Source organism: Oncorhynchus mykiss, chromosome 21 (genome assembly GCF_057628025.1).
Source record: "Oncorhynchus mykiss isolate SJ-2025 chromosome 21, ASM5762802v1, whole genome shotgun sequence".
Lineage (NCBI taxonomy): Eukaryota > Metazoa > Chordata > Actinopteri > Salmoniformes > Salmonidae > Oncorhynchus > Oncorhynchus mykiss.
This window is the reverse complement of record NC_143042.1, coordinates 33,327,441-33,449,823: the sequence shown is the minus strand read 5'-3', so window position 1 is coordinate 33,449,823 and position 122,383 is coordinate 33,327,441. Positions and strand designations below refer to the sequence as shown.

At 42.8% G+C, this 122,383-nt stretch overlaps 3 protein-coding genes and 1 long non-coding RNA gene across 5 annotated transcripts; 3 read left to right on the top strand and 1 right to left on the bottom strand.

Moving 5' to 3' along the window:
- The first annotated feature begins 10,081 nt into the window (after window positions 1–10,081).
- On the top strand, window positions 10,082–58,285 carry LOC110500370 (galactose-3-O-sulfotransferase 2). Of its 2 annotated transcripts, none has more exons than XM_021577702.3 (7): window positions 10,082–10,477; window positions 41,555–41,674; window positions 47,292–47,442; window positions 47,560–47,706; window positions 50,972–51,092; window positions 51,392–51,594; window positions 53,516–57,258. In XM_021577702.3, the coding sequence occupies exons 2-7, from the start codon at window positions 41,559–41,561 to the stop codon at window positions 54,245–54,247; spliced, it is 1,470 nt and encodes a 489-aa protein (XP_021433377.1). In that variant the 5' UTR covers window positions 10,082–10,477; window positions 41,555–41,558; the 3' UTR covers window positions 54,248–57,258. The 2 variants fall into 2 exon arrangements, with proteins under 2 accessions (XP_021433377.1, XP_021433375.1); XM_021577700.3 differs by lacking the exon at window positions 10,082–10,477 and adding an exon at window positions 39,740–40,112 and having other exon boundaries at window positions 53,516–58,285.
- Window positions 58,286–59,244: 959 nt separating this feature from the next.
- LOC149973065 (uncharacterized) lies at window positions 59,245–64,149 on the top strand. The gene is made up of 2 exons (XR_016490282.1): window positions 59,245–62,884; window positions 63,693–64,149. It is a non-coding gene; the product is annotated as an uncharacterized LOC149973065 (long non-coding RNA).
- A 382-nt stretch (window positions 64,150–64,531) lies between these two features.
- LOC110500367 (trafficking protein particle complex subunit 14) lies at window positions 64,532–83,590 on the top strand. The gene is made up of 11 exons (XM_021577698.3): window positions 64,532–65,276; window positions 66,501–66,596; window positions 66,937–67,066; window positions 67,349–67,435; window positions 70,470–70,590; window positions 71,033–71,180; window positions 71,466–71,527; window positions 72,455–72,627; window positions 77,199–77,335; window positions 77,460–77,659; window positions 80,449–83,590. Exons 1-11 carry the CDS (start codon window positions 64,779–64,781, stop codon window positions 80,603–80,605), a joined length of 1,809 nt encoding a protein of 602 aa, XP_021433373.1. The 5' UTR covers window positions 64,532–64,778; the 3' UTR covers window positions 80,606–83,590.
- Window positions 83,591–83,871: 281 nt separating this feature from the next.
- Window positions 83,872–117,714, bottom strand: zanl (zonadhesin, like). The gene is made up of 52 exons (XM_036957793.2): window positions 117,561–117,714; window positions 115,053–115,078; window positions 113,943–114,089; window positions 113,159–113,424; window positions 112,725–112,809; window positions 112,447–112,602; window positions 112,019–112,189; window positions 111,631–111,728; window positions 111,233–111,311; window positions 110,361–111,089; window positions 109,857–110,047; window positions 109,111–109,240; window positions 107,561–107,805; window positions 106,959–107,107; window positions 106,589–106,717; window positions 106,311–106,449; window positions 105,980–106,121; window positions 105,393–105,592; window positions 105,058–105,196; window positions 104,749–104,865; window positions 104,246–104,370; window positions 103,512–103,657; window positions 102,721–102,864; window positions 102,392–102,499; window positions 101,522–101,691; window positions 100,810–101,012; window positions 100,295–100,436; window positions 99,731–99,978; window positions 99,268–99,445; window positions 98,883–98,991; window positions 98,539–98,633; window positions 97,899–98,075; window positions 96,840–97,042; window positions 96,424–96,568; window positions 95,532–95,629; window positions 95,266–95,409; window positions 94,654–94,818; window positions 92,052–92,179; window positions 91,364–91,635; window positions 90,752–90,960; window positions 90,229–90,373; window positions 89,771–90,018; window positions 89,453–89,582; window positions 88,999–89,200; window positions 88,449–88,610; window positions 88,003–88,133; window positions 86,829–87,031; window positions 86,556–86,691; window positions 86,272–86,418; window positions 85,366–85,459; window positions 85,109–85,149; window positions 83,872–84,333 (listed from the first exon to the last, which is right to left on the bottom strand). Exons 1-52 carry the CDS (start codon window positions 117,662–117,664, stop codon window positions 84,236–84,238), a joined length of 8,388 nt encoding a protein of 2,795 aa, XP_036813688.2. The 5' UTR covers window positions 117,665–117,714; the 3' UTR covers window positions 83,872–84,235.
- Between the last annotated feature and the right edge of the window lie 4,669 nt (window positions 117,715–122,383).

Sequence of the window (122,383 nt, the reverse complement as noted above, 5' to 3'; positions counted from 1 at the left end):
AAGCCTTCCCCGACCCTAACCTAGCTAATGTTAGCCAGCTAGCTAATGTTAGCATTATCCAACTAGCCACCTAGCTAAGATTAGCACCAACAAATTGGAATTTGTAACGTATGATACGTTTAGCAAATTTGTAACACATAGTATGTTTTCAAACTTCCTAACATATTGTACAAATTGCAATTCCTAACATAATGTACACATTGCAATTCACAACATAAGAAATGGATGATGGACCAGGGTTTCCATTAGCCGGTAATAGCCGGCTTTGTTCCCCCAAAAAATAACAGAAAGGAAGATAAATCATATTGGCATTGGCCAGTTCTCCGGAAGAAGAAGAAAAAATCCCATTGTGAAATAATGCTTTTTAGCCTATTCATTGATGGAAATACCAGTAAATGTAAATGCATTTGACTCGTCATGCTTATTGGTCTATAAGGTAATTTGCATAATTTATCGGAATTAAATTGCTGCATGTATACAGTATATTCGTTATGTATATTCTTATTTATCACGTGTACAGCATACAGATACAGAGCCTTTGAGGGAAAAATATGTCAGACAGTGCAATAGCTGCTCCTGCAGCATCTTGTGATGCTACCAAGACAACTGGGAACCCTGAAAAATACGAGGTCAAATCCTGATGTCAGGGATCTTCAGGTCGGAAAGTCGGAGCTTCCCGAGTTGGAATTCCAAGTTAGATGACCGTTCAAAAGATTGTTCGCAGTCGGAGTTCGTTATTTTCCCAGGTGTCTTGAATGCACTGAGGTCGGAAGTATGAGATATCCGTGGCATCTAACGGCAACAGAAGGCAGGCTTCATCACCGGGTCACACACCACTTTGCAATGAGCAGTATGCATTTTGAAAACATATACTTAATTGTTTGAAACCTGAAAGTTTTAATATACTGAACAAAAATATTAATGCAACATGCAACAATTTCTACAATTTTACTGAGTTACAGTTCATATAAGGAAATCAGTCAATTTAAATGAATTCATTAGGCCCTAATCTATGGATTCCACATGACTGGATGCCGGGCCCAGCCAATCAAAATGAGTTTTTCCCTACAAAATGGCTTTATTACAGACATAAATACTTCTCAGTTTCATCAGCTGGTCTCAGACGATCCTGCAGGTGAAGAAGCCAGATGTGGAGGTCCTGTGCTGGCGTGGTTACACGTGGTCTGCGGTTGTGAGGCCGGTTGGACTTACTGACAAATTCTCTAAAACGATGTTGGAGGCGGCTTATGGTAGAGCAATGGACATTAAATGATCTGGAAACAGCTCTGGTGGACATTCCTGCAGTCAGCATGCCAATTTCTTGCTCCCTCAAAACTTGAGATATCTGTGGCATTTTGTTGTGTGACAAAACTGCACATTTTAGAGTTGCCTTTTATTATCCCCAGCACAAGGTGCACGTGTTTAATGATCATGCTGTTTAATCATCTTATTGAAATGCCACACCTGTCAGGGGGATGGATTATCTTGCCAATGGAGAAATTCGCACAAACAGGGATGTAATCAAATTTGTACACAACATTTAAGAGAAATCCGCTTTTTGTGCGTATGGAACATTTCTGGGATCTTTTATTTCAGCTCATGAATCGTCATGGGACCAACACTTTACATGTTGCATTTATATTTTTGTTCAGGATACATATTATGTGGCGTGTCTTACCTTGCCTTCAAGTAGCCTATTAGATCTCCTCTCTTTCAACATTTCTAACAGATATAAAACCGCTCCCACACGCAGTGCCCTTTTGACAACTGCGTTTTCCGGCTAATTGCATTATGGAACAAACATTCATGCATAGCCTACTACCGTATGCGTATTTCTGTGTTTATAATGAGAAGAAATAATAGATTATCAACATTTTAAGGAAAACGTTTGGATCTGTTGCATCGGTCTCATTGGTTTTAGAGTTGTTTTAATTTGTATGTAGCCTATTGGTTGTATGAATTTGGAATCTATCTGTCCCACGTCTGTTTGGAATAGGCTATTTCTTGCTCGACAAGCTGACCAATATAATAGCTAACCTAAACGTTTCTACTATAGTAGATTGACATAGGATAGTGATTTTAGCTGTTCATTAGTCGTCTTGTTGTCTGAGCAAAAGTAAATGTAGACAGTTAATCTTTCATGTTCAAAGTGAATTCTGATGTGCACGTTGAACATGTAAGATTAACTGTCCACATTATTTTTGCTCAACCAACAAGACGACTTGCATGTTCTGTTAATATTAATTACCATATTCTAAATGTGATTTATTTCATTCCGAGCAGCGTGGGTGGACGCACTAATCAGGTTAGGCACCCAATGCTTATTATTCCGTTAAATTTCGCAAATGTCCAGTAAATTAAAATGTTGCCGGTCAAATGTCCGGAAACCCTGCTACCTTGTGATGGACATCCATAAATTAATTACATACCATCAGTGCTTGACTTGGGATGGAAGAAGTGCAGGAGCCGTCTTTGTCGAAGTCGGTCCATTAGAGTACTTACTACATGTTGATTAATCACTGTTAACGCACATTTTCCATGACTTCTTCATGACTTTGAACACGTTTCATTGCTATTATTATAGCCTACATGAAAAAGCAAGCATTATGGATATTGGGAGGCTACTGTGTCTTTTCCCATGTAGACCTACCACCTCCTGCAGTTGTGTCCTTGATCAAGGTAATTAAAGTACTTATTACATTTTGAATACTTAGCAGAACAGGAAAATTACAAAATGAACGCACTCAAGGTAACACATGGTCATCCCTACTGCATATGGTCTGGCGGACTCACTAAACACAAATGCTTCTTTTGTAAATAATGTCTGAGTGTTGGATGCTCTGGGCTATCTATAAATTTGAAAAACAAGAAAATGGTGCCATCTGCTTTGCTTAATATAAGGAATTTAAAATTATTTATACTTTTACTTTTTATACTTAAGTATATTTTAGCAATAATATTTACTTTTGATACTGAAGTAGATTTTAAACCAAATACTATTAGACTTTTACTCAAGTAATATTTTACTGGGTGACTTTCACTTTTACTTGAGTAACTTTCCATCAAGTATGACAATTTGGTTATTTTTCCACCACTGTTTTATCTTAATCAATCTACACATAAAGTCTCAAATAAATTATGAACCATGTTCAATTTGGTTTAAATAATGCAGTGTTGGAGAAGAAAGTAAAAGTGCAATATGTGCCATGTAAAAAAATCTAAAATTTATATTCCTTGCTCAGAACATGAGAACATATGAACGCTGGTGATTCAATATTCCCAGTTCTTCAATATTCCCAGTTGAGAAGTTTTAGGTTGTAGTTATTATAGGACGCGCTGACAATTTCTCTATACCATTTGTATTTCATATACCTTTGACTATTGGATGTTCTTATAGGCACTTTAGTATTGCCAGCCTAATCTCGGGAGTTGCATTGCTAAGAGCTGCTCGCAAACGCAGTAAAGTGCTGTTTGAATGAATGCTTACGAGCCTGCTGCTGCCTACCACCACTCAGTCAGACTGCTCTATCAAATCATAGGCTTTATTATAACACAGAAATACGAGCCTTTTGTCATTAATATGGTCAAATCCGGAAACTATAATTTCAAAAACAATACGTTTATTCTGTCAGTGAAATACGGAACCATTCAGTATTTTGTCGAATGGGTGGCAACCCTAAGTCTAAGTCTAAATATTGCTGTTACATTGCAGAACCTTCAATGTTATGTCATAATTATGCACAATTCTGGTAAAGTAATTATGGTCTTTGTTAGGAAGAAACAGTTTGCACCGAGCCAGGTGGCCCAAACTGTTGCATATACCTGTAACGGTTTTCTTGGTGAGAAGGAGAGTCGGACCAAAATGCGGCGTGTCTATTGCAATCCATGTTTAATGAAGTAACACACTAAACACAAACACTACCAAAACAATAAACTTAACGAAAACCGAAACAGCCTATACTTGTGTAACCTAACACAGAACAATGACATCAGGACACTAAGGACAATCACCCACGACAAACTCAAAGAATATGGCTGCCTAAATATGGTTCCCAATCAGAGACAACGATAAACACCTGCCTCTGATTGAGAACCACTTCAGACAGCCATAGACTTAGCTAGAACACCCCACTAGCTACAATCCCCATACATACACACCACATTCAAAAACCCCATGCCACACCCTGGCCTGACCAAATAAATAAAGATAAACACAAAATACTTTGACCAGGGTGTGACAGAACCCCCCCCCCTAAGGTGCGGACTCCCGAACGCACCTCAAAACAATAGGGAGGGTCCGGGTGGGCGTCTGTCCATGGTGGCGGCTCCGGCGCGGGACGTGGACCCCACTCAATCAATGTCTTAGTCCCTTCTCCTCGCGTCCCTGGATAGTCCACCCTCGCCGCCGACCATGGCCTAGTAGTCCTCACCCAGAACCCCACTGGACTGAGGAGCAGATCGGGACTGAGGGGCAGCTCGGGACTGAGGCAGCTCGGAACTGAGGGGAAGCTCAGGAGTGAGAGGAAGCTCAGGAGTGAGAGGAAGCTCAGGCAGGTTGATGAATCTACCAGATCCTGGCTGGCTGGCAGATCTGGAAGAGTCTGGTCGGCTGGCAGATCTGGAAGAGTCTGGTCGACTGGCAGATCTGGAAGAGTCTGGTCGACTGGCAGATCTGGAAGAGTCTGGTCGACTGGCAGATCTGGAAGAGTCTGGTCGACTGGCAGATCTGGAAGAGTCTGGTCGACTGGCAGATCTGGAAGAGTCTGGTCGACTGGCAGATCTGGAAGAGTCTGGTCGACTGGCAGATCTGGAAGAGTCTGGTCGACTGGCAGATCTGGAAGAGTCTGGTCGACTGGCAGATCTAGAAGAGTCTGGTCGACTGGCAGATCTGGGAGAGTCTGGTCGACTGGCAGATCTGGCTGCTCCATGCTGACTGGCTGCTCCATGATGACTGGCAGCTCTGGCTGCTCCATGCTGACTGGCTGCTCCATGCTGACTGGCAGCTCTGGCTGCTCCATGCTGACTGGCTGCTCCATGCTGACTGGCAGCTCTGGCTGCTCCATGCTGACTGGCAGCTCTGGCTGCTCCATGCTGACTGGCTGCTCTGGCTGCTCCATGCTGACTGGCTGCTCCATGCTGACTGGCTGCTCCATGCTGACTGGCGGCCCTGGCTGCTCCATGCTGACTGGCGGCCCTGGCTGCTCCATGCTGACTGGCGGCCCTGGCTGCTCCATGCTGACTGGCGGCTCTGGCTGCTCCATGCTAACTGGCAGCTCTGGCGGCTCCTTGCAGACTGGCAGCTCCTTGCAGACTGGCAGCTCCATGCAGACTGGCAGCTCCTTGCAGACTGGCAGCTCCTTGCAGACTGGCAGCTCTATGCTAACTGGCAGCTCTATGCTAACTGGCAGCTCTATGCTAACTGGCAGCTCTATGCTAACTGGCAGTTCTGAACAGGCGGGAGACTCCGGCAGCGCTGTAGAGAAGGAAGGCTCTAACAGCGCTAAACAGGCGGGAGACTCCGACAGCGCTGGAGAGGAGGAGGGCTCCGACAGCGCTGGACAGGCGAGGCGCACTGTAGGCCTGATGCGTGGTGCTGGCACTGGTGGTACTGGGCCGAGGACACGCACAGGAAGCCTGGTGCGGGGAGCTGCTACCGGAGGGCTGGGGTGTGGAGGTGGCACAGGATGGGTTAGACCGTGAAGGCGTACTGGAGATCTTGAGAGCGGTGCTGGCACAGGACGTGCAAGGCTAGGGAGGTGCACAGGAGGCCTGGTACGTGAGACTGGCACCATCTTCACCAGCCGACTAACACGCACCTCAGGATGAGTATGGAGCGCTGACCCAGGTGCCATCAAATCCCCGACACGCTCCGTCGGGCGAATTCCATGTTTAAAACACCAACACAGCAACTCCCTCATTTCTCTCTCCTCCAATTTCCCCATTAACTCCTTCACAGTCTCTGTTTCGTTCACCTCCAACACCGGCTCTGGTTCTGGTCTCCTCCTTGGCTCCTCACGATAAACAGGGAGAGTTGGCTCAGGTCTGGCTCCTGACTCTGCCACACTCTCCCTGAGCCCCCCCCCCCCCCCCCAAGACATTTTTGGGGCTGACTATGGGGCCTCCGTCCACGCCGCCTTGCTTGCTTCGCAAACTCCATTCTCCTATATCCTTCCGCGCACTGCTCCATCGAATCCCAGGCGGGCTCCGGCACTCTCCCTGGGTCGACCGCCCACCTGTCTATCTCCTCCCAAGAAGTATAGTCCATACTGTACTCCACTTTGGGCTGTTCTTGCCTGTTGACACGCTGCTTGGTCCCTTTGTGGTGGGTGATTCTGTAACGGTTTTCTTGGTGAGAAGGAGAGTCGGACCAAAATGCGGCGTGTCTATTGCAATCCATGTTTAATGAAGTAACACACTAAACACAAACACTACCAAAACAATAAACTTAACGAAAACCGAAACAGCCTATACTTGTGTAACCTAACACAGAACAATGACATCAGGACACTAAGGACAATCACCCACGACAAACTCAAAGAATATGGCTGCCTAAATATGGTTCCCAATCAGAGACAACGATAAACACCTGCCTCTGATTGAGAACCACTTCAGACAGCCATAGACTTAGCTAGAACACCCCACTAGCTACAATCCCCATACATACACACCACATACAAAAACCCCATGCCACACCCTGGCCTGACCAAATAAATAAAGATAAACACAAAATACTTTGACCAGGGTGTGACAATACCCTGACTCTGCTTGCACTGAACACTAGAGAAGTGACACAATTTCTCTAGCTAATATTGCTGCTAACATACATTTATTTTAACTAAATATGCATGTTTAAAAAAATATATAGTTCTGTGTATTGATTTTAAGAAAGGCATTGATGATTATGGTTAGGTACTTTTGTGCAACGAATGTGCTTTTCACGATTGCGCTTTTGTTAAATCACCCGTTTGGCAAAGTTGAAGCAGGCTGATTCGATGATAAATTAACAGGCACCGCATTGATTAAATGCAACACAGGACAAGCTAGTTAACCTAGTAATATCAACCATGTGCAGTTAACTCGTGATTATGTGAAGATTGATTTTTTTTTATAAGATAAGTTTAATGCGAACTAGCAACTTACCTTGGCTCATTGCAGCCACAAGATCCTTTTGACGCTGCACTCGCGTAACAGGTGGTCAGCCTGCCACGCAGTTTCCTCATGGATTGCAATGTAATCGGCCATAATCGGGGTCCAAAAAGGCAGATTACCGATTGTTATGAAAACTTGAAATCGGCCATAATTTAAATCGGCCATGCCGATTAATCCTTCAACCTCTACTGTCAACTGTGGGACCTCATATAGAGGACAGGTGTGTGCCTTTCAAAATTATAAGGGCACAAGGCGAGACCCAGATGCAGACACAGGAGGCAGATGGTTAGAGTCCAAGATGTTTATTAACAATCCAAAAGGGGTAGTCAAGAGAATGGTCATGGACAGACAAAAGGTCAAAACCAGTTCAGAGTTCCAGAGGTACAGAATGGCAGGCAGGCTCGAGGTCAGGGCAGGCAGAATGGTCAGGCAGGCAGGAATGGAGTCCAGAAAAACAGGCAATGGTCAAAACCGGGAGGACTAGTAAAAGAGGACAAGACGAACTGGCACAGAGCGACAGGAAACACAGGGATAAATACACCAGGGAAAATAAGCAACACCTGGAGAGGGTGGAGACAATCACAAGGACAGGTGAAACAGATCAGGGCGTGACACCAAATCATGTCCAATCAATTGAATCTACCACTGGTGGCCTCCAATCAAGTTGTAGAAACATCCCAAGGATGATCAATGGAAACAGGATGCACCTGAGTTCAATTTTGAGTCTCATTGCAAAGGGTCTGATACTTATGTAAGTAAAGTATTTCTGTTTTTTATATTTAATACATTTGCAAAAATGTATAAAAACCTGTTTTCGCTTTTTCATTATGGGCTATTGTGTGTAGATTAATAAGATGGAAAAGGTCAAGGGGTCTGAATACTTTCCAAATTCACTGTAAATATCAGGCTAAAATATGTATGTTGTAGGGGAGATCTATGCACAGCAAGTCATTTGTCAATTAGGCTATTCTTAGAATATTTTTTTATGTTGTCGCAATTACATGGCCACTGTTTAATGGAGGGGAATCCCAGCTTTCCAACAGTGCAGATTTATTTAGACTCTACAGTGGAAAGGCAACAACAAAATTAATTATTGGTTAACTATAGTTAACTAGTGCAATAACTGCTACAAGTTATGATTTGAATTGGTGATCTAGTTAGTTAGTCTGTCATTATTTTATACTTGCTGCTGAAATGTTGCCCTCTCTCTCCTTGGGCAATGGCCCACTCTCACTGGCACACAAGCAGCACCACAGACGTGCACTGAAGGATCATTCCGATAATGGCTGATTGTCACGCCCTGACCATAGAGAGCCCTTGTTTCTCTATGGTGCAGTAGGTCAGGGCGTGACCAGGGGTGTTCTAGTTTAAAATTTCTACGTTGGTGTTTTGGTTTGGTTCCCAATCAGAGGCAGCTGGTAATCGTTGCCTCTAATTGGGGATCATATTGATGTAGTTCTTTTTCCCACTTGTGTTTGTGGGATATTATTTTGTGTTTGTGCATGTGCATCATGTAGTCACGTTTCGTTGTTCGTTTATTGTTTTTTTGTTTTGCTTAAGTTTCACTTTATAATAAAGATGTGGAACTCTACGTATGCTGCACCTTGGTCCAGTTCTTACGACCACCGTGACACTGATATGTTGTTTTTTAATTGATTGATCATATTTAAAAGGGTGCTTTCATGAATTACATTAACAAGAATTCTGAAACAAATTTACAAACCCTTCATTTGACAACTTGGAAAAGCACATCATGCCATTAAGGCTGGCACATTTCCAATCTGTACTATCTCGAACGGACTACTGTCACTCACAGATTCACAGAATAGCGCCAAATAAACTTGAACAAAGCGGAATCAGGAAATAAATGCCCACTGCTATTCACTGAAGGTCCTGCCTTCATTCCGCTTTGATCAACTTGTTTTGCCTCTGTGTGAATCTTGGCCAGCAATAGGCTACTTTGTATTTTATAGAGGAACTGGTATGCATTTCCCCCCAAAAATCAGAAGTGCCGATACGGCCGTAACATATCATACTAAATGGAGTGTCTCGGATTTACATACAGAATAATATGAAATGTTCTGAGACCAGGTTCCTTTAACCCTACCCCCTAGCCTAGCTAACATTAGCCACCTAGCTAATGTTACCCACAACAAATTGTAACCTGTAACATATACATTTAGCAAATTCGTAATATATTATTTGAAATGGATGATGGACATCCACAAATGAATACATCACATATGTAATGTAACATTCATAATTAGAGTGTTTTGGATTTACATTTACTATGTTACGTCTACCCCTGAGTCCAGGTTGCTCATTCATTCGGGGCCCAGAAAGTTTGTTCTCATGTAGGGCTCATGGTTTCATTCTCCTGCGCCAGCGCGAGAGGAGCATGTATGAATGGAGCGTTTGTTTTCTGCGGGAATATAATGCTTGGCGAACAGATGGGGGTTGGAGGAAGAGGAACAGGGACCGATAGACCATGACACAAGAGTTTGGATGCTGACTTGTGCTCAACCTCTCTTGACTGACTGACTGCATTGGGTCTCTCTAGTCTAGTCTACATCCATTTAAAAACGTTTTTACAAGGCTTTGAATGGTTTAGCCTAAATATCTTTGGTCAACCACCAGAGTTGCCATTATTGTTTGAATAAAACAGATAGCCTTTACTTTAGAGACTATATCACTTCATTGACTTAGGCCCCTACTAAATACATATTTTAAAAGTTTGATTTTATAGGAGAGAAAGGTAGCTTGTTGACCTCGGCCAGCTCTTTCATATTGTTTAATATCTCACAAATGAAGATACAGCACTCGAGCTTGCATGACTGGGGACTTCACACGCACACGCACACGCACTCTCACTCAAACACTCAAACACACAGCTACTTTTGAAGTAGAGAGAGGGGAAGTAGGCAGCACTGACAGACTGGCCTGGTATAGAGGGAGAGAGGGAGGGATAAGAGGAGGAGAGTGGGGGAAGGGTTGATTGTTAGAGCAAGTAGGCTGCTGAGGAGAGAGGACTTCAGAAGCAGTGCACTCTGCAAGAAAATATGCTGTCTGGTTGAAATCTATTGGATATTCAGATGATAACGTTAGGATACACTTTTAGCGAACTTTATGACCACATTCACTGTTGTTCCTTGTAGATCTTGGAAGTGCGAGTGCTAGGTCCGAACTCGCTAGACTTGAGATGAGTTAGCGGTATACTGGCCTTTAGCTAGTTTAAGAAGTAAATATTATTTCATAGAAAGGGTTGGCAATATCGAGGAAAATCCTCGTCCAGACATTGGCAAGAAAATTCCACTTAACGACCTATCGGGTGAGTAAAATGTCTGCATAACAATGGTGCATACTTTATAAGTTATGGTTGGAAAATATTGATTTTAACTTTAGCACATATCTTGCTAGCCATGTGAATCCACAATGGACAGACTGGTAATTAACGTCGCTAATAATAACTTTGGGGAGATTTATTTTTTAGAAAACACATCACGTTCACACGAGAAATTATTCAACTAACTCTCCATAAGCGGGCTAGCTAGCTACTTTGCACTAAACAGTCGTATTTTGTTGGATTCATTTTCGTAATGGTCCCCCGTGGGAATCGAACCCAAAACCCTGGCGTTACAAGCCCCTTACCATACCAACTAAGTATTACTTAACCATGTAAACATCACGAAGTCTTGTATAATTGGGTTTTTAGCAATGATAACAATAGTATTTGAGGCTCAGACGCATCACATCAGGTAGTCGATAAACATAGGTGAATCGATCGTTCACTGACTAGGCTACAAGACAATGAGGGACTAATATGGGGCTGTCTGTCCCCTGTTGTTGAACTAGACAGTAGACAGCTTATGGTCAGGGTTTTGGACAATCAGATGGGCTAATCTAGTTTAGGCTGATCCTATGGCTCAGTATATCTAGGTATACGTGTTGTTGTGGTCCCTGGTGAAGGTTCTCAGTAAACTGCTTTAAGTAAGAGCATTTTTGACATGTTTACATTTAGCCTTCTCATGATAGCATAGGATGGTTAGGATACAACTCAGGTCTTCACCTGTGACATTTTCGTTGGACAAGAATGCACACAATATTGTTTTGTTCCTTCCTCCTTGAGTACTGATTTGATTTAGGCCATTTAAAACAAAGCAGCTGTTTTTCACTTGTAAAGTAGGCCTACATGGAACTAAGTTGGAATGTCAGCAATTTCATTGCAATCGATACTTTCTTTATGTTGAACATAACCCTGATTCAATTTGACTCCATCAACCACGTCAAATACTCACCATTTTAGTACTAATGTTATTACTAGTTTATTAAACAGTTATAAACACACTGAATTAGGCTATTTCCGCTAAATATATATATTTAATGCATTTTCAATTATCTCATGTAAGCAATGACATTGGTTGACATTTGCCAGCAGAAAAAAACATCAATATCTTTGCGAAATATCTGACAGCCGTTTGATGTGTTCAATGAGGCATTGTATCATGGGGTTTGAATTATATAATGACCATACTGGGTGGGGGCTTGGACAGTCAAATCAATAGACTGGCCCCGGCTCCGCCTCCACCAGTGGCTCTCAACAGTGCTTTTTAATTTAAAAAAATGTAACCTTTATTTAACTAGGCAAGTCCGTTATGAACCGTTATGAAGAATTGCAACATTTGCCTAGAACTAACACTACAGATAGCAATACTGGGTGATTTGAAAAGCCATAGTCAATCAATCAATAATATAATAATTATTTTAGCAAAAATGTTTATTTTTAATTTACAATCTGTAGAAGCTATGAGAATAGGAAGGTTCAATTCTTTTGTGAAGCATCACAGCACAGTTGAAAAATATATGGCAAATAGAAATCCGAAATGGATGATGTTGAGAGACAGATGGGAGGGGTTGAATGGAGCTGAAGGGTGGGACTAATAACAAGATAAACAATGTAAAGCATACGGGATCTGTAAAATGTATTTAGGTTCGGAACTTTTGTGAAATAGCACAGTTACAAATAGAAATCATCAAACTGGATGGACATCAGAAATAGAGGAAGGACTAAGAACAAACAAGAGAGAACTATTGTAAAGGAGACTGTCTGTAGAATGTGTATAAGATGTATGGATTGAAGGTAGAAGCGGAAGTGTTTATTAGTTTACTTCAATTGGGGGATCGGCGGTAGGGTTTGCGGGGAATAATAATAAAGGTATATTATTTAAAAAGGTATGTATGTCTATATAGGTATGTGTATGTATATATGTGTATATATATGCATGCGTGTATGGATATATATATTTACCCCAAAAATATGGGGGATTGGAAATGATGCAGACAATTACATTGGAAGCAACATTCTTTCCACATTATTAAGCTGATCCACCCTCTAAAAATAAAAAAAAATCCGTTATGAACAAATTCCCTACACCGGCCAAACCCGGATGACGCTGGGCCAATTGTGCGCCGCCCTATGGAACTCCCAATCACGGCCGGTTGTGATACAGCCTGGATTATAGAGATACTAGTTACGGTCATAGACATAGAAATATTTTTTTTTATAGCTAATAGCGATAAATATCTCTAGCTATAGAAATATAACTCCTAGAGACTGTCTGACATGCTATATGGAGGGGTGAACGTTGAGTGATGATACATGAACATAGAGTCAAAATTAATGGTCCCCTTTGGGATACCACTTCAGTCGCTAGCTAGTCTGTTAATCTATCACATGATACTCTCTCTGGCCAATTTATAGACATTGGATAGGACGATACACATTCATTTCTCTGTCAAAGAGTCTCGACAACAACTCCCCTGCTTCCAATAGAGTGTAGCCTACATCTGGTCTGTAGTAGTAAGGATACTGACTGACCCTTCAGTGCTGAGACATGGTTTAGATTAGTGTAAATCACCCCTGCTGCCCCAGGACAAGACTAACACACCTCATTGAACTCATCCAAGGCTTTATGATTAGGTGATTAAGTGTGTTTACAGTTCGAGATGGAACTCTAGAACACTGGTTTGGAATATAATTAGATCTCTCTCTCTCTCTCTCTAGCTCTCTCTCTCTAGCTCTCTCACAGTTTTTCTCTTTCTCTCGGTGGATCTCTCTGCCCTACTGAAAATGTCACAATCTGTTAACCTTCCACCCTGTCCTGTACAGCCTCTTGTACTCTCCTCAGCCTGCGAGCCACACTACAGTACACACACACACACACACACACACACACACACACACACACACACACACACACACACACACACACACACACACACACACAGATAGACAGGCAGACGGGCAGTCAGACAGATGGGCATTCAGGCAGAAACAGGCAGGCAGAAATCTTTTTTTAAAGTTGAAACTTTATAGGACAGTCATTTAATTACATTTAAAAAATAAATAAATAAATAAATATCCATTTAGTCTATTTTAAAGCACTTTTTGGTTTATTTTCTCTTGTAGTAATTTGCATTTTTGCAAATTTGGAGAATGAAACCCCTACTTGCTTGCACACTGTTTCTAGTTACCTTATGGCCATCCCTAACAGATGGAGGGCAATTTGCTGGGAAAACATGGTGGAAGAGTATGGTGGAAGGTATAGTACTGTCAACTGTGGATGGTGTTGAAACCAGTTCTGGACCAAAGCAGAGCGGTGGAATGACACATTGTCCCAGATGACTGTGTATTGCATCTGGTGCATTTCATTACCTGCTGTGACGATGTGGTTCAATCAGTCCAAAAATGCGAGAATGTGAGGTGTGTTGTAAGGGCCCATTTTGGCATGACGGAGGACAACCCCATGCTGTGAAATGGCAGTACAAAGGGTGATGTTACCCCCACGTTACCCCACGTTGCCCTTAATTATAGCCCTGTGGCCAATGATATTTCTGCCTCTCCTTCTTGCTTTTGTGAGGTTGAACCCTGCCTCATCAATATATATGAATTCATGCAGGATTTCCTCAGCATCCATCTGCAAAACTCCCTGAAATACAGTGAAAGACAAGATTGTGTAGTTCAGGATAAGTCTAGTATACAGTCAATGTAAAAAAAGTCATGTGTGCAGTATGCAACATCACAGTACTAAAGTGAACAATACAAACCTCCACATACTCATGCCGCAGCCGTTTGACCCTCTCTGAATTCCGCTCAAAGGCACTCGATAAAGTTGTTTCATTTGAACCTGATGTATTTTCCGGATGCGTGCCAGTATTGACTGAGAGACCTGATGGACATTATTGAAAATGGCATGGTCACCGATAATGTTGGCTTGTAGTTCTCTGAGCCTGATAGCATTATTGGCCAAAACCATGTTTATTATCTCTCTCTCTTGTTCCTGCTTGAATATGGGCTCCCCTTCTTCCTTGTCGTTCCCGACCCTCAATCCTATGTAGAGAATAATACATGTAACTTACTGTACAATGTCACAGGAAGGGGTATCACAAGTGCTGATATGATGCATACAATAAGCAGCTGATTACTGTAACTGTAGACAGATCTTCTACCTGTTTTCCTGTCGAAAAGTCCTTATGACAGATGCCACTCTATACAGTGCCTTGCGAAAGTATTCGGCCCCCTTGAACTTTGCGACCTTTTGCCACATTTCAGGCTTCAAACATAAAGATATAAAACTGTATTTTTTTTGTGAAGAATCAACAACAAGTGGGACACAATCATGAAGTGGAACGACATTTATTGGATATTTCAAACTTTTTTAACAAATCAAAAACTGAAAAATTGGGCGTGCAAAATTATTCAGCCCCCTTAAGTTAATACTTTGTAGCGCCACCTTTTGCTGCGATTACAGCTGTAAGTCGCTTGGGGTATATCTCTATCAGTTTTGCACATTGAGAGACTGACATTTTTTCCCATTCCTCCTTGCAAAACAGCTCGAGCTCAGTGAGGTTGGATGGAGAGCATTTGTGAACAGCAGTTTTCAGTTCTTTCCACAGCTTCTCGATTGGATTCAGGTCTGGACTTTGACTTGGCCATTCTAACACCTGGATATGTTTATTTTTGAACCATGTCCATTTTGCTTTATGTTTTGGATCATTGTCTTGTTGGAAGACAAATCTCCGTCCCAGTCTCAGGTCTTTTGCAGACTCCATCATTCTTCCAGAATGGTCCTGTATTTGGCTCCATCCATCTTCCCATCAATTTTAACCATCTTCCCTGTCCCTGCTGAAGAAAAGCAGGCCCAAACCATGATGCTGCCACCACCATGTTTGACAGTGTGGATGGTGTGTTCAGGGTGATGAGCTGTGTTGCTTTTACTCCAAACATAATGTTTTGCATTGTTGCCCAAAAGTTCAATTTTGGTTTCATCTGACCAGAGCACCTTCTTCCACATGTTTGGTGTGTCTCCCAGGTGGCTTGTGGCAAACTTTAAACAACACTTTTTATGGATATCTTTAAGAAATGGCTTTCTTCTTGCCACTCTTCCATAAAGGCCAGATTTGTGCAATTAACGACTGATTGTTGTCCTATGGACAGAGTCTCCCACCTCAGCTGTAGATCTCTGCAGTCCATCCAGAGTGATCATGGGCCTCTTGGCTGCATCTCTGATCAGTCTTCTCCTTGTATGAGCTGAAAGTTTAGAGGGACGGCCAGGTCTTGGTAGATTTGCAGTGGTCTGATACTCCTTCCATTTCAATATTATCGCTTGCACAGTGCTCCTTGGGATGTTTAAAGCTTGGGAAATCTTTTTGTATCCAAATCCGGCTTTAAATTTCTTCACAACAGTATCTCGGACCTGCCTGGTGTGTTCCTTGTTCTTCATGATGCTCTCTGCGCTTTTGACGGACCTCTGAGACTATCACAGTGCAGGTGCATTTATACGGAGACTTGATTACACACAGGTGGATTGTATTTATCATCATTAGTCATTTAGGTCAACATTGGATCATTCAGAGATCCTCACTGAACTTCTGGAGAGAGTTTGCTGCACTGAAAGTAAAGGGGCTGAATAATTTTGCACACCCAATTTTTCAGTTTTTGATTTGTTAAAAAAGTTTGAAATATCCAATAAATGTCGTTCCACTTCATGATTGTGTCCCACTTGTTGTTGATTCTTCACAAAAAAATACAGTTTTATATCTTTATGTTTGAAGCCTGAAATGTGGCAAAAGGTCGCAAAGTTCAAGGGGGCCGAATACTTTCGCAAGGCACTGTATCTGCTAAGATTTGGCTGAACTCTCAGTCCAGCCTCCCTCAGCGTCAATCCGTGGTTCACAACATGGTCCACTAGTGTTGCACAAATGTCATTTGATAAGTTTGGTCCTCTTCTTCTTTGTGCACGTTCTCCTCCTGCTTCAGGTCTTCCTTGACCTCTGGCTCAGCCTCTGCCTCTTCCTCCTTCTCCTCCTCTGTGTACTCCTCCTCTCACCCTCACTCTTCTTCTGACTCCTTCCATTTTGGTTGAAGGCAGGTGAACCTACCTGCTGCATTTTTATAGTGCTTAAACCTGATTGGTGTGTCTACAATTTAGCAATCGTGTGTTTGTGCACCTGATGGCTGTGTTTAACAGATTGGCTCATAGGTGTGGTAATTTGACAGTCAGTGCTTTGGAATTTGCAAGGAAGTGACATCATGATATACTTCTGTGTCTGATGTATACAAGTGTGTTCAGTGTTTTGCAAATCACTGTGTGTAATGTTTTGCAAATAGTGTGAAGCTGACAATGTGCTTACAGTTGTGCAAATCTAGCCTTGTGTTTTGCTCCTTGAGTGTAAAGGTTTTGCTAATTGTGGGAAAAGTACATTTTTTGTGTGTAAGCAATCGTAAAAAACTGTAAGCACTCTATATTCATAATTGTGTATTGAAGGTTCAGTACATACCAACATATAGGTTGCCTATGGGTCTATCTGAAATCTTACAACCTGTCAAACAACAGCTCATGACTATCATAAAGACAATCAATCACAGATAGTTTACTATTTCACTGGTGGGGACCAGGGTAAAGAAAGAAACACTTGAGGCATTCAGATCAGCCTTACAGATCTGAGTGATCATTATCTCTACCACATGGCACCTTTTCCTCCTCCACAAATGCTTAATTGTGAGGGAGGGAAGGAGAAAAGAAGGGTGGAAGGTCTGGGATGCAAACCAAATGGCACCCTATTCCCTATATATTGCACTATTTTTGACCAGAGCTCAATGGGGCCTGGTCAAAAGTAGTGCACTATAAAGGGAATAGGGTGCCATTTGGGATACAGGACCTGGGCAGCTGGTGTGTTGGGGCTTAGAGCCTAGGGGCCATTCTCTGCCAAGGACCAGCTACAGTTAAACGATTAGTGGCTTTAAAGCTAAATATATCTTCAGCCTCAGGACCTAAGGTCTTCCTTCCCTAAGCCAGACCTGGGTTCGAATAGTATTAGAAAGATAAAATAACTTTATCTGTGCTCAATTGAACTTGAAGGCACAAATGAAACCAATGGAATAGTCCACAAAAATCCTGAATTGCAAACTCCAACCCTGGCAGAGTTGCCATTCCAGGAAAGATTTCAAATACTGTTTGAACCCCTAAGCTTCCACTAGTGCACCCAGTGGAGGGTGGCTAAGACAGTAACTGTAGCGACCATAACTAGGAAGTCACTGTGAGTGACACCTCCGGCTGACACGATTGTGTGAACTAGTTCATAATTTTGAGTTGACGACACACGCATAGACACACACGCAAGAATGTCAACTCTGCCGAGTCATGTTTAAGTCTATCACTCGCTCTGTCTCTACGAGAAGTTCAGGGTCAATGTTAAGGGACCGCAATCAGATTGGTTGGTCATGTGCTTTGGGCTCTTGATGCATTGTTATCCTACAATTTAATTTAGCTCCATTTAGCTACGTCTATTCTATTATATTGTTATCTCCGTTATGAACAAGGGCCTTTCTTATCCACACTATAGGCCTAAGGAATCTGTAACGACGTTCGTCTGTAGGAGGAGAAGCGGACCAAAAAGCAGCGTGGTGGTTGTTCATGTTCTTTAATGGAAAACTGAACGATACATGAAATAACTCAAATCTACAAAACAACAAACGGAACGTGAAAACCTATACAGCCTATCCTGTGACAACAAACACAGTGACAGGAACAATCACCCACAAACACACAGTGAAACCCAGGCTACCTAAGTATGATTCTCAATCAGAGACAACTAATGACACCTGCCTCTGATTGAGAACCATACTAGGCTGAAAACATAGAAATGCCCCAAAACATAGAAAAACAAACATAGACTGCCCACCCAACTCACGCCCTGACCATACTAAATAAATACAAAACAACGGAAATAGAGGTCAGAACGTGACAGAATCATAAGGACAAACGTCTCCAAATTAACCCTATAGTACTATAATGCCTCCAAATGAACCCTATAGTACTATACTGTCTACAAATTAATCCTACCTACACTAGCCTGTCTGACTGGCATGCCAATGGGTCACTTGAGGAAATAGGTTAATGCAATGTATGCTTTTGAATGGAGGTAATGTGTTCATGTTTACCATCCATTCTAGGGTTAAAAAAATTATGCGAAATTCCCACCTTTTCTGGAAATTGAAGGATTGGAAGATTTCTGGAATGTCTTCTTATTCCCTCCTGATTCCCGGAACCTCCTGATTCCAGGAATTTTCCAACCAGGATTTCTGTCTGGGAACAGGCCTTACCCAAGAAAAAACTATGAATTTGATTCTGATAGCTCGATTACTTTACTTAAATAATCTCGCTCTTAGCAAAAACCTGCATACTAAGATGCTTTCCTTCTAGTAACTGAGACCGTAACGTTATGACTATAACTACTGTTCCCTGAAGGAGGGAAACGAGGTACAACATACTAGGGTGTCGCACTCTCGCAAATTAAATGTCCCATGTTCCTGTAGGAACATAAGCACTGACAAGGAACCAGTCCTTTATCTTGGCACCAGAGCTCAAACGCTTGCCACTTTATACACCTACAGCCCCCCCGCCCTTGCAGACTGAATAGTAGTAGCAATAACGTTCGGAGTGTTGTAACATTTAATGGGTTACAGAGTTAATGTTTACAGTTAATTAATTGAGCTGTGTCTAAAGACATTTTCTTTACAGTTAATTACAAATGTAATTGTATTAGAACGTGTGATGGCGATTGAGAGAACAACATACATATTTCTGTTGTATTGGTTGGTATTGGATTACACTATTGACTGCAAGTACCAGAATGCCTTGCAACAGGTAGTAGAAAAAAAAGGTGACAAGTGATTATCCTGACTTTCGCTAGCAACTTTGTTTTATTGTTTTGCAGAATCTAAAGTTGTTAAATGTAACGTGAACATTTATTATTACTAAAATAAGCTTTCATTTCACAACTCGACGTCCCGAGTCTTTACTTTGAAGATAGTTATTCTATACGGAGGTAACCGTCTAGCCATCAGATTGGCCCTCTCAGGGGCCAGGCCCGCGCCTCAGCCGGCTCGTCATGCTCCCATGCCCTCATGCGGCTCGTTGGGCTCCCACGCCCTCATGCGGCTCGTCAGGCTCCCACGCCTCAGCCGGCTCGTTGGGCTCCCACGCCTCCGGCGGTTCGTCGAGGATGGCTTGTTGTCAGGCTAAAAAAGCCTCACATTTGCCCCAATCAATGGCCACCAATTTTTCAACCCAGGTCAGCCTGTTGCGTGCTTTGGTGTGTGTGTGTATTCCCAAACAAGGCCCAGTTACACTCTGAGGGAGCTGATGTTGGTGGGATCTGAAGGATGATGGAGGCAACAGGGGAGAGAGCCTCAGATCCACAAAGTCCCTTCCACCTGGTGGCTGATGAGATATGTTGGCACGACTGCCATATTGCATCTCCATTCCAAAGCCCTCACGAGACACGGTAGTGATGCCAGCATTCTTGGGGTCCAACATGTATGCTGGGCTTTAGGCAGAAGTCTTCACGCTTTTTGATGAGGAACTGCAGTTTCCTCTGCTTGGAGCAACAGTGAAATGGGCAGGGCAGTACGGATTTCTTCTCTTTCATCTGCAAGCAGAGTCTGAACATCAGACAGGATGGCATTGTCTCCCTCAATCTGTGCAATGGCTGCTGCTATAGGTTTCAGGAGTTTCAGGCTGCTTATCACTCTCTCCCAAAATACATCATCCAGGAGGATCCTCTTGATGGGGCGGTCAATATCGGCAGACTGTGATATGGCCATTTCTTGGAGAGATTCCTTCCCCTCCAGCAGACTGTCAAACATGATGACATCACCACCTTGACGGGTGTTGCTGGGCAGCTTCAATGTGGTGCTCTTATTCTTCTCACTCTGCTTGGTGAGGTAGATTGCTGCTATAACTTGATGACCCTTCACATTCCTAACCATTTCCTTGGTTCTCTTGTAGAGTGTATCCATTGTTTTCAGTGCCATGATGTCCTTGAGGAGCAGATTCAATGCATGAGCAACACAGTCAATGGGTGTGATGTGAGGGTAGGACTCCTCCACTTTAGACTAAGCAGCCTTCATGTTCGCAGCATTGTCTGTCACCAGTGCAAATCCCTTCTGTGGTCCAAGGTCATTGATGACTGCCTTCAGCTCATCTGCATTGAAGAGACGTTGTGGTGTGTCTGTTGTCCCTTGTGTCTGTGCTCTTGTAGAATACTGGTTGAGGGGTGGAGATGATGTAGTTAATTATTCCTTGCCCATGAATATTCGACCACCCATCAGAGATGATTGCAATACAGTTTGCTTTCTCTATGATTTGCTTGACCTTAACTTGAACTCTGTTGAACTCTGCATCCAGCAAATTAGTAGATTAAGCTGAAGGGGTGTATGCTGGGCGAAGAACATTCAGAAATCTCTTCCAATACACATTGCCTGTGAGCATCAGAGGTGAACAAGTTGCATACACAGCTCGAGAAAGACATTCATCTGCATTTCTCTGACTACATTCCTTCACTGAGTCAAAAAAAAATCCTAACTCCAGGAGGACCATGAGCTGTTGCAATCGATAAGGTGTCTGATTCATCATTTTCACCTCGAATTGAAGTAGATGGACTTTTGTCAGAGGTTGCTTGTTGTGAGCGCTGAGGGGACTTGGCCAGATGATTCTGCATCTTTGTTGCATTCTTCACATTTGATTTGGCACAGTATTTGCAAATGTATACCACTTTTCCTTCTACATTAGCTGCAGTGAAATGTCTCCACACATCAGATAGTGCCCGTGGCATTTTCCTGTAAAGATTAGAAGATCATGAGTAAAAAAACAACAAATACAATTCCATGTACAGATAAATAGTTAATCAGTTAGATTAAACAACTCCTTTGTAAGATAAATGTTTTAAAATGAAACATGTATGGAAACAGGTGAATTAGCACTCCTCAGTTAGCAGGCTCAAGCAAGCTAAAACCCACATGGTAGCAAAAACGAACTAGCAGAAATTGTTAACAAGTATGAAATTATTTAAACACACTTTGCTGTAGGCTACTATTTACTAGTTAACAAAAAATTATGTATATCATATAAAATATCTTCACCCCACCCAGTATTGTAATTAAAAATAACCAGAAAGCATGTCTTGGCTCAGACAGTGTAATAGTGTTGGCTCAATAGCATCTCATTAGTGTGCAAGATCTTGAGAATCAGCTGCATATGTGATGGAAGAATGTACTGTGCATGCAGAGGGTTGCAATTCCATTGAATTGGGGATAGTTGAACTGAAATATACCTCAAGACCTAGAATTGCCTGATGTGTATCCCACAAAAAAGGTCCACTCTTATAAGCTAACTTTTTTGATGAATTTAAGCAAAATTCCCAAAATTGACCAAAATTAACTTCCCATGGAAACTTTCCGGAAAAATTCCGGAAATTTACCTGAAAGTTTCCGACCCTTTGCAACCCTAGTTACACCAGATACTGACTGGTTTTCGGCTCCACACCCCTACTTTTTTAAGGTATGTGTGATGAACAGATGCATATCTGTATTCCCAGTCATGTGAAATCTATAGATTAGGGCCTAATGAATTAATTTCAGTTGACTGATATCCTTATATGAATTGTAACTACAATCATAGAAATTGTTGCATGTTGCGTTTATATATTTTTCAGTGTATTATCTTTTGAATTGAATTGACTTACTGTGTGAGGTGAAGAAAAAAGGACTGAGAAGCCCAGCTGGGCACTTTCTTACATTTGACATTTGCGAGAAACAGTCCAGGTACTTCTATGCGCGCTCAGGTGCGAGTGCTCCGTCAACATTAACAGGACAGAGAAATCAGACACATGGCGTGAGAAAAAACAAAACTTGTTTCTCACAAGCGAAGCAGGTTGTGAACTCTGCAAACTATGTTTCCACTCCGAATGAGAATGGTAAATTACTGTAATTAATAAATGAATCAACAGAAATTAAAGTAACCAAATGACAGGGATTAATGGTAAATGTCCTGTTTTACAAACGGTAGGCTACCACATGGGTATTCATAAAAGTGCAAGGCCGACACTGTATAGCCTAGGCTACTATTCTACTTTGCGGTTATAGGAGGGCGGCTATTTTTTTTGTCTTGCCTAGTGCAGGACCGGGCCTGATCAGCTTTAAATAGTCTATGAATTATGAAAAGATTCCATATAAAATTATACATGCCAGCTTGGAGAAGATTGGCATATTGTCCATTGATACAACATTAGTGCATTATAGGCCTCAGAGCCAAAACAACCGTGTCGACTGCTGTTGAATAATTAATGACATATCCAACCTTTTTTAAAAGAAGACCAATTTATTGATTTACTAGCAAGCAATGAAAACCTGCATTGTATAAAAGAAAGTCCACACATCAAAGATATGTTTTACTGAAGTGCCATAGCCTATAGCGCTCTACACTCCCTGACATCTAGCGGATTCATGGTTGTGGGAAGTAGAGGTGCTGCGAGTGCTGTAGCACCCCCTTAAAAAACGTGAAAAAAAATACTATTTCCCGCGGCTATGAGCGGATTAGCTGCTATAGCAACAAAGGACAGTTGGAAAGTAGAAAGTAGTTTAATATACAGACAAAGTTAGCAAAACAATTGCTTATAATCATTAGTAAACAATCCCGCTATTAGGTCTAGTTTATCTATATGAAAATAAAGTTAATAAAAAAATAATAACAAATCCTAGAATTAATGTAGGCCTATTTAAACGGTTTTGACGGTTATTTAAATTTCATGACGGTCTTCATCCATAACCGTCAGTTACACGGTTATTCAATTACCGTCACAGCCCTACCTTCCGTGAGACTGTATAGCCTGGGTGAACCCCGGGCCGTTATGGACACAGGGGGCTCCGGCAATGGCTGACGTCGCACCCCATTTGGTTGTAACCAAACGTAGGGGCACTGACGTCACAGTAATGCTTTTGTGGCGGGCGGCGCACCGGTCGCTCAGACCCGCACTAAGTCCCCTCGCTCTGGGGGTTACCCGATCCAAGTGCTTGGAGGCTGCTTCCTCATCGGAAGTGCCCGCAGGATGCTTTCTCCCTTCAACTCTAGGAATTGGAAATAGGAATGGGATTGCCATAATGCCAGGGGAAAGCTAGTAAGCTTAATTTGATGGACGTTGTGCATGCTAGCCGACGTTAGCCATGATGAGGTAGTACGGTCCGTTTAGATCAAGAGAAAAATTGTGGTGTAGATATAGGGGTCGGACGAACAGTAGATGAGTCCCCCCCCATTTTTCCCCTACATTTTAAAACGCACTTCCTGCAATTATACACAGTTTAACATGAATTATGACTCTCTGGGGGGGGGGGGTATTTTGAAAACAATGCTGTTTTATAGCTCATCTCATGCTATTCTTTTCATTTTTCCATGAGGAGGATTTTTTTCCCAGTTTTAAAGCAACTTTTCTGCTACTCTACACATTTTGCCATGAGGCTGAGAGAAAATGTTGCAGTTTTTAAGTAACTGTCCAGTGAAAATCTCATATTCTATTAACTCTATGACTCATCTTATAAAAACATGTTAAAACCCTCAAACTTGTATCTCAAATGCTTCCCTTTTCCTCATAAAGGATGGCCAATCAGCGGTCTACTCGCATGAATATTTTTAATGACCCGGTATACGCCCACACCGTTCTGTTGTTGGGAAACACCCACACCATTCCAACACAGACAAGCTGCTTTTTAACATACTTAATTAAACATTTTTGGATGAAAATATTCAAAGAAATCTATTTCATAGAAATCTGGAAACACTGCACAGTTTCTTCAAAGGTCGACATTGGGAAAAAAATGCTAAATGAATGGCTTTAAACTGTATAACTTATCAATGCACCATCATAGGTCATTTAATGCTTAACCCCAAAAATGGATGAATAAGATATTTGTTACTGATCTCTACAGCTTCCATCCAAAAACAAATCCTGTGAAATGACGTCAACACATACTGGAGGAGTTACTGGCTAGCTACAAGTGGCTAGCTTAGCTAACAAACTAGCCAAGGCGGTCTGGGCGCATGACCAGAATGAAACCTCAATGAACCACCAAAGGCACACCACATTTCTGTTTGAAAATGGAGAAAGAGGAGGAGTTGGACCGTTTTTGTTCCAAAAGTTGACCGTTAAAGCACATTTCCTGCAATTTTGCCATTGTGTTCATATGCTCTCTGGGGGGCTCCCAAGCGACGTAACGCTAGCTACGTATACTAAACAAGAGAGCTACCCAAGCAATTCCACCGTTAGGAAGCCGGAATAGCTAGCAATTGCTAGCTCGACTCTGAGAGTTAGCCAACCTGGCTAGCATGGTCTAAAAAGTCTACGTAGGACCGGATCACTGAGGTGGGACCCGGAACCTTCTGGGAAGAGGCAAGCACAGGCGTTGGGGGGATACCCACAGAACCTGGTCGGGCTCTCTCTTTGATTAGCCTCCCGTAACCAGCGACAGAGAGCACAGGAGCCGGGAGACATTCAACCCAACCAAAGTCCAAACGCATCTCCGCGTCCCACAACTCAAACTCGCTGAGGTACGGGCAACCGGGAGAGGAAGTTACTATCAGAAACACCAAGCTCCCTAGATAATGCTACCCTATAATCAATAGAACCTGCGCCACGGACTAGTAGGGGAACAGTGCCCACAGTCCCCTAGCCTCCCACATTAACCGATATGAGCGAGGGCAGCCTGATCATGCACCAAGCCGAGACATACTGGACAAGAAATGTTAGCATCTTTTAATTCATTCGGACATGGTTGCGAACCCCAACCAGACTTGTTAGCCTTTGTCATTTCGGGCGAGTTAGACAATCTTACTTCTTGCTATAGCCAAGACAATTAATCCGAAGAATAACTAATTGTTTGTGATTAAGAAAGGTATGAGAACCATACAAACATCAGCACACAACGTCCAGGAGGTGAGCACGCTCTACCACTAAGGGACAGTTTAGTTGGTTCAAAATTCAAAAGGCACTGAGCTAACTTTGTTGCAGGTGCATGCATGTTATGTTGTAAATGTTAATGCCACCACTTCAGATTACTCTGACTTTTTTGTTGTTGCATATACTCAATGATTTATGAAAACTTACTTGATAGGTCGACGTCCTCATTGTGGTTTTATGTGTTTAATACGTTATGTACACACTTTATTATAATACTTATGAATTGCACATTGTTATATTTACACTTACACTTGCTTATTTTCCCTCGACTCCAATCCCTTTCGTAGCATTGGACGGATGTGGGTGGAGCAATGTCTACATACGGGTGCATATTATAAACACTCACAAAATCTTTTGTCGAAGTTGTTGAGGCCGATACATGAAGCTTAATAAAGAGCAGTGATACTATCAAGAGCAGTGTGCGGGTTTCTTCTTTTTTCACAGTTTAGTTGGTGCAACGTTAGACAGTCTCGTGTTCCAATTGTTTGTTTTAGTAGAATGAATCCTTCTTGATCATGTGTGCAGCAGAGAGTGCATACTTGCATGTGGCTGTGTACACATTGCTGACAGCACCCGTATACAATTACTGAACAGCAGCAGTAGGAAATAAGAGCCGTGGTCAGTTCCCCCAATGATTGAAATGCATCCTATTGAAGATAACCTTTTGGATAGCCTTGCTGTCCATCTCATTCGCACTGAAATACATCCTCAACTCCGCAATACTCTCAGTACAACAAGGGCCTGTTCATCATGGTGCAAACTCTGCAGAATATCCAGATAGCAATGTATTGTATAGAACAGGGGCCATATCCACAAAGCCTCAGTGTAGAAAATTGCCCAGCTAGCACATAACGTTCTAAGAACCATATGTTTCTTAGTGCTTGGTAGGATTGTGGTTGTCCTATGGTTATTCTTCATGCAACCTTCCCACAACTTTCTGGGAATGGTGCAGGATAGTTGCTTGGCTTTGGAACATTCTCAGAACTTGACAGAAACTATATTTTCTTGGTATTTCATTAGTTCAACAGAATGTTACCAAAAGTAAAAAAAATGGTTACATTTCATTAACATTTTGGTAATGTTCTAGGAACATTCTCTAGGTGGTTTGACATTGGGAATATTCTCAAATAGTTCTGTTGGAAGGTGAACCTTCACCCCATTCTGAGGTCCTGAGTGCTCTGGAGCAGGTTTTCATCAATGATATCTCTGTATTTTGCTCCGTTCATCTTTGCCTCGATCCTGACGAGTATCCCAGTCTCTGGCGCTGGAAAACGTCCCCACAGCATGATGCTGCCACCACCATGCTTAACCTTAGGGATGGTGCCAGGTTTCCTCCAGACAGGACGCTTGTCATTCAGGCCAATGAGTTCAATCTGGGTTTCATCAGACCAGAGAATCTTGTTTCCCATGGTCTGAGAGTCTTTTGGTGCCTTTGGGCAATCTCTAAGCGGGCTATCATTTGCCTTTTACTGAGGAGTGGCTTCCATCTAGCCTCTACCATAAAGGTCTGATTGGTGGAGTGCTGCAGAGATGGTTGTCCTTCTGGAAGGTTCTCCCATCTCCACAGAGGAACTCTAGAGCCCGGTCAGAGTGACCGTCAAGTTCTTGGTCACCTCCTTGACCAAGGCCCTTCTCCCCTGATTGTTTAGTTTGGCCGCGTGGCCAGCTCTAGGAAGAGTCTTGGTGGTTCCAAACTATTTCCATTTAAGAATGATGGAGGCCACTGTGTTCTTGGGGACCTTCAATGCTGCATAATTGTAATGGTACCCTTCCCCGGATCTGTGCCTCGACACAATCCTGTCTTGTCGCTCTAAGGACTATTCCTTCGACCTCATAGCTTGGTTTTTTTCTTTGACATGCATTGTCAACTGTGGGACCTTATATAGACAGGTGTGTGAGCCTTTCCAAATCATGTCCCATCAATTAAATTTACCACAGGTGGACTCCAATCAAGTGGTGGAAACAGCTCAAGGATGATCAATGGAAACAGGACGCACCTGAGCTCAATTTCGATTCGCATAGAAAAAAAAGGTTACAAATACTTGCAGTACCAGTCAAAAGTTTGGACACACCTACTAATTCAAGGGTTTTTCTTTATTTTTACTATGTTCTACATTGTAAGACATCAAAACTATGAAGTAACACATATGGAATCATGTAGTAACCAAAAAAGTGTTAAACAAATCAAAGTATATTTCAATTTTGAGATTCTTCAAAGTAGCCACCCTTTGCTTTGATGACAAGTGTGCCTTGAATTCTAAATAAATCACAGACAGTGTCACCAGCAAAGCACCCCCACACCATCACACCTCCTCCTCCATGCTTCACAGTGGGAACAACACATGCAGAGATAATCCATTCACCTACTCTGCATCTCACAAAGACACGGTAGTTGAAACAAAAAATGTCAAATTTGGACACATCAGACCAAAGGACAGATTTCCACCGGTCTAATATCCATTGCTCGTGTTTCTTGGCAGAAGCAAATCTCTTCTTCTTATTGGTGTCCTTCGACCGTCAAGGCCTGATTCACGCAGTCTCCTCTGAACAGTTGATGTTGAGATGTGTCTGTTACTTGAACTCTGTGAAGCATTTATTTGGGCTGCAATTTCTGAAGTTGGTAACTCTAATTAACTTATCCTCTGCAGCAGAGGTAACGCTGGGTCTTCCTTTCATCTCTCATGAGAGCCAGTTTCATCATAGTGCTTGATGGTTTTTCTGACTGCACTTGAAGGAACTCAAAGTTCTTGACATTGTCCTGATTGAATGACCTTCATGTCTTAAAGTAATGATGGACTGTCATTTCTCTTTGCTTATTTGAGCTGTTTTTTTTCCCATAATACAGACTTGGTATTTTACCATATAGAGCTATCATCTGTATACCACCCCTACCATGTCACAATACATCTGATTGGCTCAAATGCATTAAGAAGGAAAGAAATTCCACAAATGAACATTTAACAAGGCACACCTGTTAATTGAAATGCATTCCAGGTTATTACCTCATGAAAGTGGTTGCGAGAATGCCAAGCGTGTGCGGAACTATTATCAAGTAAAAGGGTGGCTACTTTGAAGAATCTCAAATATAAAATATATTTTGATTTGTAATTTTTGGGGGGGGTTAATACATGGTTCCATATGTGTTATTTCATATTTTTGATGCCTTCAATAGTATTCTACAATGTGGAAAATAGTAAAAATAAAGAAAAACCCTGGAATGAGTAGGTGTGTCCAAACTTTTGACTGGTACTGTATGTAAAAAGGTAGATCTGTTTTTTATATTTTTATATATTGGTAAACATTTCTAAAAAGCTGTTTTCGCTTCATCATTATGGGGTATTGTGTGTAGATTGCTGAGGAAATGTTTTTATATAATTCATTTTAAAATAAGGTTGTAACGTAACAAAATGTGGAAAAAGTCAAGGGGTCTGAATACTCACTGTATATGAGTCTCACTGTCTTGTCTGTCATGTATGCCTACAATTATAGGGAATGCTATCTTCTGGTCTGGTCATTATATTTCTATCTGCAACATTCTGAATGTTTCACCCCAGGCTCTGGCTTAGAAGGTTCAAGGGTGCAACATTACAAGCTGTTCAGATAGAAATGTGTTTGAGTCTGCTGCTCTATGTGTTACATTTCTATATGCAATCTCTATATTTTTCTATGTGCAGTCAGACGTTTCACTCCAGGCCCTATATGGCCAGCCACCGAGCCACAGAGAGAAGACACCCTTCACTTGAAGTGATAACTAGTCTGCTCTATTCATTATATTTCTATCTGTATTCTTCTGCAATGTTCTGAACATTTCAATTCCCCAATTACACCCCAGGCTCTGCTGAGACCTCTGTCGGAGAAAGTCTTCAAGTGTTAGAAGTCAGAACTGTTGGCTCTATTCATTATATTTCTCTGTGCAGTGCTCTGAATGTTTCCCCCCAGGCCCTGCACAGCCTGCACAGCTTGCCATGGCATGGAGACACACTTCACTAGAAGTGATAACGGCCTGCTGTAGCCTTCCCCTCCATTATCACATTCCATTGCTTCCCGTTGAACTCTGCAGCGGCGAATTAGCGCCAGGTCCACTCTTTACTGCTACTGCTTGAACTGGAGGTTGTATCCTAAATATGCACGCTATTCCCTATGTAGTGGACTACCTTTGACCAGGGCCATAGGGCACATGTAGAAGTAGTGAACTTGTAAAAAGTAGTTAGACAAAGTTCTCTTGGATGTTCAGCATTCGAAGTGAGCGACAGAGACCTTTTGACTTCAAATCAAATTTTATTGGTCACATACAGTTGAAGTTGGAAGTTTACACCATAGCCAAATACATTTAAACTCAGTTTTTCACAATTCCTGACATTTAATCAGATAAAAAATTCACTGTCTTAGGTCAGGTAGGATCACCACCTTATTTTAAGAATGTGAAATGTCAGAATAATGGTAGAGAGAATAATTTATTTCAGCTTTTATTTATTTCATAACATTCCCAGTGGGTCAGAAGTTTACATACACTCAATTAGTATTTGGTAGCATTGCCTTTAAATTGTTTAACTTGGGTAAAATGTTTTGGGTAGCCTTCCACAAGCTTCCCACGATAAGTTGGGTGAATTTTGGCCCATTCCTCCTGACAGAGCTGGTGTAACTGAGTCAGGTTTGTAAGGTTTGTAGGCCTCCTTGCTCGCACACACTTTTTCAGTTCTGATCACACATATTGGACTGAGGTAAGGGCTTTGATTGCCACTCCAATACCTTGACCCCACTCCAATACCCCCCCCCCCCCCCGTGCTTAATGGTTGGGTTGGTGTTCTTCGGGTTGCAAGCCTCCCCTTTCCCTCCAAAAATAACTATGGTCATTATGGCCAAAAAGTTCTATTTTTGTTTCATCAGACCAGAGGACATTTCTCCAAAAAGTACAATCTTCGTACCCATGTGCAGTTGCAAACCGTAGTCTGGCTTTTTTATGCCGGTTTTGGAGCAGTGGCTTCTTCCTTGCTGAGTAGCCTTTCAGGTTATGTCGATATAGGACTCGTTTTACTGTGGATATAGATACTTTTGTACCTGTTTCCTCCAGCATTTTCACAAGGTCCTTTTCTGCAAATGGTATAGAGAGAAATAGTCCTATAATTCCTATAATAACTACAACCTAAAACTTCTTACCTGGGAATATTGAAGACTCATGTTAAAAGGAACCACCAGCTTTCATATGTTCTCATGTTCTGAGCAAGGAATTTAAACGTTAGCTTTCTTACATGGCACATATTGCACTTTTACTTTCTTTTCCAACACTTTGTTTGTGCATTATTTAAACCAAATTGAACATGTTTCATAATTTATTTGAGGCTAAATAGATTTTTTAAATGTATTATATTAAGTTAAAATAAGTGTTCATTCAAGTATTGTTGTAATTGTCATTATTACAAATACATTTTAAAAATTGGCCGATTAATCGGTATCGGCTTTTTTGGTCCTCCAATAATCGGTATCGTTGCTGAAAAATCATAATCAGTCGACCTCTAATAGATACTGTACTGTACATAAGGTCCTTAACATTATTATGTGATGTAGTATTTATTATATGTCGATATTAAAGGGATAGTTCACCCAAATCACAAAATTGCACATAGCAGCCAGGTTATCAAACCCAAAGCATTGATTGCTGACACTGTCTCTCCTTGTCCTAAGACTGCTTATAGAGTAAGGAAACCAATATTTCATTTTGGTGAACGATCCCTTTAAATTTGTCAAAAATAATCTAGTCTTCTTTTTTTTTATTGGTTGCCACAGATTAATCTCTACACTGCAGTGATGATACATTTTTAGGTTATCCTTTGATTTATTTATATTTTTTATTTCTATTTTATTTTAATATAGGTGATCTCATCCCATTGAGATTAAAAAAGGAACATTTCTTTTTTCAAAGGGACACCTGTCCAAACAAGATTTCCCCATGCCCAGCAATCAAACACTACAGTTTGGGGTATTATAATTCATCCTTCATTTTATGGTGGTCCCATTGAGATTTAAAAAACTATAACAAGGGATATCACTCGAAAACATTGCCCCAGCAATCCGACATTACAGTATTTGGGTATTATTACACTAGTATTATTATCACTGGTATTCTGATTCAGTATTAGGTGGTGGTAGTGTTGATCCTATCGCCTCTAGGTAAGTTCAGCTGGGTTCAGTCACACGCTCTGCCTGGTCTCTGCTCTGGAGGATCCAAAACAATGACACTAAAGGTTAATTTAAGAACCCATACTTTTCCATCAGTTCGTTTTTGAACCTTTGTAGACTTAAGGGGTGCTTTGAAGAACCCTTTTCAAAAGAGCGGTGCATTTTGGAAACAGCAGTGTGCTCGTGAGTAAAGGGCGCTCGTGCGTATAATTCAAATTGAGACGGTTGGTCAGAAGATGCACTGGAAGCGGGAAGCGGGTGGATGGCTGTAGACCCCCAACAGGTGAGAGACAACTGCAAAGGATCGATGAGAAAGGTGAGTAAATGTTAGCTATTCGATAGCAAAGATAAGTGATATCATCAGCTAGCCTGTAATGTTAGCTGTTAATTGTTGGTACATTTAAGCTAACTTTAGCTAGCTAGATTCAATATTACAAAATGTTAATCCTCATTTAAACCCATAATACACTCTCACCACTCCTTCCATCCTCCTCCCTTAAGACTTTCACACACACACACAGAGAGAGAGAGAGCGAGAGGGAGATAACCTAGATTGGGTTATATTAAAGGTGAAATGTGCAGAAATTGTTTCGCCATTTCCTGATTTAAAACATTCTAATAGTTTGCCTAATTTCAGTTTGTGTCAAAACAAGCATTCATTGTGTAAAGAATGATTGTACCATCTAAACCTCTGTTAAATATATTTTCTATAACCCAAAATATTGTATGTTCAGCAGTTTGAAGCTGATGTACTAAACTGAAAGAAAAACATATGTATATGTTACATTTGATATCAACTACTCATGTTGACTGTGTCTAATTTATCTCTTTCAGGGTGGTGTGTCGGGATGGACTGCTCTGATGGAGAAACTCAACCTCCACAAACGGGGGTAAGACAGACACACACAGATGACCCAATCTAGGTTATGTTAGACTTGCAACCCAGCATACTTGGTTGTAAACTTGACAAAAACGATTTCAACCCATAAAAGATTATCTTACCATCTCTTTCCATCCTCCTCCCTTTAGTCTCTGTCGTATCCTGCCCCTTTCCAGTTAAGTTGTAGAGAGTTTGGGAGCTGGGAGCTGTGATAGAGAAATGTATCAACCTCCACAAACCAGTAAGGCACACACACACACACACACGCACACACACACACACACACACACACACACACACATACACACACACACACACACACACACACACACACACACACACACACACACACACACACACACACACACACACACACACACACACACACACACAGATGACCCATGCTATGGTTATGTTAAACTTGACAAAAAAGAAGAATAAATCAATCAGATTAGTGAGATGCATCTGACATCGAATACTCATGTTGTTTATGTTGTGATTGTGTCTAATGTATTTGCAGTGTGATTATTGTGTGTTCTGTTCCTCCTGTCTCTGTCCTCCATACTCTCTCTCTACATACTCTTGTCATAATCACTGCAGCTGATAAGCATAGCACGTACTTAACTTTACTGGATGATAACCAACGCCATTATTCAATGTAATTTGCATTACAAACCAAATTGCTCATTTAAATGTTGTCTTGTATGTTTCTATTTTGCTGTAGGTACCCCACTACCCGGCAATACATGTGTGCACAGCTCTCATTCAAAAGTACTCCTTGTTGAGAGACCAGACAGGGAAGGGAAATGTAAGAATTCTTGAATTTTCCTACTCACATTGATTCACACACTAATAACCTTTTTACACTATTGTGCCTACCCAGACCATAATGTGCTGGCTTAGATGTTTACTTCTCACATTGGTTATTCCATCACATTCCCAGCAGCATAAAGAGACCATCTATTGTTATGTAATTGACTACGTCTGCTCCTCTGACCTCAGTCCCAATAATCCGTCATGACATTTCTCATGTACCCTTTACTGTATGCAGCCATTCTAATTCCATTCATTCGAATCCAGCCTTTTTATTATACACCCTTAAATTGAAGGTCTCGAGGCCACTGCAGCCATTTTGCTCCTCCCCTACCTCCTCAAAGAAGATCCAAGTGGGCTGTACGTCACAGACAGTGTATGTGTTTCTCAGCGGACAAATAGATAAATGAAAAGTTAGTAATAATACTGTGTGAGGGGTGATCAGTTGTTAACATACTGTTTGAAATATGACTTGAGAAACCATATTTTAAAATGTGTATTTTTTATTTATTTTTTACTTACAGTGTGTAAATTTCCCCATTACCTAGAAGGGAATCCCTTTGCGGATTAGAGCCAAGTCCAAATGTTCCTGGATGGAGAGGAGCTACATGCCAGAGGACATCTCCGTGGGATTGAGATTGGCAATGGGAGTCCATTTTCTTTTTAACATTGAGTATGCAGCATCAGTGAAAAACACTATGCTGAGCATTCAGAAACGTGTTCTGGGAATTTATGAGGGGGGTAAATTACCAACAAATGTTGAATGGCAACATTTCTCTGTTCCTCTGTCCAGTGTCTGTGTTATTTTGCCCATCTTCATCTTTTCTTTTTATTGGCCAGTCTGAGATATGGCTTTTTCTTTGCAACTCTGCACAGAAGACCAGCATCCCGGAGTCGGCCTCTTCATTGTTGACGTTGAGACTGGAGTTTTGCGGGTACTATTTAATGAAGCTGCCAGTTGAGGACTTGTGGGACGTCTGTTTCTCAAACGAGATACTCTAATGTACTTGTCCTCTTGCTCAGTTGTGCACCGGGGCCTCCCACTCTTTCGATTCTGGTTAGAGACAGTTTGCGCTGTCCTGTGAAGGGAGTAGTACACAGCATTGTACGAGATCTTCAGTTTCTTGGCAATTTCTTGCATGGAAAAGCCTTCATTTCTCAGAACAAGAATAGACTGATGAGTTTCGGAAGAAAGGTCTTTGTTTCTGGTCATTTTGAGCCTGTAATCGAACCCACAAATGCTGATGCTCCAGATACTCAACTAGTCTAAAGAAGGCCAGTTTTATTGCTTCTTTAATCAGAAGAACAGTTTTCAGCTGTGCTAACATAATTGCAAAAGGGTTTTTTGATGATCAATTAGCCTTTTAAAATGATAAACTTGGATTAGCTAACACAACGTGCCATTGGAACACAGGAGTGATGGTTGCTGATAATGGGCCTCTGCGCCTATGTAGATATTCCATTACAAATCAGTCGTTTCCAGCTACAATAGTAATTTACAACATTAACAATATCTACACTGTATTTGTGATCTATTTGATGTTATTTTAATGGACAAAAAAATGGTTTTTCTTTCAAAAACAAGGAAATATCTAAGTGACCCCAAACTTTTGAACAGTAGTGTATATACTGTATGTATGTTTTTATGTTTAGATTCATAATATAATTTAAAAGTATGCATTAAGGGATCTGTAATAGAATAAATGTGGCAAAATGTTGAATTACGAATGTAGACATTAATAAAGGCATTTCTAATAATGTGTGACACATGGTGCCAGGTTTTCTCCAGACGTGACGCTTGGCATTCAGGCCAAAGAGTTCAATATTGGTTTCATCAGACTAGAGAATCTTGTTTCTCATGGTTTGAGAGTCTTTAGGTGCCTTTTGGCAAACTCAAAGCGGGTTGTCATGTGCCTTTTACTGAGGAGTGGCTTCCGTCTGGCCACTCTAACATAAAGGCCAGATTGGTGGAGTGCTGCAGAGATGGTTGTCCTATCTCCACAGATCAACTCTAGAGCTCAGGTTCTTGGTCACCTCCCTGACCAAGGCCCTTCTTCCCCGATTTCTCAGTTTGGCCAGGCAGCCAGTTCTAGGAAGAGTCTTGGTGGTTCCAAACATCTTCCCTTTTAGAATGATGGAGGCCACTGTGTTCTTGGGGACATTCAATTCTACAGAAATTGTTTGGTACCCTTCCCCAGATCTGTGCCACGACACAATCCTGTTTTGTTGCTCTATGGATAATTCCTTCGACCTCATGGCTTGGTGTTTGCTCTGACCATGCACTGTCAACTATGGGTCCTTATATACAGTGCCTTGCGAAAGTATTCGGCCCCCTTGAACTTTGCGACCTTTTGCCACATTTCAGGCTTCAAACATAAAGATATAAAACTGTATTTTTTTGTGAAGAATCAACAACAAGTGGGACACAATCATGAAGTGGAACGACATTTATTGGATATTTCAAACTTTTTTAACAAATCAAAAACTGAAAAATTGGGCGTGCAAAATTATTCAGCCCCCTTAAGTTAATACTTTGTAGCGCCACATTTTGCTGCGATTACAGCTGTAAGTCGCTTGGGGTATGTCTCTATCAGTTTTGCACATCGAGAGACTGACATTTTTTCCCATTCCTCCTTGCAAAACAGCTCGAGCTCAGTGAGGTTGGATGGAGAGCATTTGTGAACAGCAGTTTTCAGTTCTTTCCACAGATTCTCGATTGGATTCAGGTCTGGACTTTGACTTGGCCATTCTAACACCTGGATATGTTTATTTTTGAACCATTCCATTGTAGATTTTGCTTTATGTTTTGGATCATTGTCTTGTTGGAAGACAAATCTCCGTCCCAGTCTCAGGTCTTTTGCAGACTCCATCAGGTTTTCTTTCAGAATGGTCCTGTATTTGGCTCCATCCATCTTCCCATCAATTTTAACCATCTTCCCTGTCCCTGCTGAAGAAAAGCAGGCCCAAACCATGATGCTGCCACCACCATGTTTGACAGTGGGGATGGTGTGTTCAGCTGTGTTGCTTTTACGCCAAACATAACGTTTTGCATTGTTGCCAAAAAGTTCAATTTTGGTTTCATCTGACCAGAGCACCTCTTCCACATGTTTGGTGTGTCTCCCAGGTGGCTTGTGGCAAACTTTAAACGACACTTTTTATGGATATCTTTAAGAAATGGCTTTCTTCTTGCCACTTCCATAAAGGCCAGATTTGTGCAATATACGACTGATTGTTGTCCTATGGACAGAGTCTCCCACCTCAGCTGTAGATCTCTGCAGTTCATTCAGAGTGATCATGGGCCTCTTGGCTGCATCTCTGATCAGTCTTCTCCTTGTATGAGCTGAAAGTTTAGAGGGACGGCCAGGTCTTGGTAGATTTGCAGTGGTCTGATACTCCTTCCATTTCAATATTATCGCTTGCACAGTGCTCCTTGGGATGTTTAAAGCTTGGGAAATCTTTTTGTATCCAAATCCGGCTTTAAATTTCTTCACAACAGTATCTCGGACCTGCCTGGTGTGTTCCTTGTTCTTCATGATGCTCTCTGCGCTTTTGACGGACCTCTGAGACTATCACAGTGCAGGTGCATTTATACGGAGACTTGATTACACACAGGTGGATTGTATTTATCATCATTAGTCATTTAGGTCAATATTGGATCATTCAGAGATCCTCACTGAACTTCTGGAGAGAGTTTGCTGCACTGAAAGTAAAGGGGCTGAATAATTTTGCACGCCCAATTTTTCCGTTTTTGATTTGTTAAAAAAGTTTGAAATATCCAATAAATGTCGTTCCACTTCATGATTGTGTCCCACTTGTTGTTGATTCTTCACAAAAAAATACAGTTTTATATCTTTATGTTTGAAGCCTGAAATGTGGCAAAAGGTCGCAAAGTTCAAGGGGGCGAAATACTTTCGCAAGGCACTGTAGACAGGTGTGTGCCTTTCCAAATCATGTCCAATCAATTTAATTTACCACAGGTGGACTCCAATCGAGTTGTAGAAACATCTCAAGTGTGATCAATGGAAACAGGATGGACCTGAGCTCAATTTCGAGTCTCATAGTATAGGGTCTGAATACTTAAGTAAATAAGGTATTTCTGTTTTTTATTTGTAATAAATTTGCGAAAAAAAAGAAAAAAAAACTGTTTTTGCTTTTTGATTATGAGGTATTGTGTGTAGATTGCTGAAGATTTCATTAAAAAAAAAATACATTTTAGAATAAGGCTGTCAAGTAACAAAATGTGGATAAAGTCAAGGGGGCTGAATACTTTCCGAAGGTGCTGTACAAAGCGGTTAAGAGCGTTGGGCCAGTAACCAAAGGGTCGCTGGTTTGAATCCCAGAGCCGGCAAGGTGGAAAAATCTGCCATTCTATGCATGAGCAAGGCAGTTAACCCCCAACAACGGCTTCCCGGGCGCCGAATAAGGCAGCTCCCCGCACCTCTCTGATTCAGAGGGGTTGAGTTAAATGTGGAAGACACATTTCGGTTGAATGCATTCAGTTGTGCAACTGACTTGGTATATCTCCCTTCCCTTCTCTTTAATTCAGCTCCGCCCTGGTGTTTCTGTAGTGCACTTGGAATAGAGTTTTCAAAAACACTGGATTGATGCAAATAATCATGATTCAGAAAGTATTCACACCCCTTGACTTTTTCCAAATTTTGTTGTGTTACAGCCTGAATTTAAGATGGATTACATTTAGATTGTTGGCCACCCCATAATATGAAAGTATAATGATGTTTTTCTGAACATTTTTACAAATTAATTGAAAAATAAAAGCTGAAATATCTTGAGTCAATAAGTTTTCAACCCCTTTTGACAAGCCAAAATAATTTCAGGAGTAAAAATGTGCTTAACAAGTCACATAATAAGTTGCATGGATTCACTCTGTGCAATTATAGTGTTTAACATCATTTTTAATGACTACCTCATCTCTGTACCCAACATCTACAATTATTTGTAAGATCCCTCAGTCGAGCACTGAATTCCAAACACAGATTCAACCACAAAGACCAGAGAGGTTTTCCAATGCCTCGCAAAGAAGGGAACCTATTGGTAGATGGGTAAAAACATTTAAAAGCAGACATTGAATATCCCTTTGAGCATGGTGAATATATTAATTACACTTTGGGTGGTGTATCAATACACCAAGTCACTAAAACAATACAGGCGTTCTTCCTAACTCAGTTGCCGGAGAGGAAGGACACCGCTCAGGGATTTCACCATGAGGCCAAAACAGTTACAGAGTTGAATGGCTGTGATAGGAGAAAACTGAGGATGAATCAACAACATTGTAGTTACTCCACAATAATAACATAATTGACAAAGTGAAAAGAAGGAAGCATGTACAGAATAAACATTTTCCAAAACATGCACCCTGTTTAGCAACAAGGTAATAAAGTAATACTGCCAAAAATGTGGCAAAGCAATTCACTTTTTGTCCTGAATGCAAAGTGTTATGTTGAGAGATTAATTTACCCTGGACAAAAACTGGACAAAAACCTATAACACAAGGCCAAATCTACACCTGAGTTGCTTTACCAAGAAAACAGTGAATGTTCCTGAGTGGCTGAGTTACAGTTTTGACTTAAATCTACTTGAATATCTATGTCAAGACCTGAAAATGGTTGTCTAGCAATGATGAACAACCAATTTCGAAAAGAATAAATCCAGGTGTGGAATGCTCTTAGAGCCTTACCCAGAAAGACTCACAGCAATACTTGCAGCCAAAGGTTGCATATGTAAATGAGATAAATCTGTATTTCATGTTCATAAATTCCTGGTTTGCATCCCCATTCTTCCTTAACATTTATCATAACTACTCCCCTACCTCATGCTGTTTGAGAGCTCAGCCCCTGCCCTGTATGTGTGCAGGCCGCATGTAATAAATACACATAATGAACGAACAGCTTCGGATATCCATCCGTTTAAAAAAAAAATATATATATATATATAAAGCATAGATAAAAAAAAATAGCATTATTACAACAACAAAAACATTTCACTGGCCCTAGCTGCCCATTGACGGGATGGTCATCCGGGTTTCCAAAACATCCCCTGTATGTCGGACCCTGACAGAGGGGCATTCCCTTGCTGTTGTTGCTTCTTCAGAAAGTTTGGGTCAATTGCACATTACTGTTTTGAATAAATCATGATGATAAAAAAACGTGACCATGTACATTTCTTTCACTGGAACCCTGGCAACCAATTAAAAATGTGTGTTGCACTGTCAAGTCAAACGGTCGCAAATGTGACTTTTTTGGTCGCAGCATTCGTGTTTGTGTGTGCTGTGTGTGCTGTGTCTGTGTATGTTTGTGTGTGACTCCCCCGCCTCTCATACCCCCCCCCCTCCCCTGCACATAAACATTTACGCTCACAAAGCCAACCCCTTTCTCTCTGTCCAAACCTGTTTTATCCCAGAGCCCTGAAGGAGCAGCTAGCCAGGAGGGGAAAGGCGCAATAATAAAAGGGAATTGCTGCTTGACAAAACAGCACTGCGAGGGCGTCACGTAGCAACCTACGGTAGCCTAAAATAATAAAGCAAAACCTCCGGGATTTTATACAGAAGACAATAATACTCGTTAATCTATAGCGATGGCTTGATTTGATCGGTGGGTTTTCGGTAAAGGCACGGCCAGGGCTCGTGCCTTCGAGATGCACGGTGGCTCCTGCTGCCGCCAATCGCTGCAACACGCCACGGAAACCGCAACCGGCCCGGTTCTATCATGGCTTTCAAACGGAGAGCGAGGTAAGAACACCGATTTTGTGTTCAGTCGAGACCGGGACGGGGCTTGCATTGCAATCCGAGCCAGCAGCGGAATCGGACAAGGGAGGTTGATAGATACAAGCTCTGAATTTCTCATTGAAACCGAAGCTGAGATTGATGCAGACAGACAGCAGTGGTTGTTTTATTACGGTCGGTCTACTGAAAGGAGAATCCCACCAAACTAAGGCCCCCACGTTCGTGCGATAATGTCTCTTCCTTAGGCTATACCCTTCATTGAGCATTCAGTTTATATAATTTTATCGGGGCGTCTCACAATGTAACTTATGTTAAGCATTTGCTTGGCTTGCTTGCTTACTAGCAGGTCGACTCCTCATCACCATGCTCACTTGAGTGACAAACTGAAATGCGTGATTTCGCTCTGTCTGTTACGATTCTGGGGTGTAGCTAGAAAGATTAATTTTCAATCAGCAGTGTGCTGTTCTTGTCTGTGGTTATTGCTTTCAGCTTCGCCTCCGCTCAGCCCGAAAAACCTTTGTGCTTGATTGAACATCTGGGAACATTGAAGTATATTTTCACCCACTTCGTCTTTATCATCATTTTATTATAACAATAAATCAATGCATTATAGCACACAGCAGAAGAGGTTATTACTGTGACACAAACATTACAGTGGGACAGTAGACTAGAACTGTAGCAAGCTATCTAGCAGTACAATGCCTGTTACTGTTGTGGCTGAAAGAGTCATTGACAGGTTTGCACAGCACAGGGATATCGTTACAGTACCGCTAAACCAATTCCTCCTATGATGACATATGATACTGCATTGAACCAGATACCCCTATTTAGAAGTACTCTGTAGGCCTACTTCCACTATTTTCAGGAACTGTACCCCTGCCAAGTAGAGGAAAGTAAACAAACACATCAATGAAGAGCGAGTAAATTGTGTGCACACACACATGAATTCATGAAATTCCTCTACCCTCTATAGACTTGTTGTTTAGGTCAATTATTCCTTGTTCTGTTTACATACTGTGTTCGCTGACGTCATACTCGGAGAATGTTTCTCGCTGATACTGGTGCTTCTCACTGGTCATCACAACACTCAAGTCATAATTATCTTTCTCCCTCCCTCTATTTCCCTTCCTCCCTCTCTCCTTATTTCTCTGTCCCACTTCCACTCCCCTCTATCTCTCCTCCCTTGCTCTTTATACCCTCTCCCCTTCTCCTTCTTCTCCCGCCCCACTCTAGGAGGATGCGGCTGGGGCCTACGTGCCTCTGAACCTAACCCTTATATTAGTTTGGTGTGTTATATCATATTTGCTTGGTGACCCATGCAATTCTTTCTCTCTGTCTCTCTCTCTCTCTCTCTCTCACACACACAAAGAGTATGCGGCTGGGGCACATGTGGCTCTGGACCATTAAATAAATAACAATAATATTTATAATTCTCTCCCTCTCCACAGGAGGATGCGGCTAGGGCTGGGGCGCTATCGGGTGGGGCCCATGTGGCTCTGGAAGGCCCTGCTGGTGTTCGTGGCCATCGCCTTCGCAGGACAGTTACTGGGGGTCATCTTCAACAAAAGGTCAGAGGTCCTCCACCCTTGCATGGTCCCAGATCAGTTCCTGCTGTCTTTGCAAACTCCTGTTTGACAATGAGCGTTGGAGTTGGCAAGAAAGCGCAAACAGTTGTGGGATCAGGCTATAGCTACTCTGCAGCTCTTTGTAAAAACAACGTCTTTTTCTATTCTATTGTTCTTCAAAAGAGAATAGAATCAACTTCCCTATCCCAGTCCATGACAAGTGTTTAACCAGTATAGGAACAACCAATACAGCAATATGTTGTGTTCAGTCAACTTTCACCTGCAGCTTTAGCAATTTGCAATTTGCACCATTCTCTTTTTTTCCATATTGCTTTCATCAGCAAAACAATGAAGAAGAAAAATACATTGTAGTAGCACCTACATTATAGAGACTTATTTGTACTGTATGTTACATCTTGGTTCATTAATAACCTCTAAAAGTCTAAGCTGTTGGGGGTTCTACTAAGCTAACATATGGAATTGTTTCAAGATGATCATACCAATCGATCATTTAGCTATATGATTTTTAATTTTAGGACCCCTTTAACTATAAAACATATATATTTAAAAAATATTTAATGAAATATTGAATTTGTCCTTAACTACTATATCCCTTGGAAACGCATTGAATAACACATTCATAAATGGCAAAAAAGACAGTCAAAAAATAAATAATAAGGTATAAGGTTTTGAAGTGTCTGGCCAATATCCAGGACATTCAAGAAATATTTAAGTAATTTTTTTTACACATATTTACCCCTTATTTTGGTTGGCACAAAACTACCTCCATACTTCGATTCATTTGTATGGGTTACTTTCAGGCAAGTCCCGTGACACTTTTTAATATTTATTTTATTTTATTTAACCTTTATTTAACTAGGCAAGTCAGTTAAGAACACATTCTTATTTACAATGATGACCTACCAAAACACAAAAGGCCTCCTGCGGGGACGGGGGCCTGGGATTAAAAATGTAAAATAAAAATAAAACGACGAGAGACACCACAACACTACATAAAGAGAGACCTAAGGCAACAACATAGCATGGCAACACACCATGACAACAACATGGTAGCAACACAACATGGCAGCAGCACAACATGGTAGCAGCCCAAAACATGGTACAAACCTTATTGGGCACAGACAACAGCACAAAGGGCAAGAAGTAGAGACAACAATACATCACGCAAAGCAGTCACAACTGTCAGCAAGAGTGTCCATGATCGAGTCTCTGAATGAAGAGATGGAGATAAAACTGTCCAGTTTGAGTGTTTGTTGCAGCTCGTTCCAGTCGCCAGCTGCAGCGTACTGAAAAGAGGAGCAACTCAGGGATGTGTGTGTTTGGGGACCTTTAACAGAATGTGACTGTCAGAACGGGTGTTGTATGTGGAGGATGAGGGCTGCAGTATGTGTCTCAGGTAGGGGGGAGTGAGGCCTAAGAGGGTTTTATAAATAAGCATCAACCAGTGGGTCTTGCGACAGAAAAACAGAGATGACCAGATTACAGAGGAGTATAGAGTGCAGTGATGGGTCCTATAAGGAGCATTGGTGGCAAATCTGATGGCTGAATGGTAAAGAGCATCTAGCCGCTCGAGAACACCCTTACCTACCGATCTATAAATTACGTCTCCATAATCTAGAATGGGTAGGATGGTCATCTGAATCAGGGTTAGTTTGGCAGCTGGGGTGAAAGAGGAGCGATTACGATAGAGGAAACCAAGTCTAGATTTAACCTTAGCCTGCAGCTTTGATATGTGCTGAGAGAAGGACAGTGCCATACTCCCAAGTACTTGTATGCAGTGACTACCTCAAGCTCTAAACCCCCAGAGGTAGTAATCACACATGTGGGGAGAGGGGCATTCTTCTTACCAAACCACATGACCTTTGTTTTGGTGGTGTTCAGAACAAGGTTAAAGGCAGAGAAAGCTTGTTGGACACTAAGAAAGCTTTGTTGTAGAGCGTTTAACATAAAATACGGAGAAGGGCTAGCTGATTATAAGACTGCATCATCTGCATATAAATGGATAAGTGAGCTTCCTACTGGCTGAGCTATGTTGTTGATGTAAATTGAGAAGAGCGTGGGGCCTAGGATCAAGCCTTGGGGTACTCCCTAGGTGACAGGCAGTGGCTGAGACAGCAGATGTTCTGACCTTATACACTGCACTCTTTGCGAGAGGTAGTTTGCAAACCAGACCAGAGACCACTCAGAGACACCAATAATCCGGCCCACAAGAATGGAATGGTCTACCGTATCAAAAGCTTTGGTCAAGTCAATAAAAATAGCAGCACAACATTGCTTAGAATCAAGGGCAATGGTGACATGATTGAGGACCTTTAAGGTTGCAGTGACACATACATAACCTGAGCACAAACCAGATTGCATACCAGAAGAATACTCCAGACATCAAGAAAGCCAGTCAGTTGGTTATTGACAAGTTTTTCCAACACTTTTGATAAACAGGGCAAATTAGAAATTGGCCCATAACAATTACGATCAGCTTTATCTCCCCCTTTAAATAAAAAACGCACCGTGGCTGCCTTCCAAGCAATCGGAACCTCCCCAGAGAGTAGAGACAGGTTAGAAAGGTCAGAGATAGGCTTGGCGATGGTAGGGGCAGCAACACTAAAGAAGAAAGGGTCTAATCCATCTGACCCAGATGTTTTTTCGGGGGGTCAAGTTTAACGAGCTCCTTTAGCACCTCGGACTCAGTGACCGCCTGCAGGGAGAAACTTTGTAGTGGTGTAGGGGATGAAGAGGGAGTAGCATCGGGGTAGTTGCATTAGAAGGGGTGGGAGATGAGGAAATGTTGGACGGGCAAGGAGGCATGGCTGAGTCAAATAGGAATCCTGACTTATTGAAGTGGTGATTAAAGAGCTCAGCCATGTGCTCCTTGTCAGTAACAACCACATCATCAACATTAAGTGACATGGTCAGATGTGAGGAGGAGGGTTTATTCTCCCGGTCTTTAACCATTTTACAGAACTTCTTGGGGTTAGACCCACAGAGAGAGACCTGCTCCTTAAAGTAACTAACTTTGGCCTCCTGGATAGCCTGAGTGCACTTATTTCTCATTTGACTGAACACGAGCCAGTCAGCCTGAGTATGCGTGTGCCGAGCCTTTCACCAAATAGAATTCTTGAGGTGCAGTAACCTGTTTTTAATTCTAATTCTCTTTATGGAGGCATGTTTGTTAACAATACCACTGAAAATATGAAAAAATAAGGTCCTAGCGTATTCGACAGAGGGGATCAAGCTGATGCTATTCCAATTTACAGAGACCACGTCATGAAGGAAGGGTTGCTCATTAAAATGTCTTAGCAAGCATCTATGACATCCGGACAGGTCCTTTCACTGAGCAGCCATTACGAAGACAGGCTGTAAAACAGTCATCACTAACGTCATTACAGAAAACACGTCAAGGAGAGTAGCCTTTTCTGGTTGTTTGGAGTGATACCTTGTGGGATTGGTAATAATCTGAGAAAGATTTAAGGAGTCCCATTGCTTTAGGACTTGGTCAGGTGGTTTAAGTATGTCCCAGTTTAGGTAACCTAGCAGGACAAATTCAGACTTAGTGTAAGGGGCCAGGAGAGAGGTTAGGGCAGGTAGGTTACAGGCCGGTGCTGATGGAGGACGATAACCACCAGCAACAGTCAACAAAGAGCTATTTGAAAGTTTAATGCTTGAAACCAGCAAATCAAATTGTTTGGGGACAGACTTGGTGGAGACAACCGAGCACTGAAGGTGTTCCTTGGTAAAGATTGCCACTCCAACTTCGGCAGATCTGTCTTGCTGACAAAGGTTAGAACTAGAAAGGTTAACATTAGTGTTCAAAACACTCTTCCTTAATCACAATTGATCCATTTTAGGTAGTGTTAACGTGCAGAAAACCCAGGCTTTTACGAGAGCAGAAATCAGTGAAACAGATATCAGAGCACAAGTCAGAATTGGGGCTAGCAACAGTAGATGGGCCAGGGTGTATATGCACATTTCCAGATATCATCAGCAGTAATACAATCAAGGCACGGCAGAGGACAGGGATAGCTTTTCAGTGTTGATTTATGACATTTGAATGTGCATTAGATGGCAACAAGATCATATTGTACAGCAATCTCATCAGGTAATATGAATATAAAGCCGGCGAGAGGTGGTAAGAATAGGATGGGAGGCCAAGAGTCCGCGTAACCAATAGAGAGCTAGAGTCCCGAGTGTGGGAACAAACAGTCTGTCCCACGGTTGGGTAAACAAGCAAGTTCATAGTCATCAGCATATAGGAGTCATGAGGCAAATAGCATAAAGCACAAGAAAAAAATATAACGACTTGGGGCTAGCCATTGTAAGTTCAGAGTCACTCGCCCCAACAGTGCGTGTGTGCTGGAGTTGAGCGAAAGCTCGGGAGAGAGGGGGGAAGTTTGGCGGGGGTACCTGTACCAGACAGGGGGAGACAGGCCAGGGCAGACAGTGAACAGATCACCAGGTGGAATCCAAGCAGCAGTGTCCCACCCACATGGGATAAGCTTTTTTCTGGAGGCAGATTCTGTGTAGAAAATGCCAGCGGATGGTCTCTGAACAGTGGGAGGGGGCTTCAAAGGCCTCTGAATTTGGGTGGGTAGGCTGTGAGACTCTCCTGCCATTGTTGGGCTCAAAGGCTTTGACACCTCTCACTTCACACCTCAGTGCTAATTGAAGTTGTATCTGTTCTGTCCTAGCAAGCTTGGTAGCCTTAACTTAGCATTATGGGGGTTGTAGAGCAAAACGGAGAACCCCATCATGTTCGTGAGAGTCTCATCTTTACATAAAGTTTGTAGGTCAAACCGTTTGGACACTACAAGCGTTTTCGTGAGAAGACCAATTTTTTTTTTTATGTCTCATGGTCTGACAAAAACTGCTGTAGCTCGGCCACCTTCCATCATAGATGCGAAGGCTGAAATAGGCAAATGCGGTGGATTATCACGCAGCCCCATGCTCATTTTTTTAATGTAACTATTTAGAAAAAAGCATGCTAAGTGACCCGGTCCTTGTTGTCTTCTAGAGTGACCCAACTGTTTGGATAGAAGTGTGTCCAGTAAATAACTACAGTATTTATATGGGTCTTTCTATAAACTAGGGTACCAGTGAGGATTTCCTACACTGGACAACTTGTTACAGCTGTTGATAAGTCATTGATAATGATCTTCCAATTTATTTAATGTCATTACATTAAGATAGAAGGGGGATCGTAGCTATATTCAATAAAATGTACGAGTTGATTTATATCATATATTATATCATATTTAACTACTAACTATTTGATACCACGAAATTGGGGAGACAAAAGGGGGGTAAAGATGGGGACAAAGATCATACTTTTTGGAGAAATGTCCTCTGGTCTGATGAAACAAAAATAGAACTGTTTAGACATAATGACCATCGTTATGTTTGGAGGAAAAAGGGGGAGGCTAGCAAGCCGAACCCTGCTTAAATAATGTATTGTCATATGCCTATGTTGTTGGATAGGCGGAGTTATGGGCCAATTTGCATACATTTACATTTATTCCTCTCAGTGCACATGTGGAACTGCATAAAAATATTTTTGTTTCAAACCATTTTGAAATGATCATCTTTTCCCCCTCCCCTCATGTAGCCTCCAGCAGGACAGGTCGCGGTCGCTGTTCTCATCCGACGGCCAGGGCCCGCCTCTGGGCTCCTGTCGGCCCCACAGCCACGTCATGTTCCTGAAGACCCACAAGACAGCCAGCAGCACTGTTCTCAACATGCTTTACCGATACGGAGAGGTAGACTACTTCATCTTCCGTTTGGCTTTCCTCCAGCAAACTTATTTTTATGTTATATTGTACGATTTTGTTTGGCTCCTTGAAAGCAGCTTCAAATCCATAGTCTTGTTATTCTAGGAGAGGGATCTGTTCTTCGCCCTGCCTCTGGGGTACCAGTTTGGCTACCCCCTCCCCTTCAACGCACACAGGGTCAAAGGTTATAGAGGGCCCCACGTGGCCGAGTTCAGCATTATGGGAAACCACATGCGCTTCAACAAACCAGAGGTACGTGCTTTAGATTATTAATTGTGTATTTCTTTATTTTCTTCCAATGTGTATTTATTGAGGTTTTTGAACAGCAAAAAAAAAACTAACAAACAAACCCATTAATAATAACAGGGCAAGACACAAGGTCAGTTGTATTGTAATTTTTCCTATATTCATGTGCATGTGAGGACATTTTTTTATTCTATATTTACACGTTGGCCTATTATTTATTGAGTAAATAAACAAAATCATAGGACAGAAGGGAGAAAAAAACTAATACAAACAGAATATTATTTTTATTTTTTTGTGCGTTAGTTTAACACACATTATTATTTTCATGGAGCTGATGATATATTTTGTAAGTTTGGCAGGTTCCCTTGTGATTTGTTAACTGCTTCTGTTGTTGGCAAAGAAAAGGACAGTGACAATTGTATGTGTATGTTTCAACAGGATGGAGCAATTTAGCTACCAAACGTATGTGGACACCTGTTCGTCGTACATCTCATTTGAAAATCATGGGCATTAATATATAGTTGGTCCCCCCCTTTGCTGCTATAACAGCCTCCACTCTTCTGGGAAGGCTTTCCACTAGATGTTGGAAAGGACTTCCATTTTGCCACAAGAGCATTAGTGCATTTGTGAGGTCGGGTACTGATGTTGTGCGATTAGGCCTGGCTCGCAGTTGGCATTCCAATTCATCCCTAAGGTGTTCAATGGGGTTGAGGTCAGGGCTCTGTGCAGGCGAGTCAAATTCTTCCACACCGCTCTCGACAAACAATTTCTATATGGACCTCGCTTTGTGCACTGGGGCATTTTCATGCTGAAACAGAAAGGGCCTTCCCTAAACTGTTGCCACAAAGTTGGAAGCATAGAAATATCTAGAATGTCATTGTATGTTGTAGCGTTAAGATTTCCCTAAATTGGAACTATGGGGCCTAGACCGAACCATGAAAAACAGCCTCAGACCATTTTTCCCCCTCCAACAAACTTTACGTTCTCCTGGTATCTGCCAAACCCGGATTCGTCTGTCGGATTGCCAGATGGTGAAACTCGGTAATGAGTGTTGCAACCGAGGACAGATGATTTTGACGGCGGCCCCCTTCTGTGAGCTTGTGTGGCCTACCACTTTGTGGCTGAGTCGTTGTTGCTCCTAGACGTTTCCACTTCACAATAACAGCACTTACAGTTGACCGGAGCAGCTCTAGCAGGGCAGAACTCGCAGGGCAAAATTTGACGAACTGACTTGTTGGAAAGGTGGCATCCTCTGACGGCACCACGTTTAAAGTCACTGAACTCATCAGTAAGGCCATTCTACTGCCAATGTTTGTCCTTGGAGATTGCATGACTGTGCTCGATTTTATACACCTGTCAGCAACGGGTGTGCCTGAAATAGTTGAATCCACTAATTTGAAGGGGTGTACTTTTGTATATATAGTGTATCTTAGAATCATCACTGTGTGTGTGTGTGTGTGTGTGTGTGTGTGTGTGTGTGTGTATGTGTGTGTGAGATACTTGTTAGAAAACATCTACGACTGGGTTTCAACTTCACAAACATTAGACTCATTGCACACACACACACACACACACACACACACACACACACACACACACACACACACACACACACACACACTCCTACTAGTCCTTCTAAAATATTTTGTTTCTTTTCTTTAGGGGCTAGATCTGCTTTAATATTGCAGATACATTGTGGCTTCTATCACTGTAATTGGCTGCATCATTTCCAATCCCCCATATACACTACCGTTCAAAGGTTTGGGGTCACTTGGAAATGTCCATGTTTTTGAAAGAAAAGCACATTTTTTGTCCATTAAAATAACATGAAATTGATCAGAAATACAGTGTAGATGTTGTTAATGTTGTAAATTACTATTGTAGCTGGAAACGGCAGATTTTTTATGGCATATCGACATAGGCGTACAGAGGCCCATTATCAGCAACCATCACTCCTGTGTTCCAATGGCACGTTGTGTTAGCTAATTCGATTGCAGGCTCAAAATGGCCAGAAATAAAGAACTTTCTTCTGGAACTCGTCAGTCTATTCTTGTTCTGAGAAGTTATGGCTATTCCATGCGAGAAATTGCCAAGAAACTGAAGATTTCGTACAATGCTGTGTACTACTCCCTTCACAGAACAGTGCAAACTGGCTCTAACCAGAATAGAAAGACGAGTGGGAGGTCCTGGTGCACAACTGAGCAAGAGGACAAATACATTAGAGTTTTTTAGTTTGAGAAACAGACGCCTCACAAGTCCTCAACTGGCAGTGACCAAAAATAAAGATGCATATATATGGACAGTACCAAAACAAATTATCTAATGATTCTGTTTCTTTGCAGAATAATTTGCAGAGCTGGGATGGTTGTATCCCCCATATATATAACATTCTATTGGTTGTAAAAATGTTGTATAGTAATTTAAATTGAAAATGTTGTATCATTTCATAAACCATGTGCCATGGAAGTGGTACATCGACAATCTCTTCACAACAATTTTGCAATCTGTATGGCACAGCTGTCATTTTTTGGGGTCCTTAAATGACACTGGTATACTGTTTTTATCACAATTTCCTTTAAACAATTTTAGTCTTTAATGCAGGGCTGACAGACAAGTTCCTTACTTTTCCCCCCTTCCACTTGCCTTTTCCACTTTTGCGGTAATGCTGCAATCAGTTGGTAGAAATTTTGGGTAGAGCAGACATTTCCATATATTTTTGTTAGCTGCATGTGTGACATAACTCCACCAGTCCTATTTTTGATATAATTCACAAATATTATACTTTTGTTTGTTTTTTTATTCCCAAAATAATGTTTATTTTATAATTTCATATATTTGAGTTTAACCATATTGTTGTAATATGTGTTCTGTCTTTCCTGGTGGATTAAACTGAAATTGCAACCAATTTTCTATGGCTTGTTTTAAAAATAGCGATATTTTGGAGATGAATTCATTTTCAAATAACCGCAGGTGAGAGGTTGTAATAAAGGCCTTCTAAAACATTAGCTAAAGTGACACCCTGTCCCTGATGAAGTAAAGGCATTATACTGCAATGAAGAGAAGAGTGTGCGTCACCTAACTTCATATTTTATATCCATTCTTTAGTTCATTATTACATTTTTTACATCCAATCAAACAGTTTTCAATGTTTTTAATTACCCTTGTACTGGGTCTATTCAAGTCATTCAAACAGTTTGACTATGGCCTCCATCACTCGTTTTCTTTCCCCATGACCTTTGGCCCTCTGACCTCTTCTTCTGTGGTCCTCCAGGTAGAGAAGGTGATGCCAGTGGACACCTTTTACTTCTCTATCATGCGTGACCCCGTAGCGCTGGCCGAGTCGTCCTATGCCTATTACAAAGCTGTTGCCCCCGCCTTCAAGAAGGCCAAAGGTACATAATGTAGCCATTCTATTCTACTGCTTAATGCTCATGTATGTCTGCTATTCTGTTACTTTTTGGGCACAGGTTAAGCCTAGTCTGGTACTCAAAAGCACTTTCATTGGAGATTCTCCATTGAGCATGCATTTTTAATTCAGGAGTAGGCTTAATCTGTGTCTGGGGAATCAGTTTTTTTTATCTACATTGAGGTTGTATGCTGCAAAATGAATTGCCTCATTGAGGTCAAAGTTTTCTTAATCTAATTTTTATGTAATCTCTAATCTAATTTGAACCTTAATCTAATCTGACAGGCCTGGGAGACTTCGCCGACAACCCCAGGAAGTACTACGACCCCCGTCTCCGTAACAACCACTACGCCCGCAACCTGCTCTGGTTCGACTTCGGCCTGGACCACAATGCCAACTTCTCGACCACACTGGCCCGAAGAGGCGAGGCGGCCGTCCGACGCGCCTTCAAACTCATCCTGGTCTCTGAGCACTTTGACCAATCCATGGTACATATACTATTATAATATATAGTAATATATGGCATTTTGCAGACGCTTTTAGCTTTTATCCATAGGTGGCCCTTATCCCAGATCAGCACTCTTTTTAATTATTTTATTTAACCTTGATTTAACAAGGCAAGTCAGTTAAGAACAAATTCTTATTTACAATGATGGTCTACCAAAATGCAAAAGGCTTCCTGCAGGGACTGGGGCTGGGATTCAAAAAATATAATATAGGACAAATCACACATCACTACAAGAGAGACACCATAACACTACATAAAGAGAGACCTAAGACAACAACATAGCATGTGTTGGTGCCATGCTAACACAGCATGGTAGCAACACCACATGGCAGCAGCACAACATGGTAGCAGCACAAAACATGGTACAAACATTATTGGGCACAGACAACAGCACAAAGGGCAAGAAGGTAGAGACAACAATACATGATGCGAAGCAGCCACAACTGTCTCTAAGAGTGTGCATGATTGACTCTTTGAATGACGAGATAAAACTGTCCAGTTTGAGTGGTTTTTGCAGCTCGTTCCAGGTGCATTGGTGGCAAATCTGATGGCCTAATGGTAAAGAACATCTAGCCGCTCGAGAGCACCCTTACCTGCCGATCTATAAATTCCATCTCCGTAATCTAACATGGGTAGGATGGTCATCTGAAACAGGGTTAGTTTGGCAGCTGGGTTGAAAGAGGAGCGATTACGATAGAGGACACCAAGTCTAGATTTAACCTTAGCCTGCAGCTTTGATATGTGCTGAGAGAAGGACAGTGTACCATCTAGCCATACTCCCAAGTACTTGTATGAGGTGACTACCTCAAGCTCTAAAACCTCAGAAGTAGTTATCACACATGTGGGGAGAGGGGCATTCTTCTTACCAAACCACATGACCTTTGTTTTGGCGGTGTTCAGAACAAGGTTAAAGGCAGAGAAAGCTTGTTGGACACTAAGAAAGCTTTGTTGTAAGAGCGTTTAACACAAAATCCGGGGAAGGGCTAGCTGAGTATAAGACTGTATCATCTGCATATAAATGGATAAGTGAGCTTCCTACTGGCATAGGAATAGCTAGTGAGCTATGTTGTTGATGTAAATTGAGAAGAGCGTGGGGCCTAGGATCGAGCCTTGGGTTATTCCCTTGGTGAAAGGCAGTGGCTGAGACAGCAGATGTTCTGACTTTATACGCTGCACTCTTTGAGAGAGGTAGTTAGCTAGTGAGCTATGTTGTTGATGTAAATTGAGAAGAGCGTGGGGCCTAGGATCGAGCCTTGGGTTATTCCCTTGGTGAAAGGCAGTGGCTGAGACAGCAGATGTTCTGACTTTATACGCTGCACTCTTTGAGAGAGGTAGTTAGCAAACCAGACCAAAGACCCCTCAAAAGACACCAATACTCCTTAGCCGGCCGACAAGAATGAAATGGTCTACCGTATCAAAAGCTTTGGCCAAGTCAATGAAAATAGCAGCACAATATTGCTTAGAATCAAGGGCAATGGTGACATAATTTAGGACCTTTAAGGTTGCAGTGACACATCTATAACCCTAGCTCTTGCTCTGAGACCCTTTATAAATACAGGCCCTGGGTTCAGTTTTTCCTTTTAGATACAGCAGATAATATTACATTCACGGGACAAGGTGGACCTGATCCTAGAGCAGCACTCCTTTTCCTACGCTTTATGAATACAGGTCCTGGGGCCATATGTATCAAGCGTTTCAGCCTAGGATTGTTGATCTAGGATACATTTTGCCTGAGTGAATAAGATTACCTGATTCAAAATCAGCACTCTTACTCTGAGAAGCTTTATGAATGTGCTGACCTAGGATATGTTTTGCCTTTTCGATACAGTGAATAAGATTTAATGGACAAGGTGTACCTGATCCCAGATCAGCACTCTCTTACCTACGCTTTATGAATACAGGTCCTGCTGCGCCACGCCCTCTGCTGGCCGCTGGACGCCATCGTCTCCTTCAGTCTCAACGCCCGCCAGCAGAAGCCCAGCGGAGGCAGCTCCTGGGTGGGTAAAGTGGCTGCTGTGCAGCCCCCCGCCCTGGCTCTAACAGACGACCAACGTCTAAAGCTCCGCGAGTGGAACGCCCTGGACTGGCACCTCTACCAGGCATTCAACCGCTCTTTCTGGAACGAGGTGGATCGCTTCGGGAGAATTAGGATGGACCAGGAGGTCGCTCTTCTCCGTACCCGCCGGGATGTGCTGGCCCGGGCCTGCCTGAGGGATGGCGGGAGACCTGTGGAGGCCAGCCGCATCCGCGACAAGACCATCAGGCCCTTCCAGAGCGGCTTGGTGAAGATCCTGGGATATGAGCTCCAGCCTGGGCTGGACAACGCTACTCATCAGTCCTGTCTGAGGATGATCAGGCCAGAGATCCAGTATAAGGACCTGCTGGATGCCAGGCAGTTCCCCAGGGCTGCTCCCCAGGCTGCCCAAGCCCAGGCCCCGGCTATCCCTGCTGGGGGAGCTTACTTGAGGAAAGACCCTTCTTCCCAACTCAGGACAGGAGAGCTGGGGGTGGGGGAAGGAGGAGGAGGAGGGGGGACGGGGGAGGACAGGAGTCGGTTATCTCGTAGTAATAATAATAATAATAACCAGACATTGCTACGAGGAGGAGGAGGAGGGAAAGGGAAGATAAAATAGTTTTCCATCTAGAATTCACTGCCTTGAGAGAATGGATAAGACAGAACGCTGACTGAGCCTGTGTACTCTTACTCATGTACTCGTTGAGTATTACTAAAGTACTCAAGAGACTTGTTGGAAATAAATACCCATTCTCCCTCCAACCCACCTCTACTGTACATTCTCTTCTGGCTGAACTTTGGACTGGTTATGACTCTATTTCGTGTTCATATGGACTTCATGATTGCTGTGGATGTGTTTTAATGGGACTTGAAACGGAATTGCATTGCATTCAGTGGGCCAGATGTCGTTCAAAAATTCTGCTTCTCTGATCGAGAAAGAAAGTTAGATTTGGTGGTCCAACTGCTACGTTCAACATACAGTGAGGGGAAAAAGTATTTGATCCCCTGCTGATTTTGTACGTTTGCCCACTGACAAAGAAATTATCCGTCTATAATTTTAATGGTAGGTTTATTTGAACAGTGAAAGACAGAATAACAACAACAAAATCCAGAAAAACGCATGTCAAAAATTTTTGAAATTGATTTGCATTTTAATGAGGGAAATAAGTATTTGACCCATCTGCAAAACATGACTTAGTACTTGGTGGCAAAACCCTTGTTGGCAATCACATAGGCCAGACGTTTCTTGTAGTTGGCCCCCAGGTTTACACACATCTCAGGAGGGATTTTGTCCCACTCCTCTTTGCAGATCTTCTCCAAGTCATTAAGGTTTCGAGGCTGACGTTTGGCAACTCGAACCTTCAGCTCCCTCCACAGATTTTCTATGGAATTAAGGTCTGGAGACTGGCTAGGCCACTCCAGGACCTTAATGTGCTTCTTCTTGAGCCACTCATTTGTTGCCTTGGCCGTGTGTTTTGGGTCATCGTCATGCTGGAATATCCATCCGCGACCCATTTTCAATGCCCTGGCTGAGGGAAGGAGGTTCTCACCCAAGATTTGACGGTACATGGCGCCGTCCATCGTCCCTTTGATGCGGTGAAGTTGTCCTGTCCCTTTAGCAGAAAAACACCCCAAAGCATAATGTTTCCACGTCCATGTTTGACGGTGGGGATGGTGTTCTTGGGGTCATAGGCAGCATTCCTCCTCCTCCAAACACGTTGAGTTGAGTTGATGCCAAAGAGCTCCATTTTGGTCTCATCTGACCACAACACTTTCACCCAGTTGTCCTCTGAATCATTCAGACGGGCATGTATATGTGCTTTCTTGAACAGGGGGACCTTGTGGGCGCTGCAGGATTTCAGTCCTTCACGGCGTAGTGTGTTACCAATTGTTTTCTTGGTGACTATGGTCCCAGCTGCCTTGAGATCATTGACAAGATCCTCCTGTAGTTCTGGGCTGATTCCTCACCGTTCTCATGATCATTGCAACTCCACAAGGTGAGATCTTGCATGGAGCCCCAGGCTGAGGGAGATGGACAGTTCTTTTGTGTTTCTTCCATTTGCGAATAATCGCACCAACTGTTGTCACCTTCTCACCAAGCTGCTTGGCGATGGTCTTGTAGCCCATTCCAGCCTTGTGTAGGTCTACAATCTTGTCCCTGACATCCTTGGAGAGCTCTTTGGTCTTTGCCATGGTGGAGAGTTTGGAATCTGATTTGGTTGATTGATTGATTCTGTGGACAGGTGTCTTTTATACAGGTAACAAGCTGAGATTAGGAGCACTCCTTTAAGAGTGTGCTCCTAATCTCAGTTTGTTACCTGTATAAAAGACACCTGGGAGCCAGAAATCTTTCTAATTGAGAGGGGGTCAAATACTTATTTCCCTCATTAAAATGCAAATCAATTCATAACATTTTTGACATGTGTTTTTCAGGATTTTTTTGTTGTTATTCTGTCTCTCACTGTTCAAATAAACCTACCATTGAAATTATAGACTGATCATTTCTTTGTCAGTGGGCAAACGTACAAAATCAGCAGGGGATCAAATACTTTCCCCCCTCACTGTCGTCTCCTGCACGATCAAAAACTCAGCCTGTCAGTTTTAGTTTTTTGAAAAATAACTAGGCTATTACCTTTCTTGAACGCTAACACAGACGGCATATATGATATGACAGCAGCCAGGCAGCCAGCCATAGCCACATACTGGGAGAGGAATGATTCCCACCTGATGTGAGTTGCATGTTCTGACTGAGAATAGGAATGGAATCCATCGCTTTGAACACAGTGTGTCCGGAGTAAAAAATGTCGTCCATTATGGCTGGAATGCAACGAAAGCATCAATATCAAACACATGATACTGTTCTATTCATTCCATTCCAGCTATTACAATGAGCCTGTCCTCCAATTTAAAGCGACACCAGCCTCCACTGATACGAAGCCAGCATTGGAGAGCAGTGAGTCTCAGAATAGGCTTAACTGTGATGTCTCCAAGATGGGACTTAGGAGCGAAAACTCTTAAGTTAACACATGGTACTTTGATAAGGACCGAAGTGTACAGCAGTAATGTACTGTATCTGAACTGAAGCACTGTGGTTGAATGGATAGCTAGCATGTCTGACTTTGAACCTTTTTAGTGTGGCTTTCAATAGATATAGTAATATTGGATACACAGTATTTCCCTGACTCAATGCGGGTGTTAAATGCGAGCTACACAGCAAATGGGCCAGTGTTACAGAGTGTTGATTTTTAAGTGTAACATTTCTAGTGTTGATTCCGGTGTTAAATTAAAACTATTTGGTGTAATTGAACCCCAGTGTTGGTGTTAATAACCAGTATTAAACTAAAACGACGTCCATTGTTATCATATTTCTGATATCTTTGTCTTCCCAACCCGGCAGTCATTCTCAATGCAGGTTGCAGGTGAATAAGAATTTTAAATGTTGCATATACCCAGTCTGTTTGGATTCCAATAGGAATTACTCATCACTTTGCAAGCCATCATCTTAATGTGACTTGCAGGCCTGAAAACCACGAGTTTCAGGCCACTGTATTGGGCTAAAACAAGGCCCTCAAAATAAAGCCTTATTAAAAACTTGTTGTATTGTGTTAAATAATACAATTTTAATCTTCACATTTTCGCTTTGGATATCACTAAATGGACGAATGCAACAACCATGTCTCTGTCACAAACAAATACAGTTATAGGCAAGGCACTCTGGGAAATATGGAAATAAGGCTGTACACTAAGCAGTGTGCTAATTTAACACTGAAAAGTGTGGACCCGCATAGACACTGGACCAGTGGCCTCACATTAATTAGTGGATTTGAGGGTTATGCTATCATTCAAATGAAAGCCAACCTCAATGTGAGGTGGTGATTCACTGAAATTGTCCAGTCCAAATAGTGCTGTTTACTTTTCCTTATTGGCCAATGGCCATCTACCGAAATAAACGTTATCAATAAAGTTGATAAATGGCTGTGAAAAGTTGCCATCTATCGACATATATGTAGTATACCCATGTTCATTGAGGTTTGTCTGTTAGAAAAGCGCAGACAGTACATGTCTCCGCGGTTGTTGTCCCACTTCCATTGATTTCAATACAATATCGATGTGAGCGATTCATTTGCGCTTGATATCGAGTACAGTAAAACAAGCTAATCAATTCCAGTCTTGAGAACAAGATTGGTAAATGTTGGTCTGTGTGCAGTTCAATTCACTTATTTAGCAGTCATCTGAATACAAGTGTGACACATATGTAGGGAGTAACGTTTATGTATTGGTCTTCAAAATATCACAATATTTCAACATATTGATTATGAATTTGGACATCAAAAACCAGTTTGGCCATGAGTCAAAAAGCCATGACAACAGGAAGCAGCAACAGTATAATTTTAAAGGAATGTTTTAGGAATATAAATGGTACTTTTAACATTATTTTTCAGGATTATACATTGTCAGGTAAAAGCAATTAAATGAGCCCAAGAACATGCTATGATTTATTGATTTTGATGATATTAGTGGAATTGTGAAAATATGTTTGTTCTGGCTAAATACATATACTGTACATCGTGTGTACGTACATACATTGGCTTGCAAAAATATGGCATTTTTCCTATTTTGTTGCCCTACAACCTGTAATTAAAATAGATTTTGGGGGGTTTGTATCATTTCATTTACACAACATGCCGACCACTTTGAAGATGCAAAATACTTTCTCTTGTGAAACAAACAAGAAATAAGACAAAAAAATGAAAACTGGAGCGTGCATAACTATTCACCCACCCCAAAGTCAATACTTTGTAGAGCCACCTTTTGCAGTAATTACTGATGCAAGTCTCTTGGGGTATGTCTCCTTAAGCTTGGCACATCTAGCCACTGGGATTTTTGCCCATTCTTCAAGGCAAAACTGCTCCAGCTCCTTCAAGTTAGATGGGTTCCGCTGGTTTACAGCAATCTTTAAGTCACTTCACAGATTCTCTATTGGATTGAGGTCAGGGCTATGACTAGGCCATTCTAAGACATTTAAATGTTTCCCCTTAAACCACTTGAGTGTTGCTTCAGCAGTATGTTTAGGGTCATTATCCTGCTGGTAAGTGAACCTCCGTCCCCATCTCAAATCTCTGGAAGACTGAAACAGGTATCCCTCAAGAATTTCCCTGTATTAAGCGCCATCCATTATTCCTTGAATTCTAACCAGATTCCCAAGTCCCTGCCGATGAAAAACATCGCCACAGCATGATGCTACCACCACCATGCTTCACTGTGGGGATGATGTTCTCGGGATGATGAGAGGTGTTGGGTTTGCACCAGACATAGCGTTATCCTTGATGGTCAAAAAGCTCAATTGTAGTCTCATCTGACCAGAGTACCTTCTTCCATATGTTTGGGGAGTCTCCCACATGCCTTTTGGCGAACACCAAACGTGTTTACTTATTTAAGCAATGGCTTTTTTTCTGGACACTCTTCCGTAAAGCCCAGCTCTGTGGAGTGTATGCCTTAAAGGTGTCCAATGGACAGATACTCCAATCTCCGCTGTGGAGCTATGCAGCTCCTTCAGGGTTATCTTTGGTCTCTTTGTTGCCTGTCTGATTAATGCCCTCCTTGCCTGGTCTGTGAGTTTTGGAGGGTGGCCCTCTCTTGACAGGTTTGTTATGGTGCCATATTCTTTCAATTTATTAAATAATTGATTTAATGGTGCTCTGTGGGATCTTCAAAGTTTCTGATATTTTTTTATAACCTAACCTCGATCTGTACTTCTCCACAACTGTGTCCCTGACCTGTTTGGAGAGCTCCTTGGTCTTCATGGTGCCGCTTGGTTGGTGGTGCCCCTTGCTTAGTGGTGTTGCAGACACTGGGGCCATTCAGAACAGGTGTATATATACTGAGATCATGTGACAGATCATGTGACACTTAGATTTCACACAGGTGGATTTTATTTCACTGATTATGTGACTTTTGATGATAATTGGTTGCACCAGATCTTATTTAGGGGCTTCATAGCAAAGGGGGTGAATACATATGCACTTACCACTTTTCCGTTTATTTTTTTATTTTTTTTAAACAAGTAATTTTTTTCATTTCACTTCACCAATTTGGACTATTTTGTGTATGTCCATTACATGAAATCCAAATAAAAATCTATTTAAATTACAGGTTGTAATGCAACAAAATAGGAAAAACACCAAGGGGGATGAATACTTTTGCAAGGCACTGTACATATACCGTACATTTAACACACAGATACTTGCACACACACACGCACACACTGTACTCCGTCATGCTTGACAGCTTTTAAGTGTGAGTCATGGAAGCTCATTGAAAGGCACTCTCACAGGTCCCAGTGGTCCAGCCAGCCAGGCAGCGCAAGTGGTCTCAGGTGACCATGGAGCGCATATAAAGTTACGTCATATGCTGGTGTGGAAATGAATGATAGCCCGGGCCATATGTATCAAGCGTCTCAAAATGTTTTATCATTTAGATCATACTTAATCAGATCATTGTGGACAGGGAGGACCTGATCCTAGATCAGCACTCCTACTCTGAGACTAGATACATACGGGCCCAGATCTGTCTCTGCTATCTAGCCAGTCCTATGATCGTAACTCACAAACATAGGAGTTGGCTGTACAGCACAAATTGATCTGGGACCAGGCAATAGCAATGCCTCTAAGTACCAGGATGTCAATATTGATTAAATATAATAATCAATAATCAGTATAAAACGTGTACACAAAGGTACAAATGTCTTTGGCAGAACAAGCTGTGATTTTTGTAGAGAATCTGTGACTGTCTGGAAATTTCTAAGTAATCTTTTAAAGAATATCGGTGGTGTCTATGGCTAACAACATGTATGATCAAAATAGGCCCATGTTCAGTAGAAAACTGATGAAATTGTCTTGAAATGGAAGAGGCACTACCAGAACTTGTCCAATGAAAACACAAATTTCCGTTTCAAAATGTATTTTAACTGTTTGATTCAAAACGTGCATAGAATGTGGAAGTTAAAACAACTGCTATCTCTTTCACTGTGTCTATCTATCTGCATTTTCTATGTTTTACATCCTTATGAACTACAGTTATGGCGGGTGTATTAACCTAGAGCCCATTTCGCTGCCTCCATGTTTGTTTATTTTTTGTCGTTTTTGAATGTCTTGATCAAGAGTCACAGAGATGGAGGATTTAACAGAAAAAGAAGATGTTGATTGTTCAAGAACATGTAATCATTTTTAACATGTTACAAAATCCATTACAAACTCAATTAAATGTACCATCCAGGAACAACAACCATTTCACAAACAAACACTAATAAAACAGCTATTTCTTGCCTTAGAAAACAGTACATTTCGGAAAAAGGGCTTTAAAAATGATAGCTTGCTGTATTTATCGTTACTTTAAAAAAAATATGGTTGTATATATTGTATTTTTTTTAGGTAAATAGTGTAAAAAGTATTGACTGGAATTCACTGTTTGTTCATTTTTTGTTTTCAAAACATTCAAGATCCAACGGAAAACATACACACATTGATACACCATTTAATTATGTTGATTATCCCCATTATTATTATAATATTAACAATATTACACATTAATACAAAAAGACAAAACATTTATGGTACTTGACCCAAGTTATTACAAGTTTATGAAATATTTATGCATTAAAAGAATGGCAGGAATGCAACTACACACACACACAGTGGTGGAAAAAGTACCCAATTGTCATAGTTGAATAAAAGTAAAGATACCTTAATCGAAAATAAAAGTGAAAGTCACCCAATAAAATACTACTTGACTAAAAGTCTAAAAGTATTTGGTTTTTTAAATATAAATACAAAAGTAAATGTAATTGCTAAAATATACAGTACCAGTCAAAAGTTTGCACACACCTACTCATTCAAGGGTTTATCTTTGTTTTTACTATTTTCTACATTGTAGAATAATAGTGAAGACATCAACTATGAAATAACACATATGGAATCATGTAGTAACCAAAAAAGTGTTAAACAAAGCAAAAAATATTTTATATTTGAGGTTCTTCAAAGTAGCCACCCTTTGCCTTGATGACAGCTTTGCACACTCTTGGCATTCTCTCAACCAGCTTCAACTGGTAAAAGTGTCACACCCTGCTCTGTTTCCCCTGTCTTTGGGCTTGGCTCCACCCCCCTCCAGGTGTCGCACATCTTCCCCTATTATCCCCTATGCATTTATACCTGTTCTCTGTTTGTCTGTTGCCAGTTTGTCTCGTCAAGCCTACCAGCGTGTTTTTCAGAACAGCAGGCAGGCTTACGCCTGTTTCCTTGAGCCTGTTTTCTAGTTTTTGATCATTTTGCCTGCCCTGAGCCTGCCTGCAGTTCTGTACCTTTTGCCTCTGCCCTGGATTACTGACCTCTGCCTGCCCCCGACCCTGAGCCTGCCGCTCTGTACCTTATGAACTCTGCCCTGGACTACCAACCCCTACCAACCACATTTCCTGTTTTTTTTTATGGATATCCAGGGGTACACTCCAACACTCAGACATAATTTACAAACTAAGAATTTGTGTTTAGCGAGTCCCCCAGATCAGAGGCAGTAGAGATGACCAGGGATGTTCTCTTGATAAGTGTGTGAATAGGACCATTTTCCTGTCCTGCTAAACATTCCAAATGTAATGATTACTTTTGGGGGTCAGGGAAAATGTATGGAATGTAAGTGAAGTAAAAGTATAGAAAGGTTTACAAAAAAGTTGTACTTTAAAATATTTTTACTTAAGTACTTTACACCACTGCACACACACACAAACACACACACACACAATGCACATTAAAAGCAGTGCACAAATGTATATACTGACAATACTGTAAGAAAGTTTCATTTTGTTGCTCAAAACATGTTACAAATAGAAGTGATGGGATTACTACTTTCAAGTAGCTTTGGAGGCAGCTCTGCTTGCCAGACTGATGTTTAACCAACTCTGGATTGAGTAGGTTAAACATCATCCTTGGAGGCTGAGCTGCCTCACAGGCTAGTCTGAAGGCATATTTCTCGCTTGTGCGGATTGCTATAGTACTGTGATAATAATAATTTTCTGTTGACCTCTCCACTATTGACTTGATGGGACTATTGACTTAATTATGTTTGAGAATGAATGGTAGTGTACACTACTGAAATAAAGGGTTCTTGTCTCATGTCGAGTTGAAGCATACTAACCTGGAATCATGGAATCTTCTTTTCTCTTTTTTCCCAAAAAATTCTCACTGCCATTCAAAAAAACATTAAATGGGCATCAAATCAAATCAAATTTATTTTATATAGCCCTTCGTACATCAGCTGATATCTCAAAGTGCTGTACAGAAACCCAGCCTAAAACCCCAAACAGCAAGCAATGCAGGTGAAGAAGCACGGTGGCTAGGAAAAACTCCCTAGAAAGGCCAAAACCTAGGAAGAAACCTAGAGAGGAACCAGGCTATGTGGGGTGGCCAGTCCTCTTCTGGCTGTGCCGGGTGGAGATTATAACAAAACATGGTCAAGATGTTCAAATGTTCATAAATGACCAGCATGGTCGAATAATAATAAGGCAGAATAGTTGAAACTGGAGCAGCAGCACAGTCAGGTGGACTGGGGACAGCAAGGAGTCATCATGTCAGGTATTCCTGGGGCATGGTCCTAGGGCTCAGGTCCTCCGAGAGAGAGAAAGAAAGAGAGAATTAGAGAGAGCATATGTGGGATGGCCAGTCCTCTTCTGGCTGTGCCGGGTGGAGATTATAACAGAACATGGCCAAGATGTTCAAATGTTCATAAATGATCAGCATGGTCGAATAATAATAAGGCAGAACAGTTGAAACTGGAGCAGCAGCACAGCCAGGTGGACTGGGGACAGCAAGGAGTCATCATGTCAGGTAGTCCTGGGGCATGGTCCTAGGGCTCAGGTCCTCCGAAAGAGAGAAGGAGAGAATTAGAGAACGCACACTTAGATTCACACAGGACACCGAATAGGACAGGAGAAGTACTCCAGATATAACAAACTGACCCTAGCCCCCCGACACAAACTACTGCAGCATAAATACTGGAGGCTGAGACATCATTCTGAGGCATCATTCTTGAAAGTGGAATAAGGTCTTGAAACATTGACATGTAAACTTAAATACATTGTCCCTCCACCATTGAGTATTATTGATTGAATTGATATCATTATGATTTAATACATTTGTATGGGTAAACCAAGGAAATATTTCCTAGGGTAAACCGAGGGAATACAAAAGTACTTCTCTAAGCCTAAAATGTATTTTTTTTTAAACATAACATTTAAACTGGATTGATAGGAATTGTATTCTCATTTAAATTGGGACTATTCTACCATACTTGAGAGCATACATTTTGCAGACATCGAAGGTAATATTTCAGCAAAACATATTTATTGTATCACTATCTTTTTTCTTACTTGAAGTTGTTTATACTTGGTTTGAAACCTTGGTATTTGTCTGTGTGCATTCATTCATAGTTTTTTTTTCAATTGTATGAAATAAAAGCAAATATTTCCTGACCAAAGCTTTTGTCTGTGATCCTTAGTGTGGCTTTGAGTGGCATATCTATTTAAGATTGAAATAGACATTTCAAATCTCTCTAGCCTTTGTTGCAAATTGATCACAATATTAAATTTTACAATGGGATTAAAGGGATTTTCAACTCACAAGATCAAGTGTTATTTCCTTCATTGTCAAACAAGCTCACAATTTTTAATAATACATTAACTATTTAGCTACAACGTAGGGTGAAAAACCATTTCAAATGTATTGGGGGATTATTTGGGTCTACCTGAATGGTGAGAGAAAGGCTTGCTATCTGGGCCTCTGTTAATTAATTCCACTTATCAGCAGTTGAATACTCCTGCCTAGTTTAAAAATGCAGCTCTTTTTCTCTGTGGTCGACTAGTTGTACTGGAGTGCACTGCACTGCTATGCTGCACAGTGAAAGCGTCAGTCGCAGGTTCACCGACTGATGATGGACACAGTGAATTGGATTTTAAATGTTTATTATTATAGAGATATTTGTAAAAATAGGCCAACTATCGATGCTGGTCATACACTAAGAATATTAACCCCCGAGTGGGTTTTGAATAGTATTAGCTTGCGTAATTGTATAGCAAGCTATCAACCGGATACATAATCTAGCTAGCCATGGTTCTAATGATGGAATCGCAATGCGAGTATTTTATGTATTTCCCTGCGGTTCCCATCACGGACCTGTCGGACCCGTCAAAATACCGAACTCTCCCCCGGCGCAGTCACCTCTACCTCGGCGAAACGGTACAGTTCTTGCTAGTCCTGCGGTCCAGAGATGGAGCGTCGGGCTCGAGCGGGACAAAGGGAAGCGGGTCAGGTGACAGCGGTACCCGGGCTTGGAAGGAGCTGGTACGGTCCCTCTCCGCTGTAGCAAGTGTCTGCCCCGGAGAGAGCCGACATCGCTCCCAACTTCACCCTCACGAGTTCCAGAGAAGCTACAGCGACGACTGTGTAGACGAGGATCCAGACGACGTTGACGTTGACTTTGCAGCGGGAACAGTCCACACAGCCAGAAGGGAGTCAAGAAACCGAGGTTTCAGAGAATGCAAGCCGCTTCTCATACACAATAATACGGGGCGTGATGGACGGCAGTATCGGCGCGCACCGGTTCAGGTAATATGAAATTATGAATGACAGTAGTCATAATTGGAGGGAACAATGGCACAATGATTGGACTATACTCATAACAACTAGCTAATACCGTATTGAGTGTTATAATAGGCTACGTGTACACCTGCTGTGTAAAATAGGAAGTGCTGACATTTCCTGAGCATATAAGAAAGTGCAACGCTCGTGCAGCAGAAGTACAAATGTAAACCACAACAGTCAACCAGACCTTTTTTTAAACTTCCTGCAAGCACTGACCTATGACAGTTGGAACAAGCCAAAATACTGTTTGACAGTAGAACTGGGTTCAAATACTTTTTGGAATAATTTCAAATAACCTACTTTGTGCTTGATTGAGCATGCCTGTTGCAATGGAACCAATAGAACAGTTCCAAAAATGTAAAGCCAGCCCACCTGGCACTCCAGGCAGACTAAACCAAACGCTCAAAACACTCAAAAGTATACGAAAGATTTCAAGTTGTATTTGAACCCAGGTCTGTCTGACAGACAGCTTGTTATTGCGGCAAGGAGCACAGGTTGGTTCTAGCTACAGTCACTGTGATGACATACAAATAGACGCCTCAAACTTTCTTGAGTCTTAACCAACCAACACGTCTTTCGATTTGTCCAACCTTGACATTAAGAGAGAGGGAGAGAGAGCTTGTGTAAGGAGTATTTGCTCACACTTGCCTGTTATCAAGCCTCGCAGGACAAACAGCAATAACCTACTGTTATTTTCAGACTACATTGGCAAAGAATTCAGACATGCATGCCAACTCAACCTCATAGCCAAACAAATCAACTTAACCTTGAGGTGTTGGCAATCGAGGGTAACAACCACCCACTATGATAGTCAATATTAAGCATGGGACAAATAGAGCGAATTAATTAGTATGTTTTTGCACACATTACTATTTGTCATATCCTCTGTGAAAGACAGATCCCTCTTTTTCTATTACATTTGACCACAATAATAGTGTACTAGCAGGTGGAGTGACTCATATCTGTATCGATAATCTATAGTGCAAATATAGAATACAAACTTTATTTGTCCCTACATCCTCCTCCTCCATTGTTTACATAATCTTTATTTCTTTCTCTTTCTCTCACTCTAACTCTCTCTCACACACACTCCCCCTCCCTCTCTCACTCCCTCCCCCTCCCTCTCTCTCCCTCGTGCTTTCTAATAGTTTGTAATAGAGTATTTCTCTTCCTTCCTCTCTCTCCTAGTCACCCATGGACGAGCCAGTGGTATTGAACGAGGAGGTCATATTCCCTCTGACCGTCTCATTGGACAAACTCCCCGTCAACACACTCAAGGTCAAGGTGAGAAGTCATGCAGTGTGTGTGTCTGTGTGTGAGTGAGTGAGACAGAGAGAGAGTGAGAGACAGACAGAAAACAGGACAGACTCGTCTCTCTATCCGTGTTCCCATCATATCTCCATTTCCTCCCCCACTCTGTGTTGTCTCAGATTGTAGTGACTATACCCCTATGCATGTTCATAACCTTGTCATAGCTTCTCTATGCATGTTTATAACCTTGTCATAACCTCTCTATTCCTGTCTATGTCAGATTGTAGTGACTCTATTCATGTTCATAACCTTGTTATAACCTCTATGCATGTTCATAACCTTGTTATAACCTCTAGTTTCCTGTCTATGTCAGATCATAGTGACCGTGTGGAAGCAGGAGGAGGAAAAGGCAGAGATCAGGGAACATGGTTACCTCACCATCCTACAGCTGAGGAGCCCCACACACACCTTCAGACAAGACCTTAATACCTTCAAAGCCCAGGGTCAGAGTCCTCCACTGCCTCTCCAGTGGCTCCCTCTGGGATGTGACTGAGAAGGATAATGATTATCTTAGATTGTAAAACAGTATCTCAATTCACTGTAAGGCCTACCAAATGTGTATAGGCCTACACATTTAAAATGCATTTTCAATATAAAGTAAAACAACGCAATTCACGATGATGAACAACTGCAATGTACATTCAGTGTAAAGTGTACTCAAAGTGACCCTCTCTATTTTTCTCCCTCTTTTTCTCCACCTGTCCACATCCCCATCCCCCGTCCAGTCAGCACCACGTTGAGTGTTCTTCCTCCACCAGCTGTGAAATGTCAACAGATGACTGTCTCCGGGAAGCACCTGACCATCCTCAAAGGTGGGGGAAGACTACAAAAGGGTTCTTGGCTGTCCCCATAGGAGATCCCTTTTTGGTTCCAGGTAGAACCGTTTTTGGAAACGGTTCTAAATGGAACCCAAAAAGGGTTCTTCAAAGCGTTATTTTATGAGGAGAGCCGAAGAACCCTTTTAGGTACTAGGTAGCACTTTTTTTAATACGAGTGTAATACCTTTACACACTGCTATATTGTGGTGGGGGAATACTAACATTGTTGTACCTGACCGTTCTCAAAGGTAGGGAGCAGAGGGGGGCTAACTCTGTTAAACTTGGGCCATAGTGTGGTTTATTTATTTATACTCCACTTTGCATCATGCCAAATAACTCCCCTTAGCTGTGTGTTGTTCACTATAATCCAAGGTTTCACATGCGTTATTGTTTGAGTATAACCTATTCTATACTTAACCACAAATGCTTATGACCAGGGGTTGTTTCTGACCACCTGAAAAGAGAAACCTTTTAGGCCCTCGCTGTAGCCTGTAACTGTGAGGGTAGGGGCTAAGAATATATGAGTCCGATAACTACTCTGAAGCAGAGCCAAGAGCTCCTGACTCCTGGTGAACAAAGTTAAGATTGAAACAAGGCTTAGCTGGTTTAAGGAAGTGCTTTCGCCTCTGAAGAAAGGGGTTTAGCCACAGAGAGCCACCGAACTGTATCCTAGTCCTCAGCCCAGGGCTAAGATTAATAACAACCCTCTCATGTGTAAAATCCTGTTAAGTCACTGTATTTAATTAATAAACCACCAGGGTAATCACTGACTCTCTGGTGGTACCGAGTCTGACCCAGTAATAGTGCAGGTTCATAGTTAGGTTGGGCCCATTCAAAAGCAAAGTCCCCAGCTAGCGATCATGATCCCATGTTAACAAAGCGTCTTTTAGATATTAAATCCATAAATGGGAGGGCCTGATCCTTGATAAACACTCATACTCAGAGACGCTTTGTGAAATACGGGCCCTGGACAATAGCAGAGCTCCACCCAATGTTCAAAGGGCAAAGGGAGAGAAAAGTAAAATAGACAAGACCTTCTTTAATAGATGGTTAGGAAACGTGTCCCAAGTCATTAACTACACCGACAACAGTGTTATCCCCGTGTTATCACCGTGTTATCACCGTGTTATCACAGTGTTATCGCAGTGTTATCACAGTGTTATCACCGTGTTATCACCGTGTTATCACAGTGTTATCACAGTGTTATCGCAGTGTTATCACCGTGTTATCACCGTGTTATCACCGTGTTATCACTGTGTTATCACAGTGTTATCGCAGTGTTATCACAGTGTTATCACCGTGTTATCACCGTGTTATCACAGTGTTATCACAGCGTTATCACCGTGTTATCACAGTGTTATCACAGTGTTATCGCAGTGTTATCCCCGTGTTATCACCGTGTTATCACAGTGTTATCCCCGTGTTATCACAGTGTTATCACCGTGTTATCACCGTGTTATCCCCGTGTTATCACCGTGTTATCACAGTGTTATCGCAGTGTTACGCAATAGCTCAATAGTTTATGTAGGAGGTAGCTCTTACGTGTACATGCTGTACAGGATATTGGCTCACATATGTGGATTTATATTTACAGTATGTATAGTAGAGCAGCCTTTGAAATTACCCTGAAGTTTACAGTATTGTGTATTGTCTTTATGGGATGTGGATTACATTAGTGAGGTTTGTGTATTAAGCTTGGGCAATATACCGTTCACGCCATATACTGGGTTATTTTGAAATACCGACGGAATGATTTCTAAACACTACATCACTGCTTATAACTATTAAGTTAAAACTGCAATATGTAACTTTTTGGACAACCTGGCCAAATTCACATAGGAATGGGAGTTCTAGATATGTCATTCTCATTGAAAGCAAGTCTAAGCAGCTGTAAATCTGTTCTATGTTCGTTATTCCAATGCTTCCCGTTCTTAAGTTTAACTATTAGAATTTAAGCAACCAGGAAATGGCTTAGAGATTTCTGCATATTGCACCTTTAAGTATAACTATAAATTATATCCAGCTCAGGGATCCAGCTATGCATTTGGTTTGCTAACTTGCTAGCTAAGTGGCTAGATGTCAAGATCAAGCTTCTTGGTTACAGCAGAGACATTCAATCCCTTCCTCCTAGATCAAGATCCCTGTTGCCTAAATAGTTTTGTGCGTTAAAAATGTATAATTATAGCGCCCCCTGTGTTCACTTCCGGTAATACAGTATACCCTAGTATGGTACAGAAACGGTATGACGTATGAAAATCTGGATACCGCCGAACCCTATTGTGTATATAGCTATATACCATGTATGTACTGTATATAAATAGTACCCATATCAAATAAAATTCAATCAAATGTTATTTGTCACATGTACCGAATACAACAGGTGTTGTACAACCTTACTGTGAAATGCTTACTTATAAGTCCTTAACCAACAGTGCAGTTCAAGAAACAGAATTGAGAAAATATTTACTAAATAAAATAAAGTAAAAATAAAAAGTTAAAGTAGAATTACGTAACAATAACAAGGCTATATACAGGGGGCTCGGTACTGAGTAAATGTGCGGGGGTACAGGTTAGTCGAGGTCATTTGTACATGTAGGTCGGGGTAAAGTGACTATGCATAGATGATAAGATGATAAACAGCGAGTAGCAGCAGTGTAAAAACAAAGAGGGGTCAATGTAAATAGTCCAGGTGGCCATTTGATGAATTGTTCAGCAGTCTTATAACTTGGGTGTAGAAGCTGTTACAAAGCCTTTTGGACCTAGACTTAGCGCTCCGGTACCGCTTGCTGTGCGGTGGCAAAGAGAACAGTCTATGACTTGGGTGACTGGAGTCTTTGGCAATTTTTGGGCCTTCCTCTGAAGTGGAATTGACTATTGTTTTTGACAATAGTATTATGACGTCATCTAAACTTCTTCCTCTCTTATGCTTTCCTGTCTCCTTTTCTCTCTATCTCTCCTTCCCCCCATTTCCCCCCTCCCCCTCTATCCCTTTTCTAACTCCCTACCCTCTCTCACTCTCTCCCCCCAGTATTAAACTCCAGTTCTCAGGAGGAGGTCTGTGTGAGGGATGTGAGAATCATTCCTAACTTCAACGTGTCCTACCTCCCCATGATGCCTGATGGCTCTGTGCTTCTGGTGGACAATGTCTGGTAAGTACAGATCTAGGATCTAGGATTTTGGGATCCCCCCCCCCATTCCTTAACTTAACCATTAGGGGTGAGACAGAAACTGACAGAAACTGACTGTAGATCAGTGCCTGATGGCTCTGTCCTCCTGGTGGACAATGTCTAGTACACTCCCTTAACCACAGATCAAGAATCCGATTACAGTACTACTAATACCAACTTTTGCAGTTAAGGGTAGAAAAGCATCCGTGTCTGCCAGACAAGGTCTGGAACGCTCACACAAGTGCTTTTCAGGGACGCTGTTTATATGTGTTGAAACATATTGTATATTTTGTTCTAAAATGTTGCATAAAGATGTAATGAGTGCCTGAATGCCCCATACTGTTGTTTATTTTTTATGAACCTTGATAAAAAGTACATCACTTTTGTAACCATGGCGATGACATCCATTACTTCCTGTCTGCAGCCACCAATCGGCAGAGGTTGGAATGGCGTCGTTCCACAGGATGAACAGTAGCTCCTCTCACCTTCCCAGCATGCTCTCTGCCCTGGAGGAGCAGAACTTCCTGTTTCAGCTGCAGCTCAGGGACCAGCCGGAGGAAGAGAGCAACGAGGTGAGAGGAGAGGAGAGAGGGAGGAATGGGGAGAGAGAAGGGGGGTATAGAGAGAGGAGAGAGGGGGGGGTGACAAGGACAATGTGTAATATCAAATAAATGGTCCTAGTTTGTGATGTAAAGGGCAGTGAGATACATTTCAGGTAATATGATATCATACTTAGTGTGGGATCATTTAATCTGTTTTAGATTAAACATATGCATGAAAAATCTGCAATGAATGTCCTTGTGTGCACAGCATGAAATCATTTGAGGAATGTGAATGTTTTTTGCTCTCTGCTTAAGGGTCTGGAGGTTCCTTTGGTAGCTGTGCTGCAGTGGTCCACCCCTAAACTTCCCTTTACCAGGTAGGTCTACATCTACTAAAATATAGAACTGGCTCATAATCACTATAACTACCCCAGACACTCACTATACCTACTCCATTATAACGACCCCATTATAACTACTAGCCTTCCCCAGGTACAGTACATCTCCACCGATTATTAGTTGGAACCAGAGCCATATATTTAAGAGTTGGGCCAACTTTTAGAATTCTGAATATTGCTCTAATTCTAGACAGTCAGCCACATAGCTTTGCTTAAATATCGCCCGTGTAATGTTAATGTAGCTAGCATGGCTGCCATAGGATGTTGTAGTGTCATGTAAATGCATCATAATGCCCATTCTAGTGACATGCCATTCCCCATGTAATGTTAATGGGGTGCGAACATGGCTGCCATAGAATGTGGTAGTGTCACGTACAGTTGAAGTCGGAAGTTTACATACACTTAGGATGGAGTCATTAAAACTTGTTTTTCAACCACTCCACAAATATCTTGTTAACAAATGATAGTTTTGGCAAGTCGGTTAGGACATCTACTTTGTGCATGACACAAGTAATTTTTCCAACAATTGTTTACAAACAGATTATTTCTCTTATAATTCACTGTATGACAATTCCAGTGGGTCAGAAGTTTACAAACATTAAGTTGACTGTGCCTTTAAACAGCTTGGAAAATTCCAGAAAATTATATCATGGCTTTAGAAGCTTCTGATAGGCTAATTTAAATCATTTGAGTCAATTGGAGGTGTGCCTGTGGATGTATTTCAAGGCCTACCTTCAAACTCAGTGCCTCTTTGCTTGACATAATGGGAAATCAAAAAAATCAGCCAAGACCTCAGAAAAAAAATGGTGGACCTCCACAAGTCTGGTTCATCCTTGGGAGCAATTTCCAAACTGTCCAAATATACCTACCCCATTATTACTCTACTGCTTAACTTCCCTTCTCCAGGTACATCTCCACCCACTACCAGCTGCCCAGCGTGAGAATGGACCAACCCCGGCTGGTTATGACAGCTTCCTGTCCCAGTGCTGTGCAGCCTCAGGAGCACTTCCGTGTAAAATACACCTTACTAAACAACCTGCAAGACTTTCTGGCTGTAAGACTGGTCTGGACGCCCGAAGGTGAGGGGATGGGAGAGGAGAAGAGATGGAATGATTATGGAGGGAGATGGGAGTGAGATGAGGTGAGAGGGAGGGAGATGTAGAAAACGGAGAAGATTAATACTTTTTACACAAAAAAGAGAAAGAGTGGAAGAGAGGGATAGAAAAATAATGATAGAGGGTAATGACAAAGGGTCAGTTAGAAAGAAACCGGGAGAGAGTGAGAGATAGTCCAGGGAGAGGATCATACACACTGAACTAATAAATACAGTGGCTTGCGAAAGTTTTCACCCCCTTGGCATTTTTCCTATTTTGTTGCCTTACAACCTGGAATTAAAATAGATTTTTGGGGGGGTTTGTGTCATTTGATTTACACAATATGCCTACCACTTTGAAGATGCAAAATATGTTTTTATTGTGAAACAAACAAGAAATAAGACAAACAAACTGAAAACTTGAGCGTGCATAACTATTCTCTGTAATTAATATGACCTGATTAAGCTAATCATGTAAATATAATTAACTAGAATGTCGGGGCACAGCGAAATAATGTTTATAGAGCTGTTATCTTCCGAATAAACTTTTAAAGACCTGGTAATCTTTTACCTCAATAGCAGTCAATATTTAGTCGTCACCTTATTCAGTCTCATCTGAAAGTTATAAACTCTTGGTTATCTTCACTAACCCTGGCTAACAAGTTGAATCAGAAATACAAAATTTGGTTTAATTATTTATTTACTAAATACCTAAATAATCACACAGAATTACATCTACACAGAATGGATCATACATTGATGACAAATTATGTCAAAAAGGAAAACGTCCCTAGCGGACGGAACAGATATGTCGGCTGGTTACACATAGAAAGGGGGTTGGGTTTTGAATGAAAGAGCAGGAAGACTGAGGAACAAAAATATTTTGTGCCTCTATTGGGCTGTAGGCAGCTACTCTGAATCTTATGTATTCTAAATAACCGCTCATTTGAAAAAGGAAAATGCAATAAATATTTACTCTTGAGCTGAGCTTCGTTAGATTGGTCGTAGAAAGAAGGTCGGGTTGTCCAGCATGGATCTCTTGTCCTTTGAAGAATGTCTAGTGGTGAACTGGAGCGTGGTAGAATGCATACTCTGTCCGTCCTCTCCTAGCCCACGTTTACAGCTGCTGTTGCTAACGCAACGGCTAGGAGGTATCACTTCTTAAGTGAATAAGAGTTCAAAGTTCATACCAAGTTGCCATACTTCAAGCTCATGCTATATTCTAGCTGGTATAGTCTAAATTCATCCTTTTGGCGTGTTGATCGTCAACTTCACGTTGAAATTCAATGCTAATTTAGTTTGGTTCTTGCCGTTCAACCAGAGCTCACGCTGGGGTTGGCTTAGTTCTGTAGGTGATCTTTGTCCTTTCAACGTGGGGACCGCAAGTCCTCACGTCCTTGGAACAAAAAGTTGGATTTTCGTCAACGGGTTTATATCGGGGTGAAGAGAAGGGCCTGTTTCATAGTTTACAACCAATATCTGTTCACTTGGGCGGGGCCTCTGAGTGAGCATAGTTTCTCTATGACAAACCGTTCTCTCATTTAAGAAGCTAAAATTACGTTTAATCTTTTCACAAATAGTTTCATATTTAAACATTTAAATTGCACAACAATTCCATGTGAATCTGATAACTAGAATGTGTTGACTTTCCAAGATACAATTTATGTCATCCTGTCATTAGTAGTAATGTCTCAGACAACAACTGATCTAAGATCATATTCATTAACTACCAATGCATATTTTCAACTTGTTGGATTACCGAAATATGGTTCCGTTTCCCACCTTTTAATGTTACCAGACTCTCTATGTTACAAAGGCTTTACAAGAGTCAACTCTATAAAGTAGAGCGAGAGAGAAAAGGGGAAAGGTATTTATGGGGATCATAAACCTCCCCAACAGGCCAACGTCATGACACAAGACATTTCAATGTTTCCTCTTAAACAACAACAAGTGTTGCTTTAGCAGTATGCTTAGGGTCATTGTCCTGCTGGAACCTCCGTCCCAGTCTCAAATCTCTGGAAGACTTAAACAGGTTTCCCTCAAGAATTTCCCTGTATTTAGCGCCATCCATCATTCCTTCAATTCTGACCAGTTTCCCAGTCCCTGCCAATGAAAAACATCCCCACAGCATGAAGCTGCCACCACCATGCTTCACTGTGGAGATGGTGTTCTCGGGGTGATGACAGGTGTTGGGTTTGCGCCAGACATGATGGTCAAAAAGCTCAATTTTAGTCTAAACTGACCAGAGTAGCTTCTTCCATATGTTTGGGGAGTCTCCCACATGCTTTTTGGCGAACACCAAACGTGTTTGCTTATTTTCTTCTTTAAACAATGGCATTTTTTTGGCCACTCTTCCGTAAAGCTGTGGAGTGTACGGTTTAAAGTGGTCCTGTGGACAGATACTCCAATCTCCACTGTGGAGCTGGTCTCTTTGTTGCCTCTCTGATTAATGCACTCCTTGCCTGGTCCATGAGTTTTGGAGGGCGACTCTCTCTTGGCAGGTTTGTTGTGGTGCCATATTCTTAAAAAAATATAAAAAAAGATGTAATGTTGCTCCGTGGGATGTTCAAAGTTTCAGATATTTTTCTATAACCCAACCCTGATCTGTACTTCTCCACAACTTTGTCCCTAACCTGTTTGGAGAGCCCCTTTGGTCTTCATGGTGCCGCTTGCTTGGTTATGCCCCTTACTTAGTAGTGTTGCAGAATCTGGGGCCTTTTAGAACAGGTGTATATACTGAGATCATGTGACAGATCATGTGACACTTAGATTGCACACAGGTGGATTTAATTTAACTAATTATGTGACTTCTGAAGGTAATTGGTTGCACCAGACCTTATTTAGAGGCTTCATAGCAAAGGGGGTGAATACATATGCACGCACCACTTTTCCATTTTTTTTTTTATTTTTTTTTTGAAAAAGTAATTTTTTAAATTTCACTTCACCAATTTGGACTATTTTGTGTATGTCCATTACATGAATTCCCCACCAAAATTATTTAAATTACAGGTTGTAATGCAACAAAATAGGAAAAACTCCAAGGGGGATGAATACTTTTGCAAGGCACTGTATGATTGTAATACAAATGCCTTAGAGAGAGAGAGAGAGAGAGCAGAGAGCAAGAGGGACAGAGAGAGAGATTGATTAGATTTTTATCAGGATCTCTTTTAGTCCTCATTTGGACTGATCTTCCAAGAGTCCGTAAACATTAAAACACAATTCATAATACAATCACATTTTCACACTGTTACAAACAACAGACATATTACACTGACATATTGACCAGATAAATACAGTCTGAAAAGATAGATTGATTCCTTCATCTACCATAGTCCTGCACAACCTTCCAATGTATTATATTTAAATGGTTCTAAAATATTGTTTAAATGTATATATTGAAAGGTTTCTGGTTTGCTCAGGTAAATTATTCAATATCTTTATTACTCTGAATCGAAATGTTATTTTGCCTATTTCTCTTTTCTTTCTGGATAACACGTGGTGTAGATGGTGGACAATCTAGTCCTAGTATTTACTGAATGCCTGTCTCTTACCAGCTGAATACTGTTGTAAATGGAGTTTGGCCATTTTAAATGGTGTACATTTTGAAATAAAATAAGCAATGTTTTTTTCAATTATCTTGTTGATTAATTACTACCAAGAGCATTGTGCATGACTACAACAGAATAATCATATATCTACCTTAATACAGTCCTTGCTGCTTTGTTCTGTGCAATCAGCATCCCCAGACCCAGACCACATAACAGTAGTTCACCTGACTCCCAATTAATGCTTGGCTTGTTTGCTTAAGAATCTTTCCCAGTAAATATTTTGCTCTCCTTCTGATCATGCATGCATTTCTTATTTTTTTACATAGATGAGCTATTGGAGACAACCATGATAAGCAGTTGTCTAGCTGCACCCCTAGTAGTTTGGTTTCTGCCACTTCGTCAATTTGTACATCCCCTGTACTTAATTGCATCCCATGTTCTGTGGGCCTTTTCCTGGTGGAACAGACCAACATAACCCTGGTTTTCTTGGTGTTCAAAATAAGTTTGTTCCGGAAAACCCACTCCCTGATATTTCCCAGATCTACTTGTTGAGCTTGCTGTACCTGTTGAACCGATTATCTTGCTCTATACATTGTAGTATCATCTGCAAATATAGTAGCTTGAGTTTCAGATAAGGCATAAGGAAGGTCATTGGTATATATTAAGTAAAGAAGTGGTCCAAGGCAACTACCCTGCGGTATTCCACAGTTTAAAGCATGAGGGGAAGAAAACGACCCATTGATATAAGTGGACTGTTTCCTGTCAGTTAGATATAACTGTACCCAATTGAATGCTACCTCCTGAAACCGATATTGCAATAATTTTGTCAAAATGATTTAATGATCCACTAAATAAAAAAACTAAAAAAAACTAACTACATACCAGAGGAACATAATCACTTTAGGCTATATTATAATGCTCTCTCCTTGGGTAAACTAAACACCAGCCTCTCCCACTCTCCCTTTCCGTCAATGTCACCCCCTTCCTCCCCTCTAACCCCACCCCCCAGGTCGTGGGCGTCAGGAGGACCCATCTGTCAGTTCTGTGGTATGTCATTCCCCCCTTAACAACCTGGGCCAGTGTCGGAAAGGATCCACCCTCTCCTTTACTGTCGGCTTCCAGATACTCAAGGCAGGACTCTTCGAGGTACCAGAGAGAGTGTGCGCGCGTGTGTGTGTGTGTGTGTGTGTGTGTGTGTGTCTCTTTTGTTTCTCCGATTTTGCATACCAAACATTACTCACTCCACATGCCCCCCTCTCCTCCTCTCCAGTTAAGCCAGCACATGAAGCTGAAGCTTCAGTTCACAGCGTCCTGTTCCAACCCCCCTGCTGAGGCCAGGCCCATGTCTCTGTCCCTGTCCAGGAAGAACTCTCCCTCCAGCCCTGCTGTTAGAGACCTGCTGGACAGACAGAGTCTGGGAAGATCACAGTCCTTCTCTCACCAACAACCATCACGGTCGCATCTTATGAGGTAGGAGATACACGCGTGTAACGCACAGACACATACACTACATGGCCAAAGGAATGTGGACACCCCTTCAAATTAGTGGATTTGGCTATTTCAGCCACACCTGTTGCTGACAGGTGTATACAATCGAGCAAAAGCCATTCTTCATAGACAAACATTGGCAGTAGAACAGCCCGTACTGAAGAGCTCAGTGATTTTCAACGTGGCACCGTCATAGGATGCCACCTTTCCAGCAAGTCAGTTCGTCAAATTTCCGCCCTGCTAGAGCTGCCCTGGGCATCTTTAAGTGCTAGGAGCAACAACGGCTCAACCGCGAAGTGGTAGGCCACACAAGCTCACAGAACGGGACCGCCGAGTGCTGAAGCGCATAAAGGTTGTCTGTTTTCGGTTGCAACACTGACTACCAAGTTTCATACTGCCTCTGGAAACAATGTCAGCACAATAACTGTTCGTCAGGAGCTTTCATTAAATGGGTTTCCATGGCCTAGCAGCCGCGCACAAGCCTAAGATCACCATGTGCAATGCCAAGCGTCGGCTGGAGTGGTGTTAAGCTCGCCGCCATTGGACTCTGAAGCAGTGGAAGCACGTTCTCTGGAGTGATGAATCACGCTTCACCATCTGACAGTCTGATGGACGAATCTGGGTTTGGTGGATGCTAGAAGAACACTAGCTGCCCCAATGCATAGTGCCAACAGTGACGTTTGGTGGAGGAGGAATAATGGTCTGGGGCTGTTTTTCATGGTTCGGGCTAGGCCCTTTAGTTCCAGTAAAGGGAAATCTTTACACTACAGCATACAGTGACATTCTAGACGATTCTGTGCTTCAAACTTTGTGGCAACAGTTTGGGGAAGGCCCTTTCTGTTTCAGCATGACAATGCCCACATGCACAAATGAGGTCCATACAGAAATGGTTTGTCGAAATCTGTGTGGAAGAGCTTGGCTGGCCTGCACAGAGCCCTGACCTCAACCCCATCAAACACCTTTGAGATGTATTGGAACTTAGTCGCTCAATATCAGTACCCGACCTCACTTATGCTCTTGTGGCTGAATGGAAGCAAGTCCAAACAACAATGTTCCAACATCTAGTGGAAAGCCTTCCCAGAAGAGTGGAGGCTGTTATAGCAGTAAAGGGGGGGCCAACTTTTAGAATGAGATGTTTGATGAGCAGGTGTCCACATACGTTTGCAGTGTATATACAGTGCCTTCTGAAGGTATTCACGCCCCTTGACTTTTCCAAATTTTGTTGTGTTATAAAGTGGGATTCAAATTGATTAATTGTCATTTTTTGTCAACGATCTACAAAACATACTCTGTAATGTCAAAGAGGAAGATAATGTCCTGCTGAAAGGTTAATTCATTTCCCAGTGTCTGGTGGAAAGCAGACTGAACCAAGTTTTCCTTTAGGATTTTGCCTGTGCTTAGCTCCATTCCGTTTCTTTTTCATCCTGAAAAACTCTCCAGTCCTTAGCATTTACAGCCACACCTATAACATGATGCAGTCACCACCATGCTTGAAATTTGGAGAATGGTACCTAGTAATGTGTTGTATTGGATTTGCCCTAAACATAACACTTTGTATTCAGGACAAAAAGTTAATTGCTTGGCCACATTTTTTGCAGTATTACTTTAGTGCCTTGTTGCAAGCATGTTTTGGAATATTTTTATTCTCTTCAGGCTTCCTTATTTTCACTCTGTCAATTAGGCTAGTATTGTGAATTAACTGCAATATTGATCAACCCTCAGTTTTCTCCTATCACAGCTATTAAACTCTGTAACTGTTTCAAAGTCACTATTGGCCTCATTTCCTTCCTCTCCAGCAACTGAGTTAGGAAGGACAGCTGTATCTTTGTAGTGACTGGATGTATTGATACACCATCCAAAGTGCAATTAATAACTTCACCATGCTCAGCGGAATATTCAATGTCTGCTTTTAAAATGTTTACCCATCTATCAATAGGTTCCCTTCTTTGCGAAGCATTGGAAAACCTCCCTCGTCTATGTGGCTGAATCTGTGTTTGAAATTCAGTTCTCGACCAAGGGACTTTACATATAATTGCATGTGTGGGGTACAGAGATGCGGTAGTCATTCGAAAAGCTGGTTAAACACTGTTATTGCACAAAGAGGGATTATATGCAATTTATTATGTGACTTGTTAAGCACATTTTTATTCCTAAACTTATTTAGGCTTGCCATAACAAAGGGGTTGAATACTTATTGGCTCAAGACATTTTAGCTTTTCATTTTTAATGAATTTCTATTTTTTTTAAATGAAAAACACAATGCCACTTTGACTAGTATCTCAATTGAATCCATTTTAAATTCAGGCTGTAACCAAACAAAATGTGGAAAAAGACAAAGGGCTGTGGATATTTTCTAAAGGCACACACGCGCACACACACACACACACACACACACACACACACACACACACACACACACACACACACACACACACACACACACACACACACACACACATACACACACACACACACACACACACACATACACACACACACACACACACACACACATACACACACACATACGCATACACACACATCAGCATACATGCAGTGCATAAACTCATACACACACACAAGCATATATGTACACACTCATACACACGTACACGCAGACGCACACACACGCACACTCCCTGTAATCCCTAAATTCTGGCAGTGACTCCTTGACCTCTTTCTGACCTCTCTCCTAATCCCCATTGTGTGTGTGCGTATGTCTCTTTGTATTTGCGTCTCTGTGTGTGTGTGTGTGTGTGTGTGTGTTCTAGGACGGGCAGTGTGATGGAGCGCAGGGCCATCACCCCTCCAGTGGGATCCCCAGTGGGTCGACCCCTCTACCTCCCCCCCGATCGGCCGGTCCTCTCACTGGACAAGATCGCCAAGAGAGAGTGTAAGGTACTGGTGCTGGAACCTGGAAGAGACTGAGAGACAAGGCGAGAGACAGGGAGAGGTGGAGGAAGAGAGGGGAGTGCTGGTGCAGGTAGAAACAATGAGACTGTGAAGATGGGAGGGAGGAAGAAGGGAGACATAGATAGAAAAAGGGAGAGAGAGAGAGACATCTCTCATGCTGAACATTTCCTACATCCTACAAGGCACGCATGAACAATGATTTACCAGACAGACAGATAGACTATCTGACACACACTGAATGATTGACTGTACGTGAGCCACATCATTTGAAGACACTGGAGAAGTTACTTTCAACAACATAATTTCACATTTTTATCTCAACAACATTTGATGTTTTTATATCACTGTAATGTCAGCATTCCATTTTATTCCTTGTTTTATTCCTTGTGTAATGCTGTAATTTAATGTGTAAATAATTGTTAAGGTTTTAAACAGGGTGAAGACAGATCCAGACTATTTGTAGAAGCATTTTGAGAACTTTTTCACTGTAGATTACTGTGTTTACCGTACAGGGTTATGGTAATAGCCAATACCTTGTTAATACATATTGTTATACACTGGTATACATTTTACACAGTATATGTAATGTAATACTTGGATGTTAGAATCATTTTTTTAGTGAAAAACTGGATTATGTTAGTGAGAAACTGGATTTTAAGAGTCAAAAACTGGATTTTGTTACTGAAAAACTGGATTTTATTAGTGAAAGACTGAATTTTGTTACTGAAAAACTGGATTTTGTTAGTTTACACACTGTTAGATACACTTATCTAATGTGATGGATGTCAAACTTGTGATTAAAAAAAGCAGCAGGAGACCACAGGGAAAGGTTTGAGTTCTGTTGCATTGTGGAATAACTGTAGCCTATTCTCAGATCTGTTTGTGCTGTCTTCACAACTGCTATGGTCATTGTCACGATAGGAATTGGCAAGATAGCACAGACAGATCTGGGACCAGGCTAGATCTGTTTCACCCGTGGATAGTGTCATCGAGTTCACTCTTATTAGAATGTGTTGTATTTTAGTGGCTTGGAGCCACACAGTCTCAACACTGTATTTAGTAGTTAAACAAGTAATCTACTAGAGATGTTTTTAGTTTATGCTAAATATATTTATTGTCTGATTTGTATAATTTCAAATTTTTTTTATTAGCATTTACTTCTGCTTAAAAGTCTTAAAAGTGCTTATACTCCTTAGTACACTCCAGAGTACACATATTGTACATAGAAGGACACACTCCGTAACACAAACTTCATAGTCCACACTCCATGATAGGGAACAAATCATTTCCCTTTCCCTTGTTATACTGCTGTTCGCCCTATTCCCTATAAAGTGCACTACTTATGGACCCTGGTCAAAAGTAGTGGACTAGATAGGGAATAGGGTGCCATTTGGGACACAGCCTTACACTGTTGTTCACAGCTGTTAAAACTTTGATTACACTGGTTGATCCTGTTGATTGTTGTTGTTATGCCATTCATTCACACTTTACCTTATTATTAGGGATTTAGTCCTGGGTAACAATCCAGAATAGTGGATTATTTAGAAATCGTAACGTCCGTTACTGTAGCTACGTTTTCAACTGTTTACATTTGTGTTGAGAACATTGAACGATGGTGTGTGTGTGCGCAGGTGTGTGTGCATGTGTATGTGCGTGCGTACGTGTGTGTGTGTGTGTATGTTTGTGCCGCTTTAAGCATTTGTTGTATGTTTTTTGTGTTTGTCTAAAATATGATTTTATTTCCTGGTTCAATTGCCAATGGAAATGACCAATGGGTCTTTATCCCTGATGTAAATTACAATGTGAGGTTGGAGACATTTCAAACAATCAGATTTTTTTTGACTGTGTGTCAAAAGCCCCGTTTATACCTGGTTCTAGCATGCATCCTTTGTCCTGATCTTTTCCACATTTTGATTTTCCACATTTGGATTTTTAGACAGGTGTTGACAATCAAAAGACACATTGTCATGTGATTTTGATCAGATCATTCTGCCCACCTCCGGAGGTAGTCAGGCACGCATTGTGTCTTTGTATCTTACAAGTGTAAGACGGATCTGGACAGAGAAACCATTTTAGTACATTATTCCACCCATTAAAACCATTGACAGGTGGCACCATTGACTGATTACATCAATATGTGTCTTACAATACATAAATAAATCTTGTTTTGAAAGAGTAGTGAAATAATTAGCATAAAGGAAGGGATCAGGAAGTCTGGTCACAATGCAGACACATTGGATGGATAACGGACACGTTTTAATACCATGTGTGGACACATTTTTGGAAATGTGGGCACATACAGAATGTAGACAAGATCAGGACAAAGGACCCATGTTAACACCAGGTATAAACCGGGCGTATTATGCCTGATTTTCCCTGGACACAAAGTACTTGCTTGTGTGTTCTGTGTTTCATTTAGACGTTTTATCTCTATATCTTTACGTGAAGACAAGAAATAGACGTACCCAAGACTAAGTGTGCAGAGGATGTGTGTTATTTCGTTTCTTATGTTTCATTTTGTTTAGATGTTTTATTTCCTGGAATTTAACTGAAAAACAAAACCATTCCAACTCTATTTTCATTGTTCCCGAACACTTGATGAACAAAAGTTTGGTCACAAACATTTCCAATCCTTTCCTCTTGTGATTTTAAAACAATGTATTATATTACTACTTGGACCAAAGTAGCTCACAATATGATTGTTTATGTATATTAGTGACTTATTTTTAACAGTCATTGTTGTTAAGCACTTGAATTGATTTGAATTGTATTGTTCTTGGTTCTTTGGACACACAAACAACAAATGCAGTTGATTGTGTCACAGATGTACTGTGACACATTGTTTGCTAGCAGTCTCACTGGCCTTAGTTTAGGTCTTGCTTGTTTTTAGATGCATTGAATGCAAACGTCTGTCAGGGAAAAGTGTTGGGGGAAAAATATGTTTTGGGTCACTCCTCGTTTGTTGCACTCTTGAAGTGTGAATAAATACAGTTGGAGCGATTGGGAAGTTTGTGTGCATTACTGTACATTACTGTAGGACAGGTAAAACAGACACAGGTGTGTTACTGTAGGACAGGTAAGACAGACACAGGTGCATTACTGTAGGACAGGTAAGACAGACACAGGTGTGTTACTGTAGGACAGGTAAGACAGACACAGGTGTGTTACTGTAGGACAGGTAAGACAGACACAGGTGTGTTACTGTAGGACAGGTAAGACAGACACAGGTGTGTTACTGTAGGACAGGTAAGGCAGACACAAGACTGACATGACAAGTAATGTTAAGCTTGCAGCAACAATTTAATACACTTCAATAAATTACATCTCAGGCACTTCAGGCATTTTATAATTGCACTTTTCCCTGGATCACATCTCGTAATTCATACATTCTCAAATTACAACAAAAGCATTAATAAGTTAATAAAAGCAGATAATATAATGACAATAATATTAACAAATTCCAAAAAGAAAAATGTGGCAAATATGTAACATTGACGTTACGGACTGTTCTGAATTGGTGTGCATTGTTTGTGAGTGATTGAGTGTGTGTGTGTGTGTCTGTCTCTGTGTGTGTGTGTGATATCCGTACATTCATCTGCCAGTAAATATGAAACTCTTATGTTCTCTACTCTTCTTTCTCTCCATCTACATGCGAGTCATGATGTCGCTTGCGTTCTTCTGCTGGTTGTCCAGGTTTTCGTACATGACGTCGCTGTCCTTAAGGTGCATGTGGTATTGGATGCCTAGTAGAAATTCAATTCATAGAATTATAAGCGAGGGAGGGAAAGAGGGAGAGAGAGAAAGTGAAGAAGGACAAAGGGAAAGAGAGCGAGAGAGAGATAGGTGTAATGTTTATTATTATCATGAATTTGTTGTTTTATGACAGGTACTATTAGGTAGGTCCAGGAGTTTCTCCTGGCCAGGTCACCAAGGTGATCAAGGGTTTAGTTGGGAAGGATGGGAGGGCAGAACTACTTGTCATGCAATCCAGTGGAAGAACGAAAGCACTTCTTTTTCACAATTTCCCTCCTGATCATGGCTTCATGGAATTACAAAAACGTATGTTTATGCATAAGGGTCGAAATGAATGAAGGTTATGTTTAAGTTTATGTTTAGGAACAAGGGTTAGGTTAAGGTTAGTGTTATATCAGTGAGGTTAAGGTAAGGGTTGAGGTTATAGAATTATGGCACGGCAAGGTCCACTTGCCTCTGTAATAAATCAGCTGAATAGGTTGGTGACAGGTGTTTTTCTTGTGCTTTTCTCTTTAGCTGGCTGCCAATAGTCTGCTTCAAAATAATTGACTCATTTAAAATGGTCTACAGTCCACCCATTATGACATCACTGACCTGAACAGGGAACTTTGTTCTACTGGTTTAAATTCAGTGTTTACTATATCCTTCCCATCTACATCCTTCGCCTGGTTTTATTGGGATAATATTAGCTAAGTAGGTAAAAAATAATGTAAGTGAAGGTAAAAGTTGACATATGTTTTAAGTGAGATTGAGATAGGCACTTACTTGAATCTGTGTTGTCAGAATCACACTTGTTTTTTTTGTCCCTGTAAACACAAAATGGTTTAGAGAGTTAGCATCCATTTACATAGGACTACAAATACTGCACTGACAGGTGACGTTGGCTTTTTTCTGTCGTGTACACTGAATAATAAAGCAAACTGTCATGGTCAACTTGATCTTTGATTATTTCATGTTGTCAAGAGTAGATTTTGCACTACGATAAATAGGCTGTGTTTTAGTGGTTGTTGTACAGTCCTTACGTTCGACAGCATTTGTAGCATAACACACAGATCAGCGCTATGATGATGACTCCCAGAGGCACTAGGACTGCGATGAGAATGATCGTGTTCTTATCTGTGGGACGAAGGAGGAGACAGTTACAACACTGGTATGCCTGTATGCTATTTCTAACAACTGCTAGGTCCCAATAAGGATTACCGGGTACAGTAGAGTATAGTATAATACAGTACAGTATAGTACAGTCCCATACAGTATAATACAGTATAGTATAATACAGTACAGTATAGTCCCATACAGTATAATACAGTACAGTATAGTACTGTCCCATACAGTATAGTACAGTACAGAATAGTATAATACAGTACAGTATAGTACAGTCCCATACAGTATAGTATAATACAGTACAGTATAATACAGTACAGTATAGTACAGTCCCATACAGTATAATACAGTACAATACAGTATAATAGAGTATAGTACAGTACAATACAGTATAATACAGTCCCATACAGTATAATACAGTACAGTATATTACAGTCCCATACAGTATAATATAGTACAGTCCCATACAGTATAATACAGTACAGTACAATACAGTATAATACAGTACAGTGTAGTACAGTCCCATACAGTATAGTACAGTCCCATACAGTATAATATAGTACAGTCCCATACAGTATAGTACAGTCCCATACAGTATAATACAGTACAGTATAGTACAGTCCCATACAGTATAATACAGTACAGTACAATACAGTATAATACAGTACAGTACAGTTCCATACAGTACAGTATAGTACAGTCCCATACAGTACAGTATAATACAGTACAGTCCCATACAGTACAGTATAGTACAGTACAGTGAAATACAGTACAGAATAGTATAGTACAATACGGTATAGTATTAGCTCCAGTTAATCACGTACCCAGGCCTCCGCTGGTCTCGGTCTTCTCGATCTCACACAGGTTGCCCTCGAAGCCCTCTTTACACTGGCAGGTGAATGAGTCAACTGTAGTGTTAGTGTCAGAGCAGGTACCGCCATTTAGACAGGGGTAACCCAGACACGGACTCACTGAGAAGAGAGGGCGAGAGGGTACGTTTATTATCAAAGACATGGCAGTCCATTTTGCACACTGAAGTTGTTCTTATTGCAACTACTAGGGACACAAATGCATGTTTCAGTAGCCACACACAAAGACACACACTCACCTTTGTAGCAGTCACGCGCGTAGTCAAAAATGGTACAGACTTGTGTGTCGGCACAGCCCTTGGGTTGGCACACGGCGCCCGAGGCCGTACATTCACACGACAGGGCACAGTCCTCTGTCACAAACTTCTCCTTGAGCTGGGTAGGAAGGGAATGGAGGGATGTGGAGAGAGAGAGACATTCAAATGGGGTAGAGAGAGAGACATGTACGAGGAAAGAGACAGAGTTATACACACCACACCGTGCAATGTTCTGCAACAGCTGTATTAACTCACCGGGTAGTATCTATCCAGGTAGTTGCAGCCACACTCGCTATAGGGCACACAGCTGCCTGTGCTCATGGCGAAACCGGGGGCACACTGGCACCCCTCAACACAGGCAGTGAAGTCACAATCGGAGGGCGCGGCCAGGTCAGCGCAGGAGGCGGGGCAAGGGGACATACACTCAGAGTAGGTACTGTTGTCCACACAGCTCAGGACTAGGTGGGAGGAGAGGAGGGAGAGAGGGAGAGAGGAGGGGGAGAGTGAGGGAGGAAGTGAAGAGAGAGGGAGAGAGGAGGGGGAGAGTGAGGGAGGAAGTGAAGAGAGAGGGAGAGAGGAGGGGGAGAGTGAGGGAGGAAGTGAAGAGAGAGGGAGAGAGGAGGGGGAGAGTGAGGGAGGAAGTGAAGAGAGAGGGAGAGAGGAGGGGGAGAGTGAGGGAGGAAGTGAAGAGAGCGGGAGAGGGGGGGGAAGAGAGGGAGAAAGTGAGGACACAGGATTAGCAACAAACACATAAGGGGTGTTGAGAGGAGGGCAGCTGAAAATAAGTATTACTGCCAAAATGATTTGGCAGAATCAGTTTAGCAGTTTGCTAGGGATTACAAGTGAAGGAAAAAAAACGTCATTTATTAAGAACACAGCAGTGAGGGAATGTATTTTGGTTGTGTTTCAGATAGATTGTGTGTGTGTGTGTACTTGTGTGTATATAATAATTTGTGTGTGTAATACCAGAGTGTGTGTGCATTATTGCATGTGTGTTTGCGTCTGCATTTGTGTGTCTGTGAGTGTGCGTGTGCATTTATGTGTGTTTAATAAGATCTCTGCAGTGTAGTGTGTGCGTGCGTGCATTTGTGCTTGTGTGTGTGCTCGTTTGTGTCCGCGAGTGTGTGAGTGTGTCTGTGTGCGTATGCATGCGTTCATTTGTGTTTAATAACATCTCTGTAGTAATGTGTGCATGTGAGACAAGGTGCGTGTGTGTGTGTGTGTGTGTGTGTATAATGACATCTATATATTACATATATTAGTGTGTGTAATAATAATAATCTGGTGGGTGCTTATATTTCACAGTTGCACAAGTGTGTATTAATACGCATTTGTGAATTGGAAATGTGTCTTTTGCATATCCCAGCTCTCCTTCTGTGTGTGTGTGTGTGTGTGTGTGTGTGTGTGTGCGCGCGCTCGCGTGTCTTACCACAGCCCAGCTGTTGTCTCCATTTGCCCAGTTTGACACCGGCCTCCTGGCATGCCTGGGCGTACACCTCAAAGCTGTCACAACGTAGAGATGCGGTTTCCTGATCCGCACACAGGTCAAACACACAGTCCCTAAAACGCACACACACGACAGTGAGTGGAGGGAATAGTGCAGACCTACACACAGATCCGAACACAGTTGTATGAACATATAAAGCAGGATATAAATTCAAGTTATATGTTGAGAGAAAAATATCAAACATACCCACCTGTAGCACACATAAACACTCTTTCGCTCTCTCTCTCTCACACACACACACACACACACACACACACACACACACACACACACACACACACACACACACACACACACACACACACACACACACACACACACACACACACACACACACACACACACACACACACACAGTCTCTACTCACTCCTGGAAGCTGTTGGGCAGTAGTTGGGCGTGGCAGCCAGCGAAAGGTCCTGTAGGGTCAGACAAGGCTCCGCACTGTTTGTTACCATTCAACTCAGCCAGCTGAGCTTCAGTACAACCTGCTGTCTCAAAGCCAGACTCTGGGTCTGTCTCCACATCACGCCTAGGAAGAGGGTGAGAAGAGGTTGAAGAAGAGGGCGAAGAAGAGGGGGAAGAAGAGGGGGAAGAAGAGGTTGAAGAAGAGGTTGAAGAAGAGATTGAAGAAGAGGGTAAGAAGAGGTTGAAGAGGAGGATGAAGAAGAGGTTGAAGAAGAGGGGGAAGAAGAGGTTGAAGAAGTGGGCGAAGAAGAGGGCGAAGAAGAGGTTGAAGAAGAGGGTGAGCGAAGGAGAAAAAAAACAAAGGAAGGAGAGTCATATTTAGTTATGTACACTTGATAATCTCAACAAACCTATTTTTCAGTCGGTTGTGTTTATAAATAGATTATGAATGAACCAACAAATAAATGAATGAATTAAATGTTTTAATATACAAGCGAGTGATTCCTTCCCACCTGTGCAGGTGCACCATCTTGGGGAGGTCTGCTGTCACTAGCTCCGCCCCCTGCCTGTCAGTCACTCTCCAGCTTTCGCCGAACTCGTCAAGTTTCCGCGTCACAGTTCCGTCTGGTTTCATGTACTCGTTCTTGGAGGATCCGTCGTAGTTCCCACACAGACCTCTCACCCTGTTCTTGTATGTACTGGGTAGGATCACCTCTGTTAGGGAGGGAGAAAGAGTATTGCACGAGCACAAGCAGAGCTCTTCTTAATAAGATATTTAATCATTTTATTAATTAAATGATTAAGTAAATTAAATTAACTTTCTAGACCACACTCCTAGCCCGTCTGATAACTCTTTGTAGCTGCCCTATGGACGTGACCTCCCTCCCCCTCCCTCCCTCCCTCCCTCCCTCCCTCCCCCCCCTCCCTCCCTCCCCCCCCCTCCCTCCCTCCCTCCCTCCCTCTCACCTCCGTGGATTTTGCCGTCGAAGCGGACCGTCATGCCAAAGTCGGTGACCAGCTGGACGTTCTTGGAGTTCATCGTGATGGTCAGGCCGTCTCTAGGACTGAGAGGAGGAGCCACACGCTCACCGTTCACCTACACGGGTAGTGAGAGGACGTAAGAAGTTATAACTGTTCATGGAGATGACACAAGAGGTCCTAACTGTTCATGGTGATGTCATAGTTGACCTGGAAGGTAACAGAGAGGAGAGTCTCATGGTTTTAGAGCTAGATTACCATCGCCAAGGCTACAGGCATTGTTGGATTATATTATATTGAACTCACCAGGACAACTTTCTTCTGCAGGAAGCGGATGCTGACTCCATAGACATCGACATACACCTCATCCAGGTAGGAGATCTTCTTGCTGCCACCGCGACGGACGTTCTTCCCTCTGACTTGGAGGGAGGCCAGTGAGCTGAGGAGGGAGTGGCCCTGGGTCAGGGTGTAGGTGTAGGGGCCCTGGAAGTGGTGGGTGAACCCATCAAACGTACGGTAGTGGGGGTCGCCGTGGATATTGCACTTGTCGAATTCTGGAGAGGAGTAAGGGGGGGGGGGGGGGTGGCAGAGAAAGGGAGATGAAGTAAGGTGGGGAGAGAGAGAGAGAAAGAGAGAGACAGAAAAGTTTGTATTGAGGAAGTATAGATGACAAATAGTAACTTTCTCCTAAAATATATTTTAGGTAGAAATGGCAGTGGGGGCAGAGTTGCAGGGACTATTTTGAGAGAAGAGTTGGGACTTACTCTCAGGTTTGCAGTAGAGGTCTCCGTTTTTGTCCAGAGTGCAGACAGAATCATCCTTACATTGAAAATCAGAACAGGTGATGGAGCCGCCCAGGTTACAGGTACACTTGCCATCACAGTGGTCAGTCACCCACAAGTCTCCCATCTGCAACACACACACACACACACACACACACACACACACACACACACACACACACACACACACACACACACAGAGAACACACAGAACACACGTTAAGATTACGGCTGACTGTTTATACAGTATATCTAAAGAAACCTTGTATGAATGGTATTATAGAGGATGTGTTGAATCTGTGTCTGGCTGGTGGAGTTTGGATTCTTGTCTAACCAAACTTGCTTCACAGTTGAATATCATGCCGGCTGTGGTACAAATATGTTTGCCATCTGACGATCCCCTTAAGTTGAAAGGAACCTTTCGTGTGTTTAGTTGGGGTGTATGACTGGTAAAGTAGTACGGGTAAGCGGGCAATGATTGGTCAACGAAACAGTAAGCACTCACGTCATGGTACTCTCCATTGGAGTCCACACATCCACACTTGGCCAGAGGGACACACTTCCCGTCGCTGAGTACGAACCCAGCGTCACACTGGCACCCCTCGACACAGGTGGTGGAGGGAAGGTGGCAGAACATGGGGAACAGGTCGGAGCAGGTGGGCGGGCAGGGGGGCGTGCAGTCAGAGTAGTGGCTATTGGGGGGGCATGGCAGGGCTGGAGGGGGAAAGAGAGATGGTGGTGTTAGACGATAATCAAAGGTCCTATCTTTTTATACAGTACAGTAACAGTTACAGTAACATTGGCTCTATGGATGCGTTTCATCTGGTAATTGCGGCATCATTGGTCGACAGTACAGGCCTACACATGTAGTACTTTTACAAATTCAATTCCAAAGTCCACTCATTTCCTTCCATTTTCAGTCATTTATATAGCATCCTATGCCCAACCTCCCTCCCATACTCTCTCCTTCCATCTCACCCCACCCTCTCCATCTCCCTCCCCCCATCTCACCCCACCCTCTCCCCATCTCACCCCGCCCTCTCCATCTCCCTCCCCCCATCTCACCCCACCCTCTCCATCTCCCTCCCCCTCCCCCCCATCTCCCCCCATCACTTACGACAGAATGTGTTGTTTCTCCAGTCGACGGTAACCCCAGCTGACTGACAGGCCTGTGCGTAGGCTTCCACGTTATCACATAGCGTGGCCTGCATGCCGTCGTATTCACACATGTCGTACACACAGTTCCCCAGGAAGGCCTCCGGGGGCAGGAAAGAGTGGCAGGGCTTGAACTTGTCGCCGAGGATGATAGAAGAACACAGGGTCTCGTACTGTTTCTCTTCCTCTGCCGTGCAGTTAGGGTGGATGTTGGGACGCTCATCTGGCGAGCACCTGGAGGGATGGAGGGAGAGATGGAGGGAGGGATGGGTTAGATAGAGGGATGGAGAAGAGGGAGAGTACCCAAAAATGTTACCTCCTGCCAGACCATAATGATTAATGATCAATCACCAATAAGTGTCGCTAGAATTACACATATTTTTTTGCAAGCCTTGTACAGACAGAGTGGTTTACTCCTGGTCTATTTGTACCTGGTCTATTTGTACCTGGTCTATTTGAACATTGGCTTGCCTTAAGGCTATATATTATTAAAGATCCAGGTATCTAAAATATAAATGATATCGACAGCTGTCAGTGTTTCAGGGACACTCAGGTGTACAGTAACACATGATCTGACCAAGAAAAAGCTTTAGTGGTAGCCTCCTGGCCTAAAGTACAAGGTCAAAGGTGAGGGGTTAGAGGTTACTGACCCTGGGTCTGAGTCTCCCTCGGACTTCCAGCTGTTGCCCAGTTCTATCACGTCCTTGGCTGGGTTTCCATCTGGCTTCAGGTTGTCGTCTTTGGCGTTCATGTTGTAGTTACCACACATGCCACACACCTGGACAGACGGAAGGAAAGAGTTGTGAGTTGAAATTGAGGGAATAATATAAGAGTGAAGTTTGTACAAGAAATAGTGTCAATTACTTTAAAAAAAAGATCAATAAAATACATGTGAATAGAATTTGAACAGTAGGGCCTCCCGAGTGGCGCAGCGGTCTAAGGCACTGCATTGCAGTTCTAGAGGCGTCACTACAGACCAGGGTTCGATTCCGGGATCTATCACAACCGGTCGGGCTCTATGACATTAGATGGCACTCAATGAGCTATGTACGGCCATAAGCAAACAGGAAAGTGCATCTAGAGGCGGCGCTCTAAGTTGCCGGGGACTTTAATGCAGGGAAACTAAAATCCATTTTACCTCATTTCTACCAGCATGTGCAATCAGAGGGGGAAAAAACTATAGACGACCTTCACTCCACACACAGAGACCCGTACAAAGCCCTACATTTGGCAAATCTGACCATAATTCTATCCTCCTGATTCCTGCTTACAAGCTAAAACTAAAGCAGGAAGAATGGGCGACTCGGTCAGTAAAGAAGTGGAATATGTTCTGGGATTCTTCCGATGTCATTGAGGAGTGCACCACACCACACTGGCTCCATCAATAAGTACATTGATGACGTCGTCCCCCCAGGGACCGTACGTACATACCCCAACCAGAAGCCATGGATCACAGGCAACATCCACACTGAGCTAAAGGGTAGAGCTGCCGCTTTCAAAGAGCGGGACTGAAACTCGGACGCTTATTAGAAATCCTGCTATCCCGTCCGACGAACCATCAAACAGGCAAAGGTCAATACAGGACTAAGATCGAATTGTACTACACCGGCTCGGATGTGGCAGGGCTTGCAAACTATTACAGACTACAAAGGGAAGCACAGTCATGAGCTGCCCAGTGACACGAGCCTACCAGACAAGCTAAATAACTTCTGTGCTCGCTTCGAGGCTGGCAACACTGAAGCATGCATGAGAGCATCAGCTGTTCCGGACGACTGTGTGATCATGCTCTCTGTAGCCGATGTGAGTAAGACCTTCAAACAGAACAACATTCACAAGGCCTCAGGGCCAGACGGATTACCAGGACATGTACTCCGAGCATGCGCTGCCCAACTGGCAAGTGTCTTCACTGACATTTTCAACCTGTTCCTGACCGAGTCTGTAATACCAACATGCTTCAAGCATACCACCATAGTCCCTGTGCCCAAGAAGACTAAGGAAACCTGCCTAAATGACTACCGACCTGTAGCACTGATGTATGTAGCCATGAAGTGCTTTGAAAGGCTGGTCATGGCTCACATCAACACCATCATGCCAGAAACCCTAGAACCACTCTAATTTGAATACTGCCCCAACAGATCCACAGATGTGTTGCAATCTCTATTGCACTCCACACTGTCCTTTCCGACGACACAACAGTGGTAGGCCTGATCACTGACAACGATGAGACAGTCTATAGGGAGGAGGTCAGAGACCTGGCCGTGTGGTGCCAGGATAACAACCTCTCCCTCAACGTGATCAAAACAAAGGAAATGACTGTGGACTACAGGAAAAGGAGGACCAAGCACGCCCCCATTGTCAACTGTAGTGGAGCAGGTTAAGATCTTCCAGTTCCTTGATGTCCACATCACCAACAAACTATCATGGTCCAAAAACACCAAGACAGTCGTGAAGAGGGCACGACAAAGCCTATTCCCCCTCAGGAGACTGAAAAGATTTGGCATGGGTCCTCAGATCCTCAAAAAGCTGCACCATCAAGAGCATCCTTACTGGTTGCATCACTGCCTGGTATAGCAACTGCTCGGCCTCCGACCGCAAGGCACTACAGATTTTACTAAACAGTTATTTTTCTTGAAACTGCCTTGTTGGTTATGGGCTTGTAAGTAAGCATTTCACTGTAAAGTCTACACCTGCTGTATTCGGCACATGTGACAAATAACATTTGATTTGATCGGGAGTCCCATTGGATGGTGCACAATTGGCCCAGCGTTGTCCGGGTTAGGGGAGTGTTTAGCTGGGGGGGGCTTTACTTTGCTCATCGCGCTCTATCGACTGCTTGTAGCGTGCCTGCAAGCTGACCTCGGTCGTCAGGTGAACGGTGTTTCCTCCGACACATTGGTGCGACTGGTTAAGTGGCCGGGTGTTAAGAAGCGCGGTTTGGCGGGTCATGTTTCGGGGGACGCACGACTTTGACCATCGCCTCCCGAGCCGGTTGGGAAGTTGCAGCAATGAGACAAGATTGAAATTGGGGAGAGAAAACGGGTAAAATAAAATAAAATAAAATTGAACAGTGTGGATAATTCCAAGAATGAAAAGGGCAGAGAAAATCATTAGAAGTCCCTTTAAAATGTAGGTCGGAGTATTTTAGTATGGCCAAGACATGTATTGTGTGAAAGGCTTAATTTTACCATCATTATAAGTTGTATTATTCACATTATTGTACAGCAGCATTACTATAGTTGGGCTCAGTCGTACCTTGTTGAAGTACTCTCCAGGGACGGTGATCTCCAGGTGGTGGACTCCATCAAACTTGACCATCAGGCCAAAATCAGTGTCCAGTAGACTGTAGACACCACTACTCAAGACCCTGGCCCCGGCCACACCGATGGACAGAGGAGTACGTACCCTGCGCCCATCCAACTGGAGAGGCGAGAGAGAAATAGAGAGGTGGGGGGGGGGGGATAAAGTAGAGGTGATTAGTGGAAATCAATAACGAATAAGGCATATGGGTTGTTGTTCCTCAAACTTCACTATCACAGCTTCCATGGGCGGTTCCACAAAGTGGCTTGCCGGTGTTGAAGCCCCCTCAAGGATAGGCCTAACATCCCAAATACCCCCCCCCCCCCAAAGATAATGAAAACAAAGGAAACTGTGCTCAGGATTGAGCCAAAGCGTCAAACTTCTACTTTTCGCTACTCTTGACAAACGTGATTCTAAGCATGCTTACCAATGGATCTCTCTCCCTGTTTTGTGTTTTCTGTCTATGTTTGCTGCGATGAGACTGAGGCATAAGCCTGTAAGCCATACACACATTTCTATTCTCACCAAAAACAGACAACCGGGGTTTGACCTTGAACTCCATCTCACCAGAACTCTGTTGCTCTTTTGAAGTGTGATGTTGGCGTTGGGAAGATAGACCGTGACGGAGCGCACGTACGACGCCTCCGGTTGACCACGCTCCTCGTTTTTCGCCACGATGGTGAACGGAGTTACCTTGGTGGAGTTACACACCTAAGGGAGAGAGGGATAACGAGGGGGGGGGGTTAGAGGGAAGGTGAGAGGGAGATGTGTTACAGGGATCGGGAGAGACAGAGGGGAAGAGGAAGAGAGGTTGAGAGACGACGGTTACATACCTCCACCAGTGTATAGGTACAGGTGCCCATGAAGGTGTGCATGACACCATCAAAGGTGTAGTAGTGAGGATCTCCGGCCACATGACACACACCCAAACCTGGGGAGAGACACAGAGACATTCATATCTGGGTTAGGGATGTCTTCTTGGGAGTTCTTCATATACAGGCAGTGGCACATTCACTTCAAAGTGAAGATATACTTAGAGCTGGTTTTCCAGCCACAGATTAAGCCTAGTCCTGGACTAGGTCTTAGAAGCATGTTTTTGTTTTTTTCTCCCTAATTTCGTGGTATCCAATTGTTAGTAGTTACTGTCTTGTCTCATCGCTACAACTCCTATATGGGCTCGGGAGAGACGAATGTCGAGAGTCATGCGTCATTCCAAAACACAACCCAACCAAGCTGCACTGCTTCTTAACACAGCGCACATCCAACCCGGAAGCCAGCCGCACCAATGTGTCGGAGGAAACACCATGCACCTGGCGACCTGGTCAGCGTGCACTGCGCCCGGCCTGCCACAGGAGTCGCTAGTCCGCGATGAGACAAGGATATCCCTACCGACCAAACCCTCCCTAACCGTGACGACTCTAGGCCAATTGTGCGTCGCCCCATGGACCTCCCGGTCGCGGCTGGCGGCGACAGAGCCTGGGCTCAAACCCAGAGTCTCTGGTGGCACAGCTAGTGGCACAGTGTCTTAGACCACTGCGCCACCCAGGAGGCCAGAAGCATGTTCAATGGAGATTCTCGAAATGCTTTTTAGTTCAGGACTAATAATTCATTATAATTAGGAATTTGTATCTGGGAAACCAAAATATTTCTGTCCCAGTAACAGTAGCAAAATAAACAACACAACAAAGACTAAGAAAAAGCCCTGAAAGGTGCTGTGGCATTTACCTGTTGAAACACATGCCAGCTCTCCCTGCAACACCTTACACTCCTGGGCGGGACTACACTGCCATGGCTCACAGACAATGTTGTTGCCAGGGTTACACTTACAACGCTCCGAACAGTCCAGCTCAGTGAACCAACTGTCTCCCACCTAGGGCACACACACACACACACACACACACACACACACACACACACACACACAAAAAAGGAGAGATATGGACATGAGACACAGTCCCACAGACATATAACAATCAACCATCTTAGTTAGTCAATAAACCACTTCATTATTTTAGTCAATCAACCACATGAGCTAAATGAGCTAGCCTCTGTTTACACCCTTCCTATAAGTCTCAGGTCATTGTATTGACTACTATGTAAACTTCACTAGTCAAGTCATAACTTGGTTCCTCCATTCTTACAGGCCTGTAGTTGTTATCTTTGTCGGTGCAGCCACACTGGCTGGGTGGAACACACTTGTCACCGCTGAGTAGCAGGCCGGGGTCACACACGCACCCCTCTACACAGGGCTGGGCACAGGTGGCGTTGAAGTTAGGGTTCTGACAGCTGGAAGGACAGGCGTTACCACATGGCTCGTAGTGGCTGCCTGGGAGACACTTCAGAGCTGGGGGGAGAGGGGAAGAGAGAGAGAGAGGGGTTACTGATGGGCAATGAGAATCATCTGTATTGCTGCTACCCAAGAAAGGGGGAGAACAGAGGGAACATGGGATTTGAATTGGTAGTGAGACTAATCCTTGTGGCACACCACTTTCACAATCGTGGTGTTACCCAATAGAGATAGGACTCAGTACACATAAAGGACTCACAGGTGTGTTACAGCACATGGAGCACAGGTGTGTTACAGCACATGGAGCACAGGTGTGTTACAGCACCTGGAGCACAGGTATGTTACAGCACATGGAGCACAGGTGTGTTACAGCACATGGAGCACAGGTGTGTTACATCACATGGAGCACAGGTGTGTTACAGTACATGGAGCACAGGTGTGTTACACCACATGGAGCACGGTTCTGTTATAGCACATGGAGCACAGGTCTGTTACCCCACATGGAGCACAGGTGTGTTACAGCACATGGAGCACAGGTGTGTTACAGCACATGGAGCACAGGTGTGTTACAGCACATGGAGCACGGTTCTGTTATAGCACATGGAGCACAGGTGTGTTACACCACATGGAACACAGGTGTGTTACAGCACAGGTCCGTTACAGCACATGGAGCACGGTTCTGTTACAGCTAATGGAGCACAGGTCTGTTACACCACATGGAGCACAGGTCTGTTACAGCACATGGAGCACAGGTCTGTTACAGCACATGGAGCACAGGTCTGTTACAGCACATGGAGCACAGGTGTGTTAGTTAGACTACACACAGTCGGGAAGGTGTGTGTGTATGCGTTTGCGTGCATACCTGTGTTTCAATGTGCGTGCGTGTCTGCGCGCATGTCGGTATGTGACTTACGACAGAAGGTGTTATTCCTCCACACGATGGGTACTCCAGCCCAGGCACACAGGTCAGCGTAGCTCTCTATAGCCTGACACAGGGCCACCGTCTCCCCTCCCGTAGCACACTGGTCGTACACACAGTTCTCCTGGTAAATGTTGGGGGGAACCACCGCGTGGCACGGCTTGAATATACCTGAGAGAGAATGGATGGAGAAATGAATGGTGCTAAATAGCTGGGACAGTGAAGAATTATCAATAAATAGTTTTAACATTGTACAAATTATATGTAGTAACACAATCGACCAAAAAATGCTGTAAGACAACTGAGAGAATTGGACAAATGACCGATGAGTAATGGTCGTAGTAAGTTAGCTGACAATTCAGGCACAACTCTCTCACTTATCTCTAGAATCAATGATGTTTCGTTTAAATACAATCTCTTGCTCTACAGAAATGAGAAATGGCTTTAGTAAATGGAGACTGAAAGACACAGTACAAGTGGTATGTAATAACATGAATATAACACGTTTTGTGAAAGAGTGTACCTGGATTGAGCATGTCTATGATTTTCTGTCCGGTGTTAATGTCCGACAGCTGTAATTTGTGTTTCCATGCGTCTGTGTGATGTTTCTCTGTGTGCTGTGTGTGAGTCTCACCGTTGGGGTCCGTGATCATGCCACAGCTGGTGGGTTTCTCAGCTTCTGCCTCAACATTGGGATCGCACCCCTCCTCTCCTCCACCGTGGGTACAGCTGAAAGAAGAGAGAGGGAAGGAGGGATTGATGAAAGGAAGAAAGGAAGGGATGAATGTCAAAGACGTCCCTGTCGAGGATGGAAACTAAATCTCCTCGATGGAGTCAGACCTATAGGTCATAATTCATACAAAAACAATGGAATCTAGGCTAAATGTAACAGTTCTTCCTGACAGTGCTGGATAAATAAAAACATTGAAACTGAAACATGAATGTGTGTCGTGTGTTTCAGGTGTGTGTGTGACTCACTCGGGGCGGTCGTCAGGCACCTGCCAGCTCTCTCCCAGATCGTTTGTGTTGCCGGTTGGCTTACCGTCTGGCTTGATGTTGTCATCACCGGGTTGGCCGTTGAAGTTTCCTACAATAGAGGATAGATGGAACCAGTTACTACTGCCCACATCAACAGCTACTTTGCATACAAACTGTTAGCTGGGTTGGGGTAAAATTATATTTTAAAGCAGTCAAGTCAAGATATAAAATGATACTCAAAGTGGTGTTCAGACAAGACTACATAAAGACTACATAAATCTACTACCCACTACAAAGGGGATATGATAAAAGTGGGTGAAATAACTTACGAGGGCATTTTTTTTTACATGCCTTTTAATAACATGATTGATTGATTATCTCTTACCACAGAGTCCACAGAGCAGACCGTTGTAGGAGGAGGGCAGAGTGACGTCAGCGTGGTGGTTGCCATCGAACCTCACCCTCAGGCCAAAGGTCGTCTCCAAGACAACAAACTTCCCGCTCAGGTAGACCTTCACCCCACTGGTCAGAGTCACAGGAGGGGTCACCAGGGTTCCGTTGACCTGGAAGAGATGAGAGGAGGGTGTAACCCTTTTAAATTGGAGTTAACTTAGCAGATTGTACAGTACGTGGGTATCTACTGATAATGTACAGCATTTTCATTGGTATGCATTGTTGTTTTCGTATTCCATTTCAAGACATTTACTCCCAGTTTGTTCCTACTTTGCCACCATAACGTCTAAAGTATATTTTTATTGACCACACTTGTGAGGCCTTATCTTGCCACTCTGCCAGCATAACTGAATAAACCAGGTCGTGCTGTAGCTTTACCTCCCCATGTTCCTCACCTGTATTTTGCGCCCTTTCCCCAGGACGACGGTGACCCCGTACACCTTAACCACGACGGCTTTGACGTACGACACCTTCTTGTTGCTGCCTCGGTGCTCGTTCTGGGCGTCAACGGTGAAGTGCGGCATCCCGGAGGTTTCGTTGCAGGGCTTGGTGAGGGTGTAGGAGCAGGAACCCATGAAGTTGTGCACCCTCTTATCGAAAGAGGTGTAGTGAGGGTCACCCTGGACCGTGCAGATCCCCGTTTCTGTGAGTAGAGGAGGGTAGAGTTTAGATTTGAGTTGATCATGTTTTGTTTTCATAGAAGTTTAAACTGATGTTTTGAGGGCGCACTGATAGCCCCATTTACAATATTTCTTATAAGAACATACACATTTCAAAAGCTACAACTGTACGAGACTGAGACCCCGCAATTGTATAGTGCTTGTCGCCCAAAGACGCTTTTCAATCTTACCCCCCAAAATAAAGGCCAAGTAAAATAAATGACACACACAAAAAAAAATTACATTGGCATCCGTACTCTCCCTCCTGTTTGTGCGTGTGTGTGTGTGTGTGTGTCGTACCCAGTGGGTAACATCCTAACTCTCCGTCCTGCAGGCCACAGCTCTCTGTCAGGGTACAGGTGGTGTTGTGACACTGTATCACCCCCCCGCCCAGACACACACACTTCTCCTTACAGCCCTCCAGGTACCAGTCATCACCCACCTGAAAAACACACACCATGTTCAGACTACAGTACCTGACTGCCGTGAATAGCCCAGGGAAATGTTAATTTAATTTGATTTATTAACCTTTATATTTTACAGGGAAGTCAACAGGTATCTTTTACAAAAAAAAGTCTAACTTGAAAAATACAAGATACAGCACATATAAACGTTGTGTACAGTTCAGTATCAAGTTTTGGGTATTTCTGAATGTGCACGTGTAGTGACATTTTGGATGTGCATATTTTATTTTATATTCGGATGATTTAGCAATGTATTGTATTCATACTGTATCCTAATGTACCCTTTACCAAACCTCGATGCTTTACAGTACACACCGAAATTGTCCAAGTGAAAGAGAGAATCGTACTCACAGGGTGGTAGTCTGCAGAGGAGTCAACACAGCCACAGTCTTTAACAGGGACACACTTGTCGTCACTGAGGATGAAGCCGGGGTTACACTCGCACCCCTCCACACACACATCTGAACAGCCAGGGGCGCCGCTGACACCCAGGCAGGTCTCGGGACAAGAGCTCACACACATGGAGTAGGAACTGTTAGGGGGACAGGGCAGGGCTATGGAGGGAGAGCAAAAAAAAAGGGGAAGGCAGAAACAGGGTTACAACATATTGTAACAAATCTGGGTTAAAGGGGCAGTCAGCGGTTGAAACAATAACAAAGCATGCTTCACATCAAATCAAACTTTATTTGTCACATGCGCCGAATACAACAGGCGTAGGTAGACCTTACTGTGAAATGCTCACTTACAAGCCCTTAACCAAAAATGCCGTTCAAGAAATGAAATGAATGTAGCAACTGCAGATTGCCCCTTTAAGCTTGCTGCAACATTAAAAGGAATAACTTTACTATTGACGGACAACAATATTTTCTCCGTAACTGTGTTAATGTGTGACTTTGAAGTGGCAGCCTGAGATATGGACTTTCGCTTCTTCTTTCAACTTTTGCTCAAGCTGACACATAATTGTGACCTGCCAACTGTTTTCAAACCAAATTTTGGTCCAATCTTCGAGGGCCTGACAGAGTGTGTCTATATATATATATATATATTTATATATGAGACTCACGGCAGAAGTCTGGCTTTCTCCAGGGGTGAACCGTGGCCCCTGCACCCAGGCAGGCGTCAGTGTAGGCCTGGAGCTGGTCACACAGCATCTGCTGTTGGCCCACGAAGCGACACATGTCATACACACAGCTCTGGAAGAACGGAGTGGGGTCCACCAACGCAATGCACTCTCTGATGGGGGAGAGGAGGAGGGTGAGAGAGAGAGGGGGGTGAATTTAATGTGTGAGGAAGAGGGGGGGGGGTTAAGTATTAGAGAAAGAAAGAAAGAAAGAAAGAATGAAAGAACGAACGAAAGAAAGAAAGAAAGAAAGAAAGAACGAAAGAACGAACGAAAGAAAGAAAGAAAGTAAGAAAGAAAGAACGAAAGAACGAAAGAAAGAACGAAATGGGAGGGTGAAAGGAAGAAAGAGAGAGAGAGAAGTAAAGACAAACACACAAATCCATAAACCACTTTGTTTGTTTTGAACACATGGAGGGAGTTAAGTGTTATGACCTGAATCATGTCAGGGCATGTGAACTATAGTAGGCTTGTATGTATAAGACAATCTTAGATATTCTTAGCGGTGTGGAATGTAAAGGAGTAAGATTGCCAGCCCAACATGTGTTTACCATGCTATCTGGATTAAAGTCGTGGATTATTCTAAACAGATATTACAATAGACTAGAGATCCATGTTTGTAAGCACCAGGGGTCGTAGCATGTGAGTTTGGAGGTATCCATGTACTTATGGATTAGTGTATGTTTTCACGTGTGTGCATGGTGTGTTAAACGGGGCGTTTATGTCTAAATGATACATATGGTATGGATCACGCACAGCAGGGATATGTTGTTGGTTCTGCATGTCAAGTATCCATGTGACTCCGTTGCTCACCTGAAAGGTCCTTTGGTATCGGTTAATATCCCACAGTTCTCTGGTTTGGACACTTCTGCCTCCAGTGATGGATCACAGACAGGGTCTGGGTTGGTGTCGGGTTTGCATCTATGGAAACACACACAATTAGTAAACACTTTAAAATAGGAAATGTAATACCAATACAGTGCACAATACAGTTATTACTCCTAATAAGTGCATATAGGATAAAGTGCACACTAAACTACTTCCTAAAGCGTGTACCTACATTATACATTACTGGGCAGAAATATTCCTGACTTCATTAGTCAGTATTCCCAAGAGAAAATTCCCACATAATTCCCACTCACGTGGCATCCTCATCGTCCTCAGTCTTCCAGCTGTTTCCAAAGTCCTTGGAGCTGGTGACCTGGGATCCATCTGGCTTGGTGAAGTCGTTGCTAGGGATACCATCATAGTCGCCGCACAGACCACACATCCGTTCAGAGTAGGAGCTGACGGATAGACCAAGACACACGACATTTCACAAACATGTCGCTACACTCGCAATAATCTGCTAGCCATGTGCAAGTGACCAATAAAATGCGATTTGATTTGAACACAGTAGATTAGTTCAAAGGTCAAGATACAAAGATATACAACCAGTGGATTAATATAGAGATCCTACTAAAAATATCAAAATACAGGACACAATAGATTTGACACCGATATAGACAACAACCAATAGATTATTACGACTACCAGATTATTACCAAAAGATCACAACAGATACCAAGATACCAAACCTCTGGATTACCACAAAGATATCAAGACACAAAACAATGGATTACTCGAGATCCTACAACAGAACTCATGGAGAGAGAATGACAAAAAAAAGGTTTTAGTTGATTTTAGTTGATCCAATGGATTGATACTGAGTTGAAACTCCTCTAAAGGTTGAAAGATGTGGAATGTTTGGAACAGAAATGGTTCTAAATGATGAATAAATGTTGATCAATTATCTGTATGAATATTGATAAAGTACAACAAAGGCATTGCCCGTACGTACGTAGACACCTAATTTAAGAATAGGGTGTAATTTGAGCCTTAAGAGGGAAAAGGAAGTTGCTAGAGATCTACTTCCTGTGTCCGTAGTACACACCTGGGCACTGAGATCTGGGCGTAGTGGTTTCCGTCCCAGCGCACCTTGAGGCCGAACGGTGTCTGCAGGGTGATGTACTGGCCCGCTAGCGATAGAGAGATTAGTGGAGAGGGGTAGTGAGGGAGGGACACGCGCTTTCCGTTCACCTGTGGAGGCAGAAAGAGAGATTCATTCTAGGAAAGTCTCCGCTGATCCGGAGAAAAATAGACAAAAAAGGAGGAAAAAGCAGTCCGAGAGAAGAGGAGGGCGCAATTGATGGACAGATTTGAAGGATTACTGGTAAAATAGACGATGAATGAGATAAAAGATTAAAAAAAGAGACAAAGACAGAGAGAAAGAGAAAGACGGACAAAATGTGTATTGAAAAGGGAAAGAAAGGCTTTGGGTGTATCGCCGTTGTGCAATTTCACTAATTGATTAAGGGAGACATGGAGTTTGAAAGACAGAGATAATTGAGTGACACCACCACATCTGCGATGTGGAATGTGAATGATAAAAAAAAAAACAATGTTTATGGGAAAGTGTTATTACATGTTAATAACTGTGTTAGTGTCACAGGTCTATGTTCATTACTGTTTAATAGCAAGTCTATTTCTTCCTTCGGACAAGTTTGCTTCTGCTTTGCTCTTGCTCTTTGGGGCCTAGGCCTCGTTATTTCAAAAGCACTGTGACACCGTCTGATGTAAAACGGGCGTTTATAAATTTGACTGATTGATTGATGGATCAACAAGTACCAGAGCCCTCCTGCTCTTCATCAGTGTGACGGTGATTCCGTCGACAGTCACGTAGAGCTTCTTCAGGTACGACACTCCAGCCAGACCACGCTCCTCGTTCTTACCCTCCACGGAGAACTGTGGACCTGAGAACACAGCAGAACATAGTTAGAACCCAGAGTTCAAAACCCCCGGAACCTAGAACCCAGAGTTAGAACTACAGAATCTGGAACCCAGCGTTAGAACTACGTAATCTAGAACTGATATGACAGAGCTAGAACTACAAACCTAGAACCCAGAGTTAGAATTATAGAATCTAGAACCCAGTGTTAGAACTACATAATCTAGAACTGTTAAGACAGAGCTAGAACTACAGAACCTAGAACCCAGTGTTAGAACTACATAATCTAGAACTGATATGACAGAGCTAGAACTACAGAACCTAGAACCCAGTGTTAGAACTACATAATCTAGAACTGATAAGACAGAGCTAGAACTACAGAACATCATCCTCATGTAATTACCAGTGTTGTTCTTGCAGGCCCTAGCCAGGGTGTAGGTGCAGGTTCCCATGAAGCTGTAGAACTTATCATCAAATGTGTTGTAGTGGGGGTCCCCAGAGATCACACAGTCCTGAGAACCTGGGTTAAATGGAGCCGAGGGAGATATCATGAGATATAAACGCCTGCTTCCAGACCTCTTTGTGTTGTCTTGCCAACTCATATGGTCGTAGCCTGGTCACCTACCCTGACTTCCAAGACGTCAGACATCAAGACACCCTTTTGAGTGTGTGTTTGTGTGCGTGTTCAGACCGTTTATGTAAAGGGACTTACCTGTAGGGTAGCAGTCCAGCTCTCCTCCCTGTACCTTACACTCGTGCAGGGGAGGGCAGTCAGAGGGCTTGCAGGTGACGAAGGAGGCGTCACAGAAACACTTCAGCTTACAGTTCTCCATGTACCACTCATCACCAGGCTGGAGGGACGAGGACGACGGGGGGGGTTATGTTCTTCCCGAAGTGGGTTAGAATCTTAGCAAGTTTACTATGCTCTGGGAGTCCTGGGTTCGAGGCCTGCGAGGGCCGTTGCACTTTCACCGTCCAGTATAATATGTTTGAAAAACCTCCAACTCAGACAATGGCATTGATAACATGACACACATGCCCTCTTACCTCGTAGTACTCTCCGTTAGTGTGTTTGCAGCCGCAGGAGCTCTCTTTGACACACTTCCCGGCGCTGAGGATGTACCCAGGGTTGCACACACACCCCTCTGAGCAGGGTCCGTCACAACCCGTGGGGGGCTTGGCGGCACAGGTGGGCTGGCATGGGGCGGCACATGGTATGTAGTGACTGTTGGGGGGGCATTTCAGAGCTGAGAGAAGGAGGGAGGAGACATTAGGAGGCCGGTCTTTAAAACATGACTGTCTCTCGGGAACGACTTTGTTGATTTTAAATAACAGAACTGTCTTGTTTGGTCTTTGATGTGTTAATAACAGTGTCTTCGGCGAGTGAACGAAACATTATTATCATATTGATCATCTTAAAACCTGAATATCCTCCTCTTCCTCCTTATCAGCGTGTAGGGTTGGGGCCCATTCCATTTCAATTTCAATCAATTCGGGAAGTTCACTCAAAATTCTAATTCCAAATCTATTCAAATGCTTTTCAATGAGGAAACAATCTGGAATTGAAATGTGCTTAACTTTCTAAATTGACTGGAATTTAAATGGAATTGACTCCAGCCGTGATCTCTACTCACGGCAGAAGGTGCTGTTCCTCCAAGGTCCAATGGTGACTCCTCGGTCCTGACACTCATTTACGTACGACTCAATGGCTTCACACAGGATGGGCTTGGCACCGTCCAGCTCACACAGGTCAAACAGACAGTCCTTGAAGAAACTCTGAGACACACACAGAAACATACACACATGGCAGACAAAGCTCGAGGACTTTAGTTAGAGTACTGCAGTCTTGCGTTGCCACACTGCCCGTTTCTTAGTTTCCCACATAGCTAGATATCCCGGGAATTACATACTGTATCTTTATCTAGAGGGCAGATTCATAATGATACAAGTAAGGTAATTACTCACATTGGGGTTGACCTTGGGGTGACAGACAGCAAAAGGTCCGTTCTTGTCCAGTAGCATCCCGCAGTATCCTGAGCTCTCGTACCTGTCCTGCTCGTCATCAGTACAGCCAGGTATGGTGATGTTGGGCTGCTTGTTACAACTGGAGGGCGAGACAGAGTGAATCAGCCGTGTGTGTGTGTGCGCATGCGTGTGTGCTTGTGTGCATGTGCACAGGTGCATGTCTTTCTGTGTGTGAGTGCCTGCCTGCGCCCGCATGTCTAACTGGTGGCGTGACTCACTTAGGATCGGTGAGCCAGCTGTGTCCAAAGTCATTGGGGTCGGGGGTCAGAGAACCATCAGGTTTCCTGAAGTCATCGTTGGGGTTTCCGTTGTAGTCTCCACACAGTCCACACAGCTTGTCCTTATAGCTGAATACAGAGGAGCAAACAAGTTTATGAGCTAATCGCTTTCTCAAGCATTTTAATCACAGCAGAATTATATCATAAACATATCACAACGTGAGAGGCTTATATTTGTTTTCTTTTGAAATGTTACTTTTATAGTTATTTTTTAGGGCATATCATATTGGGGTCCCCAAATCTGTAGGAGGGGAACCTATATGCCTAAACCCCATATTTGGTCTCTGCAGGTGAAGCAGTTTTGACTCACTCCTTGATGACTTTGATATCCATGAAGTGGTTTCCGTCGTATCGTACCGTCACACCAAAGTCCGTGGCTACGGTGTAGTGTTTACCAGACATCAGCACAGACACTCCTGCAGCTGGGGTCAGAGGGATGTTCACGTTGGTACCGTTCAACTACACGGAGGAGAGGGGGAAAACACAGAAATGGGTTAGTGATTGATGGGCATTCCTTTTTTTTAATTCTTATTATTTGGCTTCCTCTTTATGTGCTGTTCTGTGTCTATGTTTTTTATGTATTGAATGCTGCGCAGGAATGGCGCTCCGGTCACTAAGACTTATTGAATTGAAAGGCAAACTTTTCTTTACTGTGTCTGTTACTTTATATTGAAGGCTAAAGGCCAGGGTAAAACATAATATGTGCTTTTCATACTGTGTCGTCACTTTATATTGGTGCTAATTAGTCTGAGCATATACAGGGCTTCGCATTTTATAAATCATCTTTTCTATTGCTATAATATGTGTAAAAAAAAAGTTTCAAATGTCATCCATCCGTCCCATCATACCCCTCATCTCCCACTCTCTGCCCCCCCCCCCCCCTCCCCATCTCTCAATCCATCTTTCTCTCACCTGCACGGTGCCTCCCTTGAGCACGGAGATCTTCACCCCGCGCACGTACACGTGCACAGCCTTCAGGTAGGAGATGGTTGGTAGGTTATAGCGGTTCTCGTTGTCGGCGTGCACCTCGTAGTGTGTCACTGAGGTGTCGTTACAAGGTTCGGACATCAGGTAGCTGCAGTTCCCCATGAAGTTGTACTTCTTCTTGTCGAAGGTGGTGTAGTGAGGATCACCGGACGCTATACAGGTAGAAGTGCCTGGAGGGAACAATTCATGAATCGAGTAATCAATCAATCGATGAATCAGATAGCTGGGAATCAATAGCAGTCAATATAAATGTGTGTCTAATGTGTCTAGACTGTGTGGCGAATATTAAGCAGGTGGATAAGATTGGTAATATCATACTACTGATTGATAGAGGTGCCTGTGGGGGACTAGTGATATAAAGTTGTAAGCGGAATTAGTAATTCCTCCCCCAGAAAAAAATCACTGGACAAGTTAATGGAAACATACAGTGCCTTGCGAAAGTATTCGGCCCCCTTGAACTTTGCGACCTTTTGCCACATTTCAGGCTTCAAACATAAAGATATAAAACTGTATTTTTTTGTGAAGAATCAACAACAAGTGGGACACAATCATGAAGTGGAACAACATTTATTGGATATTTCAAACTTTTTTAACAAATCAAAAACGTAAAAATTGGGCGTGCAAAATTATTCAGCCCCTTTACTTTCAGTGCAGCAGTGAGGATCTCTGAATGATCCAATGTTGACCTAAATGACTAATGATGATAAATACAATCCACCTGTGTGTAATCAAGTCTCCGTATAAATGCACCTGCACTGTGATAGTCTCAGAGGTCCGTTAAAAGCGCAGAGAGTATCATGAAGAACAAGGGACACACCAGGCAGGTCCGAGATACTGTTGTGAAGAAGTTTAAAGCCGGATTTGGACACAAAAATATTTCCCAAGCTTTAAACATCCCAAGGAGCACTGTGCAAGCGATAATATTGAAATGGAAGGAGTATCAGACCACTGCAAATCTACCAAGACCTGGCCGTCCTTCTAAACTTTCAGCTCATACAAGGAGAAGACTGATCAGAGATGCAGCCAAGAGGCCCATGATCACTCTGGATCATGGACTCTGTCCATAGGACAACAATCAGTCGTATATTGCACAAATCTGGCCTTTATGGAAGAGTGACAAGAAGAAAGCCATTTCTTAAAGATATCCATAAAAAGTGTCGTTTAAATTTTCAAAGTTTCAAAAGTTTCAAAAGTTCAAAGTTCAAATACTTTCGCAAGGCACTGTAGCTAGTGTTCAAATGTCTTCCTTGATGCGTCAGGCTAGAGTTGTCAGCCGGTGATGCCTGACATAACGGTAATAGGGTTTGTACTGAGCCATAAATGCACACAATATATGCTCTTTTGTTGCATAGCTAGGAATCAAACAGGGCACAATACCCGAGGGTTTCCCAACGATTCTTCCTCCATATCACTATTATCGATTCTAAGAACATGTCAAGGTCTCTACAAGTTGTGGCAACTCAACTCAACTGCACCTTTGGGATAGCATGCGCCGTTGCGGCACTCCTCCGCGGGAGAGCAGGCGTTGTCCACACAGTCCAGAGTGTAGTTGCCGGCGCAACGACACAGCTTGGAGCAGCCGTCACCAAAGACGATCTCTCCTGGCTACAACAACAGGGACGGGGAGAGAGGTGGATTATTAACCTGTCGTTTGACAATAAGCATGGTTTATTTGTGAATGGTTTCGTGTGTTCTCCTTGCGTCGTTGGTGCTTTTTAATGTATATTTGTGACGTGCTGACTTGAGCCATATCAATTTCCATGTCAGTGGACATTCTGCAAATAAAAGTATCGTGGTGTTTCAAATATCGCATCGCATATTGCATCGTATACTGTATCGTAAATAGTGTCGTATATCACAGTGTTTCCCAACTTGAACGTCATGGACCACATACTAACTATTACAGATTGTCTCATACTATCGGGGCGGCAGCATAGCCTAGTGGTTAGAGCGTTAGACTATTAACCAAAAAGGTTGCAAGATCAAATCCCCAAGGTACAAATCTGTCATTCTGCCCCCTGAACAAGGCAGTTAACCCACTGTTCATAGACTGTCATTGAAAATAAGAATTTGTTATTAACTGACTTGCCTAGTAAAGGTTAAAAAAAAATACCTCATTGTTGTTATCCCCAGACAATAATATCATATTTATATACTATTGTGTTAAATCATATCGAACATTTTTAACCACAGACAAAAAAAATCCCAGATGGTCTCGTACCTCATAGTAGACACCTCCCTCCAGACAACCACACGTTTCGATGGGGACGCAGCGACTGCCTCTGAACACGAAGCCTGGTTTACAGAAACACGCGCTGATACAGGAGCCAGTGCAGTTAGTAGAGGGTTCCTTACAGCTGGGGATGCAGGCTGGGCCACACTCTATGTACTCAGCATTGGGAGGGCACTTCACTATGGGGGGAGAAGAGGGAGGGGACGATTTGGGGGGAGGGCAAAAGAGAGAGGGAGAGGAAAGGGGGATGGGGGCAAAGGAGATAGGGAGAGGATGAGGAAAAGGAGGGTCAATGGAGAGGAGGAATAAGTGAGAGAGTGGGGAAGGGTGGAAGAGAGGGATGGGGAGAGGAAGAAGAGGTAGAGTGTTGTGGGATGGAAGGGAGACAAGTGGTTAACATTAGGACTGTATTAATTGTTTTGTGCGAATACAGAAAGTGGTGTTTGATTCTGATTGTGATAATGAAATCATCTGATTGGCTGTTAATCTCACCTGGTGGTTTGGTGGTTGTAGGTTTTGGTGTTGATGGCCCAGGAGTTGAAGGTTTTGGTGTTGATGGCCCAGGTGTCGTTGGTCCTGGAGTTGAAGGTTTTGGTGTTGATGGTCCAGGAGTTGAAGGTTTTGGTGTTGATGGCCCAGGAGTAGTTGGTCCTGGAGTTGAAGGCTTTGGTGTTGATGGCCCAGGAGTAGTTGGTCCTGGAGTTGAAGGTTTTGGCGTAGTTGGCCCAGGAGTTGAGGGTTTTGGTGTTGATGGCCCAGGAGTTGAGGGTTTAGGTGTAGTTGGTCCAGGAGTTGAAGGTTTTGGTGTTGATGGTCCAGGAGTTGAAGGTTTTGGTGTTGATGGCCCAGGAGTAGTTGGTCCTGGAGTTGAAGGCTTTGGTGTTGATGGCCCAGGAGTAGTTGTTCCTGGAGTTGAAGGTTTTGGCGTAGTTGGCCCAGGAGTTGAGGGTTTTGGTGTTGATGGCCAAGGAGTTGAGGGTTTAGGTGTAGTTGGTCCAGGAGTTGAGGGTTTTGGTGTTGATGGCCCAGGAGTTGAGGGTTTAGGTGTAGTTGGGCCAGGAGTTGAGGGTTTTGGTGATGATGGCCCAGGTGTAGTTGGTCCTGGAGTTGAAGGTTTTGGTGTAGTTGGCCCAAGAGTAGTTGGTCCAGGAGTTGAGGGTTTAGGTGTAGTTGGTCCAGGAGTTGAGGGTTTTGGTGTAGTTGGGCTGGGAGTTGGTGGAGCTGAAATAACCAAGGAAAACATATGATATACAAAACGATAATTTCAGAAGAACAAAATAAACTCGAGGCTGGCAGTTTTCAAAGATCATAAGACATCAATAGATTTTATACTGTATTATCTCAGATCATAGATTATTCCTTACCTGTGCAGGCTGTGATGCATACTGCGTCTATAGCGATGTCTGTCTCAGGGGTCTCACCGTAAACACCAACAATCACAAACTGATACACAAACACAAGGGACATATTTATCACAACCGTAACCATAGACTGCGACCGAAACACTCTTCATCAAACGAACGTTCAAAGAAAAGGAAAAAAGTTAAGGTTCTTTCAATTAGCTCTTTACTCTTCACAAAATACAACCACATTTGTGCTTCTAGGAGGAAGGGTTGAAAACCAGATTCAAGATCAACATGCCTTTGAAAGCAAAGTCTTTTTGGTCTCTCCCCCCAGTTCTAAAGTTATTTTGGACCCCAGGAAGACTAGCGGTGCCATTTTATGGGGATCCAAATAAAGAATAAAACCCTACTAGGTTTACCTGCATGTCACCTGAGCCAAGGTAGCGTATGTCTGCAGGCTTCCAGCTCTGGCCCTGGTTCCCTGTCAATGAGAAGATGGGGGCTCCAAGGTTTCCTCCTGGGGGGAGGGGGAGGGGGGGGGGGGGTGAAGAGGTGGTCAGAGTTTATGGAGAAAGGTAGAGAGAGAGAGCTAGAGACTGAAACATGTGGTGGTGATCGACAGATTTGTCACCTTGTCAGCTCGGGGATTCAGTTTGGTTTCGGTTACTAGTCCAACCATCTTGACTACTAGGCTACTTGCCACCTGACTTTGGTCTTCCAACATGGCGCCTGGTGTGGTTGCTAGGTGATTTGTGACAACTGCAAGCCTTCTATTATCTTGCCCTCAGTAAGCTTGTTGGGTCTTACCTGCGGTCACAGCGTGCACTTGGAGCTTCATTGCGGTGGCAGTTCCCCACATGTAGTAATGGAAGGTGAGGTCCAGACAGCCAGAGGAGCCGGTGGAGGTGATGGGACTCCACAGCTCTGATTTCTCTCCAGGGACAGCATATACTGAGTCCATAAGCAGATAGTGGCCGACTATGGAGAAAGAAGACCAGGACAGACATTAGACACAGAAATCTAATAGTGATGACATGATTTGACAAGCATTTTCACACTGTCATATCGACCCAAACAGTACTGGGCTGGCTCGTATATTTTCTTTTCGTATGGTCTTTTCCAGTACCATTCCAGCAACTATGGTGGATGTGTAACCAGGCCAGTCCAGTAGCCTACAGCTCATCTCTGCTCTCCTCGGCTAAGTAGTGTGAAAATGATACAATACTGATACTCACAGCCTGGTTTGGAGAAATCATCGTCAGGACCAGTCCCAGGGGTCTCAGTCCCTCCAATGAATTGTTCCCAGCCGAAGAGTTCAGGATGTGTAGGTGATTTGGCATCCCACCCACACAGCTCATCAAAGGTGTCGAAGTCACAACCAGTAAGACAGGCTGTGGAAATACATGGGATTGATCAAAACAGACGTCTAGACAAACAGATAAAACAGTATAAAAGGTGAAGAGAGCGAGGGAAAGAGAGAAAGAACGGAGATACATAGTAAAGAGGTATGTACCGGGACAAGCTCCCTCACTAATGACAATATTATCCAGCGCTGAGTCACACGAATCGCTGAGCCCTCGCTGTGCCTCAAACACGATCTGTAAACCCAGAGTTAATATGTTAATGTAGAGTTAATATGGAGAATTGTGACCTGACTAATCTGAACACACACACACCAATGTTTTAGCAACAACTTTAGGTGAAACTTGTTGAAAGCGGACACATATAAACATTAGTGTCTCGGCAACTACTTTCCCTAAACCTTATATATAAAAAAAAGGTTTGTTGTTGCAGTTTTGGAACTATGCTCTTGGTCCATAAGATCAATCAAGCCCAGATAAAGTATTTAAAATGATTTAAAATAGTATTTGAACCCAGGTCTGAACCAGCGACACACACACACGCACGCACGCACACACACACACACACACACACACACTCTCTCACATTTAGGCTCTGTCCTGCTGGTTTGGCCACAGTAATGGAAGCTCCAAGCCAGGAGGGGCTCTGGATCCCTGTCTTCTCCCAGACGTTGTCCTCTGAGCTGGGCCGCTTAGCCAGCACGCGCAGGTGGTTCTGGTTGTCTGAGCCGTACATGTAATAGCGGAACTGGACACAGATCTGGGCTGAGGGCGAGGTGAGAGCTGGGCTGAGGAGACGAGCCTTCTGCCCATTGGCCACGTTGTCACACTCATGGTAGATGTAGAAACCATCTAAAAGAGAAATAACCCAGATACATAGTAAAGAGGTACGTACCGGGACAAGCTCCCTCACTAATAACAATATTATCCAGAGAGAGGGAAAAGAGAGAACGAGAGAGACAGAGAAAGAGAGAGAGAGAAAAACAGAGAAACAGAAAGAGAGAGAGAGAAAAACAGAGAAACATAGAAAGAAACGGTGATGGAGAATAGTCCTTATATAGTCTACTATTTTGGACCAGAGTCAAGTGGTGCCATTTTGGACAAAGCCTTCTGTGTCTTCTCAGGACACACACACGTCTCGATAGTGACAACAAAGACAACCGAAACTGACTGGCATCCAGGCTACCATGACTCGCAGCATGACTCGTGGAACGTGGCATTCTCTTGTATCTTGGTTGGGCAATATGAGATATGTAGGTATGTAGGTAAATCTCAAATGAGATCCTTTTTCCCCCATTACGTGGATAGAAGAGGGAACTAATCATTGAATAATGTTTCAGGTGGGCGTTTTAAGGTCAAACACTACTCACTGCCGTCAGGGTAGTCCCCGGGGGGTCCTGTTCCTGGTGTAGGGGTGGCGCCTTTATGTCTTGTCCAATCACTGTTGTCCGCGCCGTCCTGCTGGAACTGACAGAACGGCGTACTTTCCTGGTTAAAGTCACAGGAGGTCAGGATGGCTGTGACAGAGAGAGACGGGAGGAGAGATGACGAGAGAGGGGCGGGAAAGAGGGAGAGTTAGCGAGGCTCTGAAAAATCTTCTCTCTATCGCAAACAAATCTCTCTGACATCACCGAACATTAAATAACAGGAAATACTTGATCTCAACTGGCATCACTGAATGCCAGTTACTGTGAAGAATTTGTGCCAGTTTATATTACCAATAAGGCAAATATCATGGATCAGTTGGCTGATCAAAGCAAATCGTCATGGCTAAATAGCATTATACCATATTGGCCGTCGCGTGTTGTCCTCACTGCTACAAAGTCAAGGTGGCATTGCGCAACAAGTTGGCAACAGAACACTGACTACCGTATCAACAGTAATGCATTTGGAATCTGCGTTATGAAAACATTATGGAACACTCAGGCCCTAAATGAATCACTATATGGCACCCTCCTGCGCTGTCTTATAGGAAGTGTGTGTGCTTGTGTGTGTGCTCTGTGTGTGTGCTTGTGTGTGCACGCATGTTTAGTGATGTGTAAGCAGGTTGCATTGTATAGGGGAGGGGATGTATAGGTATACGAAGATAAGAGTAAAAGGAGGAAAGTCCATCACGTTCCCAACGACCCCAAATGGCACCCTTTCCCCTATGTCGTGCACTACTTTTGACAAGAGTCCATGGTCCACTTTTATAGGGAATAGGGTGCCATTTGGGACTCAGACTAGATCACGTGGCTGGATAGTACTGACTGAGCCTCTTGTCTTGAATTCTATCATCTGCCCTAGAATAGACCCACAGCGGCGGGGTGCACACCTTTGTTCTAGCCCGACACTAAATCACTGGACTCAACTAATCATTTAATAATCAAGCTCTTGATAGGTTGAATCAGGTGGGTCCCTGCTACTACTGCCACCTCATTAGTTAGGCAGAATGTGAGCAAGATTAAAACAAATGTGTACTTTTTATATGACAAACTTACCAGCATCTCTCACTGTTCTTTCATAGCTGTGTAAAAGAAACACAAATGTAAATGAAAACAGGAAATGAAAATGAATAGGTGAATAGCAGTGTTGGGGAAGGTACTCTGAAAATGTAGTTGACCAAGCTACCAATTAATTCACACTGGAATTACATTTATCATAGTGGTTCAGGAGTAACATTAAAACAGAATAATATGCTGCGCCCACATCAGACAACAATCCTGAAAACACAAACTCAACGTGCCGAACTAACTAAATGAAATCAATGAGAGAATAGTCACTAAAATAGCAGTGCAGATGGCGTTCTGAGTTACAGTTCATATAAGGAAAATCAGTCAATTGAAATAAATTGACTTGGCCCTAATCTATGGATTTCACACGACTGGGCACACTACAGACAGAAGTTGGCTGATCGGCTGTACCGACTTCAGACGCTTGTGGGGGTCGGAGAGCAAACGCCATCTTGTACACGAGAGTCTCATCTTTCCATAGAGGGGTCAGAATAGTCTGTAGGCCAAACCGTTCCGGATGCTACAGACGAGTTAGTGAGAAGACCGATTTTCGGGATGTCTCATGGTCTGACAAACACCGCTCTGGCTCTGCCACCTTCCACTGCAGATGCTTGGTTGAGTGTGACATCGGCGGATGCATCAATGGAAAAAAAACATATTTCTAGCTTAAACTGACTGATTTTGATAGGGATTTTTGTATTATGGTAATTAGATTCGCAGGGCCGCGGAAATCGACTCAAACCCCCATACCATTTCATTACTTTATTTATAATGGTTTGGGACACCTGGGACCATCACATGACAAAAACCTTCAGGGGACCATGACACAACATTCCAAGGTTGCCCTAAAAACATCCTATGGGACATCCCCGGGACAAACCGGGAACTAGACAAAACCTCCATGGGACCATGACACAGCGTCCAAAGAACTTCCTAAAAACATCCTAGGGGACATCCCCGGGACGGGGAACTAGACTAAACCTCCAGGGGCAAACGTCATCCTAAGGGGGCTTATAAAAATGTCCCCTAAAGAACATTCCATTGGGACCATCACGCAACATCCTGAGGACTAGTAAAATGAAAGTCCTGAGAACGTCCTAAACCGGTTATAACATGGGAACGTACAGGGAACAAGACAAAGGTCCCCCCGTGAACATTCACTTGGGACCATCATGTTCTTAGAACATTCTCAGAGGCTTAGACAGTTTAGAAAAAGTAGTGTGTAGTTCCAGTAGTTAGCTGCACCACTAGATGGCAAAAAAGTAATTCACTGCTGAAAACACTACCAAGATTTGAATTTAGCTCAATTACCACCAAGCTACCACTAAATGCAATTCAATTACTAGCTGAACTAAATGTAGTTCACTACTCCCCAACACTGGTGAATAGTGAGTTTCAGATGACATTTTTTACATTTACATTTTGGTCATCTAGCAGACACTTTTATCCAGAGCGACTTACAGTCAGCGCATTAGTGCAATCTAATCCACAGTTAGATGAATCATGAACAGAAAAGTTACAGAACATGATCTATCCTTATTCGATGTCAAGAATAAGAAATCATCGTATAAAATACACCCGCAGAGGTTATCTTCTATACTGTACAAGTAGAGTACAATTATTTAAAAGCATCAATGCATCAGAAAACAAGTGGCTGTTTTAAAATCATTCAGAATAACTTGAGAGGAAACAAGCCATTCACAGAACCTCGTGAGACACTAGCGACCAATTATTCAACCATCCAAAGTCACCGCTGTTTAAACCGGTTCCACCAGAACAGACATGGGGCGGCAGGGTTAGTGGTTAGAGCGTTGGACTAGTAACCGGAAGGTTGCAAGATCAAACCCCTGAGCTGACAAGGTGCAAATCTGCCGTTCTGCCCCTGAATAGGCAGTTAAAACCACTAGGCCGTCATTGAAAATAAGAATGTGTTCTAAACTGACTTGCCTAGTTAAATCGATAAATAAAAGATTGTCGAGTACAGTCATAGCCATGTATTTAGAGAGCTGGGCCAACTTCTGCATATTGTTCTAAATCTAGACATTTAGTTACATAGCGTTATTGAAATACACTGAGCGTACAACACATTAAGACAACCTTCCTAATATCGAGTTACTGTTTTGTACACTCTGTGTATTTCCTATGTAATGTTTTAATGGGACCCTAACATGGCTGTCATAGAACGCTGTACCGTCATGTAAATGCATCATAAAACCTCAACAGCCAAACTCTCTAAATACTTGGCTCTGTTGGTATACACTATATGTTCCTCAATGATGTCTTCACAATAAGCATCAAGTTCTACAAATCATCCAACTAAATTAAAATCCTTCAAAAACGTTGCTAGTAAAGAATACTTATCAGTAAAAAACTGATAAGGTATAATAATGACAAAATCAATTTAACATTGAACCACTTCATTCAAATGATGCAATTAGACATCCACCACCATAGCACTTGGATCAATATCAAAATCTCAGCCGATCTGTCACTCACCCTTCTTCTGTGCTAGCCACTGTGCGGTACCCACATATCAACAGCAGTACACCAATGATCTTTAATGTACCCATGGCTAACATCAGAGTTAACAGGCTGACCATTCAGTTAGCAGGGAGTGAGGCCGATCTGACGGATCGGGGGACTTTTATACATCTACAGGTGGAATGGAGTAGTTAAAAAAAAAAGAGGGGAGGAGGGAGGTGAAGAGAGGTAGAGAAGCAGGAGGTGAAGAAGGGAGTGGAGTGTATTGGAAATTCTATGACTCTGTAACCTGTATACAGGTGGGAGGAAAGTAAAGAGAGAGGGAGTTAAAGAGAGGTGGGAGGGTAAGGGAGTGGGGTGTATTAGAAATCACGAGCCTATGTCTCATGCTGTTTATTATCTTGCTTTGCACATTACAAAACCACTGTCCCAATGAGTGAATTAGTTACAATGAGTGATATGGCATGGGTGTGTTCGACTTGTGTGCTTCATCTGAAGACAGTATACAGTTAGAATGGGGAGGGATGCCCCTGAGTGGCGCAGTGGTCTAAGGCACTGCATCTCAGTGCTAGAGGCGTCACTACAGACCCTGGTTCGAGTCCAGGCTTGGAAAAGAAAAGGAGAGCTGCACACTCTAGGAGCTCAATTACAAGCAAATAGATATTGTAAACCTCTTATCCCATTGGCAGTAATATGTTTTCATGAGGACTGCCAGAGAGGCTAGAAAACTCCATCCACACTTGGACACGTTCCCAACGATTAGTCTTGGAAACGCTGTTCGGAGTTTGGACTGGAAATCACTGTTCCGTCACCGCAGAGCAGTCCCACCCTGAGCGCGGATAAGAGGTTTTATAGGAGGTCGTAAAGAGGTGCAAGCCCATGTTGTTGTCCGTCGCCTATGAGTCTCACATTCACTCTCTCTCCATCTCTCTCTCTCTCTCTCTCTCTCTCTCGCTGTGGGACCCCGCCATGCTGTGTCAGTCACCTATTAAGTCTCTCTTTCGTTTCTCCATATTTCATTCTCCTTTCTCCCCTCTTTCTCTCAATGCTGTCAGGCTATCAATCTGCTGTCCATCCTGTCTGAGTAGCTATCCGCTCAAAATGCTCAAGCTCTCCGTGTAAACTACCTGTATCAGTCTATCTTTCTCACAGCCTTATTTTCATCTGTCTGACTGACCCCTTCCCGTTAACCCCCCTCCGTTGCTCCCTTGTTTCTCTCTGACCATATTTCACCATCTGGCCTTTCACCGTCGCCCTCTCCATCCCTCTACTATGATGGTCAGTCAGGAACGGTAAGGAACGGGAGTGAGATTAAACAAACTCACACTAGAGTACGAACAGTCATTTGAAAACAATTGTGTACAAACATCTCCTGTCCTATACTAGATAGTAAACAATACAAGCAAAAACATCTTAAAGTAACTCAACAACATTGACATTGTTGTCACCCTAACTGAATTTCCGCCAAAGAAGTTAAAGGACATTTTTTTTGTGTTTGTGACTTGATGGGACTGAAATCAAAAACTTTAAAGTGGCAATCAGCAGTCAAAATAATACCAAAGCATCCTTCCCACCCCTGTTTCGGTAAAAATATGAGGGATGGGGCTGGATATATGAAACCTCTCTAAAACTCATATACAGAGCTATGGATGCAAGGACTGACCATCCATGATATCAAAATGATAGTTTTAACCACGTTTTGAGGCTATAAAGTGTTTGTTTTACAATTACTTTGTTTACAAATATTGGAATAAAACAAGCTTATATTTTGGATTCTGATGGGGTACGACAGTTGAACTAAGCTCATAAGTTATATTATTTAAGAATCAATGCGTACATATCGTTAAAAAAATTGACATAGCAACTGCTGAATGCTCCTTTAAATAACCCTTGACCTGACTAATCCATAAGACTCAAACAGAGAGTCATTCATAACTGTACTCGTAAAAACACTGACATCTCAAATCAAATGAAATTAGTCACATGCGCCGAATACAACAGGTGTAGTAGACCTGACAGTGAAATGCTTACTTACGAGCCCCTAACCAAAATTGCAGGTTAAAAAAATACAGATAAGAATAAGAAATAAAAGTAACAAATAATTAAAGAGCAGCAGTAAAATAACAATAGCGAGACTATATACAGGGGGTTACCGGTACAGAGTCCATGTGAGGGGTCACCGGTTAGTTGAGGTAATATGTACATGTAAACTCAGCAAAAAAAGAAACGGCCCTTTCTCAGGACCCTGTCTTTTACAAGGTAATTCGTAAAAATCCAAATAACTTCACAGATCTTCACTGGAAAGGGTTTAAACACTGCTTCCCATGCTTGCTCAATGAACCATAAACAATTAATAAACATGCACCTGTGGAATGGTCGTTAAGACACTAACAGCTTACAGACGGTAGGCAATTAAGGTCACAGTTACGAAAACGTAGGACACTAAAGAGTCATTTCTACTGACTCTGAAAAACACCAAAAGAAAGATGCACAGGGTCCCTGCTCATCTGCGTGAACGTGCCTTAGTCATGCTGCAAGGAGGCATGAGGACTGCAGATGTGGCCAGGACTATAAATTGCAATGTCCGTACTGTGAGACGTCTAAGACAGTGCTACAGGGAGACAGGACGGACAGCTGATCGTCCTCGCAGTAACAGACCACGTGTAACAACACCTGCACATGATTGGTACATCCGAACATCATACCTGCGGGACAGGTACAGGATGGCAACAACAACTGCCCGAGTTACACCAGGAATGCACGATCTCTCCATCAGTGCTCAGACTGTCCACAATAGGCTGAGAGAGGCTGGACTGAGGGCTTGTAGGCCTGTTGCAAGGCAGGTCCTCACCAGACATCACCGGCAACACCGTTGCCTATGGGCACAAACCCACCGTCGCTGGACAGCATCATTGGACTGAGCTGGTTGTTTTTGCAGGCAATCTCAAAGCTGTGCGTTACAGGGAAGACATCCTCCTCCCTTATGTGGTACCCTTCCTGCACTCTCATCCTGACATGACCCTCCAGCATGCCAATGCCACCAGTCATACTGCTCGTTCTGTGTGTGATTTCCTGCAAGACAGGAATGTCAGTGTTCTGCCATGTCCAGTGAAGAGCCCGGATCTCAATCCCATTGAGCACGTCTGGGACCTGTTGGATCGGAGGGTGAGGGCTAGGGCCATTCCCCCAGAAATGTCCTGGAAATTGCAGGTGCCTTGGTGGAAGAGTGGGGTAACATCTCACAGCAAGAACTGGCAAATCTGGTGCAGTCCATGAGGAGGAGATGCACTGCAGTACTTAATGCAGCTCGTAGCCACACCAGATACTGACTGTTACTTTTGATTTTGACCCCCCCCCCCCCTTTGTTCAGGGACCCATCATTCCATTTTATTTTAGTTTAGTTATTTTAGTTTATGTCTCAGTTGTTGAATCTTGTTATGTTCATACAAATATTTACACATGTTAAGTTTGCTGAAAATAAGCGCAGGTGACAGTGAGAGGACGTTTCTTTTTTTGCTGAGTTGTTTGAAAAAACCTCCAACTCAGACAATGGCGTTGATAACTGACACACACACACTCTTACCTCGTAGTACTCTCCGTTAGTGTGTTTTCAGTTTCTTTTTTTGCTGAGTTTGGGTAGAGTTATTACAGTGACTATGTATAGATGATAACAACAGAGAGTATCTAAACTCATTTCTAAGCTATTAAAAATGGTAGCATGGGGAATCTCCAGCCAATACTGTTAATCTATAATCCAATGAGCATCCACACCCATTCGAGGAGTTATACACGCATAAACAGAACTCTGAAAAGCAAGAATGGCTATAACATGCACTCACACAAAAGGTAGTTCAATTATGTAATAAAAAAGTAGCACTTATATGTATATATACAGTGAGGGAAAAAAGTATTTGATCCCCTGCTGATTTTGTACGTTTGCCCACTGACCAAGAAATTATCAGTCTATAATTTTAATGGTAGGTTTATTTGAACAGTGAGAGACAGAACAACAACAAAATAATCCAGAAAAACGCATGGCAAAAATGTTATAAATTGATTTGCATTTTAATGAGGGAAATAAGTATTTGACCCCTCTGCAAAACATGACTTAATACTTGGTGGCAAAACCCTTGTTGGCAATCACAGAGGTCAGACGTTTCTTGTAGTTGGCCACCAGGTTTGCACACATTTCAGGAGGGATTTTATCCCACTCCTCTTTGCAGATCTTCTCCAAGTCATTAAGGTCTCGGGGCTGACGTTTGGCAACTCAAACCTTCATCTCCCTCCGCAGATTTTCTATGGGATTAAGGTCTGGAGACTGGCTAGGCCACTCCAGGACCTTAATGTGCTTCTTCTTGAGCCACTCCTTTGTTGCCTTGGCCGTGTGTTTTGGGTCATTGTCATACTGGAATACCCATCCACGACACATTTTCAATGCCCTGGCTGAGGGAAGGAGGTTCTCACCCAAGATTTGACGGTAAATGGCCCAGTCCATCGTCCCTTTGATGTGGTGAAGTTGTCCTGTCCCCTTAGCAGAAAAACACCCCCAAAGCATAATGTTTCCACCTCCATGTTTGACGGTGGGGATGGTGTTCTTGGGGTCATAGACAGCATTCCTCCTCCTCCAAACACGGCGAGTTGAGTTGATGCCAAAGAGCTCCATTTTGGTCTCATCTGACCACAACACTTTCACCCAGTTGTCCTCTGAATCATTCAGATGTTCATTGGAAATCTTCAGACGGGAATGTATATGTGCTTTCTTGAGCAGGGGGACCTCGCGGGCGCTGAAGGATTTCAGTCCTTCACAGCGTAGTGTGTTACCAATTGTTTTCTTGGTG

What these genes read in the sequence shown, in the direction of transcription:
- LOC110500370 (XM_021577700.3), top strand. Translation starts at nt 40,090, where the DNA reads ATGGCTTTCAAACGGAGAGCGAG. An exon ending in GCTTTCAAACGGAGAGCGAG is followed by an intron (nt 40,113 to 41,554) that starts GTAAGAACACCG and finishes CCCTCTCCACAG; the next exon opens with GAGGATGCGGCTAGGGCTGG. An exon ending in TGCGCTTCAACAAACCAGAG is followed by an intron (nt 47,707 to 50,971) that starts GTACGTGCTTTA and finishes GTGGTCCTCCAG; the next exon opens with GTAGAGAAGGTGATGCCAGT.
- zanl (XM_036957793.2), bottom strand. Translation starts at nt 117,664, where the DNA reads ATGGTCAGCCTGTTAACTCTGATGTTAGCCATGGGTACATTAAAGATC. An exon ending in CAGCAGGACAGAGCCTAAAT is followed by an intron (nt 112,810 to 113,158) that starts GTGAGAGAGTGT and finishes CTGGGTTTACAG; the next exon opens with ATCGTGTTTGAGGCACAGCG. An exon ending in GTGCCTGACGACCGCCCCGA is followed by an intron (nt 98,634 to 98,882) that starts GTGAGTCACACA and finishes CTCTTCTTTCAG; the next exon opens with CTGTACCCACGGTGGAGGAG.
- LOC110500367 (XM_021577698.3), top strand. Translation starts at nt 64,779, where the DNA reads ATGGTTCTAATGATGGAATCGCAATGCGAGTATTTTATGTATTTCCCT. An exon ending in TCAACACACTCAAGGTCAAG is followed by an intron (nt 66,597 to 66,936) that starts GTGAGAAGTCAT and finishes TGTCTATGTCAG; the next exon opens with ATCATAGTGACCGTGTGGAA. An exon ending in CTTCTGGTGGACAATGTCTG is followed by an intron (nt 70,591 to 71,032) that starts GTAAGTACAGAT and finishes TCCTGTCTGCAG; the next exon opens with CCACCAATCGGCAGAGGTTG.